The 141038-nt window shown below is 50.8% G+C and overlaps 4 protein-coding genes across 6 annotated transcripts; 1 reads left to right on the top strand and 3 right to left on the bottom strand.

Moving 5' to 3' along the window:
- Positions 1 to 12149: 12149 nt before the first annotated feature.
- LOC106499889 (sacsin-like) lies at positions 12150 to 26621 on the bottom strand. The gene is made up of 7 exons (XM_067307559.1): positions 26599 to 26621; positions 26144 to 26231; positions 25813 to 25918; positions 25257 to 25403; positions 23553 to 24885; positions 23196 to 23284; positions 12150 to 22598 (listed from the first exon to the last, which is right to left on the bottom strand). The coding sequence occupies exons 1-7, from the start codon at positions 26619 to 26621 to the stop codon at positions 13141 to 13143; spliced, it is 11244 nt and encodes a 3747-aa protein (XP_067163660.1). The 3' UTR covers positions 12150 to 13140.
- A 6918-nt stretch (positions 26622 to 33539) lies between these two features.
- Positions 33540 to 36734, top strand: LOC106499899 (T-cell-interacting, activating receptor on myeloid cells protein 1-like). Of its 2 annotated transcripts, XM_013961527.2 has the most exons (7): positions 33540 to 33847; positions 33938 to 33973; positions 34174 to 34449; positions 34648 to 34932; positions 35232 to 35522; positions 35754 to 36038; positions 36415 to 36734. In XM_013961527.2, the coding sequence occupies exons 1-7, from the start codon at positions 33574 to 33576 to the stop codon at positions 36537 to 36539; spliced, it is 1572 nt and encodes a 523-aa protein (XP_013816981.1). In that variant the 5' UTR covers positions 33540 to 33573; the 3' UTR covers positions 36540 to 36734. The 2 variants fall into 2 exon arrangements, with proteins under 2 accessions (XP_013816981.1, XP_067163755.1); XM_067307654.1 differs by lacking the exon at positions 35754 to 36038 and having other exon boundaries at positions 33574 to 33847.
- A 731-nt stretch (positions 36735 to 37465) lies between these two features.
- L3MBTL1 (L3MBTL histone methyl-lysine binding protein 1) lies at positions 37466 to 69806 on the bottom strand. 2 transcript variants are annotated; one of them, XM_067307419.1, is made up of 22 exons: positions 69749 to 69806; positions 60320 to 60482; positions 59281 to 59504; positions 58234 to 58378; positions 57937 to 58075; positions 57075 to 57198; positions 56321 to 56408; positions 53958 to 54049; positions 53179 to 53283; positions 51821 to 51956; positions 51168 to 51259; positions 49936 to 50087; positions 48782 to 48858; positions 48263 to 48348; positions 47582 to 47692; positions 47182 to 47296; positions 46843 to 46942; positions 45617 to 45814; positions 45234 to 45280; positions 44079 to 44236; positions 43128 to 43190; positions 37466 to 42259 (listed from the first exon to the last, which is right to left on the bottom strand). In XM_067307419.1, the coding sequence occupies exons 2-22, from the start codon at positions 60453 to 60455 to the stop codon at positions 42125 to 42127; spliced, it is 2523 nt and encodes an 840-aa protein (XP_067163520.1). In that variant the 5' UTR covers positions 60456 to 60482; positions 69749 to 69806; the 3' UTR covers positions 37466 to 42124. The 2 variants fall into 2 exon arrangements, with proteins under 2 accessions (XP_067163520.1, XP_067163519.1); XM_067307418.1 differs by having other exon boundaries at positions 51168 to 51268.
- Positions 69807 to 77339: 7533 nt separating this feature from the next.
- On the bottom strand, positions 77340 to 82128 carry SRSF6 (serine and arginine rich splicing factor 6). Its single transcript, XM_013961538.2, has 6 exons — positions 81891 to 82128; positions 81386 to 81534; positions 79835 to 79962; positions 79411 to 79619; positions 78966 to 79055; positions 77340 to 78850 (listed from the first exon to the last, which is right to left on the bottom strand). The coding sequence occupies exons 1-6, from the start codon at positions 81995 to 81997 to the stop codon at positions 78487 to 78489; spliced, it is 1047 nt and encodes a 348-aa protein (XP_013816992.2). The 5' UTR covers positions 81998 to 82128; the 3' UTR covers positions 77340 to 78486.
- Positions 82129 to 141038: the final 58910 nt, after the last annotated feature.

Consider the following 141038-nt stretch of genomic DNA (forward strand, 5'->3'; position numbering starts at 1 on the left):
CCTTGCTCATCCATGCAGGTCTCCTGCCCCCTTTGCTTGACTTCCTACTCATAGGGATGCACCGATCTTGAGCCTGGAGGAAGTGATGCTTGAATATTAACCAGCTCTCTTGAACGCCCCTTCCTTCTAGGGCCCTAACCCATGGGATTCCTCCAAGTAGGTCCCTGAAGAGGCCAAAGTTTGCTCTCCTGAAGTCCAGGGTTGCGATCCTACTTTGTGCCCTGCTTCCTCCTCGCAGGATCCTCAACTCCACCATCTCATGGTCACTGCAGCCAAGGCTGCCCCCGACCTTCACATCTTCAACCAGTCCTTCTTTGTTTGTTAGTACAAGGTCCAGCAGCACACCTCTCCTTGTTGGCTCCTCCACCACCTGTGTCAAGAAGTTATTATCAGTGCTCTGCAGGAACCTCCAGGACTGTTTGTGGCTAGCTGTGTTGTCTTTCCAGCAGATATTGGGGTGGTTGAAGTCCCCCATGAGAACCAGGGCCTGGGATTGTGAGGCTACTTCCAGCTGTCTGTAGAAGGCCTCACTGACTTCCTCTTCCTGATCAGGTGGCCTGTAGTAAACACCCACAACAGTGTCACCCATGCTAGCCTGCCCTTTAATCCTTACCCATAAGCTCTCAGCTTGCTCTTCATCCACCCCTAGGCACCGCTCGATACATTCCAGTTGCTCTCTCACATAAAGAGCAACTCCACCACCTCACTTTCCTGGTCTGTCTTTCCTAAAAAGCACGTAGCCATCCATGACAGCACTCCAGTCATGCGAGCTATCCCACCATGTCTCTGTAATTGCAATGAGATCATGGCCCTGCGACCACACACAGATCTCTAGTTCTTCCTGTTTATTCCCCATGCTGCGTGCATTGGTGTACAGGCATTTCAGCGAGGTGATTGAGCATGCAGTTTTCCCAGGAGGGATACAAGAGGATCCTCCATAGCCACATCCCATGCGCACTTCCCTGGCTGCATGCACCCGCTGGAGGCATCCTGACTTGAGCCGTGTTTTGCCAGCTACCCTGTCACTATAACTCTCCCCTTCCCCCATCTTTCCTAGTTTAAAGCCCTCCTTACCAGGCTGGCCAACCTGTTGGCAAAGACACGTGTGCCCCACTTAGTGAGGTGGATTCCATCTCTCCCCATCAGTTGTCGATCTTCAAACAGGGTCCCATGGTCATAGAAACCAAAACCCTGTTGCCAACACCAGTGGCGCAGCCAGCTGTTAACTTGGAAAGTCTGTCACCTCCTCCTCTCATCCATCCCCCTCACTGGCAGGATTGAGGAGAAGATGACCTGGGCTCCCAGACCCTTGGCCACCATCCCCAGAGCTCTGAAATCCTGCTTGATGGTCTCCAGTTTGCCCTTGGTGTCATTAGTGCCCAATCAACCTGTCAAGATGCCAAAGAGGGAATGACGGGTCAGGACAGCTTCCCGTCAGGTATTTATACACACTGATATCCACCCTGAGCCTTCTCTTCTCCAGGCCCAACTAGGCCAGCTCGTTCAGCCTCTGCTCATATGACAGATGCTCCAGTCCCTTAATCATCTTCATGGCCTTTTACTGAACTTGCTCCAGCAGGGCCATGCCTTTCTTCTACTGGGCAGCCCAGAAGTGGGCACAGTCCTCCAGAGGGGTGGCCTCACCAGTGCTGACTACAGGGGAAGAACCACCTCCCTGAAGCTGGTGGTGACACTCTTCCTAATGCAGCCGAGGATGGACTTGCTCTTTATTCCGTTATGGCCATACATAGAAGCATGGAATAGCCCATGGGGTTCTGAACAGCCTCTCCTTCCAGTGTGCTAGGAAATTCATGGCAAGCCACAGGCTGGTTACTCCAGCTGTGAACAGGCACCAACAATCTTTATTTTGCATTTCTAAGTTGATTTTAGCATTGAGGAAGGCACCCCTTCTCCCTTTGCTAACAGCTCCACTGCTGTAAAAGGGGCAATGCTGACAGTACACCAGTGTATAAGAAGTCTCCACTTGGACCTGGAGGTTTCGCTGATCTTTAGATCTTCATTTCTGAGTGTCTGTCTCTTTCTCCTTCTCTGCTGATGGACATTTGGCAGCCTTGTCCCACCTCTCCTTCAGTGCCTCTTCAGATTTTGCACTGCTTTCTTTTGCTGTAGTCTAGGGTCTTGGTAATCTTATTACTAATGAGACTGGACTTCTGCTAAGGAAGAGAGACACTCATGCAGCAAAGCAATGGGGCTGTTTCCCCAAATGCAGACAGTGCAGATGACTTCTGGTAGTGATGCTGCAGCCATGACTGGAGGACCAAGAGAATTGCCTCAGCTCAGCCTCGCAGGCAGGTCAGAGCCTCACTTGGGGCTCCCTGCAATTCGCCTTTGGTCCCTCTGTAGTATTTGCATTTCACTTGTGACACTATGCTCTAGACCACTGAGGCAAGATAGTGGCCATTTGCATAGTAGGAATTGTTAATGAAATCCTATCATGGAAATGGGCAGCTCAGACCAAATGATCTTAGTAACACCTTCTGACTTTAGACTTTAACCTCACTTTAATGTCACTGCCCCACTTGCTGCTTCTTCAAAAACCAGTGGCCTACCAGGGTACATTTAGTACATCTTCTTGAGCAGAAGACCCTGATACTGATGTTTCTTGGCCTGTCACATGCACATCTGGAAAATTACTACAGAGCTTTGACAAAGAATCTACTAAGATGGGAAATCAAGGTATTTTAGCTGAAATAAGTTCTTATGAAATGCTCTTCCCTCTCTTTAGTAGCCTTTCTGTTCATTTCAGCCACCCCCAGGCTCAAGGCGGAATCTTTCCATGGATTGACATTTTCTGCCTCCTAACTTAGTACAGGCCCAACTGAAAAGCCATTCTGTTATGACCAAGGAGCTACAAAGAAAGTGGCTATTTTCTATCACAGAAAAGCTTCACAGTGACATGTCTAGAATAAAGAAAGCCAAAATAAGTCTTCTGACATGTTATATGACCATCTAGACCTGAATGGGTTATTATAGGAATAGATGGTAACTTCTTTCAGAACTAATATCTAAAGAAGCAACTGAACAGTCAAATGAAAATGCACAAAGGGATCTTTCAGCTGCAGTATTCATGGATCTATGCTTTACTACAATTCAGTATGACACAGTAATGAAATACAGGAAATTCCATCTGAACAAAAGAAAACACTTCTTCACTGTGGAGAGATTGAACACGAGAACAGGTTTCCCAGACAGGTTGTGGAGCCTCCATCCTTGAAGATATTCAAAACCTGACTGTACATGGTCCTGGACAACCTGCTGTAGTTGCCCCACCTGAACAGGGGGGTTGGACTAGATAATTTCCAAAGGTCCTTTCCAACCTCAATTGTTGTGTGATTCTGTGGGGGAGCTGCCCCCTAGCAATGAGGCAGGGAGTTGCTGGCCAGGTCTCTCCAGAGCTGGCTGAGGCCACACAACTCTCCTCGCCAGGAACCCACCCAAACCACTGCCCTGCCCAGCCCCAAGAGTTGCCCTAGGACCCACATCCTTTGCCTCTTGCCAGTGTCCAGGCCAGCACAACTGTCACACTTGTGCCCATGGCATCTGCCAAGGAGGAGTAGCGTCAGTGGGTCCAATGTGAGGTATGCAAGGAGTAGGGCAGCAGCTGCCATGGCCTGCGGAAACAAACAGGCTAGTGAATGCAGCAGTCAGAGCAGGCAAGGATGCCTGAAAGGCAACTGGGGTGAAGTGTCCCAGACCAAGGACGTGCCAGCAGAGATCCCTGGGCCGGCTCCAGCAGGTCCCACAGATGAGCATCTGTGTTCCTGGGCAGAGCCACAGGAACAGACACCTGTGCTTGTAGGGCCAGTGTGACCAGCACTAGCAAGGGCATCACTGCTCCTCTGGAAGCTCAGCATCCACTGGGAATGGTCTGTCCCTTCCCTGTCCCAGATCCCCTCAAGAGGGCTGACTTCACCTCTCTGTGACACCTTTATGGATCTGGTGAGATGCTCTGGTGCCAGGAGCATCCTTGCATGTCTGGGAAGGAAAGGGTGGAGGACCTGGCCCAGCAGGGTGAGACTGGATGAGGAGGCCCTGGATGTTCCCACCAGCCCCACACCCCTGGCACAACTGCCATGGGTGAAGGAACACTCAGGCTTGGGGGTCTGGCCCCTCCTGCAGCCAAGACCACCATGAAGGCCTGCTGATGGGAGCCCTACAAGAGGCAAGTGGCTGAAGAGGCTCAGACCTTCCCACTTCTTCAAAAGTTGGACCCAGACCCATTTTTCCAACAGAGGAAATATGGAAGGATGCTTCCATGCTGGTTATCTTTGGCCAAAACGCAGGCATTTCTCAGAAGCAGCTTTGCTTGAGCTTACAGATACACTGCCATCATGTGTAAAGCCTCACTCAATGCTCGCTCATGAAATGGGTCTTCCTCATCCAGGCCACCCTGGAAGGCAAGAGAGGGGCCAACCCCATGCCTGTCCACAGCCAGGGGAGCCAGGCACTCCTGCAACCTGGGCACACCGCAGTGCTGGTAGAAGGCTTGTCCCTCCGAACTCAAAGAAGAAGAGGCAAGAGCTTTTGCAGCTGTGGTGGCTGTGACTCTCAAAATGATGTGACAATGCAAACCGTGGACAAGGCCAGATTTCCTTCTCCCCAGGGCAGTGTGCACATTTCCCTCTCTGCACCCCTTTCTCCCTGTGTGCTTCCCAACCCAGTTCTAGCTGAGGCTTATGTATCATCCTGTGGCAACAGGGCCAGAGGCACTCCCACAAAGATGGGGACTTCGTCTGCAAGGGTGATGACTGGAAAACATAGGCATTTTCCAGGCCCGAGCCAATATGTGCTCCTGAGCTCACAAGGGGCTGAGCCTAGGAGCTTCCCAGAGCATCAGAGCATCTCTAGGGTGAAACCATTCCCCACAGCACAGGTGAAGGGTCTCAGGGAACACCCGAAGGACTTGGGGAGTCCTCCAAGTTCTGGCTTGTCCCCAGGAGGCCACTTTGTGGTGGGTATGGCACATCATGCCATGGCATGGCAGGGATGGTTCCTGCTGGCTTCATGAGCACTCCCAGGAGGGAATTCAGCATGTGCAACAAGCAGCCATGAGCAATTTGGGGTAAGGGTATCAGGCTGACAGCTATGCAACAAAAGGCAGACAACAAACAGCAGAGGTAATAAATCTAATGAACAGACATGCAAATCCCACCGAGAGGATAACAGAGACAAAAGCAAAGCCCAGAGCTCTCTGGATCAATGGGCTGCTGAGAGAACCACTCAAAAATAATTTTAAAGAGGTTCAACTAGAACTTTGTGATGAATAACAAGAAAAAACAAGATTATCATGGGTCTCATGGGAGAAAAGCAAACTTATTCTGGGATAATCGAGAATGATTGTGGGAGTGTGCAGAGCTTCTTAAGGGTTGTTTTGGAGAAGGTCAAGGGCAGGGGAAGAGAGGGATCTGGGAGGAACAGGCATGGGAAAATGGAGAGAAATGGGGGGCTAAAAGGGCTGAGTGTGTGTAAGTAGCTTGCTGGTATGTACACTGGTCTGCCTGATCACTGCATTCTGTCCTGTCCTTTTATTGAACTCCATTCCCAGTGATTTGCTCTTTGACCTTGCTGTCTAAGCTGTGTGCATGTCTGTCTGTGCTTACTGGGAATTCAGGCTCTCCCTTGTCTGGGGTGAGAGGTCCTGGCAGTGAGCCCTGTGTCATGGATAGGGATGGGGGCAGTGGGCAGGGGTTTGCTGAGGGAAGATATGGGAGTGGGAAGGGGAGTTATGGGGGAGCAGGGAGCCATGGGAGGCAGCAAATGGGGCTTGCAGAGGGAAACATGGAGGTGTGGGAGGCAGTGGGTGTGGATATACAGGGGACAGTGGGTGCAGGCCCAGGGCCAGGATGGAGGCTCTCCAGTTTCTTGGGGCTGTATAGGAGTGAGAGAAAAGCTGCATGCAACTCCCAAATTCTCCTCACAGTCCCCTGCCGCAGGACTGGGATGTGACTAATCTCATACTGTTCTTAGTGGGTGCGTTTGGCCCCCACCTCATTGTGCGGCAGAGGCTCCTTGCTGTGAAGCTAATAAAATAGGGTTTGTTCCAAGCAGGAAAACCCGACTGAGCTGAGCTTCCCCTCTTCCCAAGGGAACAGGTGAGATGTGCAATCTTATCTCTGTCCTGGCCTATCTTTGGATCACTTACAGGGTCAGGGGTCTCTGGGGGCCATTCCCTCTAAGAGTGAGTGTCCCTCAAGCTCTCATTTGAGCACCTCCGTGGACCACGGGAAGGGAATGGAGCAGGGCGCTCCTCTCACAGCAGGGTGACGTGTCCCAGGATTCAGAGAGAAAGCGAGTGGGATGGCTCCACAAAGAGATGTCTTTATTTTTTTTTAACTTTTTAAAGCAGTTTTATTTAAATGCCCAAAACAATGACCCTCCACAGGCTGTGGGCTGGAGTCATCTCCCCTACTCCTCCTCCTCCAAGGGATGCAGGCCTGCCCAGCACTGTGGGGCGTGAGCTTTCCAAGTTCCTGGCACAAGCTGAACTTGCTGTTTCCTTAGCATGCCCTGCTATAAAGGGGGTCTTGTAGTTTGTCTTCCTGGACCCATTTCTCTTGTATCCTTGCAGGCATCTCTGCCCCTGAGGCTACAGTGAGCTGGCGAGTACCCTGAGTCTCCTTGCCACTGACATGGCTGCCTGGGGCCCTGGGGTGGCGGGCTGTGAGCTGGGCCTCCCTGTGCAGCAGGCCAGGCAGAGAAAAGATGGGAGCAGAAGGGGAAAGGCCACGCAGGGATGAGACAGTGAGTGCTCCCACAGTGGGGGCAAACTGAGGAGTGAGAGCGCATACAGTTGCTCCTGAAAGGTCCTGTTGCAGAAGTTCCTGTGCTTGCAAGAAGGGAGGAGCACAGCATTACTGTCTCCATCACTCAGCTGCACAGAGGGCTGGCTGGCTCGCTTGCCATGTGCACTGGTATGCAGACCTCTGCTGCCATCCTGCTGCAGGTGCCCCTGTCAGCCCACTCAATGACTGCCTCAGGGCAGCCTCAGGCCTTTGCACATCACTCCCTCTGGATGACATTTTTTCCAGTGATGGAAGCACATGCAACTGAAGAGCAAAAGGCAGCCAACCCTGAGGCTCCTGAGGCTGGAGACAGCCAGCCAGCCTAGAAAGGCTGTGAGAACAGTGAGGGCCAGCTTGCCAGCACCCCCTCACAGCTGCTTCAAAGAGGGCACAAAAGCAGCACTTCTTGGAGAGGAGATGGGCACAAGACCCAGCTTCTCCAAAGGGGGCTTATACTCACTGCTGGAGGGAATGACAGACTACGCACCTGGTGCAAGGAGGGTCCTGTCCCAGCTGGGCCAGTGCCATCTGTCCAGGAGAGATGCAAGGAGCCCAGAGCCACAGGTAGCCCAGAGCTGCAGGGACCCCAGAGCTGCAGGGACCCCAGAGCCACAGGGACCCCAGAGGTACAAGGATCCTGGAGCCATGGGGAGCCCAGAGCCATGGAGAGCCTGGAGCCACATGAAGGCACAAGCTGCAGGGAGCCACAGGAGCACAGAGCTACAGGCCAGCCCCAACTGCCCCAGGACTGCTGTGGCCACTGGCTTCTGTTCTGGAGCACAGGGAGAGCCCAGCAGCTTGGGCAGCACCCAGGCCAAGGACAGGGGCACACCATGAGGCCATTCCTTTGGGGACAGTAGTTAGGCACACTGCTACACTGGCAGCAGTGTAGTCTGGAATGAGCCATACTTCATCCATGAGTAGTATCAGAGAGAGCTGGCTTATTTAATAAAGTAAAGGTCTGAAGCAATGTACCAGCTCAAGAGCTCTAGGAGACATCAAGTTAGCAAGACAGTGAGGAAAGATGTCATTAGTAGCATCAAGAGCAGTCAAATACACTGGAATGAACTGCAAAGGCTGAGATATGGCTGCAGGATCCATCTGTGATGCTGGTCTCTATCAAAGTAGAAGAAGGCAAGATGGCAAAGTGGCTTGTGAAGATGGCTCTTTGCTCCACTGTTTTGGATTTTGCTTGGGTAATGTGTGTCTGGGCTCAAGAACAGAAAAGCTGGGGTCAGTAGAAGAGATCCTGCACATAGGACAGAGGTGCTGGAAGTCAGAAACGGGCCATGGCTCTCCCATAGGTCCCTGAGGTGGGGGCAACCATTACTGCTCTACACAAATGGCTGCGGGGCCAGTCTCAGGTACAGAAGTGGACAGGCCTTGCTGGTCAAATATCTCCTACATGATGAGTAGGCTTTAACTCCTCTTGTAGAGTCACAGTCTAATATCTGTGCTGAACCTGTCTGCACAAGAGACTTCCCAAAACTAATTCTGCAAGTAGGATAAGGAGGGCTGCAGATGAGAGGGGCTATTCTTGTGTGGAAGACTTGCTGGTAGATAGTCCTGCTCCAGTAACCCAAAGCTCGGTCAATGCTATAGGGGGATAATAATTGCTAATTCTGCTGCTAGACTAGCTGTTGGTAGCAGTGCTGAGGAATGAGCAGGCAGAGATTTGAGGACAGTTTGTCATAGGCAAGCTGAGTTAGTCTTGATGGTACAGCACAAAGATTATGAAGGGGTACCATGGTTGGGAAGTCATGGCTGGAGGCCATCCTGGGTGCTTTTACCAGGAAGTCTAGGAGCCAGGCAGTTCATCCCATGGTATCTGTGTGCATATGAGTGCAGGAATGTTGGGCACATGGAAGAACAGGAAAGAGCGCTGTCCCTGTGCAACGGGGCACACAGAGGAGGGAGGGTATTTAGGGGTGGAAGGGAGACTACTAGAGCACAATAGAGGAAGCTGAATCTAGCATGTGAATGTTCTGCTTAGCTTTCCCATCATGTGATAGTCACAGAGATGGGGATAGAGACCTTTGAATGTCATATAAAATAAGAGAAGTTCCCTAGCCAAAAATAAGATAGTCAGAAAAGGTGGAAAGCAAATTACAACTACTATAAATATCATCTTTAATGCTAGGGGCTTTGGTGAGAGGTGGGTTTGGCTGACTAATGATTTCAAGAGTAGTCACCAGGTGAGGGCTATTAAGGGAGCTGAAACATGATCAGCTCCCAAGTACTGGTTTTAAGTCATTTTCTGGGATAGCAAGAGCAGATTTGTCATCACAGGTTTACAGTGTTGATTAGGAAACTGAAGATGGTGGTGTAAGTTCATACCTGGTGAGGGGCAGGCAGGAGAGTCATTAGGAGAAGTATGGGAATTGGGATTTTTCTCACTGTAGGAGGTTTAAGTTGTGCCAGTGGTCAGAGTCATGTGTTCCTGCTGAGGCCAAGAGCAGGGCTAGACCTCTGTCAGCTTCGCAAGCTGAGAAGGCAAATGTGAGGAGATATGTCAGTATGGGATGGGGTGTCAGCTGGTCAGGGTGAGAGGTCAATAAATAAAAATAGGGTTATGTGGTCTAAGCAGGGCAGTGCTGAAGCCAGGTCTGTTTGATGGAACGTGTACAGAAAGGTTTAGTTGCAATATCGGTTTGGGATATGGTAACAGATACAGAAACTAGAAGTTTAAGGCTAACTAGTTTACTGGGAAATTACAGAATAATAATAAAGGCAAACAAGTATTACCATATATTACCAAATATTACCATGTAAGTACCTGAAGGGAGGGTGTAAAGAGGATGGGGCCAGACTCTTTTCAGTGGTGCCCAGAAATAGGACGAGAGGCAACGGGCACAAACTGAAACACAGGAGGTTCTGTCTAAACATGAGGAAAAACTTCTTCACTGTGAGGGTGAGGGTGACTGAGCACTGGAATAGGTTGCCCAGAGAGGTTGTGGAGTCTCCTTCCTTGGAGATATGCAGAAGCTGTCTGGACACAAACCTGGGCAACATGCTCTAGGTGACCCTGCTGACAATAAAAGCTGCATGCGATGGGAGCCTAAAGGAAGTCATAACGTGTAGTTCTCTGTAATCATGTAATCACCCATAAGGTAGCTGAGGACAGGAAGTAAGATTCCCCCTGCAGCCCTCACTTCTCCAGACTGAACAAACCCAGCTCTCAGCCTCTTGTCATACTGAGCAGGATAACTCACAGAAGTAAGAGGAAAACAATTTTATTTCCTTCTATATATGTTTTCATCCAGCCCTCCTCACCACAATATCTGGAGACTGGTTTGTATTAAACTATGTAGTTAAGATTTCCCATGAGTAGGGAGTTTTTGTCTGTTGGATGGTGGTACCTTAAAATTGCCAAAGATTTGACTGGGCAAATTGGTCAACAAAAGCCTATAAACACTCAAAATTATGATGTATTTGTCATAATAGACCATGGGTGAAACAGTTCCTCTATCTGGAAGAAGGAAGAAGGGAGAGAGGGTGTGAAAAAAAGATGCTGGGAACTAAGCTTTTGCTTGGGGTAGAGGGGAACACTTTCTTTCAAGAGTTGATTTCAAAAACGCCTGCAGAAATATTGACCTGCAGTAGCCATGTTTTCTCTTAGAAGAATGGACCAAGATTGGAGAAAGGCTCCTGCTCTTTTAGAAATGAACATTTTGCTAGTTTCCATGGGCAGAGCCAGTGAGCATCGGGATACCAAAACAGGTTGATATACACAAAGATTTATTTGCAGCGTCCATAGCTGATACCAGACTTGACTGCAACAGGGGAAAAGGCATGTTTGGGGGAAAAAAATTAAAACTATAAAGGGGAGAGGGAGAAAAGGGAAAGGCAACACCAAGCCCAGTGAGCAGCAACAGAGCGTTCAGACAAGTGCCCTGTCACAGGAATCCTTTCTGCTGTAGCAGCAGGTTCCTCCAAACACTCCTCCTATATAGTAACTACATATTTCTTCTCAGGCCTGTTTAAATGCTATATTAGGTGCTCCTCTTATGATGCTAAATGGAACACGCCTTGGTCAGGGCAAGTGCTACTTGCTAAGCAGCTAGACTAACTCCAGGCGACCAAGGCACTAGGACACCGTCCCTCTGCTCTAACCCCCAGACTTTCCTTCCACAAACTGCAGACGAAGGCAGGGGTCCAGGACATGGGGAACCTCCTCCACTCCCACAAGCCAGAGGAGGACCCAGGCATCCAGGACCCCTAACCCCCCCCCCCACCTGAGGGAGGACCAAGGCATGAAGCATGGCAGCATCTTCTCCCTTCCTATCCTAGCCACGCCCCCTCCCCCCCCCCCGGCAGAAGTGTGCCAGTTCCAGGAGCACCCACCCTGCCTGCCAGGGACCTGGCAAGAACCCAGGCATCCGGGCTCCTGACTCCCCACCAGGCTCCACAGGAAGCCACAGCTCGGAAACCTGGCTTCCTTCCAGGAGGCCCCGGTGACAACCGTTAACTCTGAGGGGGAGGGGAGACGAGGAGTGGGGACAGAAGATCCAGGCGTCCAAGCTACCCCATCCCCACTGCTGCCCGGGGACCCAGGCATCTGGGCTGGGCTACCCCCATGCACTCACTTCTCCCAGCTGGATTCTCGTGGGGGGAGGAGGGGGCATTCCCCGGATGGCTGGGTCCTGCGCTCCCAGGGCAACCGGCCCACGGAGCCCTGGTGCTGTCAGGCCAGAAGGAGGAACTCTGGGCAGCAACAGCAAGATTCCGCAGTGGTCAGAGCCACTCTACCTTCATCTTTATGGTCCACTGAGGCGCAACAGCCCCTTCCACTGTCTGAGGTCACTTCTGAGCTCAACCCCTTCGCACACCCTAGGGGCGAACCACAGACAGGAGAGAGGAGAGCAGCGTGCTCAGTCCTCCCACTTCCCATCCCTGGGGTCAGGGCCAGCAGTGACCCACCAGCACGGAGGTATGGCGTGACCCTGCACCCTTGACCCAGGGAGATGCCCGGCTTCCCCAGGAGCTGCCCTTTGGCCTCATGGCAGCATGCACCCAGCTCCTGGGGACATGCCAAGGTGCCATGGCAACCCCCTGGGCCCATGGCAATGGCCTCTTTGCCTCACATACAACACCATCACCCTTCAACCCTTGGCAAAGACCTGTGGGCCCATGGCAATGACCCCAACCTGACCTCCTCTTGCTGCATCACCCGCTCGTGCCCATTGACCACCCAGGCCCCCATGACACCCTCCATGGCCCCCTTTACCCCCTTGCACCCCCAGTTGTCTATGATCTCAGACCTCTCCACATCCCCTGACCCCACTGTTAATGTAGGGTGTCCCAGCACTGCAAGGTTTGTTATTGTAGTTTATTTCCCCACTCTCAAGATGTGCCAAGAGCCCATGTCATTCCACAGCTTTCAGTGGCCACCCATCTGCCCCCAAGCTCCCTCCCACAGCCCAGTCCCACTGCAGGAGCTGGAGAGTCATGGTGAGGTCCATGGTGAGGGCAGGTCCATGGTGAGTTCGTGACAGTCCCTGGCAGGTTTCTAGGGTGTTTGTGGTGGTCCCATGGCGCAGTTGGCAGTGCCTTCTCTGTGGAGACATTCTCACATCCTGTCCACATGGTCCTGCAGCCTCCCCAGCACTCCTTGCGCCCACTTCAGTATCTCTTCCTCATCTGTGCCATGGAAAGCCTCAGTGGGGGTGTTGAGGAACGGATGGTATCGCAGGTACTAAGTGGCTTTGCCATCCACCCCACAGCCATGCAGCCACTCCACTTCCTCCACCAGGCCCCTCAGCTCCAGCAAAAGTACTTCCACTGGCCAGCCCAGCCCCACCAGCCCTACCAGAGCCTCTAATGTCTTGCCATTGCCAAGTGTGATGGCCACCAGGGCCTTCTCCAGGTGGAGAGGCATCTTGAACAGGATCCAATTGGGGCAGCTTGACATCATTGTGGACTGCCTGTAGGGTGCTCTTGGCCTGCTGCAGCTACCGCTGGGCCTCCTGGATGGACTGTGTTGGGGCTGTGGCCTTCTCATTGCAGGGCCAGGATCCATGGTCTTCCTGTCCCCAGCAGTGGCACTGGGCTTGCAGGTCCTAGCACTGCCAGCACCTCCATGACGCCCAGCAGTCACTGGCCATGGCATGACTCCGTGCCTGGAGGTACTGGCACACCATCTTAGCAGTTCAGGCTGCTCTGGGTTCCTCTCAGAGCAGTACTGGAGGTAGAGGTACAGCAACACCTTCATCCACTTCTCAGCAGGCAGCTGCCGCAAGACTGCTATGTTCTGATCCACATCGCCCTTCACCTCCTCCATTGCTGGGCTGTGCCAGTCCTGCTGTGGCTTCCCCTCTGGCTCTGGCACCATGGCCTCCTATGGCTCTGGTGCATCATCTGCCAGTGCCACATCATTCTCCTCCAGGACACTGGCCACCTCCCCAGGCTCCTGGCACACCAGCATCTCCCGCAGCACAGACAAGGCAGATGCCCCCAGCTGCCCATCCAGAAGCTCATTAATCTCCTGCACCAGCGTCTCCAGGACCCTCAGCTGGTGCCGGACCAGCCTCATCTCTGCATGCCGCATGTAGATGAGCCGCTGGGCACCACCAGCCCGGCACACGTGGACGGTCCGCGGCTGGGAGCTGCCCTCCACCTTTGCACCACAGTGGACCAGCACAGTGCGGATGTCCTCACAGCACTGCACTTCCAACTGTTCTGCTGCAAAGCCACTGGCCCCCTCCATTTGCATCATCCCCCTGCAGCTCTGCCACTGGAGCAGGGCCTCCAGTCCCATCCTGAAGCACGGGGATACCAGGAGGGTCTGCAGACGCTTCTGCTCATGGCAGTGGGGACTGTAGCGGCATGGCTGCACGCTACCCTCCTCCAGCTGTCGCTCCAGCACCTCTGAGAGTGCCCGTGGCCGCAGGTGCTGGGGCAACATTTGCAGGAGGTGCCAGCCATTGAACACAGTCCTGGGCAGTTCAGCCATGAAAGCAAAGGTCTTCCCCAAAGCCCTGGAGTTTCTCAAGGATGCACAGTCATTGAAGAAGAGCTTGTGGGATGACTCTAGGCGGTTGGCAGTGCTCAGCAAGTACAACTCAGCCACAGAAGAAAAATCAGGGGGCTCTTGTGTCTCCTGCAGCAGCTGGAAGAGGTGCCGTGTGGCCAGCAGGACTGTCTTCTTCTGGGTGGCATGGAGGGTCCCCTTGGCATGGCTCTCCTGGTAGATTTGGGCCAGTACACGGCTGTAGTGAGCCAGCGTGGGGCGTGGGACCACCCCAAGGTGCTGCAGAAGGTCTCCATATAAGGCCATGGTGGGGTCAGGCATGAAGAGATAAGGGTGAAAGTCAGCCTCATCTGGGAGTGATATTACCACTTGCTGTGGTGTGGCCATGTCCCCCATCTTGGTCAGCACCACAGGAAGCTCAGCAAGCCGTCCTGCATCCACTTCCTCCAGCCGGCTCTGCAAGAAGTTGTACATCTTCAGGAGAGCCTTGGCCCGCGTGGCCACCTGCTTTGGTGTCTGGCAGGCTGCCCTGCACACCTGCTCCAGGTTGGCCACCACCAGGGCAGTTGGTATCTCCACAAGGACTCCTATAGCCTTCAGCAGGCCCAGATTCTTCTCAGGTATGTTGGACTGTGGCAGGATGGTGGCTGATGTCCACAGGAGCTCAGCCACATCTTGGTAGTCATGGTAAACACTGCCCTTCAGGGTCACGGGCTGTGTGCAGGCTGCAAAGGGAGGGTGGACCTCCCTCAAGCACAGGGGCACTTCCAGTGGAGACAGGAAGTGGATGGAGGCAATTTGCTCCAGAAAACCCTCTTGCAACGGGCTGTCCAGGAGGATGACAAGTTGTTTGACCATCTCCTCCTGTCGTTGGAACAGTTCTTCAGTGTGGCCCCTGGTCTGGGTGGCTTCACGCTCTATCTCCAGGGCCAGTACCACAAAATCCTCTGCAGAGAGGCTGGTGCGGACACCTGCCCGGAGCAGGAAGGTCTTAGCAGCTGTCTGGTTGGCACACAGTGCCTTGAAGAAGGACTCAGGCACAAAGCGGTGCTGGAGTTGCAGCGTGCAGAGGGAGGACGTGTTGTCATAGAAGTAGGATGCCTGATGCAGCATGCCATGGGAGTCAGGTATGAAGGCCACAGTTTGGAAGACTGTCATGGCATCCTGACTGAACTCATCCTCACAGGCGTGTTGCAAGGTTAAGAACAGCTGCACAGCTTTCACAACCTCTGGTGCTGTGAGCTGGGTCAGCCGGGGCAGCACCACAGTCATGAAGAGTTGTCGGTCATCCATGGCCTTCCATCCTAAATGCTTGGCCAGCTGCTCGTGAATCAGGTCTTTTTTGAGCAACAACATGTTCTTGTCCAGGCTGTACAGGGATTGGGCACCTGAAGGCAGTTCTGGGAACTGGCTGTTGAAAATCAGCACCTTCTGGTAGGGTGCCACAGCCACGTGATCCCCATCATGCTTCTGGAATAGAGGCAGGCACCGGAGATGCTCCAGTGCCTGCCAGTCCAGCTTGTCCTGAATAATGAAGCGCAGCAGGTCAGTCAACTCAAATGCTTCTAGGTCCCTCCAGCGGAGATCAGCAACAGTGTCTGCCAGCCGAGCCAGCACAGCCTTGGGCTTCGTGACTTGCAGTGCCCGTGGCTTGAGGCAGTAGCGGGCAAAGTCAAAGGACAACAGGAATTTCTGGAGCACAGGGATGCCCAGCTTGTGCAGCACCTTGGCCACATCCCTGTCACAATCATAGAGAACACTGGGGAGGGAGGACAGTGACACCAGGCATTTTGAGCCTGTTTCATGCCCTTCCACAGGCAGCAGCACTGCATCTTGGAGATGGTCTATGAATGTGTTCATGGCTGCCTCCAACTTCTCGGCCTTTGTGGCCTTGTAGATCACAGTGTCAAAGAAGTCCCACAGTCCCTCCAGCCACTTCTGCCCATCTGTGGCCCAGTCCAGCTGTCCCAGCACCTCCTGGATGAGTGGTGTGGCCTCTGGGAGGCCAAGGTCCTGAACAAAGCCAAGTGGGGCCAACGGAGCCACAAGGTTGTTGGCAAAGCTATGGCTGTGCTGGGGGAAGAGGTGGGCAAAGGAGCTGCATAAGACTGGCTGGTGGGAGTTGAGGGCACGTAGGCAGCCATCTTGCATGGCGAGCAAGGGGAGGCCCTCCAGCTCCGTCTGGACCTCCTCTGTGCGCTCAAGGCAGTGTTGCAGCAGGATGAAGCAGTTCTTTGGGGTCCTCAGGGGTGTCTTGGCCAGCAGGCAGGGCAAGGGGAGAGCCAGGGCCTTGAGGAAGCACCGGAGAGAAGCTGGCTGCAAGGCCACAGCCGCCACACCAGCTGCCATAAATTCCTGGTAGATCTGCCACAGGTGGGTGAATGCTGGCACCAAGTTCATGTCCAAGTGCTGCAGCGCTTCCCGGAGAGGTGGCTCAGGCTCCCTCTCAAGGAAGTACGGTTCTGTCAGCACATCCCTGCCACCTGGAGATGCCCAGGCCATTGTCACCATGCTGTCAGGTAGCTTCACACGGCACACGGGAACCAGTGGCAGGCGCTGGCAGCTGAGGTGCCTGTAGATGTTCCTCACCAGGTCATGCCAGGTGGGTGGCACACTCTTCGTCACAGCAGGAAAGAACTGGAGGTAGTAGGGGGTCAGGTGCTGCTGGCAGACATTTAAGGAGCTGAACTGGAACTGTTCAGGCCCCAGGGCTCTCCACTGCTTGGTGAGGAAGGTGCAGTAGACTGGGGCCACCAAGCACCGGAGCAAGAAGTCATTCCAGGCTGCTTTGGTGCTGCCTCGGTCCTGGCAGAGGCCACGTCGGGCTGCATCCACAGAGAAGTTGGCATTGATGTGCACAGGCAACCCTGTGGTCAGTGGCAATGGGAGGGTGCAGAAAGCCTTGCCCATGGGATTGTCCTGTGGCTCCAAGCAGGCGGCCACAGCTCCATACGGCAGCTGCCCAGGCACTGGAGACTCCTCAGACCCCTCCTGCACTCCAATTTGGGCAGTCACCCCCCAGACGGTACTGGCCCTGGCCTCGCTGGTTTTGACCCTCATGATGTAGGAGACAGAGATGGGGTCATCCCCATCCACAGCTTGGCTCAGCCTGGCTTGGAAACCCCGTCTCACCTCCGCATCTTCCTCTGCCAACTCTATGGCCACCTGTAGCCTCTTGACCAATGGCCCCCCATCCAGGGGGATCTCAGAGAAGACTACAGTGTGCAGGTGCCGGAGGAAAAGAACCAAGTCACCACCTTCCTCAGCCAGTGTCGTCTGCATGTCCACAAGGTCTTGGTCCCGCACAACCATGCCAGATACCCTGGAGCTGGCAGCCCCTTCTGCAGTGCGGAGGGGCAGCCGAAAAAGGACACCCTGGCTCAGGTCAAAAAAGGAGGGCAGGAAGGTGCCATAGACATCTGGGAAGGTCCTCTTAAATTCAGGGTTGACAGCGAACATCGCACCGGGGCTCTCAGTTGTGGCTCCAGGCACATAGGTGAGGTGGGGATCAAAGATGCACAGGGCACTGTCTCCAGTAAGAAAGGCCGGGCAGTCAGTAAGGTGGAAGACAGTGTTGAAGCCAAGGCCAAATTTGCCTGTAACATCCTGCCGGCCCTGCTTGCCACCCACCCCCAGATTCTGGATGCCTTCGATGTCTTGCTGCTGGAGGGGACTGTCATTGTAGATGCAGAGGGCAGGGCCTTGCAGATTGTTCCAGGCCTCACTGAAGGTGGCATCCACTGGGTGCTGCCGGTGGTCCCACACAAAGTGCACGATCCCTGCGCCAGCATCATCTGCATTTTGGAGCAGCTCCATCACCACATCACGAGTGGATGCTGAGTACTCGCCCAAGATGTTCTTCAGCCGTGTGGGAAGGTCTTCATGGGCACCGAATGGCTGTGCCAGGAGACTCAGATGTGCTGCCAGCAGCCGGTTCCTCTCCAGTGCCTGGTGGCGTGTGGTAGGCACCCCACAGCGCAGGGCTGTGGCCCGAGCCAGCTGTTCATGACACAGCATGGCCCCTTTGTCCACTGGCAGCCACGGCGTGTCATTGAAGTGGAGCTTGTCGCGTGGACGCAAAATGCCCTCACGGTCAGGCAGAAAGAGTTGCTGGGTCTGATAGGCATCTGGCTCTTTGCCATCTGTCATCAAGCCACAGGATATCAGCCGCAAGGCCAGGGCCAGCTCTGGAGCAGGCAGGGGCTCTCCAGCATGCTTCTCAGCCAGGATGCAAAGCACCCGGGCATAATCATTCCAGGTGAATGTGTGGCGCAGCCCCACACACTCCCAGAGTTGCCTGTAGAGCTGGTACTGCACTGGGAGCTGGTGAAGATATGGGGCAGCCTCAAATGACAGAGTCTCTGCCACAGCTGTAGCTGGCACGAAGTGGGAGTCCACCAAGATGAAGGGCTCCCCTTGGGCCACTGCGGTAGCCACCTCGCCCCAGCTGGAGGGGTCTCTCTTGAGCAGCATGTCCAGGTGCTCATAGCAGCAGCGGGTGGTGTCCTGGAGGCTTGCAGCAGAGAAGGCATTGGAGCTACGGCTCAGCGCCTGCAGCTGCTCAAGGACTGCAGCTGCTGGTGGCTGCTGGTCCAGCCCCAAGAAGGACTCAATCTCTTTGGGGAGGCTGAAGTCCTTTCCCAGCACTTTAGGAGCCAAGACAGGGTGGATGAGCCCCACTAGTGGGGCAGAGAGGTGATGGTAGAGCTGGACAGCCGGGAGCAGGACATGTTCGCCAGTGGGCAGTGTCCCAGGCAGGAATGGCACAGTCCGGAAAGCAGCCTGCATGGTGTTGTTCACCCTCTGCTCCACTGCATCCTGAAGCAGTTCAAGGATGCAGGCAGCCTTCCGGCATCCCTGGGCGTGGTCCTGAGTCCAGATATGCTTCACTGTCTTTGCCTGCTCCAGCAGCTCTGGCAGGGCCAACACATCCCTAACCATGCCCAGCTGCTCCAGCCGACACAGTCTCGCTGGAGACATGAATGCATCCCCAGAGGGGAAGTGCCCATCCTTGGGGTCATATAAAGAGGCTGCACGGCCTCTGGGATGCACCAGGTGGCTGATGAGCTGCAGGTGGCCATGAGGGGTGACAGGAATGCAGGGCACTGTCTGCAGCACCTTGTCCACATCATCATGGGACATATCTAGCGCATGAAGAAGCAGTGGGTCCCGGTCAGCCACAGAGAGGTCTTCCAAGTTGGGCAGCACAAGCTCACAGTAAAACCGGGGCCAGTCATAGGTGCCAGCAGCCACCGCTTTCCCAAGGCCCCTCTGCACCCGCTCTGGCAAGGCCACAGCCAACAGAGGATGGGACAAGGTGGTGGCAAAGACGCGTTCTGCCACGGCACCCAGCTTGGGGTGACTGGCCACAGCTCGATGCAGGAAGCGGGCATCCTGCAGTGGGCACCATGAGCAACCATCAGAGAAGAGCCTGGGGCCATTCCTGGCTGCCACAGCCTGGTAGAAACGAGCCACTGCCTCAGTAAAGGGGTACTGGGCAGTGCTGGTGTCTGGCCAAAAGACATGATATTCATAGCTCTTCAACTCACCTGCCTCATGCAAGGTGCGGAGGTGGGCCAGTGCCCGGAGCCAGGCAGCCGGCACAGCATCCCGGAGCAGCGCCCGGTTCCACTCACCCTGCTCTGCTGTGTCCCACAGCCCTTTGCGGTTTGAGAGGATGCTGAAGGCCCCATGCACATGGATGGGCAGCCCTGAGACCACTGGTATGGGCAAGTGGCAGAAAACCTGTCCTTCCTCAGCACCAATGCGCGGCACCCACTTGCCATCTGCAGTGAGGGCAAGGGGAAGGGCCACACCAGCCACTGGGGGCAGATTATGGAGCCCTGCCTGTGTCCTCTGGTGAAACAGCTCCAGGGATTCCCCATCCCCCTGGCACACCAGTACCAGGTAGTACCAGGTGGTCTTGGAGGCCTTCTCGTGGGCTGTGAGCTGCTCAATGGCTGCCCAACTTGGGGGATCCGCAGGGGCCCCCAAGTCTTGGATCTTCTTTCGCTGCAGCGTGGCCAGAGACACAGCGTCCTCAGGTGAGGTGGCCATATCTGGCAACATCTCCAGGGATAGCTCCTTCACTCTTCGCAGGAAAAGCAGCAGGAGCCGACTAGAGTCAATGAAGCCAGTGCCAAGGGACCGAATATGCTCTGTCCCAAAGGCCTCTGAGCATATCTGTGATGCCACAGCTTCCTCTTCAGTGCGGAAAGGCAGGCGGAAAAGCGTCCCTGGAAAGGCTCTTGGCTCAGGCAGGTGGCACCCAAAGACACCCTGGTAGGGCTGGAACTGCTCAGCAAAGGCACGGAGGATGCGGGGCCGAGTGGAGAAGTCTAGGCGGATGCCAGGGCAGCCACTCTTGGGGATGTGGTTGCCCAGATGGGTGCCATTGGGGTCGAAGATGAGCAGTGTGGCCCCACTCAACACAGCTGGCACGTCTGTGATGCGGTAGACACAGCTGAAGCCCAGCCCAAAGCGTCCGATCTGTCCTGCCTGGTGCTCCTTTGTAGCTGCCCCGACCTGAGTGATGTTACGGAGGTCATCCTCTGTGAACAGGGCATTGTTGTAGGCCCAGAGGGCTGGGCCATGGCAGGCAGCCATGCCTGGATCTAGCAGCCCGGTGATGGGCTTTCTGCAGTGTCGGAGGTCCAGGAGGAAGCGGCAGACAGTGGCTCCAGCATCCTCTGCATTCTGAACCATCTCTTTGAAGAGGTCACCCTCCTCACCATACTCCCGGAGGATGTTACGGAGCCGCAAGGTGATGGGCTCTGAAAGTCCACAGGCCGTGAACGGCTCTGGGCCCAGCACCCGGGTGCTGAGCAGCTCTGTGCCGAGGAATACAGCTGTGCTGCGTGGCACTGCCTCGTGCACCACCTCCTGCACATCCTCCTCTGTCTCCAGCTCCATGTCCAGGTACACAGCAGAGGCAGCTGGACGAAGGGCAAAGCCAGAGCTCTCCGGGACCCTCACTGGCACTGGCACCATGCCTTCAGCCCTGTGGCCCCGGCTCTTGAGCCACTCCAGGACAGCCACAGCCACTCGCAACTCTGCCTCTGTACCAGCACCAGAGCTGCGGGCGTCTATGTTCTGTCCCAAGCAGCGCAGGGCTGTGACCGCCCTCTCCTCACTCACCCATGCCTCCACCCCCCAAGCCCTGAAGAGGTAGCTGTAGGGCAGGAAGTCAGGGGGCACCCGGGGCACTAATGGTGCCAGGTCCAGCTCCTCAGGGTAGCCCAGCACAGCATCACCTGGCAGGACGAACCCAGCCCCAGTCCACACCACAGCACCCTCCGGGGCAGCTCCAAAGGTCCCTAGATCTTCCTGCATGTGCTGGTAGACAGCCCGGAGTGCAGGAACCACCTTATCTGTGTCCCTGCATCCTGCCAGGCATCTCAGCTGCTCCCACACCCTCTCTGGTGGTGGGGCCTGGCACAGCCCCAGCTTCTCCTCTGCCTCTGGTGTGAAGACACCTGTTAGAGGCATTGCAAGCCCCACCAGACACATGTACCGGGTGGATCGCAGCTGTTTTGGAGGCAGGAAGGGCTGCTCAGGCTTTCCGGTGCACTCTGAGCGGGGTACCCATGGCAGAGCACAGAGCTGCCTAAGCTCCATTGTGCTGAAGCCTGCCAGTACCTTGGGGTGATTGCAGACTTTGATCAGTGCCTTAGCCCTGTCCAGAGCTGCCCCATCACCCTGACTCACAGTTGTTGCGGCCTCTAGGATGTCCGAAGCCACCAGGCACCCCTTGCCATGCCGCAAGCCCAGGGCTCTCAAGGCACGGAGAATGGGTGGACTGCAGAAGGAGGCAGGGGGGAAGTGTTCAGGGCCCAGCAGCACCTGCAAGGTACTCTCACAAGGGTCGTAGAGGTCCCGTGGGTGCATAGGGCCACTGGGGGTCTCCAGGAAGGCCAGGTTGCTGCAGGCCTGCTGGAGCAGGGGGCTCTGCGCAAAGAGGGTGTCTCCATGCCGCAGCACCCAGAGCAGCAGCCCCTGGGCCTCAGCTGCCCGCCCTGCATAGGTGCCCTGGGCCACAGCTCTGATGCCCTCCAGTGCCACAGAGGCAGCACTGACAAAGGACTTCTGGAGCCGCCCTAGGAGCCGCCGGTCAGCTTCGTCCCGGCACCGCAACACAGCCTTCGGCAGGACCACGTCTCTGGGCAGCTCCAGCTCTGGCTCCAGTGCTGGGGTGGCACTGGCAGGCACCAGTCCCATGGGCTGCGGGGTGGCCAGGCAGGGCAGTGGGATAAAGAGAGGCAGAGCGGCCAGCATGTCTCTCTCTGGCTTTGCCAGGGATGGGACGTCCGCTAGGTAGAGCCGGAGGGCGTCCACAGCTGTGGTGGGCAGTGAGGCCAGGCGAGAGGCCACATCTGCAGCCTCCCGGGTGCCCAGGGCTCGCAGGGCATTGAGGGGGGACGGGGGCAGGATGTAGCTGGACAGAGAACGGTGCCATATGCCTGGGGGCACCACGGGGCAGCCCAGGGCCTCCAGGATGGGGGCGACAGTGGGTGGCAGGCACTGATCCTCCCATGCCTGGAAGATAAGGCCAGACTGGGGTATCAGTGGGGCCAGACGGGTGCTGGAGGCACCCGGTAGGGACAGGGGGACCAGGGGAAGCCCCTCCACAGGGCCCAGGTCTTCCATGTGGTTGGCTATGAAGAGCCACAGGGCTGGGAGCCAGGGGGCTGGGGGCTGGGGGGGACCCTGGACTGGGCACCAGGTCACCAGACTTGAGGACTGCGATGTCCAGGTTGGGGGCAGAGCTGAGCGCAGGGTCCGGGCAGTCATGGCTGGGTCCAGCAGAACCAGGTTGGGGAAGAGACCTGTGGCAGGGGGAGGGAGCAGAGGCTGGATTGGGGGACCTGGGACTGGGGAGACATGGGATCTAGGGGAAAGGATCTGAGATGTGGAGGGGATGGGGGAACCTCATAGAAGGGGTGAAGGGACCTGGGCTCTGGTGGGACATGGGGTATCCGGGATAGGAGGAACAGGGAGACCCCAGATTGGTGGGGACAAAAGGGATCTGAGAGGGCAAGAGGGGAGATGGGTGCCCAGAACTGGGAGGCAGGGAGGTCCTCAAATGGGAGAACACAGGGAGACCCTGAATCTGACAGGGGACAGAGATGACAGGGGGAATGTGGGAGGGACATCAAGGACAGGGGGGCCCACAGAAGGAGATACAGGGGGACCAGGGATGGGACAGGGGGACCCAGGATCTGGGGATGGACAGAGGGACCTGGGCTCTCGAATGCACCCCAGATTGTGGGGAGAGTGGGACTCCAGATCTACAGTGCTGTGGGATGGATGGGGAGGATCCCAGATGTATTGGGGGATTCAAGGGGTATTGGCTGACAGGTGATTTGGGGGCCCAGACCGGGATCGGGGACCCTAGGTGGGTCTAGGAACTCTTGTTCTCTCACCTTCCTTGGCGATGCCCCGCAGGAGGTTGTCCAGGGCTGGCTCCAAGTTGGAGGGCAGGAAGGACCCAGCCAGGCCAGGCAGGAGCACCCTAGGGGGGGGAAATGAAAGATGTTGAGGGGATATAGGAGTAAGGGGGGGCAGGGAACTTCCCAGACACCCAGGTTCAGCTCCCACTCAATGAGACTGGGGGGAAAGGAGCAGGAGGAATGAGGTGCCCAGATGCCTGGGTTCAACCCTGCCCCACCCCCTCCACCAGGCTGTGCCCTAGCCCATTCAGGCATCTGGGTTCTCTGCGTGCTCAAGAAGGACTGGGAGTAGGACAAGCACCTGGATGCCTGGGTTCCCTGCTAGCTCACCTGGGGCAGTCATGTGTGTCCACGTAGACAGTGGCCGCTGTATTGCCAAAAGCCACAAAGGTACCATCGGCACGAGGGAGGAGTGGGAGGTCCTGCAGCTTGGCATAGTGCCCATCCCCAGCCACATAGCGCAGCAGGCAGAGCCGGTCGGAGGCTGGGAGCCCCATGTCCCCATGGCACCTCAGCACCTCTCGCACATGGCCTGCTGTGGCCTCCTGCGGGCCCTTGGCCAGTCCCAGTGCCAGTGCCCTCTGGACGTGGGCTGGGACCACAGCGACTGGCTCCCCGGCTGCCACTAGGAAGGCTTGGACCACCTGCTTTGTGTCTGTGTCCTCCATGTCCTCCAGCAGCAGCACAGCCTCGGTGGCCTGCAGCCGCCCTGGCGCCCCCTCTGCGGCTGGCACCAGGGCACGGGCAGCTGCCAGCTCCCGACAGACATTGGCCACCACCCCATGGATACGGCTGTGGCGTGGAGTGCACTCAGGATCTGGCCAGAGGCTATAGGGGTCAGCACCAGGCAGGGCTGCAGCCACAGCTGCTGCGTGGCCGTAGACCCGTGGCAGGAGGTCGAGGAGCAGCAAGGCATTCCAGCTGGCATCTTCCTCACCTTCCCCGTCCTCAGAGGGCCAGCGGAGGTGGCGGCGATCGTCGGAGAGGGCAAAGGGGGCACTGGCGTGGGCAGGTAACCCTGTGGCCATCTCCTCTGTGGCTGGCAGTGGTAGGAAGCAGCAGAGCCGCCCTTGGCAGGGCCCATGGAGGGGGTGTGCCAGGCTCAGCTCGGGGCTGCACCCTATCCGCCCACCCAGCTCCATGGCCATCCCTGCCGTGGCTCTGCCTGTGGCTACCAGCCACTCATCTCCGTCCCTAACTCCATCCCTGAACAGGGCCACCAGGCGCCATGTCAGGCTCAGCCCCGTGGCTCCTGCAGGCCCCAGGATGGGGAGAGGCTGAGGGGATGCTGTCAGGGTACCCATGAGGGTCTGAGAGCCGTTGGGGGACACGTGGTACAGGGTCACATGTCGGACATGGCGAAGGAAGAGAAGGGCAAGGGGGGCTTCAGCAAGGAAGGTCTGCAGAAGGCCACGGAGGAACCCAGGACTGGAGACCCCCATGGCGATGCCTGAGGGTTGCCGGCGGAGGGGGAAGCGGAAGAGAGTGCCCTGGGCAGAGCCACGGCACTGCCCCACAGCCTCCAGCCCGGCCCAGAAGGGCTCGAAGAGACCAGGCAGGTCCTGGGCCACAGAGATGTCCCAGCGGGCACCAGCGCCTGGCAGCACTCGGCATTCAGGGTCCAGCACCCCCAGGGATGGGGGGCTCAGCACTCCCGGCAGGTCTGGGGACATGGGCACTATCAGGTCACAGGGACAACATGGTCCCCACAGTCCACCTAGGCCCTCCCAGCACACTAATGCCCTGAATGCCCACCCAAGTTCAGCCCCCTCATGCCTCCCATGCCCCCAGGTTTCATTCCAGTGCCCCAGTTCTCACTTTGTTCAGCCCCCCGGGCTGCCCAGTCCTCCCAGCCCCTGGTTCTCCAGGTTCCCCCATTTCAAACGCAGCCCTCCATTTTGCCCCCCCCCCAAGGAGTCCCCAGTGACTCCCAGTGGATCACTGGCTCCCTGTGCCCCCCCTGAGCATCCCTCGTACCTCCCATGCCCCCAGTACAATCTCAGCAATTCAGGTCAGGCCCCCAGCACTGCTCACCAGTGAGGTGGTAGACAGAGGTGAAGCCCAGGCCGAAGCGCCCCACAGTGCTGGGGTCCCCTCGCTTATGGGACACCCCTGGGCACAGGAGCCCAGTCCAGTCCCGGGGGGCCATCGGGGCGTTGTTGTAGGCCAGGAGGGCCGGGCCTAGGGAGCCAGGGCACCAGGGTTAGGGGGGGCTGGGGACATGTAGGGGGCTGGGGAGGGAGGGTTTGGACCCACACCCAGTGCCTTGCAAGCCCCTGCAATTTCTCTTAGTCCCCCTAGTCCCACTCAACCCACCTCAGTGCACCCAGTACCACCCAGTCCTTCCAGTGCCCCCAATACCCCCGGACCCTCACTGCCTCCAGTTCTCCCAATCTCCTCTGATACCCTCCAATTTCACCCCAGTATCCCCCAATTCCACCCAGTGCCCCCCAGTACCTCCCAGTGCCCCCCAAACCTCCCCAGTCCTTCCCAATGCCTCCCCTTCCCTCTGATCCCCCAAATTCTTCCCCATTACCACCCAGTACTCCCAATCCCCCAGTCTCTCCCAGTGTTCCCTGGTGCCCCTCACCTTGGGTCCCCTCAAGCCCCCCTCCAGTGACGACATCGAACTCCCGCTCATCGGACACAAACATGACCTCGGTAGCGCCTGCATCATCTGCATTCTGCACCAGCTCCTGGGATTGGGGATCAGCACCTGGACACCTGGGTCCCCCTAATGCCCAGAGAAAGCACCAACCCTGCCCAGACATCTGGGTCCTCTGTCCCAGGTGGGCAGCAGGGTCTAGGAGTTAGTACTGGGCAAGAGCCACCCTCCAGTCTCGGACGCCTGGGTTCCCTACCCAGCAGTGAGTTCTGCAGTTGGGCAGGAGTGCCCAGGTGCCTGGGATCTGGGGACTCACCTTGAGGATCTGCCCCCCATCGGGGTACTTCTGCAGGATGCTGTGCAGGTAGTCGAGGAAGATGGGTGCTTGCTGGCAGAAGGCTTCACTGCAAAGCAGAAAGAAGGGGTCAGTGGGGGCCGGCCCCAATGGGTCCCCAGGACCCTCATGAGCCCCCTGGAACCCTGTGTCCTCCTGGGACCACCCAACCCCTCCATCCCCCTCCAGAATGTCCCCCAGTCCCACCATGTCCTCATGGGACCCCCCAAAACCTCCAGCCCCCCCAGAATCAAATGTCCTCCTGGGCCCCTTCCAGGAATCCCATGTCCCCCCAGCAACCCTGGATCCTCCCCAGTAACCTCTGAGCCCTCAGTAATCCCCATGTCCCCTCACAACACCCAGTGCCCCCCAGTAATGCACAGTGCCCCTGCAAGCCCCAATAATCCCCTAAACTGCCCCCCCCCAGCCCCACTCACGCTTTTGGCTGTCTGAGGGCCATGACAAAAATTGCAGTAGGGTGCACAGCAGTACTCCCAGACGCCTGGGTCCCTGTCCTGTTAGCTGTTACCAGTCCGTGTCCCGGATGCCTAGGACTCTGCCCCGTTAGCTACTCCTGCTCTGTGTCTGTGGCCCAAATGCCTGGGACTCTGCACTGTGCTCCGCAGGGCCCCTCCCACTCTGAGAGTTTCGTTTCCTGAGAGCACCGGCCGCGTCGATTCTTCTAAACCCGAAACTGCAGCACTGCAGCCGAGTAGGAGACACGGGGCCGCCATGGGAGTACAGCCATGGGGGGGGGGGGGGGGTCATGGGGGTGTGGTCATGGTTGGGGTCACGGGGTATGGCCATGGGGCATGGGAACATGGAGACAGCAGTATGGAGTAGGGTGATATGGGAGACACAGCTGTGGGGTGTGATTGCTGTGCGGGTACAGGGGATATGGGGTCATAGCAATGGGGTGGAGTTGACATGGGGGTGTTGCTGTGGGGCTGGAGAGACACTGGGGCTATGGCTATGGGGTGGAGTTATGTGGCACATGGCTATGGGGTGGGATTGCTGTGGGCAGGGACACATGGCTGTGGGGTTTGGGGATGTGGAGACATGGCTGTGGGGTGGAATTGCTATGGGACAGTGAGACACTGGGATGTAGCTATTGCATGGGGGACATGCAAGACATGGCAGTGGACTGAGGGGAACATGGGGACATGGAAGTGGGGTAGGGAGGTTATGGGAACATGGATATAGGGTGATCACAGAATCACAGAATCGCTGAGGTTGGAAGGGACCTCTGGAGATCATCTAGTCCAACCCCCCTGCTCAAGCAGGGTCACCTAGAGCACATTGCACAGGATTGCATCCAGGCGCGTTTTGAATATCTCCAGAGAAGGAGACTCCACAACCTCTCTGGGCAACCTGTTCCAGTACTCTGTCACCCTCACAGTGAAAAAGTTTTTCCTCATGTTCAGATGGAAGTGTCTGTGTTTCAGTTTGTGCCTGTTGCCTCGCGTCCTGTCGCTCGGCACCACTGAAAAGAGTCTGGCTCCATCCTCTCGACACCCTCCCTTTAGATACTTGTACACATTAATAAGATCTCCTCTCAGCCTTCTCTTCTTCAGGCTAAACAGGCCAAGCTCTCGCAGCCTTTCCTCATAAGAGAGAGGCTCCAGTCCCCTAATCATCTTTGTAGCCCTTCGCTGGACTCGCTCCAGTAGTGCCACATCCCTCTTGTACTGGGGAGCCCAGAACTGACACAGTACTCCAGATGTGGCCTCACCAGGGCTGAGCAGAGGGGGAGAATCACCTCCCTTGACCTGCTGGCAACACTCTTCCTGATGCACCCCAGGATACCATTGGCCTTCTTGGCCACAAGGGCACATTGCTGCCTCATGGTCAACTTGGTGTCCACCAGCACTCCCAGGTCCTTCTCGGCAGAGCTGCTTTCCAGCAGGTCAACCCCCAACCTGTCCTGGTGCATGGGATTATTCCTCCCCAGGTGCAGGACCCTGCACTTGCCTTTGTTGAACTTCATGAGGTTCCTCTCTGCCCACCTCTCCAGCCTGTCCACATCTCTCTGAATGGCAGCACAGCCCTCTGGGGTATCAGCCACTCCTCCCAGTTTTGTATCGTCAGCAAACTTGCTGAGGAGGCACTCTGTTCCTTCATCCAGGTCATTGATGAAGAAGTTGAACAGGTCTGGACCCAGTACTGACCCCTGGGTGACACTGCTAGCTACAGGCCTCCAACTAGACTCTGCACCACTGATCACAACTCTCTGAGCTCTGCCATTCAGCCAGTTCTCAATCCACCTCACTGTCCACTCATCCAAACCACACTTCCTGAGCTTGTCTATGAGGATGCTATGGGAGACAGTGTCGAAAGCCTTGCTGAAGTCAAGGCAGACAACATCCACTGCTCTCCCCTCATCTACCCAGCCAGTCATTCCATCATAGAAGGCTATCAGGTTGGTTAAGCATGACTTCCCCTTGGTGAAGCCATGCTGACTACTCCTGATCACCTTCTTTTCCTCCACATGCTTGGAGATGGCCTCCAGGATGAGCTGCTCCATCACCTTTCCAGGGATGCAGGTGAGGCTGACTGGCCTGTAGTTTCCTGGCTCCTCCTTCTTGCCCTTTTTGAAGACTGGGGTGACATTGGCTTTCTTCCAGTCCTCAGGCACCTCTCCTGTCCTCCATGACCTTTCAAAGATGATGGAGAGTGGCTTAGCAATAATGTCCACCAGCTCCCTCAGCACTCGTGGGTGCATCCCATAGGGGCCCATGGATTTGTGGGTGTCAAGTTTGCTTAAATGATCTCTAACCCAATCCTCCTCCACCAAGGGAAAGTCTTCCTTCCTCCAGACTTTCTCTCTTGCCTCCAGGGTCTGGGGTTCCTGAGGGCTGGCCTGAGCAGTAAAGACTGAAGCAAAGAAGGCATTCAGTAACTCTGCCTTCTCTGCATCCTTCGTCACCAGGGCACCCACCCCATTCAGCAAAGGGCCCACATTTTCCCTAGTCTTCCTCTTGCTACTGATGTATTTGAAGAAGCCCTTCTTCCTGTCCTTGACATCTCTTGCCAGATTTAATTCCAAACGGGCCTTGGCCTTCCTCGTCACATCCCTGCATACTCTGACAACGTTCCTATATTCCTCCCAAGTGATGGGAATGTGTGGGACATAGCTGTGAGGTGAGGAGACTTTGGGACATGACTGTGGGATGGGATTGCTGTGGGATGGGGGTGGCATGGGGACATCATTGTGCATTGAAGGGATGTGGGAGACATGGCCACAGGGTGGGATTCGTGGTGGGAGGAGGCTTGGCAGGTCTCTCCCATCTCCCTGCTTGCCTGCTCAAAGGGAAGCCCTAGGTGACAGCAGGCATTGTGTACCCACCTGGCTCCTCCAAAAGGGAGGGATGTCCCCATTGGGGGAACCTGGTGGGTCCCATAGGGCACATCCCTAAAGGCAGAGGGCTGGAGGGTTCGAGGACAGTCGCCCAGGCACAGAGACTGGGTGGGGACAGAGGAGATGAGAGGGCACAGGGACATGAAGGGCACTGAGAAAAGCACCCCCCCAAGGAACATGGGCACTGGGGGACAAAGAATATGGGCTGTCCTTGCCCTGCAGGGTCCCTATGCTTGGAAGGCAGCTAGGGACAGAGGGTCCAGTGGGGCACAGGACCAAGGAGGCTGGGTGTTGTGGACTTAGCCAAGCAGAGAGCTGGACCTCCAAGGACCACATCTGGAGACATCTGAGGGCACAACTGGAATCATCGGAGAGCCACGTCCAGGGCTATTGGAAGGCCATCTCTGGGGCCATCTGAGGACCAGTCAGAGAAACCCACCCCAGGCTCAGCCCCACCAGGCTGTCCCAGGAGAGCATCACCCCATGGGACACCAAAGGCTGTGAGTCAAGGGGAGCAGCTCTCCGGAGCACCTTTCTGGCTGAGGATGGTTACTGCCTTGGAGTATGGGATACACTGTGGGATGTAGGGAATAGCATTTGGGGATAACACCAGCCTTATTATGGGATGTCTAGGGTAGGAACCAAAGGTGGGGAAAGAGAGGGATCCAGGTGATTTGGGGAGGAACAAACATGGGAAAATAGAGGGGATAAAAAGGGTTGGTTGCATGTAAACAGGGCTTATCCAGCCATGCTCTGTGCCTGATCAGTGCAGACAGTCTTGTCTTCCTCTTAAATTCCTTTCTAACTCTTTTCCTGGGTGAGGGGCTCTCTACTCTGTGTGCACATGTGTGAGGAGATCTGAGTGTCAGCAGCTGGAGGGGGACTGCAGGTCTCGGGCCCAGGTCTCAGGGTGCAAGAGAGAGAGGATGTGTAAGGGAGCGTGCGATCACTTGCGGGTATCAAGCAGGACTAGCTGCCAAGTAGGTGAACAGCCAAGTGTGCATGCGTGTCTGAGGGTGAGACATTGTACCTATGTATATATACATTACCCAATAATGGACCTTCATCCTGATCAGCCAGAGAGGGGAACAGGATGAGGCTGTTGGTGCTGTCAGCTTTCGCATGAGTGCTAAATGTTTCTGTCTGTGGCGTTCTGTGCGGCTGGCCGTGTATATGTGTATAGCATACCTGTGTTTGCATCTGTGCCTACTGGGAATACATGCCCAACCTCACTACTGTTTGGACCTGGGGGCATGGAGCTGTAGCAGCCTCACCTCTACTGGGCCACAAGATTCGGCAGTGGTGATGGAGGGCTGAGCCAGCTCCATGTTCTCACACCCGAACCCGGACACAGGGGTAGGTCTCCAGGCTAGGGGACATGAGAAAAGGCTCTGCAGAAGAAGACCCAGGAGTCCAACAATCCCATGGCTTGGCCCTGTTGCAATGCCACCAACTCTATCGTGGGCTGTATTAGCCAGAGCGTAACCAGCAGGGTGAGAAAGGGGGGGTTTTTCTCCGCTGGGTGCTGGTGAAGCCAGAGCAGAATACTAGGCCCAGTTTGGGGCCCCCCAGTACAAAGGGGACAGCAGAGGCCACCAAGATGGGTGAGCCTGGAGACAGGACATCCAATGAGATGCCAAGAGTTGGTCCAGCCTGGAGGGGGCAAAAGAGGGTTAGAGGGGAGACGGGACTAGATGAGGTGCCCTAGAAAAAGATAAGGCCATTGAGCACCCTGCTGCAAAATCTCCTCTACCTCATAATGTCTCCAAGGGAGATCAAAAGTGCTGAAGACAAGGAGAGGAAAGAGGAAGAGTGTGAAGGCCTAGGGAAGACTACATGGGGCTGCTGAGAGCCCTGGGGGAGTCCAGTGACTGCTTCTCCCATTCACCCTAGATTACAGCCACAGCAACACCATGTGACTAGCCCTGGGCACCAGGGTCTTGCTCCTGCTTGGGCCAATCATGATTGAGGCTGTGCACAGCTGGAGGAGGGCAGGACAAACCTGCCTGCAGTTTGCAGGCGTGCAGGCAACTGCAGATGCTGCAGTCTACAGCAACATGGGGCCATGGGAACAAGACCCCACTGATGCCTCTTGGAGGACTAGCAATGGAACTGGGTCATGAACCTAAACAGCCCTCACTCCTCAATGAACTGGGCAAAAACTGCTGGTTCTGGAGGAAATCTCCTCCATTATTGATCTCAGAAAGGATATGGGACCATCTCTGAGCACATCTGCTCCTACAGGCAGTCTGCCTCCCTGATGTCCATCATGTATAACCCCATCAAGGCTTCCTACTCACCCTATTAAGCTTTGGACTGGACTTGTGCAGGAAGGAGCTCCTCGAGTTTCTCCTGGCTTTGACTTTACACTGGGAACACAGGGCTTGGAATGAAACTCAGGGGACGTCCATGGAAATGTCTCACTATTGCAGTCTGGGATAGAAACTGGGGGTCAGAATAAAGCTGCTTGACATATATACTGATATACTGGTAACCTTGGAATTTACTAAGAGATAGAAAGTACAGCAGCTAGTTGGCATATGCTCATGTCCCTTCTGATGCTGGGAACTCTGTGTGTAGTCAGCATCAGATGGACCTCTGTGTCAGGCTACATGGTACACTGCACAGAATCCTGTCTGTGTCAAGGTTCAACATACATCGGGATGTCTGGGTCAGTTATACATGAGTTTCGTTACAATCATTAACCATGTCCTATCTGACAGGTGGTATGCACTTATCTACCTGATGTGCACCTAGGTGGTGTGGTGGTAGTATATGGGTTCGACAGTGTATGCATAGATCAGCTCAACACTATAAGCTAGCCAAGAGTCTAATATGCATACTAGTGCTATGAGGTTATACAGCAGCCACTTATGCTAACATACGGGTATCTGCATAGCTATGGCCTATGTACAGGGTCTACTCAAAATCACTATCTCCTCATAACCTTCCAGAGTGGTCCACTGCACTCACTCTGATGGTGAGGACCCAGCAGGGCAGGCTTTAGGCCCTCTTTGCCAGGCGGATTAAAACACACTCCAGTGCCAGCACTCTCCCCTCCATGTCCCATTCCTCTGTGCCATAACACAGAAGATGGACCCTGTGAGCAGAGACAGACTGGGATGTGGGCAGCACCTCTGCGCATGTCTCTGCTCCTCTCAACCCATTCAAATGCCAGTCACCCCTGTCCAGTCCCAGCCCAGGGCCAAGCTGACACTTATCCTACACAGCTCCAGTCCCCCAGCTCCTCTCCTCCCTGCTTGCCTCACTCCCATGTCACTCAAAGGGACATACAGCCCTTCTGCAGTTCAGTTAACCCTTTGTTATTACCAAAGGGAACTCTGTCAACACCACTGGCCAACCCAAGAGGGAATCACAGCTGGGGAGGCTGGAGGTGAGGCTCAGGGTGTGGAGGCAGGGGGCAATTATTTGGGGTACGGACCATACCATTGCCCCAGTATAGGCCTGAGGAGGCTTGCATGTCCACGGAATGGGTCAGACTCTGTAGAACATGGAGTGGCTTCAGACCTACAGGTGAGGGAGATGTTGCTGTCTCTTAGAGCTTTGACTGTCCCATTCCCCTCCCCCCCAACTAGCTCCCACCCCTGCCCCAATGAAAGACATCATGGATGATCCAGCTTTTAGGAGAACATTTAAGTGGGAAGAGAGCAGGCTTGTGCCAGGTGGCAGACAATAAACAGGGAACGGGAGTCTTTGGGGTTCGGGGTCACCAGGAGATGAGGCCAGGTGGGAGGAAATAGTCCCTGAAGTGGCAAAAAAGGGAAGCCAAGTCAGTTTCCTGCTGTTGCAGTCTGTGAGTTCACCAAACCTCCCCCACAACCATGAGGAAGGCGCAGCATGGACACTTCCCCATGGCTGATCTCAGTGTCATCTCCCCCCCCACCACCACCCCCCCGCACCACTGCCCCCATTTCACAAGGGCCAAGAGGAAGCCATTTCCCCATCAAGTGACCCAGAGTCAAGGAAGAGAAACCAAAAGCCCCAACAGATTTACCCCTCAGGTCCACAGAAGCCTAAGACCAGGTCATTGTGGATGCACAGTCCTGAGGGGGTGACTGGGACGTTCTGGGACCAGTTCAACCATCCAAGCCCTGCACTGGGGGGCTCCTCCACACGAGCTGTGGGACAGGAAGTGGCTTGTGACAATCAGGACTTGCCGGGACACAGCAAGAAGCCGTGCAGCTGCAAGAGAACAGACTCAGCGTTTCCCCCCCAACCCTTCCTCCTGAGCAAGCCCTGCTTAAGCCAGGGACAGAGGGAGCTAAGAGGGACTGCGATGCTGCCTGTGACCCACATCCTAGCCTTTGGTGAGTGCCAGTGGTTGTGTGGGCTCCCAGAGGGGACACGAGGTGCCTTGAGCCTCCGACAGAGATGTTACGGGGCCATTTCTCTTGCAGGTGCTTGGTTGGTGGTGCAGAGCATGACTGCCACAAGTGAGTAACATGAGGAGGGAGATGGGGAGCTTGGACACATATCAAAGCCCCTGTCTCCTTCCTGGGGCCCTGCCCCAGCCCCACTGCACCAAACTCACCATTGTGTGGAGATGGGGCCTGGAGCTGGCTCCATGCTCGCAGCAGGGCAGCTGGGCTCCAGAGCACTCCATGTCTGTCTGGCAGCATCTCTCTCACTGCAGGTGACCCCAATGTAACCATCTACCTGCAGCCGCCTGGGGTGATCCCACTGGGAGGCTCTACCACCATCCGCTGTGAGTGCCAGTACAATGGTGGGAGCTTTGTGCTGTACAGGAACGGGCACCAGTTCCGCAGTCTGAAGACGCGTGGCAGCAGGGCTGAGTTCTCCATTTCCAATGCCACCCGAAGTTTCTCGGGTCCCTACAGCTGCCATTACCTGCATGGAGATGATGGTGCTGTGCTGGCTCGCAGTGACACCTTGGAGGTCCTGGTGGAAGGTGAGGGATGTGTCGTGGCCACTCCAACACCCTCCAAGCCAGGGGAAGCACTGGGCATCTTGGCTTCCCTGTCTGCATGACAGGAAGAGTTTTTCCCCTCTTCCCTGACTTGGAGAGGCGATGACCGCCTCTGCCTTAGTGAGGTGGTGGCATCACGGAGACCCCACAAGGCTTCCAGCACCACATCTCTCCCCACAGAGCTCCAGGGCCCCAAACCTGTCCTTTCCATCCTGCCCGGGCATGAGGTGGCTGCAGGGTCTGATGTGCTACTACGTTGCATCTTCCCGTACGCCAATGCCATCTGTTTCCTGTACCTGGAGGGCCAGGCTGGGACACTCCACAACTTCCCTGAGAAGGAGGCCAAATTCTACCTCTCCCAGGTGGAGCAGGGCAATGGGGGCCGCTACAGCTGCCAGTGCTACACCAAAGGGACCCCGCCAAAATGGTCTAGCACCAGTGAGTACTTGGAGCTGGTCGTGAGAGGTGAGACCCCCCCCCCATCTCATCCTACCCTCTTTTTCCTCACTAGAATCTGCCACATCCTGGGGGAGCTAGAAAACAGGAGGTGGGGGAAAGAGAGCAGCTGAAATAGGGCCCCAAGCAGAGGTTTACAGCTTCCTCCAGATGTTTTTGAGGCTTGCCAACTCCTCAGAGACCCTATAGACATGGTGCTGCTGAGACACCAGTGGGGGGGGAGGTTAGGGGAAGGGCTTGGGGTCAATCCCAAAGAGCAATGGGGTCTGATCCAGCTCTGAGAGGCTGTCATGTTTGCTTATGCTCAGAGTCACAGCTTCCCAGCCCCTCCATCTCTGTGACGCCTCCAGATGGAGCCATCCTAGGGACACCGGCCACAATCCACTGCAAGTGTCCCTGCCAGGGGACAGCCATGCTGCTGTACAAGGCTGGGGACACCAGCGCTCGACAAACAGCCCAGCTGGCCAGGGATGTGGCAACATTCACCATCGCCCGTGTAGACAAGGAAGATGGAGGCACCTACACCTGCCGCTATGGGAATGAGTCCGACCCCAGCAGCCTGTCACAGTCCAGCCACTCCGTAGAGCTACTAGTAAGAGGTGAGAGGGGTGAAACACAGCCATGACCCCATTGTTGGGCTTGGGGATTGGTGGAGACATCAGGAGCTGTCCTGAGCCCCAGAGATGCTCAAAACACATGGGCTTTGGGCTGGGGGACTGCCTCCACCAGCACTGAGGGGATGTTCTGCATTGGGGCAGCTCAGGGTGGCCATGGGGTGATGAAAGGGCTGCTTGTACTTCTCCAACTGTCCCATGTGTTCCTCCTGGCAGATCCTGGCCTGGCCAGGCCCAGCCTGTTCCTAGAGCCACTGAGCCATGTCCAACCAGGGACCAATGTCACCCTGTTGTGCACTGGTGTGGGCCAGAATGCCCAGGTTTACTTCTGGAGGGACAGGGAGATGGTAAAGAACACAGAGCCAGAGGGGGATGTGGCCACCTTTGTGCTGCCCCATGTGATGGGACACCATGGGGGCACCTACGCCTGCACCTACCACCCCCGGCAGCAGCCGTACCTCTCATCAGAGCTCAGCAGCACCGTCTGGCTGGTGGTGGCAGGTGAGGGCAGGTTCCATGTTCTCGGCATCCTCTGTGGCCTCAGCGCCAGGACACACCAGGAAGGGTGACAGGTCAGAGAGTGGGTGGGGGGAGTCACAGTGGGGCAGGGAGCGGGGACAGGGGAGACAGAGGCAGTTAGGAGCCCTTGGGGTTCCCCTTGGCTCCCTATAAACTTCCCTGTATCCCCCTTTAGCCCAGGAGACCCCCAGGGTGTTCCATTGTTCACATGGGTCTGTTTGCCCTGGGAGCCCCATGTGTCCCTGCTTTGTCCTCTGGGGTCCCGTTGCCCCCATGGGGCCCCTTTGCTCTGGAAGCTCTCTGGGGTTTGTCCCTTTGCCCTGGGACCCCAATGACTGTCCCTTCCTATACCCTGCAGACTACACCTGGGGCAACACTGTGCGCCTGGCCCTGGGTGCCGGGATCCTGGTCCTGCTGGGGCTGATTGTGGCTGAGGCCATGCACAGCCACAGGTCCACACCTGCACACCTGAGTCCCCTCTAGAATGGAACAGAGCTAACCTCCAAATCATCAGGAGAGAAGGTGATGCTGCCATGGCCACGCAGGCTGGAGGCGGCCCGCATGCTCCCTGCATGGGGAGCTCCAAGTAACTACCATCATCTGAACTGTGACCAGTAAACGGATGCTGGTATTCCCCTTCCACCTCCTGACAGTGCAATAAACCAGCCCTTCCCAATCCCATTGCTTCCAGCAGCTGCCTTTGTGGGACAGGAAAGTTTTGGGGTGGATGTTTGGACCTGTATGGCCTGGGTACCCTCACTCCAAGACAGTGCAGGGACCCCTCCCACCCCATGGCAGCACAGGGCCCCCATCCAGTGGTGGCACAGGGACCCCCACCCCAGGGCAGGGTAGTGTGGGCACCAAAGAGGAGAGGAAGGGCCAACCCCAGGACAGCCCCAGATGCAGTGGCTGCTGCACAGGGCCATACGACATATTCAGCACCTGACATGGCAGCCCCCCAGGGCCCCATACAGGCCAGGCCACCATGGCCCAGGCCCCTTTGTTCCCTCACACCACAGGACTGCAGATCCCTACCCCCGCAGAGGCTTCGTCCTGCCACACCCTTCCATCCCCCACTTCCTGGTCTCTGTGTTGTGGTCCAACTCCACCTTGGGCACTCTAGGAGCAGAGGAGTTGCCTCTCTTTCCTCTAGAGGTGGTGCCGATTGGCCACTGGCAGCCTGGGGGCGGGGCTCAGGGGTAGGGCGGCCACAGCAGTGGGGCGGGGCATGGAGGCAGGGTCCCAGGGTGGGGCGGGGCTAGGGGCAGAGCCACAGGGCAGGCTCCCCACCCCCCCCAACCTCAATTTCCGTTGTGGCCGAAGGCGGATGCAGTCACTTCCCTTGCTCCACTTCACATCTTCCCTGTGCACGGCTCAGGGCTGAGTAACCAGTCTCCAGCTGTGCGTAATTCCATTATTCACATTTATTTATTGTTATTTTGAAACACTGACAAAACACACCACATACTGATCTATATATATAAATTTATTTTTGTACAAACATAAATTTATATATATAAGATCTTTAAACCTCTGTATACTCAGGACACAAGTTCTGGAATAGCTGCACTGGCTACAATAGTATTTCCATTATGAAAACACAAAGAGGAGGTGCAAATATCAAAAAAATCAAGAAATAGAAATTAGAAACAAGTGCAAAATGAATGAAAGTGCAAAAAAGCTTTGTCATCACAAACACGCTTCTTCCAAAATGCAATTCCCTTTTCCTCCCACCAGGTAACAGCAAGCCCCAAGCCCCAGAAGGGGGGGGAGGGGAGGAGAGGGGAGGGGCGACAGACCCGAGCTGCAGCTGGTTGGCTGTTTCCCTTCTCTTTGCATTCAGTATGCCCCCTCCTCCCAAGAAAGGAAGGAGTGAGGGAGAACAGCAGAGAAGCTGCTAAGTCACCTCTCCATGCGGCTGCCTCCTCTTCTGGCAGTCCCTTGATTGCACTCAAGTCCATAGATTTGCCTTGGCAGAGGCAGCTGCCGTAAGCCATCATCCCTCTCAGACAATTTGGATTTTTTTTCTTCTTTTTTTAAACAGTGCTTGTGATTGATGAAAAAATTGCTCAGGCCTCCTGGAGCAAGAGAGAGGCAGCCAGCCACACTCTGGCCAGATAAGGTCCAGTTCCTCACTGAGCCTCAGGCCCACCCTTTTCTTTGCAGGAAGAGACCTTGGGCTCTCACTGAAGCGCTAAACACCCTCCTGGGAGGCTCAGACTGCTCACATGCACCCAGAGCCATCCCCAGACCCGCTGCCCAGGCAGACACTCTGGCACCTGAGGCCTGGGCTGGAGGGGCAGTGATGCTGCAGCACTCACCACAGGGCAGGAAGTCTCCCATGGCTCCAGTTAAGCCAACGCCACCTCTGGCAGCACAGGTGGGGCTGTGGGAGCACAGGCTTCAGGGGCCTCCACTCAGAAATATATTTAAAAAATCCTTCATGAACTGAAAAACTTGGGCTGTTGTCACATCTCTTGGAAAGAGCCTCCAGAAGATCTGCTGGCCAGCTTCAGTCCTAGCGTCTGCTCCAGCTCCTTGCTGACACAGCAGTGGAGGTGTCCAGGAGGAGCTTGGCTGGCCAACAGGGGAAGGATGACAAACTTTGGTGCTTCTGCCTTGGCCACAGCTGCCTCGACACTCCCTGACCTGGGGCTCCCCACTGGGGCTCTATGGAGATGGAGGACCTGCTTCAGCCAGGGTGCAGCCACCCTTCCTTCTCCCAGCCTCCCTGCTGGGACCAGGGGCAACCTCTGCTCCCCAACAGGCTGCCTGCTCCCCCAGCTGCCATTACCCATGGCCCAGGGCCTATCACCTTCCCAGCCACATCTCTGCGGCAGGCAGAGACCACCACAATAAAACAGTGTCAGACCACCAGCAGAGGAAATGGCATTGTGATTTTTCTACACTGGCACCCACAAACATCCAGCCACACACACACACACACACACACACACACACAATGCTTTGGGTTTTTTTTTGTTTTTTTTTTTAAGGAAACAAAAAGGTTATAAGCTTTAACAGTAAATAGCCCTTGACCATCTACAAACTGTAACTCTCTCACCCAGACCAATTCAGAAGCTTTGTACCCAAAGGACCGAAAGAAGCCAGCCCAAGTGGCAGGTGAACTGGTGCTTGAGACAGCAGATGAGCGAGTGTGACAGAAATCCTCACATCTCACTTCACACTTCCCATGAGGCTGTTTTTCCCTATGCAGAGCTTGGACCCAGCATCATCCCCACCAGAGACCCTGGGTTCAGCCGTGCAGCCGGGGGCCATGCATGGCAGGCTCAGTCAGTTTGCATCCGCTCTTACAGGGGGGTTACAAGAGCTCAGGAAGGCAGTATCCAATGGGAGCAGCCTCCAGCTGCACCCTCTGATGCCCAAGGCCAGCACAGGCTGGAGCACCCACCTCTGTCCATCTTACCAGGGCCTAGGCAGAGTACGGCTTGGTCACAACAGCAGAGCAAGAATTGCCAGTGTGGGCAATGTGGTCCTGTGGGCCAGCCATGGTTTGGCTTTATAGCTCCTTTTCCCCTTCAGCAGGGATCCTGGGAGCTCCCCACCACCTCTGCTCCCTGGGGTGGCCCTGGGAGAGACAAGACTCTCCCTCCATCCTTTGTGCTGGTTTTAGATCTGATACCCTGGTAGCAATTTCTTCCTGCACACCCAAGGCAAGCACTTAGTCCCTCCCCCAAAAGGACGAATGACTTAGCATGAAGGAATGGAGCAGACAAGAACAGGATTCATAAGATATTTCCTTATAAGCTCACTGACCAGGTCCTGTGCAAGGGTACTGAGAGACAAGTAGGAGAAGTGCCATTCCAAATCACACCTGGAGATGTTTCAGAGCACAGTTTACATGGAGGATCTCACAGCTGAAGGTCTGAGAGCTCTTCTTCCTCTCCCCCAGCACACAGCAGCCCAGGAAGAGACTCTCTGACAGCTGAAGAGACCAAGTTTGACACCCTTTACTGTGGATTGAGGGTGACTCCAGGAGTGATGGTGGGACTCAAGGACATGTCTGTTCCTTCCCACTCACCCTCTCTCCACAGCTGGCCGCACCGCAGTGCTTGAAGAGATGGAAGAAAATGAAAAGGGAGAGGAGAGGGAGAGCTGCCTAAATCAAACCCAAGCATTGACAAAATAAATACATGGACTAGTTACAAGCCCCACATGAACAGCAAGCAGCAGACATTTCAAGAGCAGGTCAAATGTGACCTCAAATATTCAATAAGAAAAAGTCAAAATGCTACATTTCCATGGGAAGCCTAGCACAAATTGACCCAAGTGTGACAGCGGCTTCCAAGGCAGTGTTGCTCCGAGACATGTTGCTGGTGCACACGCTAAAATCTCTCACCCCTGTCTTTGAGCACTGGGAAAGGGGAAAAGACTTGTTTCGCTACTGATATGTCACTCATGGGAATGGGAAAGAAGGAACATCCAGGACTCAGATCATACCATTTCAAACTGTGGAAAGTTCTCAGGGGCCCAGGAGCTCACCTCCAGTCATGCACAGCCCAGCCTGCGCTGACCTCCTTCTGGTGCGACAGAGCAGAACCACAAGCACCGCACAGGCACACCACTGGTCTCTCAGCCTGGTGTCCTCGCTCCAGTGGTCACCCACAGAAGACGTGCAGGGAGGGATAAAAGACCCCAACAACCATTGCATAGGCACTGCATGTCCTCTCCCTCCCGGCAGGTGGTGACATGGGCACTATCTGAAGTCACCTGGGACTCTGTGGATCCCCTCAGTCATGTCAGCTTTCCAGGCTAAAAAATCCTAGACTACTTGGCCTTCCCTCCATTACAGGGGACAGTGTTACATGAGCATTTCCAAAGTGCATGCATCCTTTGTTAAAGGCGCTGTGTTGTTAAAAGGACAGAAAAACCTGTCCACTGCTGAATTTTTTAGCTCTGCAGGGAAGGAAACCAGAGAATGAAAGCAAATAATACTACCTTTCCAATACCAAAGCTTGGGAGCCTCAGGAGGGCAAAAGGGGGCGAGAAGGTGGCTTGGCAGGACGGAGTCAACTAACAGGAATTCCTTAGGAACCAAACTCCAGATCTGCCTTTGGAGAAATAGAGGCTTTTTGCCCTCAGCAGCTGCCTCAATGCTAGAAAAGGCCTTTCTCCTAATATTGGGACTAAAGTGGGTCTGTCTCTCCTTTGTAGAGAACTTTTAATCGCTGCAAGGGGCACAAGTTAACCAAAAAGCCTTTCTCCCAGAGATGTGCTGGCCTAGACAGCCCAAAGCATAAGAGGAAATGGAGCTTTGTTTTGCATCCATACAGCCCTGGCCACATGGGGCCCTGGGGCTGCTGCCTTACAGTAAAGAGCAATAAAACACTGATGCTGGTCATGGGCAGAGCCATGGCTGGGACACACTGCTCGCCCAAAGGGGCAAGAGGTTGGCCACTGATTCCCAGTGCAATGAAGGGGCAAAGCAAAGTTATCATCAGGCCTTAAAAGAGGGAGTCACAAGGAGTCAAGAGAGAAAAAGGCAAAGTGAGCAGAAGCTCCTCGAGAGAGCGTCCCTCAGATACGTTGTTAGCACAAGCCTCACCCCAGAGGAACACACTGAGGGAAAAAAAAATCTCTCTCAGCTGCTGAACAAAGAAAAACCAAGCCTTTAAATGGGTGTGAGTATCCATGTGGGTAGTCAGTCCCTTCCCCTTCCTTGGTTACTTGAGCAGTGGTGTCAGTCCTCAGTCTCCTGCACCCTCTGTTCAGCTCCACCATCCCTGAACACACCCCTGAGCTAGCGCAGTCACCGTGCTTGGAGCACATCAAGGGTGGCTTTCACACTAAGGCAGGCTAGTCCCACATCCACCCTCTGCCTCATCAGCCTCTACCAGCACTGGAGGAGAGGGACAGCATGAGAGGACAGAGAGAGAGAGAGGAAGAGGGTCAGGGAGATGGACTGGTGCGAGAGCAGACAAGAGGCATCCAAAGGGCATGGGGAAGACATGACAAGCTGCGAGTTGTTGGGGGGGTGGGTCTCTGTCGTGGCCAGACAGTTTGGCAGCACCGGTGCTGAGGGAGGGTCTCAGATGGGCCAAGAAAAGTCACTTTAAGGTGTCGTCAGCATTTTTGAACATGAGGATGGCATTGTAGATCTTGAGTGCCGGGCCCAGCTTGACGCTCATAATTTTGACAATGTCAGCCTGCGTCAGCAAGAGGAAAGCCTCGCCGTCGATCATCTGGAGAGGAGAGCAGGGACAATGGCGTTCATTGGAAAGCCAGGCTGCAATTTCCCAGAGACAACCAGCACAGGTACTCCCTGGAGACACGCACATTCACACTCACCTCCACATCTGCTGCAGGGAGCAGATAGCTCAAGCTGTTCCCTTCCAAGCCTTTTGGAGTGTTGCGCCACAGCCTCTTCCCTGCTCCAGGCCATCCCCGTTCGTACAGAGCAGGGCAAGAGCCACACACAGCATTCCCACCATGTCCCAACCCGCTATGTCATGTAAGCCAAAACTGGGCAATTTGCACACCCAGGAACAGGGGGGAAATGTCCCTTCCAAGGGTGGCCAAGAAGCTCATGCTGCAGCTAGCCAACTGGCTTGCAGGCCAGACCGCAAAGGGCACAGGACACAGCCAACAGGTGTTTTTCTCCAGGCAAACACCAATCTATTCCCTGCTCCAGCCCTCTGCCTGCATGAAGGCTGCCCCAGCTTGGCTCTGATTGCCTGAGCACCATTAAAGCACAGGCCATTTACTCAACAGGCTGGGACACTCACTGCACCCAGAGTGCCCAGGATTAGCCTGCCCCAGACATACTGCATATGGTGGAGAGCAGCTCCTCTGTGGTTCTGTCTGCAGAGGAGTCTAAAAACTATGAACATGGCTGATGGACAGGAATAATGCTGGACTGATGCTCTAGTGAGAGGACACAGGGATAGGGAGGATGAATGGGTAAGGAAAAAGCAGGGTGAGATTGCTGTCAGGCACCAAACATATTCTCGACATTCAACGGCTGTGCTTTGGGCCAAAGGCTGCTGGCCGATCCCTCCCTCCCCCTTTGCTGTTCTGGGCTGCCTGTGCCTGTCCTCCGGCTGATCTCACCTCATCCTTGAAGAGTTTGGCTTGGTCCTCACAACCCGTCAGAGTCTGAACAAAGCTGAAAACCTTGGAACAGACAGGGAGAGCAATGTCAAGACTTCCCTGAAGAAGTGACTTCCCTGACTGGAAACACCCTGAGCCCACACCCTCACTTCCACAGTGGTGTTTTGCCTACTGTAAGGTAACACATGCCTGTTGGACAGGACAAAGTGCTGCAGTTGCAGTGCTCTCCTATGCCTAGGGGAGACCAGCGTCAGATCAGGGGAAAGGTGCTGGCCTTCTCCAGCCCCACAGCAGCAAATGCCACAGCAGTTTCATCTCCAGCAAGCAGTATTCAGCATGGCAAGATGATTCCCACTGAGGGTCCAGGGCAGTAGAAGGACACACTGGAGGGTAATGGGGATATCAGGCAAGCCTGGCAGCCAGGGCTGGCTCTCTGGCTGCAGAGGTCCAGTTACCCTGGCCTCAAAAGGGACTACCACGGATGCCTGAGAAAGTGAATGAGAGATGATAAGGAAGGGTCTGAGACAAAGATTTCTTCAGAGGAGAACCAGGGAAGTGATTCCTTCTCTGCTGAGTCAATGGTCTAATTTTTTCACTTAAAAAAAGATTAAACTGGTTTGTTTGGAAAACTGTAATAGGCTAAATGAAGAGATTGCTGATTGCCTTCATCTCCCAGCCCTGAGCTAGTGTCACATTCAAGCCAAGCCACAAACTGGTAGTTCTGGCAGTCTATCCTGCATGTGCCCTTCCCAGCAGCTGCCATCAGGGCACATGACTGGCAGATATCCACACCTTCCCCCACTGAGCACAAGTGCATCAAGCTGGCCATCTCCTCACCAGTCCAGGGAACTGGCCCTCGAGGCTCCTCAGCACCTGGCACATGTGCCAACAGCACTGCACAGCCACACCTGTGGGTTAGGAGCCAGCAAGCTCTCTCCAAAACTTCCTTACCTCATCAATGGTCCACTTGGCCACTGTGGTTGCTGTGATGCCAGCCACCCCTGGCAGGAGCTTGCAGTGCTGCTCCCAACAGAGGGACAGGGAGCGGTCAGGGTGGGCAGACAGGGCAGACATAAAGAGCGACTGGTGCATATTCTCCGAGGAAATAGCTGGCAATAAAAAGGCAAGACATGATACAAGGTAGAGAGACATGAACATCCCATCCCATCCTACAGGCCTTGGAGAGACCCCCTGCCAGCGGAGGACCTGGGGTTGGAAGCAGATGGTCTCATGGACTCAGACTATCAAGAGCCAGGTTGTCCCTTGCGTTAGCAGGATATTAGTGTATCAAAGGGTCCAGGTAGGTGGGACTGGCGATGGTGGGGGAAGAATTTTTGAGCCAACAAACTTGGCTTTTCCTTGTTCTTACCACCTCCCATCACTCATTTTCTAAATTAAACTAAATTCTAATGTCAAATTTCACACCAGAATGACATCCTTAATAATTTAGTTCATTTCAGGTTTTTAACAGAGTTTTTCTCTTGTTCTCTGCCCCAAGGAGTCAGGGATGTCTCCCAAAAAGAGATCCTTTTCATTCATTCCTAGTGCTGGGGTGGGCACCAGCCCATGGTAAAACTGTTAACTGCTGGAAGAAATGTCTTTGCTTCTTGCAGCCAGTCAGTGTTTTATTTCAATCATAACAACTAAATGCAAAGTGAATTGTTCAGCCCTAATTTTTTGTACTGTGGCAATAACATGGCATTTCACAATCCCACTGATGTTTTGGGGTACACATGGCACCCACAGGATGAGGGCACAACATCCTTGTCTGCAGTGGACAGAGGGCTTTGGAAAATGCACTGCCATGGAGAGAGGATCCTAATTCCCTGCCCTAATGCACTCAAAGGAATCAGGAATATAAATCAAGAGACATAATAAGGGACCAAGCACAGCTCTGGTAAGAGGCAGGGACGTCCCCTGTCACAGAGCTTTGAAAGTCAGGCCATGAGCTGTGCACAGACTCTGCAGAGTCCTCCACAAGGTGCTGACCTGCACTAGGTCTAACCAAACAGTCCAAGAGGAGACTTTTCTCTCCCACCCACCATGCCAAGTCCTCAAACCATGCCTCTGCTCTGCAGTGACACCATGGCAGAAGACAGCGCTTACTCTGGAAGTCTTCCTGCTGGATCTTCCGGTACTTCGGAGGTCGCCCTCTAAAGAGACAAGAAGATGGATTTCAAACACAGCTGGGACCAGCCTGAGGGCTCTTCTCTGCATAGCACAGAGCTGTGCCTTGGCGGTGGGAGCAAGGATTCCCTCTCAGACCCTGACCCAAAGGGCTAACAGTCAAGCTCACACAAAATGGGAAGAAAAAGCAGGAGAGCTGCCCAAGGTGACCCAACAGAGCTGGAAGGATGAACACCAGCTGCCAGCAAGCACGCACCCCCACGGGTAAGGTGCCTCTTCTGGTTTGGCTGTCCCCTCCAAGGATGCCCAGAACAGTGCAGGTGCAGCACTGCCTGCACTGGCCTTACCAGGCTTGCCCCTACCTCCCGTGGTGCCGAGATTTCTTTCGCTGAGAGAAGCCCATCAGGTTCCTCTTTCGAGCTGAGGCCTCGGTGTCAGATAAGTCTGCTTTGAGCCTGCCCTGGTTCTTCTCTGCCAGTGGGCACCCTGAGAGGCAGTAATGGGCTGTGAATCTCCCAGTCACGTGTCCTGACCCGTCGCAACCCGGCGTGGGGCACTTCCTAGAGGACAGAGGGTAGGTGAGAGTTGGACCCAGCACGGGGCAGCACACAGACGCCAGTCAGGCCCAGCACATTTGGTGGCATGGCTACCCCTCCACTCCAGACCACAGGAAGCCACAGCTCTGGCCACACACAGCAATGTCAAAGACTTGCTGAACAAATGCCCTAGGTCCAGGGCGTTGAGCGCGTGAATTCACAGGCAGGACAAGTCCAGCCCCTCCAGGTACAAATCCCCATTCCACCTTCCCCACAGCTGTAACTGCGACCCTGTACAGGTCTCCACAGTCCTGATCAACCAGGTCAGTAGGATTCACAGTCTCCATCATCCCTTCCTTCCCCCCACAGACATCTAGACTATCCACAGGCCCCAAAATCAACAGAGTAAGGAGGAAGCAAGTTTCATGAGCCTGGCCAGAAGAGAAACCCCTGGGAGCCTGATCTGCCTCCCTTGTCCTCAAGGACTCTCCACCTGACATGCTCCTCTGCTCTGCTGCCAGCTTGCCGTGCTGGGGTCAGCATTACGCCATTTCTGACTTCCCTGGAAAAAGCTCACACAAGTGACCTGGGGGAGATTTATTGTCCTGTCTCAGCGCTTCTCAGATCAAAATCTCATAGGAAAAAGCATCCATGAGGGACTGGCAGAATACCATCCTGGAAGCTGGTATCAATGAGCAGTGTCATAAAGTACCTAAGGCTGTCCCCTACATAGCCCGTGTGCCCCACAGGCAGATGGGTGTCTAAGGTGCCTTTGGGGGGCTCTGAGTGGCACAGGGCAGGTACAGAGCAGGGAGCACCACCTAATAAAGAATTACAGCAGGAATGGAGCCCCCGTGCTTTATGCAGGTCTGACACAGGGAGAGCAAGGGCTGCCCCTGAGCTGGAGGGAGAGCCAGAATTGGGGTGGTGGGCGGGATGAGGGCAAAGAACGGTGCCAAGAAGCCATGTGGGTGGCAGAGGAGAGGAGGAAGGCCCTGGGGCTGGGCCCATGGGGAACCGCTGCCCCTCCAAATCATGCTGGGGGAGCTCACCTGTGGTGAAAGCTGTACTTGGAGCCCTTGGTGTGAGGGATGCTCTTGCAGCCCAGAGTTGGGCAGCCCCCATGGGTAGAGGAAGCTGGTTCCTTTGGCCCTGTACCAGAAGGAGAAACACGGTTATAGCCATGGCCCCCGGCAGGGCCAGAGGTCTGTGTTCTCTGCCTGCTCCAAACTGCACGGACATTTCCAGCTGCCAGCTCTGTGAGAAAGGCCTTTTCTCCCTGCCCACCCTCAGCCAGGACACATTTCTGCTCATGGTCAGGGGCCAGTGACAGTAGGGATCTGGCACTCTTGGGCCCTGGTGTGAGAGGCTGCCCCAGGCCAAGGACTTACTGAGAGGAGGCTGCAGCGGGTGCCCAGTTTTCAAGCACCAGCCTATGGGGTGGATGTCCGGATGATCTGCATCGATCCAGAAATCATAGACGTGGCTCCAGCCATCAAAATGGATCTGGGGAAACAAGTGGAAAGGTCATCCTTAAACCTCAGGGCACCTCCCTAAGCAGCACTGGAGCCCTCCAAGCTGATGGCAAGCAGTAGGGTAGAGCTGAACTACAACAGAAGGCTCTGCTCCACTCTCGGAGCTGGGCAATGAGACTTGCCATCCTATGTACTTAATGCTTCCACAGACCTCCGCCTACTTTGCCATTACAACTGGCACAGTGAAACGGGAAGCGCAGGAGCAAGCCAGGACAGTGCCTGGATGCAAGTTCAGCACCAAGACCCCAGAACCCACCTTTATTCTGTGATCTTCCACATCCTCCACACTGGCCACTCGGATAAAGGAGGGAGTCCTTCTGTCCACTGCCTCCAACTTCATGTTCACCAGGAAGCCATGGGGTGGGCGCTGAGAGTGAGGAGCACACCAGGTCATTGAGGAGCTGGGCTGTAATCTGGGCTCCTGCACTCCTTCCCCATTTTTCCACCAACATGTGCTCCAAAGCCTAGCTCCCACCTCTGGCCCATCTGGCCTGGAGCCCTCTCAAGCTTGCAACTACAACCAGGAGAGAGTAGGGATGGATTTCCTGGATCTGAACTGTGTTGATGCAAGATAAGAAATCTCTGCCAAGGGAAAAAGGCCTCTTGGAGACCCATTTGGGGGATTTACATTGTGGCTGCAGTTGGCTGGAAACAGCTGCTGTTACTGCAATTGGAGACAAAAACCACCAAGCAAGCTGAAATGATTTCCCATCACCTGGCTCCTATCTAGCCAAGGAAGTGGTCATATTTCTCATTTTTCCCAGTTTGCATCTACTTGCCCAGTATAGCCCTGATTTCTGCACCCTGAGTGTAGATTTGAACCCCAGGCTGTGGCAGGAGCACACTAAACATCACCTTTCATAAAAGCATAGACCTGACAATGGAGAAAACCTGAAGGCCTGCTCAGGCACAGTGGAGCAGATAATGGGGCACTCACCACTTTAAAGGCCCAAGCTGGGACAGCAGATGCTCCAGTTTCCTTTAGGTACTTTTCCCAGCTGAAGTTGTCAGGGTCAGGATAATCTAGAAGGGGGAATGATGGGCAGGGTGAAACACACCTGCCTGCAGGAGGACAGCAAGTATCCCAGAACGTCCTACTGCCCTGAAGGACCAACCAAACCTGCACCAGGTATGTGAGAACCTGAGAGACATCAAGATGTGCCACTATTTTCTAATGAACCATGACATACAGAGTACAGAGGAAGCAAAAATGTCTGGGCCTGCACTGGGGCTTCCTGACAACTCCACTTGGCCTGATAACAATGCTGCTGCACCTGAACAAAGGTACAAGATCCCTGGCCAGTACATGCTGCCTCCTTGGCACAGAAATCTCCCAGACCTGCAGGCGAGCAGAGGCTGTCAGGTTTAAGCCCCTGGGCACCCTTGTCTCCCCAGGCAAAGCCTGTCCCCAACGGGATGCGCTAATGCAGGCTGTGCTCCCTGGCCACCTACTCACCTTGAGGAGGTGTAAGGGGTTTGCCATGCTCCTGACACCATCCGACTGGGTGAATATATGGACTGCTTGGGTCACACCTGCAAAACACACCTGTACACTTATGTGGCAGAGACACCTGGCTCATCACTGCTGAACAGTGCAGGCTGTCAGAAACCGGGGCATGCTGCCTGGCAGCACAGCCCAGGCCTGTGTAACCTGCAAAAGGCCTTGCATGAGCTTGGGTCTTTTACAACACCCTCATTGCTGAATAGCCCAGGGGACTGTGGAGTCAAGGGCTAGAGGAGGGGGGCTCCAGCTCACAAGAGCAGGGCATGAACCCTGACAATACGTCCTGGGTGCAAGCTCCGCAGTGGAGCTGCCCAGGGAAAAGTTAACGCTTTGCTGTAGGAAGGGAGACATGCCATGCATTTCCAGAGCTCAGAGCAGGCAGAGCTGAGTGGCTGGGGAGCTCAAGTACTGGTCATGGCCCCCAAATAGATCGTAGCTACTCAGATGCTCCTGTTTCGTGGGTCTGCCCTGGGGCGCAGCACACAGGAGCCATTTCTTGTGACCAGCATTACCTAGCAAGGAGCAAGCAGCAAGGGTCAGGCATTTAAAATGATTGGTGCAGCAACAGCTAAAGAAACACAGCTCTTCAGGCAGGGAACTGAAGCAAGCAAGAAGAGAGAGAAGATCTGCAGGCTCTGGCTATGAAGCAGGATGGATGCAGACTTGGTCTCAGGGCCCTGACTGCACTAATCGGCCTTAACCAGCCTTGGCCAGCCTCATCTGCAACCTCCCCTCCCACATACGCACACACCCTCTGCCCATGGCCCTGCAAGCTCCTTTTAAGCTTAGGCCTTCAGCCTTTGCTTTGGTGACATTGTAGGTGGCCCTGCCTGACACTGAAGTGGGCTCCAGGTCCAGGTCAGGGCTTGTGTTCAGGCCTGTTTTAACCTCACGTTAATGGGAGAGATGTGCTTACATCCTAGAAAGTAACAGTGATATGGGACAGGAAAAGGTTTCTCCTTCAGCACAGGTAGGCAACCCTCTGCCCTATCAGGCCACTGCTGGCCTGGCATTTTGGGATCATCCCAGAGCACCCTGTCACTCTTGCTGAAGCAGCAGCAAGGCTCCTTGTCAGCACTGGTGTCCAGGAGCCTCTGTGTGCTTACCAGTAGTCATAAGTATCATCCCAGTTGTCAAAGTGCACCAAAAAGCGATTGTCCACCACATCCGTCACTGTGGCGACACAGATCAGGGAAGGGTTCATGCGGTCCACGGCTTCGAGCTTCATGCCCACCTCAAAGCCCGGCGGAGCCTCATGCTGCAGGAGAGAGGGGACAGGTTTTGCTCACGCCCGTGGTACCAGTCGCCCTCCTCACCACTTCCCTCACCTGTGGCAACACAGCGCCTCCCCAAACTCTCCCAAAATAAAACTCAGCCCTGGCCTCCACCTGGGGTCTGTGACCACTTAGGGGTCCCAGAGGGCAGCACCCTGCTGTGCACAAGAAAACAGACACAGGGTAAGTAACTTGGCTTGGCCACACAAAGAAAGAAGAAAAAAACATCTTCAGACCCTCAGGATCTTCTATAAGCAGTAAGCTCCAAGACAGCAGCAGTCTCCAGCTTATATTGGTTCAGATTTTGTCACAAAATACTTGTTTGCAGTCATGCTCCTCCACTGTTTGCAGCTACTAAATCCCCTAGGCAGGAGGACCTAGGATGGGGCCCTGCACCCTACCTTGCCTTTATTTCTTGGATGCAAAATCTGTGTAAAACACTGCATCACACACACTAGTGGGATCATTGCAGCAATCATACATCTCCACCTTGGCAGGGATACATCATTTCAAGGAGGAGGATTTAGACATAATAAATAACTTGGAGAGACTGATTTATCAATAGATTGAATTTCCTCTGCAACTAACAAAAAAAAACCATCAGCATTTAGCATTCCACCTGTATTCTCCCTTTCTTTACCCAAGCTGCCATATGAAAAACAAAGGTCAAGAGAAAACAGAGACAAAAGAATTATACTGATGAAACATTAACTGTTGGGGTTTCTTTTTGGCAAAACAGATTGGAAAAAAGGCTAATTCTTCCCCACCAGTACATCTGGGAGAGCTGTAACTGTACATGAGATGGATCTGGTGTATCAGACCCACCCCAGTTTTGAACAGACCAGACTAGCGTCCAAGTTGCAGATCCTCAGTAGCAAATCATATCATGTCTCATTAAGCAATGCCAGCAGTGCATTCTCCTGGCCCTTTGCACTGGGGGGGATCAGAGGCATGGGGTGGATGTTGAAAAGCCCAAAACTGGGGGAGGGATTGGGCTGGGATGGATGGGAAGAAGTTACACTTGAACCTGTAGGCTCTGGCAGGAAGGAGAAGCTGCTACTCACACTGTTTCGGATCACAAAGAGGTGCTTAGGAGCTGCCTGAGCCTTTGTTATCTTCAGGTAGTTTGTCCAGCTGAATTCTTCCTCCTTATAACCTACAACCCCTCAGGAAGGGAAAGGAGAGCAGCCAGTTCATAGAGATCAGCCAGGAGGCCACATGGCTGAGCCCAGCCACCCAAGTCTGGCCAGCCCTCGCCCCGCCAAGGCTGCCTCACTATGGGAGAAGGGGCCCTAGGGCACCCTGGGAAATCCGGCAGCCTGGCCACATCCGGCACAGGCCAGTGGCTTGTTTCAGAGGAATGCTGAGAAATGTTAGCATTGGAGTGGAAATCCAGCGCTTGGTTCCTCCTTGGAGAGCTCTGGTCCCAGATGTATTGTGGGGCGCATTGTGTTCTGCCCAGGGTGCTGCAGCCGCTGGGCTCCAGCAGCGCAGTGTCATCCAGGGAAACAAGGCTTTGCCCCAGATGGGAGCAAGCCAAGCTCTTTAGTGGCAACAGGTACCTGCAGGGCTGTCCTGCAACAGCCCCAACACAGCAGCATCCCTCCTCACCCTCCTGGAACCACCCTGGCCCCTAGATCCCACCTGCAGTTTGGGGGTCTGCTCCTCATCCCCCTGTTCGACAGGGCCTGCAGACCCAGACTCTCCAACTCCTTACCTTTCGGGGGCTGGAGTTTGTGTCCTGTCTCCTCAAACCAGCCAGCAGGGTGGATGTTGGGGGAGTCAGCATTCAGCCAGAAATCATGGCATTCAGAGTAGCCATCAAAGTGAAGGCGCATCCGGTAACCACACACCTACCAGCAGGGAGAGCAGAAGGGAAGGACCATGGAAACCTCTTGATGCCCTGGCTGAGCACCGCTTACACCTACCTTCCCACCTACAATCTCAGTGTATCACTTAGGGAAACCAAAAGTCATATTAATAGGCCAGCCCCCTGAATTGGGAGGCACAAGCCAATCCCAGGAGGTGTTCAGCATGAAGCAAGGAAAGTGTTGAGCCATCACGAAGCCGGCCCTATACACTGGCATAGGAGGAAATGGGAACAGGACAAGAGACAACGGGTACAAACTGAAACGCAGGAAGCTCCATCTGAATCTAAGGAAAATCTTTTTTACTGTGAGGGTGACTGAGCACTGGAACAGGTTGCCCAGAGATGTTGTGGAGTCTCCATTCTCAGAGATATACAAAAGCTGTCTGACATGGTCTCAGGCAACCTGCTCCAGGTGACCATGACTGTGACTCTGCTTGAGCAGGGGGTTTGAACCAGATGATCTCCAGAGCTGCCTTCCAGCCTCAGCTGTTGTGTGATTCTGTGAAATGGTCGGGCACATTGCCAGATCCAGCAAGTGCAAAGATTCCCTTTTCTGCACCTGTGGGAGATTCCAGCACAGGGTTTTGGCTGGATGCCATGCTGTTTCGGTGAAATCTCTCCAGCAGCCACTGCTGTATGGCCATTCTCCCTGGTTCCCTTTGGGCCCTGGGAGCACTGTGAGGCAAGGCTGGTTTTGGGGCATGACACATGGCTGAGCTGAGAGCCCCAGAGACAGTGGGCCTCCACTGACAGAAAAAAAGGGATACCTCCCAGAAGAAAAGGGATACCTCCACACCATCCACCTCCAGGGGTCAGACTTATCTGAGAGGCATCAGCTCAAAGGTAAGAAGCTGTTGCCATTGCTATGGCCTCTCTGCCCCATGGTGAAGCCATAGTGTCACCTTGACACCCTGTGTCAGTGTGATGGAGAGACTAACTACACTTGGAAATGGCAACTGCTCCCCAGTGTTATCTCCTGTTCTCCAGAAAACAGCAAGAAACCTCCAATTTCCTTGACTGAGGTGCCAAAGTGCCAATTCATTCTGTGCCCAGCAGTGCTGGCAGTGATGTGCAGGTGAGGACCCAAAGCCCTCTGCCAGCCTCCTTGCAGCACCTCCTCTCCTGATGAGCCTTCCACTGCCTGGGCATGAGGATAGCAAAAGAAGGAGCCAGAGGATGCACCCGCAAAGCTGGAGGCGCCTTACCTCAGCCACAGTAAGGATAAAGTACATAGATGGGTGCTGTGGATCGATCCCCTCCAGCTTCATCCCCACTTTAAAGCCATTCTTGTGCTGCGAAGCTACTTGGTACTGGAAACACAAATTAAACTAAAATGTAAAAAACAACACAGGTAAAGGGGTCTAGAACAATCCCATGGAGCAACCGTCAGGTAATGGGAGCTTCTGGGCCCAGGAGATGGTAGGCAACAGGTTATGTCGTCAGCCAAATTTTAATCCTTTCTCCGTAGAAAAACACATTCTTCCATCTACCTGCGGGTTTGCTTCTCTCGTTGTTGGCAGGGCAGGGTGTCCCTGGGCCACTAGCCCACTTGAGAGCTGCACAGCACTGGGGCCACGGGAGAGCGGGGGCACTGGGGTCTGGGCTCCTATCATGCCCTGGTGAGCACCCAGCCAGAAGCAGAGGTCCAACATGGCACACGGCTTCCCAGAGCACTCACGCATGGACTCAGGGAAGGCCTGGAAGGGCTCCGCCACCCTTCTAGAGCCACCAGGGTCTCCCAGGCACACATGAGGTGCAGGGCTGGGGGACAAGACCCCACCGGGGAGCAGCAGTGGGGATAAATCACAACTGGAAGGCAGTGGGACTAACTGGTCACCTCTGGATGAAGAAAGGAGCTCGCTTATTGCACAGAGCCCCGCAAAATAGGGAAGCAAGGAAGAGAGGAGAAAGAGGAGGGGTGGGAAAAAAAGGGAAAGAAAAGAGAAGATGAAAGAGGGAAAAAGACAGGAAAATCCCAACTCACATCCTGGAAGAGATCTAAAGGGGCAGCGACAGCTTTCTGCTCCTCCAGGTAGGACGCCCAAGACCAGCCTTCTTTCTTCTCCTCGCTGGCACCTGAGCGCAGCACAAACGCACACACAAGAGGCGCTGCTGAGGGTCAGCTCCAGCCCCAGTCCCTGCCTGCCTCGGGGCAGTGCGGAGGGCAGGTGAGGCCATGGGTCCCACCGGGGCCACATCCTGCTCTCGCACACAGTCCAGCATTCCTATGAAGCTCAGCACCACCCTACCAGAGCCCCTTCACCAGCAAACCTGTCTGGCTGTCCGACAAGGGACAGAGCCGAGAGGCCCCCTCTCACACAGGTCCCCATGACCCTAAATGTCCTCTGTCACTACACAAGTGCTCTGGCAAGGTGTCTGAGAGCCCTCGGGAGAAAAACCATCCTGCACAAAGCATGTCGGGAGACCTATACAACCACTCCTCCTCCAGCTGGTACATCCAAAATGGCCACAACATCCAACAGGAGGTCACCCCCAGCTGCAGAGGGGCTCCTGGCCAGTCAGGCTTGCAGCAGGCTAACCTCCCACGGCAGCCGGGGCAGAGCTGCTCTGGAGGCACCAGCTCTGCTATCCTCTACTCTGAGATACCTGCGTAAGCCCTCCTCAGCAGACCAGGGCCACCCTGATGCCCTAGGGATGCATTTACTCTTAGCATACTCATGAAAGAAGACAGCATCCTCCCTTTGTAGGCAGGAAGGTGTCTCTTCACACACTCAGTCCCTTGGGAATGCCACAGAGGCCTTGCCCAAGGCACATAAGACACACCCAAAATCTCTTGCTCTCTAGCCACCCTCTCCCTGCTCCTTAGCATCTGAAGGGATTCTGTGAGTGTGATCTCTAGTCCAGCACAAAATAATTCGCAGTTACATAGCAGCCATGGCAGGCAGCCTTCTGTAGGGCAGGCCAAGGATGCATGGGGAAAACAGACCAACTCCTTTCTCCTTTCTTCCCTTGGGTTTAGAGGAGGCAGAAAAGGAAAAAATGAAAACTTGTGGAAGAAATTGAAGCTGAGATTCAGTGAGCAAGGATACTAACTAACAAAGATACTTTATTTAATGCTCAAGAGTGGCAAACACCTGTATTATTATTTAGCACATAGAAGAAAAACTGAAAGGCACATTTGGGTAAGTACAAATTCTGCACTTCTGGACAAATGTACCTAGAGATAGAACTCTGATGCACTGAAGTATCCAAGTGTGTATTTTGTCCACTGATGTATCTCTAAAATAAAAGAAAATAAAATGCTGAAAATTACAAGGTTCAATGATGCTTACTTGTAAGCAGCAAGAAAGGTTACATGTTCAGGGCTCAGAAACAATGCAAGTAGAAACCTGCTCTTCCCACAAAGAAAACTAATGTTTGTAGAGCAAGGGACCTGGCAAGCGAATATGAGCTCCCTATTTAATGGGTTAACTCAGTGTAACATCAAAAGATTGACTTATTCCAATAACCTGGCCCCTGTTAGAGTCCCTACACTTGGCTGTTGGGGGGCTTCCAAAGTGCAGCAGGAACAATTTCATTTTAAAATGACTCTAAAAGTGACCTTTCACTATTCAAAGAGGAAATATTCCCCATAAATGTTTATGTCCAATATTTTCCCAAGTTTTACTTTCTTCCCTATCACAATGTAAGGGAAAAACAAATGAAGCAAACACTGCATCCCTCAGCCTGTCTCTTTTCCCTCAGTGCCCACAGCTCTGTCTTTGAGATCTGCTCTGACATGGTCTAGGAACAGCCCACCTTGTGAGATGACAAAATGGCAAGGCCTCAGGCTTCAGCAGCATCAGACCTACAGGAGCAGCCCCCAAACTCATGGTGTCTGGATCATGTGAGGGATGTTCCCCATGAGACTGTGAAAAGTGGGGCAAAGCCAGATGTAGCACACAGTCACACTACAGCTCACGATAGCATCTCTCAGAGCAAAATGGGATCATCATAAACAGCATATTCACAAGCAAGTAATAAAATCAGCTCCCAATGGGAGGGACCAGAAAGCACTGTACAGTACGGCCCAAATCCTGAAAAAGATACAGCTGTACACTTGTAAGGGTGCACCCATGGAGAGAAAGAGAGGAAGGAGAGAAAGGGAAAGAGACAGGGAGAGCAGGAGCAGCAAGCAGAGGAGCTTACAAGCCTTCAGGAACAGGTACCGGCTCACGGCACTGTGTGTTTGACTCACTGCTGGAGCACCATAATGCTAGCCCAGCTCCTCAGCACTGCAGAGGGATCCTGCAGCCTCCGCTGTGTGGCCCCACTCACTTCTGCGCAGGCAAGAAGGAGCCATGACGGCAGAGCGCTCACCCCACAGCCCACCCAGCCCCTCCATACCATGCTGGCTCCCATTCCATGCTTCAACGTCTGGATTGCTGATGGCAGGGTCTCCTGCAGAATTTTTCCTCTCTTCCTGCTTTTCCTCCTACGCATGAGAGCAGACAAAACAGAAGCCCATCATGTTGAAAGTCATGGATTCCTGTGCAAAGATTTACACTGCGTACTGTACCCTCAGGCCTGTGCCATAAGGGGCGTCCACAACATCCATGAATTAGATGATGCTTAGTCCAGAAATGGGTGTCCAAGAGGATCTGGTGATGGGAACCTGAGGGGGATTTTGGTGCTGAGTGGTAGCAACCACAATTGGTTTGAATCTGCTAGAGGCAAGGCTTGCATGCACAGCTGTTCTTTGGCTTGTCAAAGTCACTCTCCCTTCCCCGGGATATACATTATACACACATCAGACAGATGCTCTCTTACTTCAACACTGAGTTTGGTGGCCCAGACTCAAGAGACCAGTTGGGAGAGCTCAGCACCTATAACCCAATCAGTGTATGCCCAGCGCTGTATAATCCAGCATGTTCAGCATGCCAAACAGCAGGCCAAGTGTCTAGAAGCCACGACAATCCACACATTCAAGTCTTTTTGGTGTTAACAGCTTCTTGTTACCACTTGGACACATAGCTGGCATGGTACTAAGAAGCACCGATGAGAATTATACACACTTGCACCAGATACATGGGTGGTCCTTGGCCCACCCCAATATTGTCATGTACACATGCAAGCACATGCACACCCTCCATCTTCCTACCATTTGCTCTGATTCATATTCTTCCTCTGAAGGGCTCTGGTAATCCTTCCTCTTTCGTTTCTTCACTGGCTTGAGGATTTCGGTGACATTGGTGCTGCTGGCAGAGTTTTCCACAATGACAGACCTGCATGGAGGAAGGGAGAGTAAATCACTGCAGCAGAGCATGTGGCAATAGCTGGGGTGGCAGTCAACACAACTGCAAGAGAGTGACTGCTACAGAATCACTGTCATCCCATTTCTTACATACGCATACATTTTCATTCCTCCTGACTAATGTATGTACTCCTCTTAGAGAAAAGTTGCCAAGAGGTTAGAACCAAGGGACAGGTCTGAGCCACCCTCACATGCTCTAGTGTCAGAAACCTGGACCTGGGGATCAATCAAAAGAGATCTAGTTTTGTAGCAAGGCTCTAAGCTGCATCAGAATCGCTCAGAGATGATGGAAATCCAGTCCTGGGAGTCACACCTTGCACTCGGTGACACCTCAGAGAACATGTCGGTAAGGCGGCAGGTTGGAAATCCCCTCCTGACCCATGCCTCTGCGTGCAGTTTGGCCTGGGAGCACCTCTTGCAGCACCTCCCACAGCAATCCTGCGCCAGTAGCTGCACATTTATGAGGCCACAAACTAGGCAGGAGAAAATCTGGCTTTCTGCGACTCCTGCTGCCTCTTGGGACAGGACTTCATACCCCCAAGCTGCAGCCAGGGCACCCTACCTAAAGGAAAGAGGGAAACAAATGGGGTCCCCAGCACCCGCCAGAGAGAGATGCACCTGCATCCCTTGCTGGAGCACACACAGCGGGGAGGGTAAGCAGACAGACAAATGGTTATAGCTCTTGTGGCACAGACTCCCTCTCCTTTACCTTTCTTTGAACTGCTGGTGACAGTGTTCACTGCAGAAGCCCCTGCCTTCCCGGGTGCCATCCGAAACATGTCTCCGGCCACAGGTATCACAGTGGCACATGCTCTCTGCTGTTGGCAGCTTGGGCTGCTCTGTTACATCTGAGTCAGGAGAGACAGAAAAGGAGCAGTGAGGCCCAAGGATCAGTGAAGGAAGGAGAGCAGGAAGCAGTAGGTATTTGCCTCACTCAGGGTCTAAGCCAGACAGTACCTGCTGCATGATGATACCAACCCCAGAAGTGCCATAGTGGTCCCCTTACCCTGAGCAACAGTAGGATTGTCCCTGCTGGTGGGTGGCACCTCTGAGTCCCCGTCTTTCTCTGGGTGACTCTCCTTAATAGGTTCCCCTGGAGGCATCTTATCAGCGCTCACCACCTTCAGTGTCCCATACTCATTTATCCGAAACTATGTCATAGACCCAAAAAAGAGAAAGAAAAAAGTTAACAAGGAGGATAGAAATGTAACACAACAGCTAGTGGGTGCATGTGAGCTCTGAGAATGAGAGGGACATGATGTTCAACAAAGGGACAGCTCTCCCAGAAGCACAAGGCTGAGGGTAGCAATGATGGAGCCAAGCACAGCATTGAAGTCACCTGTCCTGCTGTCCTTCCGTGCAATCTTTGCTGGCTCTTGAGCCTGCCAGGCTGGTGTACTAGCAGGGAGACACATGGCTCAAGGAGATGGATGAAGCACAAGAGAGAAGGCAGCCCCCAAATCTCCCCTGCTTTCTGCCTTCTTTCTGCCTGCTGGTGAGACCAGCACCAGCTGGCAGCATCAAGGGGGCAGGGCAATGGCTGGAAGATGTGGTGCCCTGGGCCTGAGAGCAGCTGAGAAATTGGAGGAGAGAAGATGCACTTTGTGCAAGCTGTTTCATGCTACCAGGCCGCCACACTCCCTAGCCACAGTAGACCTAAGGCACCCATTGTCTGATGAGTGCAAGGCCACTGTTTCCAGTGTGAGTGCAGGAGTTTGGGCAACTCCACAGCACAGCTTGGAAAGGCAAGACATCCTGCACAGCAAGCAGCATCCCTCTGCCACCTGTGCAGGACAGAGCTGCCACAGTCCCCAGGTGCCATGCGTGTGCTCTCTCTGTTAAACTCACAACACAGTGTTGCTGGGATTAGGGCACAAGAAAAGCCTTGCAGAGTAGGAACAGCTGAGGGATGCAGGTACTGCTGGGGCTGCAGGTACTGCCAGGGTGGCCACATCACAGCTAAGTGGTCCCTGGCCAGCACAGGCCTGGGGCCTGCCACTGACAAAGGCAAGCGACTGAGGGGGCAAACATGGTGGCCCAAGGTTACACTTACCCGCAGGTTACTCCCGGGCAGAGTAGCCACCCCATCTTTCCACTCCAGCACACGGACTGTGTTGCAGGTCTGCACCCCACTGATCTGGGGGATGACAGTGGCTGTGATGGGCTCATTCCCGGCTCCCCTGTCTGGCCTCTCGATCCCTGTGCTTCTCTGCGGCTCCCGGGGGAATCGCTGGATTTCTAAGGCGCTCGCAGGAAGGTTGATGGTAGTGGCATTTGCTTGAGATGAGAAGAAAAGAAACAAACAACCAGAGACACACAGAAAACTCTTCATAGATGCAAACAAGGCACAACAGCAACACAGCAGCTCCAAGCAGCACAAAGTGATGGAGAGGGGACAGTCTCCCAGCCAGGGCCTCAGTGTTCTAGGCTAAAGTATCCATGAGCAGGTAGTGTGACTCAACGGGATCTGCAGCCAGAGGCAGCTTCTGCTAGGGGGTGGCACCCACACTATCCACATTCAGGAAGATTGTACTTCAGCCTCACCTCAGCCTGTTCCCACAGCCAGGATGCCCAGTTGCGGCAGGACTGTAGTGGTGAGTACCTGGATCGCATCTTGCAGATCAGTTTCATTTTAAAGGAATGCAGTATACAGGCCAGGGCCACTCTACAGTGGGAACTAAGACTCAGCGAGCAGGAAAAACTGGGAGATTTGCTTCAAAAACACATCCCTGATCGCACCTAAATGCTACTGTAGGCACATCCAGGTTGGTATGGGCTTTGCCTGCACACATCCTGAAAGACACTGATCAGCTGGGCCAGACCAGCCCTAACACAGCAGCTCAGGCACCCACATGCACTGCCAAGCAGGCGTCCAAGCTCAGCACACTGTGCTGCAATGGAACAGCAGCCCTCAAAGATTAGGGCTTCAGTTTAAGACTTAGGAGATTTTGATCTGCCACAGAGATGGTGACAACTGCACAGCTTTGCTTCCCAGGGCTTGCAAGGAGCACAGACACACACAGAGTGTGAGAGGAGTGATCCACGATGAGAAGGCTGTGGAGGCAGCAGATACAGAGGACAATCCCACGTACCTGGTATGATGAAGGCAGTCGTTGGCAGGTGGGTGCTCTGCACAGTGCTCTCACTGGTGACCACGTGGACGCTAACCTCCCCAGCAGGATTCCCCTTCGTGCTTCTCACAACTTCCATCTCTGCTCTGCTGTCCATCACCTTGCCTGGGCACGGAGTGTAAAACTGGAAGGAAGAAATCAAGTTGGGTAGTACAAATTTGACAAAGGAGCGAGAAAGAGACTGCGGAGGATGGTCCCTTTTCACTATTTCCTAGCAGGACACCCTGTAAGACACATTAAAGCACCACTTAGTGGAGGAGTGAACCCAACAGAGAACAGCGTAACAGTCACTGCTGGTACCAACATGATCTAGGAAAGCCTTTGCTGTGAGATCCCAGCTCAGAGCCTGCAAACACCAAAGGGTTTTTCTTACATGGCACCACCAAAGAAGGAATGAGTGTGGCGGGTCCCACCACAAGCAACAGCTGTTCCTGGCTCTCTCTGGGGCTTGTACCACTGTGATGGGGCTTGTAACTGCTGGTTTGGGAACCCTTACCCAGGAGAAGACAGAGGTCCCTAACCTCCCCTTTTTAGTTCTCCATCTGGGCAGTTACTCTCAATTTTCTTCTAATTATCTATAAGACTGCATTTCACAAGTGACATGAGTTAAGCAGGAGGAGGACATGAAGTTCATCACATACAACCAGGTTTTTCACACAGTCAGCAATGTTCAACTTGTTCAGCCATGAATTTGAAGAAGCAGGTCAGAGCAGGTCAGAGAAAGCATGTCATGGCCTGGAGAGCACTTAAGAGGCCTTACTGGCCCTGACCAGCCTCACCTGGGGTCTGCACCCATACCTGTCTGTAGGCCCAGGAGCTCCTGCTGCCTTCAGTCCCTGCTTGAGCTATGTTAGAGGAGTACGGTTTTCCAGCTCAGTTGTGCCTAGTCATGGACTCTGATCCAGATCCCAACCTGCAGCTGACTTCCCAGCTTGACCTTGGACCTGCCTGGCAATTACTGGACCTGACCCTGAGATATGAACTGACTTCTTGGCTTGACCTTGGACCTGCCTCATCACCATGAGCTTGCCTGGTGATCTGGACTCTTGGTTGAACCTGGGTGCCATCCCTGGCCTGCCTCACTTGGGTACTGTGGGACTGAGCCATGGCTGGCAAGGCTCCTGTCCTGCCAGCTGCGTTATCCACCTTGGCTCCCCATCCTCACCTCCATCCCTGGAAAGGTGATGGAGCAGCTCATCCTGGAGGCCATCTCCAAGCATGTGGAGGAAAAGAAGGTGATCAGGAGTAGTCAGCATGGCTTCACCAAGGGGAAGTCATGCTTAACCAATCTGATAGCCTTCTATGATGGAATGACTGGCTGGGTAGATGAGGGGAGAGCAGTGGATGTTGTCTGCCTTGACTTCAGCAAGGCTTTTGACACTGTCTCCCATAGCATCCTCATAGGCAAGCTCAGGAAGTGTGGTTTGGATGAGTGGACAGTGAGGTGGATTGAGAACTGGCTGAATGGCAGAGCTCAGAGAGTTGTGATCAGTGGTGCAGAGTCTAGTTGGAGGCCTGTAGCTAGCGGTGTCCCCCAGGGGGTCAGTACTGGGTCCAGTCTTCTTCAACTTCTTCATCAGTGACCTGGATGAAGGGACAGAGTGCCTCCTCAGCAAGTTTGCTGATGATACCAAACTGGGAGGAGTGGCTGATACACCAGAGGGCTCTGCTGCCATTCAGAGAGACGTGGACAGGCTGGAGAGGTGGGCGGAGAGGAACCTCATGAAGTTCAACAAGGGGAAGTGCAGGGTCCTGCACCTGGGGAGGAATAATCCCATGCACCAGGACAGGTTGGGGGCTGACCTGCTGGAAAGCAGCTCTGCCGAGAAGGACCTGGGAGTGCTGGTGGACACCAAGTTGACCATGAGGCAGCAATGTGCCCTTGTGGCCAAGAAGGCCAATGGTATCCTGGGGTGCATCAGGAAGAGTGTTGCCAGCAGGTCAAGGGAGGTGATCCTCCCCCTCTACTCAGCCCTGGTGAGGCCACATCTGGAGTACTGTGTCAGTTCTGGGCTCCCCAGTACAAGAGGGATGTGGCACTACTGGAGCAAGTCCAGCGTAGGGCTACAAAGATGATTAGGGGACTGGAGCCTCTCTCCTATGAGGAAAGGCTGCGAGAGCTTGGCCTGTTTAGCCTGAAGAAGAGAAGGCTGAGAGGAGATCTTATTAATGTGTACAAGTATCTAAAGGGAGGGTGTCGAGAGGATGGGACCAGACTCTTTTCAGTGGTGCCCAGAGACAGGACGTGAGGCAATGGGCACAAACTGAAACACAGACAGTTCCATCTGAACATGAAGAAAAACTTCTCCACTGTGAGGGTGAGAGAGCACTGGAACAGGTTGCCCAGAGAGGTTGTGGAGTCTCCTTCTCTGGAGATTTTCAAAACCCGCCTGGACGCGATCCTGTGCAATGTGCTCTAGGTGACCCTGCTTGAGCAAGGGGTTTGTATTTAGATGATCTCCAGAGGTCCCTTCCAACCTCAACCATTCTGTGATTCTGTGATCCCTTAGGGAGCAGCCCACCCTTGCTGTGCCCTGACAGAGGCAACAGTATCAACAGAAGGGGAGCTCCAGACTAAGGTTCATTTGCAAAGTGGAGGCACGAACAACATTATTTCCTGGTGTTCAGAGAGCATAAGCAAGGGAAGATTTTTAATATTGCTCCTATCCTAATGAAAAATGCAATGTAAACACAGAGCTGCAATACTAAAGACAGCAATATCATTAGATTCATTCAAAGAAGATAGGTCTCTCTGTGTCTACAGAATTTGACAGTCTAGGTATCATTTCAATGTTGTTGGTCCCAGAAACTGCTAGAAACTGAGGATGCTGGGCTGGGGAAGGGTTTCAGACCTGCCCTGTTTCCTGTGCTCTCTTGAAGTGCCTGCTACCAGCTGGCCACCCTTGGAGATGGGATGGAGGTGAGGCTGCCCTTTGGACTAGCTGGCAGGACCATGCTCACATCTTGGTTGTTTCTGCAACCTGAATTTGAAAGAGAAGGAAGCTACATGGAAAAGGGGAGCACTGCACTGAAGCTCTGTTAAATAAAAATATGCTAGGCTACAAAGTCCCAAGTTTGGCGTTATGAACCCTGAGACAACAATAAAAGAAAATTTTGTTACAACCAGACTGAAGAGTGCAATGGTGGACTCATGTAAGGGGAAGATTTACTTTGGGGGCCAAATATTCTTTTTCCTCTCTCTCAGAATGCTGTCAGATTTGTGATTGGAAATATTTCACCTTCAGCTGATAAAGACCTCTAACATGCTCTAGAGGCAACATCAGAAAGGCACTGTTAAGTAGCAGGAGGACTGAAAGAAGTGAATAACTCAGCTAGACACCTGACTTCAACTGAAAGTCAAAATGAAATGGGCAGCCAATCTGTTGGGATGCTTCCTAATACACACCATGCACCCATCTGCTTTTCTAGCCACTTAAATCTGATAGGTAGCCTTGATTCATCATTTGGGTCAAATGTTTCTAGGACAGCTCCTAGTTTTGTGTGGGCAGCTGGCTTTTCTTCATTTAAACAGGACTCAGTACTCTAAATGCCTATCGAACAGAAAGCAAGAGAGAAACAACTAGTTCCAGTGCCCAAGCTAGGTGATGCTCAAACTTGCCTCACCTCTGTACAGCAGTCTATTCTGTGAACATAATATCAAATAATAGCACAGGAAATAAAGAGCAGTAATTATCATGTGTCAAACACTTTCCAAATCCTTGCAGGGCTGCATGCTGATTATGTTCAGACTAGTGCTCTTTTGCCTTAAAACCTAAGTAAACAGAATGAATTTGGATTATAAGACTGCACCATCATTATTCCTTAAGCTATAATAACTTAATAAGTGAGATTTAGGACTCAGGTACAGACAGTCCCTCCTCCAACAACCTCCCAGGAGAGGCCTTGCTGCAACAAAGGCTACATTCCCCCACTCCATCCCACCACAGTCAGGCAGCCCAGCTTGGAGATCAGGAATCAGCCGAACAGAGCTCAAGGAAGACTGAGGAGCCTGTCCAGCCCACAGCCCTGCCCTGTCACTCAGTTGTCTCTCTGCTTCTCAGTGGCAAAGGGTCTGTGCTTCCCCAAGCACCTCTGGCCACTGCAACACTGCCCTTATTGGGAGAAACCTTCTCCTAATGCCTTGCCCAAGTTCCTGCCCTTTAAGCACAGGTGGAGCACAAATCCAGTAAACAACCTTCCCAACACGTGTCCTGCTCCATTCCCCAAGGGAGCTAAGACTTTGAGGTTTTGGATACCACAAAACCTTGAGGTTACAGACATTTCGAGCCACATTTTTCTTCTTTTAAGATCAATGGGGCAAGATGGGCCCAAAGCTATTACAAGGCCAAATACAAGTAATGAGAACACTGTTGGGATGAACGTGTAAGCACATTGTTGCCACAGCTGAAACCCATTGACTCCCAGGGGCTCCCAGCTCTCCTCATGGCCTGCCATGGTGTTAGACAACAATTCACCATCAATGTTTCTGGTGTTGAGCATAGCATACATTGCTAAACCTGTAAGTCAGGATTTCTTAGATTTCCCTGGCACAATCAATCTCAAATCCCAGAGTATCGTTCTGGACCATGGTGCAGCAAGCGTCAGGAGCTGCACTTGCCAAACAGAGATTGGCAAAGAACCAGAGCTCCTTCCCTATATCAAAGGAGTGAGAATCAGGGTTGGAGCTGGTGTTTGTAGCTCACAGTTTTCAAAGCAATGACAGTTTTAACCTCAACCCCTGCCCCCCAGGGCAGCCCAACATATTATGAACTATTTTGGGTGGAAAGTAGCATCTGAGGAAGAGAAAAGGAGAGAGAGAACAAGCATCTCTGTAAAGGAACACAGCTGCAGCATGGCCCGCCTTAGCGTTACTGTCGCGGCAGAAGTGAAGGCACTGGCACACAGCCCTTTGGGCAACCCTGCTCCCTGAAAGCAGGACCTCTGACAAACAGCTGGGAGGTGAGGCTCACAGCTGAGACAAAGCACAATTTACCATCCCTGTTGCTTCAGTGTGTGGGGCCAGAGCCTTGGCAGGTACTACCACCCCAGCAGTCTTTTCAAAGGGATCTCCTGCAAGCCCTCATATGACCAATGATTCACAGGATCATTCAGGTTGGAAGGGACCTCAGGAGGTCTGCAGTCCAACTCCCTGCTTGCAGCATGGCCAGCTATGGGATCAGACCAGGTTGCTCAGGGCTTTATCCAGCCTGGTCTTGAAAACCTCCAAGGATGGAAACCGCACAATCCATAAATTAACACATTCCCTTTCTGGGGGGCTGTGCTGCTGAACAAAAAGTGTGTTTATTTTCTAATTTTTTTATTTAGTTGGGATCTTCAAAAGCTGTTGGCCTGCATGTGCCCCAGTGAAGTCTGAGAAAACTCTGCTGGCCCCTGACAGGATCAGAGTTAGGCCAACGCTTAGCAGCTTTCGAAAATCCCACCACCCAGATTTCAAAGTATCAACCAATTTTAGAGGTGCAAACTATTTTTGACATATTAGCGAGGTCCTGAGTTCTCCATTTTTCATGGTATTGAGCCTAACTCTGTATGTCTTACAGAGAGTGCAACCAGACTCGACTCCCCAACAAGCCTGCAATTTAGTCTTTCCTTGGGTTATTTTGCAGATAGCTAAAACTCGGTACACCCATTCCCTCTCCCTCACCTTCTGCTGAAGGACAGCAAAGAACCTTGGGCTCCCACTCTGGAGTCCAACAGAGAAGCCAGAAAGGAGAAAAACCATCCCAGGAAAGCCTGGCCACACAGACAGGACTGATCTGTGGTCTTTCCAGAGACCACCACAACATGCTGTCTGGAAGAAGGAATTTCTCACAAACTCCCAAGAAAACTTTCATCTGGAAATGCTCTCTTTTTTGGCCAACTTTCCTCCAGGAAAGCAGGTTTTGCAAGCACTTTCTCAGTGCATATGTATGTGTATACAGCCATCTGTCTGCAGCCAGTTCAGTACCCATCAGCCTATTTCAACCAGTTTTGACAGTGAGATAGAGGTCTCTGTCATAGAGGTTTCTGTAATAGTAAAACCTTCAGGTCTGAGAAACAAACCATCTGAATAGAGAACAGAGTCTCTAATATTGCCCCTCTCCTCCCAGGGAAAGGCTTCAGCACGGAACATGAGCTGAACTTACTAAACACCAGCGAACAGCAGTATACAAATATTCACACATACTGGGGAATCAGGCTGCAAACCACAACTTCACTAGTTATGCTGCTCACAAAGTTTTTACCTCATTGAACAAAAAGCATTAGCTTTTAGTACACCAGTACCCTGAGCTGGTGGCACAGGGATTTGGAAAGCAAGTATTTCTATCATTGCTATACCCAAGAGGCTCCAGTTCAGCCATGACCTCAGAGCTGCCCTCTTCCAAAGTCGCAGCAAAGCTGTAGGATGATCTGCTGTTTGCAAATAGTAAGGATATGTTCAGGGCAACAGGCCATAAGGGAGCATGGAGAGAATCAGCTCCCAGCTCGGAGACACTATACAGCCCTGAGAGCCAACACTTTCTAAAAATCACAGTCCATTCAAAATATGCATACTTTTTCATCATAAAATTGGCTTAGAATAACCAGATTTAAAACAATATTAACGTGTATATTGGCTTTGTGGTTTCTGAGGTTTTAAAATGGTCTTGAATTATTTTTTTGAGAATTTCTTCCTCAACCAATGCAGACAACTTCTCCACCTTTAACAGCAGCTGAGATGTGGACTATTAATTGCCTCCAGTGGCAAAACCTAGCCTTTAAGAAAAAGCACCACCTGGGATCATGCTAAAACTACAAGTGGTAAAACAAGAGCACTGTGGAGACACGGTCAGCTGGGAGCTGCTTCCTTGGATCTTCCTCTGTCTTTTGGCATTGCGCAGGACAGATGTTTAAGCAAGAGACTATCAGCAATGCAGAAAGTATTTGCTCTGTATGCACACTGGGGCACACTCAGTAACACCCCTTGCACAGGCAGGTGGCCCAGTGGAGTAAGACAAACACACACGACTGCCCTTCCAAATCTGACTGCTGCTTAGAGCCCAGGAGGAAAAATGTTCTCTGGAGGTTAAATCAGTGGACACAAAATCCTTCTTCTTGCAGTTTTGCTCAGCAAGGGCTGAGGTTTAGAGTGGACTGAAGCTGATTTTTTTGGCCCTTCTTTCCGCTGTGATATTTATCAACATTGCAAAACAGGGTGAAATGCCCTTTAGAACACTGAGAGGCTGTTTGTATTGTACATTTTAAAACACTGAATAGATGCTGTGAGCACAGAGATAGGAGAGAGGAGGGCAAGAAAGCAAAAAGCTGCCTTAGCTTTAGGTTCAGACACAGCTAACAAAGCAGAGACACTCGGAACTTTTCTCCCAGCAAACTTCAAGTGTCCCCAAAGCACCACCCTCCCCAAATGGCTCTAGGTGACACCATCCAGGTCCGCTGCTGAGGCCAGAAAGCATCCTGAAGCCTTGGTAGCTCCAATTAGATGTGGACCCCAGGCCACCGTGGTGAGATGGACAACAGGGCTGCCTGTGTCCCACCTTACACGTCTGCTGCCACAGGCCACTGCCTACTTAGTCTGTGCCAGACTGGATGTGGGATCCAGCCCTGTATGGATTTAGGGTATAACGCAGGGTACTTTTTTGCACACGAGTACAAGTTACACTTAGTAATAGGCAGAAGCATTCAAAGAGAATTGAAACATGGTCCCAAAATATTTCAAAATGTCCAGCCTTTTATCTTTTTGTATAACTAATAAGGAAATAAATACAGAGCCTGTCCTAGAATGTGCAAAGCCTTCTTTCCATAGCCTGGGCTGTTCAGCATCCCCCTAGGGAATGCAAAGACCGGACTAATGTCCTCCATCCTGCAGGTCACTTTCAGTGACTTCAGTGGTGTCATCTTCAGGCTCCAGGACAGCATGTTTTCATGCACTGTTTGAGAAACACTAAAAGGAACATTGCCAAGCATCCACCCTGGAAGGGACTTCCAACCTCTGCGTATCCCAGAAAGAACCCCAAGAAGAAGCAGTCCAATCCCCAGCCCCCGCCCCAGCTGGAGTCACTGGACACAGCAGGTAAAGCTCCACGTGCCACTCCTGGGTAACTGCTGGGGACAAGGTGAGAGCACCGCGAACAACACACAGATACTGTTCCCACTACCACCACAAGTCAGCAAAGAGCTTCGGGGGAGGGAAGAGACTTGTTCCCTTCTCCTGAGCAAAGCCCCCGGGGCAGGGAGTATGGGACAGCCCAATGCAATCCTCAGCAATGCCAGTTCACAAGAACTTCCTCCGAAAGAGATGCAAACCCACATGTAATTTTGGGGGGAATGCAGTAATCCCCCCCCCCACCACGTTTAGTGTAATGGTTTGTGCAGAAATAAAATACCTTTGTTGCACATAAATGTAACAGTCATAACATGGTGCAAGGCAAGCTCTCTCACACCTTCTGCTCTGCGGGCTTGCGGGCAGAGGGAGAAGAGCCTCGGGTGCATGCAGGCAGTGGTAGGGCCCGGGCCTGCTCAACTCTCACCGGGCTCTGCAGGGGACACGGGGTTGCCACCGCCCGGCGCGGCCCGCGCACCCCGGGTCAGGGCCGACGGCCGGGGCTGGCACAAAGGGACGTGGCCCAGGGCCTGCCCGCACCTCCTCGCGGAGCCAGCCTAAACCGCAGCGTGACCAAGGGCAGCAGCCTCCCTCCTTCCTCCATGTTAACCGCGTCCAGAGCTGCAGGGCGGCGGGGCGGGGCGGGGCTGGGCCCCGCTGCCAGGCCGGGAGCCGCGGCAGTGCACCCCGGCGCGGCCGGCGCGGCCCGGCACCCAGCCCCGCAGGACCGGCTGCCCCCGGCTCGGCAGCGGCGGCCAGCAGTAGAGGTGACTTTTTATAAACGTCAAAATGGCGGAATTTTTTTTCCGCTCTCTTAAAAAACCACTCTCTTGTACACACGAAACTGCCGTTTCCTCCAGGTGGGGGGGGAGGGGTTGCGCGGAGGAGAAAGTTTGCCGGAATAACCCTGCCCGCCTCCCCCCCGGGGTGCCAGCCCCCCACTCCGCACCCGCCGGCGCCGGGACGCCGCCGCCGGCCCGGGCAGAGGCCGCGGGGCCGCGCTCGCGGCACCGATCAGAACAGCCCCCGGGGCGCGTCGTGCCCGCCGGCCCCGCTCGCTCCCGCCTCCCGCTTTGCCCTTTGCAAGACCAAAGTGCACAACTGCTTTATTACCAATCTTTGCTTTTTTTTCAAAGGAAAAAACAAAAGCCGAGGGAAGCAGCCGCAGCGGCGAACCCGCGCTGCCGCGGTGGGGGCGCGCCGCCGGCTGCCCGTCGCCCGCCACGCGAGCCGGGGCGCGGCGCAGGGACGGGGCCGCGACTCCGGCAACGCCTGTCCGCCGCGGGGCTTACCTAGAGCGGCGCGGCGGGTCCCGGGCGGCAGCGGCGGCCGGCGGCCCGCGGCCCGGGCGGGGCACGGCGGGGCGGTGCTGGCGCGCTGCAGCCCGCCCGAGCGGCGCCGAGGCGGCCCGGGCTCGCGCTGCGCAGGTCCGGGCGCGCGGGCCCGGCGGGCGCTGGGGCGCTGGCGGGCCCGGCTTGGCGGCGGGCCCCGCGGCGGGCGAGAGGGGGGCGGCGGAGCCCCGCGCCGGGGCGGCCCGCCGCGCTGGCCCGCACCGGCACGGCCGGCCGGGGGGTGCGGGTGTGTGTATGCGCGCGGGTGTGTGTGTGTGTGTGTGTTTTGTGTGCGGGGGGCGGTAATTGGGCAGGTTTCAAATGTATGTCCTTAACGAGCGCCGTCGCCATGGTAACCCGTGTATTCCTCCACGCTGCAGTGTCAATTTTTAATCCCACCGCATGATTTTGGAGGGGAGCTGCCTCGCAGTGGAAGTTGGGTCGCCATGGTGACAGCACAGCTCGGCCCGGCCTGGCTGCACGGCCCTGAGTGGGCCAGGCTGGGGCATTGACACCCAGGGGATGAGGCCACCATGGGGACCTGGCCAAGAAGCTCCCAGAGAGGAGCAGCCCCCAGACACTCACAGAGAGGTTTAAACAGCTCAGCGCCAAACACCTGGGCCAGATGGTGCCCTTTGGGTGGGATTCTCCATTACTGCTCGCTTCCTGCCCTCAGTGCCCTTGTCACTCGCTCCAGACACTGCCAGGATGGCCTGGCCTCTGGGAACAGCACACAGCAGGGCTCCGTGGGGCCAGCGTAGCTGTGTGGGGCTGCAACAGGGACACCGAGAGTGATGTGCTGTGGAAGAGGTGGCCTGGCCATGCTGGCAGCTGCTACCGCACGGGGCAACTTGATAGCTGCTGTGTGGAACTGCAGACATGCAGCCCGGCGTGGACTGCCAGCACTGGCAGGATGCATGGATATAGTGCTCAGCAGCTTGGGCACAGCTTGTGGTGCCAGCTCTGGGCAAGCAGGAGGAGTGTTGCAAGCCTCTCAGCAGCAAAGGAGCCATTCCTTCAGTTATGTCCAAGCCCTGGAGAGCCACGATGGCCAAGACAGGGCAGCTTTGGCAGTTGTTGGAGGCAACAGCCTCATTCAGCAATGCTGACTGACCCCTTCATCTTTGTAAAACTGTTTAACTTTGGCCAGGAACAGTAAATCCAGCTCTGCCACCTCATCTTTCATCCACCCCTTCCTATGGCAGGAGTGGCCAGGCCCAAGCAAAGGCATAAAGCTGTTTTTCCCACGTTATTGAGAAGTCTGGGGGTGGCACTGGTGAAATTAAAGCAAATGTTGAGCTCTGGTGTCCCAGCATCTCACATCCTTGTTTTGCGCTGGGACTTTGGAGTGGCTCAAACAGTTTTCACTGTTTCTCTGTCTTAAAACTTAGGCTTCAAACTGGGTTACGTGGGGCAGGGGGGTTTGAAAGGTGGAAGCTGCTTTCTCTCCAAGACACTAATATTAACCTAACCCCCTTGGAGAGCAGTCAAAATCCATCACTGGCAGTAACGTGCCTACCTCTTACCTAGCAGCTAAGAGGCTCCAGAGATGGAACCACTGCTCCAGGCCTCAGCTGAAGGAGACAGGCAAGAGGGCATGTGCTTTCGCAGTGGAGAGGGGCAAGGATTGTCTACTTAGCACTCATAGCGCAGACACAAAAATAGCTGGAAAAAATTAAGACAATCCAAAAAGGTCACTAAAAAGCAAAAAGGATTGCTTTAACTAGCTCTTTGGAGGAAATGTAGGACTTACTCTTGCACAGTGCCGACATCTGGGTAGTGCTTACTAAGTGGTGCTCTGGTCAAAAACCAGTAAAGCGAATTCTTCCACCCTCCAGCACTCAATGGCTACTTAGAGCACCACACAAAAAATGCCTTTTACACACTTACACAATGTTTGTCCTACTTAGGAACAGAAGTTGGGTTTGGAAGGAACCAAGACTGGAAACATAAGGACCAAAGAGTGCAAAAGGCTATAGACCTGGTGAGAACAACACTTAAAGTATCTTGGCAGGGTTGGGAGAGGAAACTGTCTGCTCACACTGCAGGCCAAGTCCTGCCATGCTGAACTGAATGGCCATTAATATTCCTGCTCACTGCAAGGTTCAAGCTCTTTGTTTCTAGCATGAGTACCTGCCAGTCTTTCATTACCTTGAGTTTTGTACCCCAACATTTTTGATACATTCAAAAAGAAAAAGATCAAATTGATCACTCATGAAGTAATTGGATCCTGATAATGAAGGAATAACATAATAAAGGTCACATATAAATGCTTTTATATACTGCTGTGGGAAGTTCAAATTGATTCAAATCAGGAGCAGAGTGCAACTCAGTCACTTGAAAAGCAACCCAGCATTCACCTTCTCTACTTTGGAAGCATATCCCATAGAGTCCCTAATCCTGCCTATGCTTGTCATAAAAATTCATGACTTGAGAATATTTAACTCCTGCAAAAAAGCTACTTTAGAGGGAAAAAAGAGAGGGTATTCCTGGTTTCACTATGGGCTCTCTGGATGATGTAGTACAAGACCATTTCACCCTTGTGTGCCTTAATTTCCATTTCTGTACCCTGTGTTGTAAAGCATCTTAACTTTTATTGATTAAAACTTAGCTCGTAGTAATGCTTTTATATATTTTACATGGTAATCAGACTCCACTGTGCCACTTATGCCACTAGACCTAATTAGTGCAGACTGCAACAGAGCTGTGCTTAACAAGAAATACCCTTGCATGCAGTAGGCCACTATTAATCTCGATACATTCTTCTGCTATTCACACAACAGCAATACCCTACAAGTGGTTGTGCCCACCAGTATTATGCTCACCTACATTCATATCCTACACTCATTTGACCCAGTAGCCTGAGACCTTACAAAGCATGAAGCAATAGAAATACAAACTGGAATGCTTGACTTTTATTCCTGCTACTTACTCACTGCATAAGGCACTTCAATTCTTTTCCTTGGTTTCACTGTCTGTAAATGGCTTTTATGTACAGATAACTACAAAAATGATTCTGCTTATGATTGTCAGACACAATAGGCGATACCCAAATTACGGCACATGGTAGATTACACTTTCAACTCACAGCACGATTTTTAATGAGCAGCAAACAGACCAAGATGAGATGACTTAAGATGCTCTTTCAGAAAGCTTTCTCCTGTCTTCTGAGTTCCTGTCAGTGCTTACTCCACCACAGGAGTGGCATGAGCCACAGCAAAGAAGTCCAGCAGAACAGAAGCTGTCATCACAGGGCAGCTGCTGCATATTGCCCTCCATCCACTGCCATTGCCCCTCATGTTAGCTGTACAATTTCACTGCCATACCACTATGATCACATGAGACTCTTTGCTACACTATTTCCCTCTTTTTGGTGTTGAGCAACGATGCTGACAACTAACACCAAGAGGAACAAATGTTGCGCACAGTAAAGCTTTTTGCACTTTAAAACAGTCATTTCCAGGAGCAACATTACTCTTTGAACAGCAGAACAATCTAGCAGAACAATCAGGTGCAATTGTGCATTGTGGGTTACATGAAGTAGATGAGACATGATCTTTTTCACACCTGCTTACCTAATGGCACTAACATATATTATTCATACATACAGGATGATCTTGTTTCAGGAGCTGCACACAACATTAATAAATCTACCACAGGAAAATCCCCACTCCCAGCTCCACCCACATGACAGTAGTCTTCATCTTCCAAGCACATCTGATCCTGGCTTCACTTGCAAAACTTTCTCTCCATTATTTATGTATATTTTGAACTGAAATCACTGTACTCAGTTCCTGCCCACAGACAAAACATTTAAGCAAAGTTTAGGTTTTTGCATTATTATTTTTGAGTAAGTATTTGAGATGTTTTACATTTAAGTACACCTCCCTGCAATAGCCACTTTCGATGAACAAGAGGAAGAGGATTTATCTCAAGTCAGAATCACACAGAACTGTATGCCCAAATCTTGCATGTTAATGAGAACTGTTGTGAAGTACATCCCAAAGTACGGATTAGATGTAGACATCTTATTGCCACTGCTTTTTCAACTGTGCAGATCATACCAATTACTGCATTGTGTGTTGTTTTTTTTTTTTTTTAGGCCAGTGCACCTACGATTATCTAACCAATATATAACCAATAACATGTTACTGAAAGATGTAGCTAAAAGGCTAGAAGCTTAAGAGCAGCTTGTTATTTCAAAGTTTTATTGGATTAAGCTCAAATCCCACTAAATCATGCAAAATGAAACAACTGAAACTTCCCCTTCAACATCTACATACATATTTAGCAAAAAAAAGTGTGAAAAGGCCTCGAAATTGAGAGCCAACATTCTATTCGATTCTAACCACACCTAACCCCAAAATAAAACATGGGGAAAAAGGGTTGAACGTAATGTTAATGGATGCCATTACAATCCCCAAAAGTTAGAATTCTTGAATTGTTAATACCTTCCACTACATAAAGCAGTATTTATATTATTTGTGCTTCTTACCTGTGTAAGATAATGGATTCCTATTCATATTAAATAGACATTATACACGCATAAGAAATTCAGCAAAATCTGCTGTGTTGTGGGAAGTTTACCTCCTGATGAACAAGATTTTAGTTAGGCACCTCTCAAATTACTAAGCTTTTTGCACCATCTTTGAAAAACATACTGAATATCAGCTCAGCTAAATTTTTGGTATTTCTAGGCTCCTGAGCCAAATTCCCACTTTTCCAGCTTTTGCTCTTTGACTTAAACATATTATTCTATTGATACCTTCACTACAAACCCAACCCAATGAGATTTTGGAGTAGGAACTGCAAACAGTTCAAGCTATTCCATCTGTGAAATAATAAATTCTCCCCATTCCTCATGCTAACACAGCTAGAGTATTGCTTTGGACATGATTATCTCCCCTTTGTAAATCAATTCTAAAAATGCAAAATTTAGAGGTAGAAATGAAATACTAGGAAAAAAGTGTCTCAGTGAGTGTGTTACTCTCAATTCCACTCAAAGCACAGTCATATTTCTAGGTAAAGTATATGTTTTGGTGTACACCAAATAAAAAGTTATGCTTTACCTTACAGCAACCAAACATGCATCTGTTGTACCTCCTTTGGTAAGGCAGCATAAATTGCCATTTCAAAGAGTAAGTGTCTTGCAACAGCAAACTTCAAATTCACTTTTTCTTAGTCCATCTCCTGTTCTCTTTTAAGCAATGACTTCCAAACACTTGGCTAGCCCTTCTACCATGCCGTGGTTCCTTATCTAGAGTCAAATAACTTACACTTTAAGACAACCTACCATGACACAGGCCTGCATGTCTACCTGTTGAAGCATGTTGAGAGCAAGGCACCCTGAGGTGGGAAAAAGAGCGTACTTCTGGGACACATTGACACAGGCAAGTCAACCCAGATCAAGTTTGCCAACACTCTGAAGAATGAGTTTTGCTTAATACCATATCTCCCTATTTGTGCATTGTATGTAGTGTTACTGCCATGTTACTGCCATGCAAGGTGGAAGCATCGTCACAGCTCCTACTTGAGAGCTAAACTGCTTGCTGCTGTGCATAACTCAAAAAAAAGATTAGTCCTGACCTGATGTAGAATAAAACAATTTCTGATAAACTCACCATGCAGAAGCTGCTACATAGGAAGGTTTCAATTCAATTCCAAAGCTCTAAGTGGCTTTATTAAGAGTATTCTGATTTCCTACCTATAGGAAGTAGAAACATTTTCCTATTATCAACTGAGGTTTAAGTGAGATGAAATAAATGGGTGAGGTATTTTCACCATCCAACTTTGAAGTAGCTATTTTACATCACAAATTGCTAATAACTTGAGTACTGAACTTGCATTAGTGTTAAACACAAATACAGTTAGACTTTAAATAAAGGAAGACTAGGTACAGGCTCCAAATGTGGCCACAGAGATTGTAAATTTCTTTTTTAATAGTACAATGTTGATTTCCCCTTCAAAACTTACTAGGCACTGTCTAAATCAATCCTACACTCCACATTCTATGAGATTGCATGTTTATCTTTTGCTTTGTAAAGAACAAATTTGTATTGATTTATACTACAAGCAGAAAACAAAAAAGTCAGCATGTCTATTACATGAGCACATCCTTTAAGAGATGGCTACATAGTTGGGTCATTTCTCTTTTGCATATTTAAGGAAGGTATTGCATATGGTTCCAGTAACAGAAATCTTCAATATTTAATGCAGTTACAGGCAAGCTGGTTAAATCCATTTTCTACCATTCAGATTGAATTGTTATACAGTGCACAAAATTGCTCCCAGTTAAACACTGCTAAAGCTATAGACCCTGCCTACAACTATTCATGAACAAAGATGACTTCAAACAACCATTTTTGTAACAATCTAATTTCAGAAAGCTAAGAATATGGTTATTAAAAGCCTTAACACATGCATAGCTTATTGATGTTAGAGTGATAACTTCTACGACAATGCCAAGACATTCTCAGGCTGGCATTGGAAACCAGTTGTAGAAACAAGTTATTAATATCTACAGGCATGTAAACGAATAATTGTTAATATCTTGTTTTATTACCACCAAGGCAGGACATACAGAGAGATTAAAAAATGTAGGTGTATATACCTCTTAAACTACTGAGTTCCAAGCTTACAACTCTTGTTTTCAAGAGTACAACATATTTTACTGAAGAACCATGGCGGATAAACAAAGAGCAGCAATTCCCCATGAACTATGACCTACTCCATATGTTCAGGATAAAAATGAAGATTAATGTCTTAGTGTCAGAAGTTTTAAGGGAAGTAAAAATATTTCCATGTGTAGGGTCATAACATTTCCCCAGATAACTGAAGTGTGCATTAAACTACTTTGCTTGCACAACCTGACTTCTGTAAAAAGCCCCCAAGTACTCCGTCATTTTGATGTCCTTTGCCCCAAAGATATTACCTACAGTGATCAGAAACTCAGCATTTAACAGTTTTATGTTAAACTATACCTTAAGTAGAAAGACAAAACTGCAGCCATTTTTAAACTTAGTTTATCCCAAATTAACTGAACAGATGAGAATCACCTGTCACTATGTGCAGAGCATAAAACTTCAATACTAAATGCACTTGCAGAAGTGTGGAATTAATTATGCTAGGATACATGGCAGACTATCATTCTATGAATAGTCATGTGGAAGCTAGACTCAGCAGCTCAAGTATAGTGGAAATTTCTCAACACTTGGGATAAATACAACATGGAGAGTGTACAACATAAAAGAAACAAGTAACCTGATCTTTTTGCCAACATATCAAGCCATGAAATCATTCATTTTCAGGTTTCATAACGAATGCTTGCAAGTCAGGCAGAATAAAAACTTTACTTAGCTTTAAGATCTCTTCTTGCACAAGCATGGCTACTAGTATGAAACAGCCAAAAGCTCAAGCTTTCTGAATGTGATCAACAGATGGTAAAAACCCAAGATTCTCTTTTCTAGGTAAGGGTTTAGATCATGAACCAATTGTGAATCCCCAGCATGAGAGGCAAAAAAGGAATTCCATTACACCGCAATAAACACAAGAGTTGAGTCACTGATTTAATTTTATACAAGTCAAACTACACATTGTATAAAGAGTACAAGGCAGTTCTAATGTTTGCTATTGCATGTTACAAAAATCAATTTAGCTATAAAGGGGAATTTTGGGGATGAATTCTATTCCAGACTTTAAGTGAATTGGCAACTGTAGTTTAGCAAAGCCTTTGTTAAGACTAGAACTCTAGCTCCAATAGATTACATTTCCAATAAAGTTCAGATTCACACGTAATAGGATTGTAGTTCTCCTATTCTGAAGCAAAATGATGTTAACATAAATGATTCAAAGGGGAGAGAAGACAGTTTTACTTAGTCTTCATATCCAATAGATATTTAGAGGCTGACAAACCATACAAGATACTAGTGACTTGGACCACATCCAAGAGACACATTAGTGTCTGACAGTGTCACTTGATATTCAAGCAAAAATGTCGCAAAGCTTTCTTCTTTCAACTTTGAAACCTATGATTTTCAGCAATACTGCATGACACAGGCTACAGAGTACCTTTATTACCTTTAATACAGTCACAGTATGGGGGAATGTTCTTTTGGCAAGTTGAGTTAAGATACAGCACAAGTGCTCCAAATGGAGTTTATTGCTGGTCTAAAATTTGCCTAGTTTTGTTATACATTTATATAGTTTGCAGCCTGCTATCACAAATTAAGATAAACCAGAGAATTATCTGACCTGTCCAGCAAGGCAATTCTGCCTTTGGTAGCAAGCTGTAACCTACTAAGCTAATGATACCCATAGTTCTAAAACCATGAAAAAAAAGGAAAAATGATACTTCCAAAAAAGCCCAGATTTAAGCCTCTTATATTCAGTTTATTTTTAATATAAAAACCACTTTGCACTGAAGAGTAGATAAGTTACTCCTGCTGAAATGCTATAAAATCAAACTTGGCTGAATTTCTACAAAAGGGTTTTTTTCCTGCTTTGTACCACCATTTCCATACAACCTCATCTGTTCAAATTTGGGATACAAATCAAACCTTTATGCCTCATTACTTAGTTCTTAGGCCATTTACTCCTGCAAGAGAAGAAACCAACTTCTGAAGTACTAACATAACACTAATGGCCTGACAAGTAGGAAAATGTTCCATAATAGTGTGCAACATAAGAGGAGAGTTCTAGTCTTAATCTCTTGAACTAGATCTTGATCGTGAGCGAGATTTTGAACGAGATCTGGAGCGGGACCTCGATGCAGCTCTTTTGGGTGGTGACTCTGAACGAGCCTTGGCAGATGGCTGCTGCTGTGGAGAATTGGAACGAGACCTACTCCTTGACCTGGATTTAGATTTAGCATCTCCTTTACCATTTTCTTTGGGAGATCGAGACCTGGACCTGGACCTGGACCGAGACTTCTCAGACTTCTCCTTGGATCTGCTGTGGGAGCGTGAACCCCTGTCAGACTTGGGTTTCGATTTGCTCTTTGATCTAGACTTCCTGCTTTTAGATCTGGAACGTGAACGGTCTTTGCTTCTTGACCTGGATTTAGATCTTTCAAGAAAACATAGCATTTATTCTACATGAACTGAAGTATACTTACAGTAGTTGTAAATAGTTATTAATAAGCAATAATTCCTGCACTGTCAGGAAACAGCACATCACTTACCGCGAACGGCTTTTGGAGACACTACGGGACCTGCTGCGGCTGCTCCTACTTCTACGACTTCTGCTTCTGGACCGTCTTCTAGATCGTGACCTAGAAACATTTCAAATGGAATTTGTCCCTTTTTCTTAGTCTTGTATAGCCTGCTATGCCATTTAACACAGAAAAGGTGTTCATAAACTTCTCAAGAACAAGTATAACTACATCAAGACACCATTGATCCAGTTGAACTCAGTGTAGTGTCAGTGATTTGAATCTGATGCTTCAGAAAGTTAAATATCTCCAAACCTAGTTTTACAGTATTAAATAAAGTAATTCCTTCTACATTCCCAGGGACCACTATTCCTAAAATAGCAACTAATGGTAACTTTAAAAAAAAAAGATAAAAGTAGTAAGTACTCTTCTTAATGTAAGCTGTCTTGATGTGGAGACTAACATCCCAAGTTACCTGGACCTGCTGCCAGAGTAAGATCGTCTATGGCTGGATCGTGGCTTGTCTTCAACCAGTCTGATCTTCCTTCCATTTATCTCTGTGCCATCCAGTTTGTCCAGGGCACGCTTCATGTCCGAGTAAGATCGGAACTCAATTACTCCTTCATTTGTACGTTCTTTGTGAGCATCTGCATAGGTTACCTCACCAGCTTGTCTCATGAAATCCTTTAGAGAGAGTACATGAAGAGTTGCATAACTATCACACATTTATGCCTGCAACTAGATTAAGACAAGCCTGAACAAATTGCTTGCAAAACAAATTGCATAAACAGTCACATGCAAATGCATTTCAAGTACTTTTACCTAAATCACAGTAAGTATTTATATAAAAAGTTACTGCTTCCTGCTAGTCACAACAGGCTCTACAACAGAATACATACTTTTAAATCCTGCCAACTACAGCGACTGGAAAGGTTTTCAACAATCAGTCTGTACTCTGTACGAACAGGCGGTCCATATTTATCTCTTCCAGATTGTCTCCGACTGCTATATCCGCCACCACCCCCACCTTTATTGTACAAAGAAATAAAGTTAGATTGTCTCCTAGCATGAAGAAAAGAAAATGTTCTGAAAAAGTTAGTTAAACAGTTATATTTACTGGAGTAGGACTTTATTTCTCTAAGCCTCCAATAAACTTGCAATTTTGCCATAATCTATATTAATGGCAAATTATACAGACTAAAATCCTACAAGTCTGTGCTCCTAAGATCTGTTAGAGAGTGACTGCTCCTTATTAGATTCACCTTGCTAAGTTTTATTTTACAGAACATTGTAAAATATAAAACTTAACTGATTACATGCATTTCTACATTTTACAAAAACGTTTACTAGTTACACTAAGTACTTACATCACAGTATGAGGTTTTTGGTGGTGGTTTGGCCACAAAACACGCAAGGTAACAGTCACCTAGTTCAGTTTAAACAGTTTTGTCTAACCCTTGGAATCCTCACCATCACCCTGCGTCTAATGGCAAAAGGCTGCTGTCGTCATGGCTTCCGGTAAGGTCAGCCAAAGGGTCATAGGGCAAGGGTCACACAATGTATGGAAAAGCCATGGCCAATCAGGAAAGGCAGTCATCTTAGCCTCAGTGGACACAGCCTCAGCCCCACTGGTCACTTTTAAATTGAAACATCAAGGACTTGTTAAAAAGTTGGAATTGAACATGCAACAATTTTAAACAACATACATTTGAATTTTTAAAAAAGACAGATTCCCACCCCACCCAATACCAAGATTCTAGAGATTACTAAAAGATGAACCTTAGTACTTAAACTACAGTACTAGGTCAGTTAAGTTCTACATAGCTCAGCTCCTCAAGAAACTGTACAGGTCAGCTGAATATAGCAATGCTTACAACATCCCCCACTTAGTACAGATTCCTGCTTGAAGACCTCCCCCACCCATTACTTTATTCTGTATATTCAACTGAAATAATTTTTCACATGTAAGTTCACAGCTGAATGCTTCTACCCCAATTATGCATATGTATCTATTAATTAGCATTAGTGATGTAACATCACTGTTTCAGCTAAATGCTCATAAGAACTCTGGAGTTTTTAAATTAGCAGAGCATAGTTTCCAATTAACAAGAAACCCTTTTTAGAACAAGGTCACAATTTTGCAGCTAGAATTGCTTCACAGTTTTGCACTCACATTTCTTAGAGCATATCTGAGTGCAACGTTGGTGCTGGGAAAAATGTCTATAACGCAAAGTCAGCAGATAGCCTGCTCCCAACAATGCACTAGGTATCCTCTAACACCTCACTTGCTGAGATAGCGACACCCCACCCCACAGTTCCACAGGACTCGGCCCCATCCAGTCACCCAAGGCTCTGCCCTGCCAACACAGCTGAGCCACCTCCCCTTGCCTCCTTGTGCCCCTTGCCCGAAGCAGCCCTATAACCAAGCAGAAAGACGGAGCCGTACTCACTGCGACTACTGTAGCTGTATCCGTCCCTGTCGCGGCGGGGGCCGCGGGCGTGCTCCACGATCACCCGCTCCCCACACAGATCCTTGCCGTTCAGTTCGTAAACGGCATCATCGGCGTCTCGGGAGTCCTCGAACTCCACGAAGCCGTAACTAAGAGAAGACGAAACTGCCCGTCAGCCGCAAGCCCAACCCTGCCCGCGCCGATACAAGCAGGGTGGGGACGACGCAAGCAGCGGCCCCGCCTGGCTTCTCCCGCCCCCGCCCGCCACCCGCTCCCCGGGGGCAAGGGCAGGCAGCGCCACCCGCGCCGGGACAATGGGGCCGGCCTCGCCGCAGCGCCCCCGCTTCCCCCGCGCCGCCGCCATTTTGAGTCGGGCGCCACGCGGCAGGAGCCTCCGACAACATGGGGGGTGCCGGGGGGGGGGGGGGGGAAGGGACGCACAGGGGAGCGGGCTGTAGCCCTCGCCAGACGGCTCCCGCCCCGCAGGCCTCGGTAGGGCGCTCACCCGTTTTTGAGGTCGACCTCGAGCAGGCGGCCATAGCCGCTGAAGAAGCGTTGGATGTCCTTCTCCCGGACGTGGTAGCTCAGGCGGCCGATGTACACGCGCGGCATGTCCAGAGGGGGAGGGGAAGGGAAAGGGGAGGGAAAGGAAAAGAAAAAGAGAGGAAGTAAGAGAAGGAGCGGCGCAAGGAGCGCGGAGGCCGGTGCTGCAAGACCCACACACCACCAAAGCCGCGGCCTGCTCCGCAGCACAATGGCGCCCGCCGCCCGCGCGGCTTTTTATAGCAAGGGGCGGGCTTCCGTGGAGACGTCACAGCGAAGGGGCGGAGGGGAAGGGAGACGCGGGCCCGTGCGTCATCACGCTCCCGCGAGAAGGCAGTAGCCAGGCGGGGGAGGGGAGGAAGGGGGTAGATGGTGTGGCCTGCGCGCAGGCGCGGAGCTCGAGGTGTGCGCTCGCGAGGTGACGGTCGGAGCTGCGCGTGCGCAGAGCGTTGGCGCGCTTTGGCTCTCGGGGCGCACCGTACGCCGCTGCGCACGCGCGGTCTGTCTCCACCCGTACTGTGGCGCGGCCTGGCGGCACCGCCCTACGCTGTACTGATAGGGAACATGGTTGGTGCATTGCTTGTTTTTTTTCTCAGTCTGTCTGAGACGAACGTCCCATAAACTGGAGTGTGTCAGGCACTCAGAGAGCAAATCCTTGGGACCAGAGAACTAGTTTTCTAGGATCCATAATGGACCTTGCTGGCTGGAATGCCCTGGGGTATCTATCTGTTTAGGGGCCTTCCAGATGCAGTTACATGGGAGTTATCCATAGTACTGACCCAAGGTTACTGAGTGTTGTTTCCTGGCTTCCCTTTAATATCTGTTCTAAACAACAAAAATATTTCTCCATATATGTTAATAAAACTGCTATTTTAGTCTACTAGGCTTTTTGCAGCAGCACTGTTTCATAATATATGTTACTATTTCTGTATTTTATATATTTTAAGCAACATAAATATGCTGATGTAGTTATATATATAATGCTATATATAAAATATATTTTTGTATTGTATACTGTACTATTTAATAATATATATTTCTTAATGTAAATATATTAGGAAAAATAATCCTATTCCTGGATTTTCTTGTCTTAGCTGTGTGAAAGTCAGCTCATGTTCCCCTAACACTTCACTGCGAGTCTCCTGTGAGCATCACTGTTGGTAATATAAATCACCAAAGACACCAAAATTGCTTTCAGATTTTCACGATTCTGCTGCAGTTACTGAGTGCATCTGTAACAAACCATTTGCTGCATGTGTGTTAAAGAAGTGGAAATTCCTGACCCTTACCTTTTCTCATTTTGTAAAAGCTTGATTCATATAATAGAACAGAAAACAGGTGATTGCTTTCTCCTCCATCATAGTGGACAGTGCTCAGAAGATTTCATGAATGCACTGAATGTTTTCTGTCTGCTTCAGAAAGACTTATGGAGATTATTCACTAATTTGCAGACCTGCTGTATTTTTTTCATACACTGTCACCAGGAAATATTTTGACTTGAGGGTTAGTTTAGCTATTAGCCCAGGCTATCATGGTCATCAGAACACTGTGCAGAAATTCTAAAGGCTTTGTCTAGTCCTGAATAACCCAACATAGAGAGGAACAGCACAAGATGCACTGTACCATGCCCTGAACCTACTGAGTTGAAAGATGTTCTCGGGATCGCTAACTCAGCCTCAGTCCTAGCAGGTATATTCAGGGGCATGATTACTATAGTATTCTGTTGCCCCTCCTCAAAGCCTTTATAAGTATTTTTCCTAAGCCTGCAAGTTCATCCTGAACTACAGAGATTTTCTGTAGTTCTATCAAGAAAATATAACCCTTTCTGGAGAGTCCTCCATCAATCCTGCCCTGTGACTGTCTCCTGAAAACTAGGGCCGGTTTCTCTGCAGCACAGGTTTGGAGTTGTGCTAACAGGAAGGAGAGAGACCTCTTGAACTCTGCTAATTAGTCTAGACCTGCCATTTTAGACTTTTGAAAGGAAAGGATTTACAAGTAGACTGAAGGAAAGGGCAAACACCAAGGGGAGGACTGATGACCAAGGAAATTCCAAACTGTTGGCATCAATTTTCCTCTAATGAGTCTATTGGGACCATTTTCCAGAAGGTCATGAAGTAAAGCGGCCATCAGAGTTTGCCTGACATGTTTCTGAAATTGAGATGCCACAAAGTTCCTGGGTATACAGTTCAAGCTGGCTCCCCTCCAGCCCAGCCTGACAGCAGGCTACTACCCCTGCTCTTTTTATAGAGATAAGGAAGATAGCTGGTCAAGTTGTACTGATGGCTGAGGTAGGAACACCTAGCTCATTAGCACATGAGTTATGAGGTACATAGTCATGCAGGGAAGTCTTTCTAACCCCTATCGTGCAGCACAGGTGTAGATGTGGCTCATTGGAAATACTGAAGTCTTTAACAGGGGAAACAGAGTTAACCAACAATGCAAACAAACCCAGAGTTGGGATATTGGCTACATGGGATCACTGGCCACAAACAGCATTTAGTCTGAGGTATAGCTAAACGTAAAGGCAAACTCCTGTTTAGAGTTTGCAGTCTGGAAGTATCTATGGAGTTGGAGATCTTTCTGATGCCATCACAGAAAAAGCAACTATAATGAAAGCAAGGGCTTCAGCCCAACCTAGTCCTTTACTTCAAGTTCATTACTGCAATCACAAGTTTATCACCAGTAGGCAATTCACACACTCTTAGAGGACTTGAGGTCCCACAATCATGGTCTTCAACTTTTGGCTGTTCTGTCTGGAGAACAAGCTCTGAAGCACGAGCACTTGCTCAGAAAAAGGTAACTGAGAAAAGTATTATAGCTCTTTATTGCTAAAATGTGATAGCATCCATAAGTCTCTTCCATGGACAGCAATACCGTTGTGCTGAGTGTTGCATACATAGAGCTAAAGAATGGCTCCTCCTACCAAAAACTTAAAGTCTAAAAAAAATCCGTTCTTATATGTCGTCTTTGTCTTCTTTGAGATAACTGCAGGTTATAATGTCTGATCATAAAGATCCTCTCCCCTGCACAGCTATATTCTGTTATTTTCCACTAGCTGTTCTTGAAAGAGGGTAATGATTCACTGACCCAAATTTAAAAAAACCCCTTGGTTTCCCCTTGGAGCATTCCTCTGAAATTGTCTGTGCTGGCTCCCACAGAACAGGAGAGCTACATGCTAAGATTGAGTGGAAACAACCCAATTAGATAGCTCTTGCTAAAACTTCCTGTGCTTGGTTCAAGGTAATGTGTAAGCCTGTACTTAAGTTCAAGGGTGAGAAGGAAGGCTAAGCCTGTTCTTAAGGGCTTCCCTAAAAGCAGATGCTCTGCAGGATCAGAGCCTTAAAGAACTGCCTCTCCTGAAAGGACTGCAGTTCCTTGCCTTCCTCACAGCCCGTGGAGCTTCTCTATGGTAGGTGATGACACTGGTTTCAACATCTCTGCCCTCTTATCAGCCCTTAGTATGGGGAATTTCCTTCCCCCTTCTGACAGGAAAACAAATTCTTCATGACGTGTGTCCTGTGCGCTCTGTGACCTCAGTTGGTATTTATTTCACTGCTTTATAGATTTTTTGGGGGGAGAATATCCCCAGAGAATGCTCTAGAAATGGAGAAAAATCAGTCCATTCACCTAAGGGCCATACAAAGCATGACTGAACAGAGGCAGTCCCACCACTTTCTAGCCTGTTTGTTTTTGTGTGTGCAAAGAATTGCACTTGTGACCTACCTATCCTGAGCGTGGTGATGTCAAGCGGTAGCAAACAAAAGCAAATAAGTGAAAGTCAGTCTTCCTGCAACAAGACTGCCTGGTCAGACAACCCCACCTCCAAAAAACAACAGTAAGTTGGACAAATCCAAAAATGAGTAAGCAGCAAAGTGGAGAAGGGAGAGGAGTCTGGAAAGGGCAGAACAGCACTATGAATGCATTTACTAAGTCAAGGGACTGTGTAGGAAGGGAAAAGAGAGACAGTTGCCTAATCGCATCCCCGGTTGGTCTGGGTCATTACTAGTAATGCATCTTGCTGATGAGAACAGAGCTGTCCGAAGCCAGGGCACAGGGACTTCTGCAGTTCTGGAACAGTAAAGTATACATGCAGAACAGCTCTCCATCATACATGCAGTGACTGCATCCAGTGATGGAGTTGTGCAGTTATCTCCACATGCACAGGAGCCATTTCTCCAGAGAAGTATCATTGCTTGTGTTTTTTATAAGGATATGCTTTTTATAAGGATACAGAGCATGCGAACATATAACATACAAAGTCCCCTATTCTATGGGATATTGATACACCAGAGCTGGCTGGCTGGTGTTTTAGGCCTGCAGGCTCTGCAGAATTATAAATTGCAAGTTGGGAGTTCAAACCTTTGGTGCTTTTTGCTGGGCATTTAAGACAAAGTGAGGAACAGAGAAATGGAGAAAGATAAATATCACAGTCTTTTCATACCACTTCCACAGTGGAAGGTGGGAGGAGAGTCATAAGAAGAAATTACCCTTCATCTTTTTTTCTCCTAAGGGTGAAAGGCTCTAATCTCTTAATACAAAGACTTGAAGTCTGTAATTAATCATAATCTGTGAGACACAAAGCAGAGCTCTGGTAACCTTTTAAGGGTCCTTTATTGTTAGTTCAGTAAAAAATATCATATGTAATTTGTCTGTCTTGCTGAGTACTAATATTTGGCTAGTGATTATTTCTTATAATCTGTTGTCAAAGGAGCCCTCAGTGTGAAATTGATGATCTTTCTCCAATGTTGCCAGCAGCAGGTACAGCCATATGCGAGTGTCTCATGAAAACAGTATAAAATATGCATATCATGCATTTATTATGCACCAGCTGTTTGTTGCAAGACTGGCATCTCAGGATGCTGCTGTCAAGTGTCTGACAGTGTTTCCATTACACTTCCCTCTCCCATCAACTCGTCCCTGTCATGCTTCTCTCTGACAGAGAACCCAATTCTGAATCCAGGGTGCAGTTCAAGTGATGAATGTGGTGTGCAGGCTGTCCGGACTGGCTCTTTTGTCATGTTTTCACACCCATTCTTTGGGTGAATTTCACAGTAACTGATACTGGAGGTCAAGTTTGAATTTATAGGCAAAATATGGGTAAATTCAGTTCAGGCCATTGGTGAGTGTATCCAGGTACTGTGGCACCTGAGGCCAAACACCCCATCATCGATAAAGTATTTCCCTGCAGATGTACTAGCATTTTTGTTTTGTACATGGGAAACTGAGTCTTTGGGAGACATAGAAGACATGAGGTCTTTCAGCGGGTGTTTGGCAGGCCTAGAGATGAAGCCTCGAGCTGCCAAGGGCCCTACCAGTGAGACCATCTTTCCTCTCTCACACAGCTCCAGAGGCAAGGAGCATAGCAAGGGATAAGGTTTGCTTCCTTAGGATGGGGAGGGAAGAAAGCAAACTGACTTAGAAACTACTGTCTTGGAAACAGGTTGTTACAAAGCAGCATGCTTTAAATGGATGATTTCCTACTGATTTTTAGTTCAGCAGCTGCATCAACTTGTTAAAACACAAGAGCTCCAAAAGCTATCATCATTGAGTCATGGCACAAACTAAAAACTGAACCGAAGCATAAGAGATGTTAACAGCTCCCAGGGGCTGATGCTGAAGCAACTCATTCATCTGCTGTGCCTTGGCAGCTTCTTTAGAGCCATTATGATAGGTTAGACCAGCTACTGACTGATGAGTGTCTCAGCCTGGGCTTTGGATCAAAACTCGACCTCCTGACATATATGTGCAAAACTACTGATGTGGCTGTGACTGATTTTGTGCATTACTTGCTAGAACATGGCCTTTTCTGCTACTTTTTTGCAATATGTATGTGAGTATCCTTAAATGTCATGTGGGTACCCCTGGGGAATAGTCTTTGAAGTGCCCAGCTCAGGACAGCGGCCAAGTGTGGATGCACACTCATCTTAGTGACTTTCAGTCTCTTGCTCCTTCTTCTGTATAAGTGTTTCATCCCCCCATGGACCCCCCATCTTAGCAGGGGCACCCAGTATGGGTCTGAACGGGTGTTTATACAGCTAGGAATTACACACACAGGCAGAGATGGATATCCTGGGACTGTGAATGTGTTCTTTCTTCTCCCCAGCAGCACTGGTCAATGTGATGTGTGCTATTGCATCATCTCATATGTGGTCATGGACTCAAGCAAAAATCCCCCCTCCAATTTAGATGAAGGTTCTGCTTGTTTCTAATGAAGGCCACAGGAGGAATGTCATCCATTCTGTGCCCAAATAAAGTACTAATCAGACTGAGACCAAATTTCTTGTACTATTCAATTTGTGGAGCATATTTAAGGGCCTGTCATTTCAGTTCATCCAGGATGAACAGAAATGACAGGCTCTTAAATATGCTTTATATATAATCTATATAATCTATATGTATGTGTATATATGGAAGTAGAAGATACAGCTATCTTTCTCTATATATGAAGTCTCCATATAGCTGGCACACTGCCAGTTTAGTAACATGTCACAACGTACATGCGACGCATACAGCTGATAACTTTTGGCTGAACTTTGACCAAAACCACCCTAATTTGGGTTGTCTCCAAGCCTAGGTCCCAGATCTGTGCTACCTGATATTTTTAAAAGGTGAATGCTCAGTGAATTAAGAGTGAATTTTTTATATATGCTTCCTATTCAGTATTGATATCACTAAAAGAACAGGTCAAGGATTCTTTGCTTATGTTTCTTTCAATGATCTCTTGATGAAAATCTTATGTTTATATCCTATCCCCTCCATGAACAGGATAAGTTTGGGGGTGGGGGGTTTAACATTGATTCAACCTGGCTAGCCATTTAGATGATGGAGATATTCCACATTTTGAAATTTTGATGACGTTTTTTTTCTTTCACTGGCATTCTCATGAAAAAAGTGCTTTTTTTTTTTTTCTGCCAGTCCTTCATCATTACTGCTATGATTCTCCATGTTTTTTAACAATTTTACTGACTGTCCAGCAGAGGGGTGCAGAAACCAATGTACAGACAACAAACAGAGTCCTATTTTCCCCATTTTTGCCCATCCTGCTCTCTCTCTCTGGCAGACAGCTTCCCAAGTCATTTTGCAGGATGCATCATCGTTCCCTGTACCCCTGCGCACAGGCGATGGCTCTGCCAGAGGCTTCAAGAGCTCTGCCAGCCTTGGGCCTGAGGACCACATGGTTGCAGGATCTCTACGAAAGTGTCAACTTGGCTGGAACTGGCCCTGCTGCCCCAGAAAGAGCCAGGCGTCAAGAGCTGGGGAAGAGGACAGTCACTGGCCAGTGTCGAGCTGACAGGGAAAGAGAGAAGACAGGGGTGGGAGGGTGGAGAGAAAGGCCTTTCATGTCGCTGCAAGCTGGTTTTGTTCCCATGCCACAAGCAGTGCACTGACCAGAAACTGGGCTGGCTTCTGCGGGTGTTGCTGCCAGTGCAGGGGATGTGGCCGAGACTGTGAGGTAGTGGGTTTGAGAGGAAGAGGTGAGAGAAACCTCTGGAAGTGCTCCACTGATATGTGGTGTCAAGGCAGGCTATTTTAGGGACTGATCAAAGTCCCAGCCTTTTCCAAGTGATGGATGGAAGAGCAAGCTGTCCTTGCCTGTCCTGGCCTTGGGTACACCCGCATCCCCGGCCCAGAGCTGCAGAACAGTGTGAGGCCCAACTATTTGCTTGGGGTGGTATGGCTGGATGCCTTTGAGGGCTGATGAAAGGTGGCATCTCTGTCCACACCAGTGCAGCCAGCAAACTTGAGGCACTGGGGGCATGTGTCTCTCCCAGGAGGTCTGGCTCTCTTTGCAACCCACAGATGATTTGAATTGGTGATGATCTGCCTGTGAGTGGTAGCTGTACTTTGCCCTCCTCTTGCATCCTTTCCTTTGTGGCTTTGTGCTTGTGCTTGGATGTAGGCTGGTCTGCCTTTCAGATAGCTGCCCATCATGTGTGTTTTCCTAACAAGACACTTAGGGGCCTTCACATTACGTCCAAATTTCCTTCTCTCCATCTGCTTTCCAGCCTCTGCCCATCTGCTCTCTGTTCCTGTCAGCCCTGGCTGAAATGTATTACCAATGGATGGCTCTTTGGAGACAGCAGTGAAGGGAGCCAGTTGGGGTGCCCTGATAAGTGCTCGCTGGGGCTGTGCCTCCCCAGTGCCCCCAACAGCATCAGTGCCACCTGCCGGCTCTGTGCTGAACTGGACTGGCTGCCCCAACCCTCTCTGTCCCTGCAGGCATCTTCTGTGCTGGCCCTCTGTGTCCCTGCACCTGACATCGTGATGTGGGCGGCATGGCAAGCTGCCATGGCCAGCTGTGCCCCACTGCCTCAGCTCCCGATATGCACAACGGAGATAAGACCACTGGCCTCTGGCACTGAGGGCTTTTGGGGTGGAGGGTGGGAAGAGGCTGGTGGCAGTGGCGGGCTGCTTGGAGCATAAGCCTAGTTTAAAACCAATGAGCTGCATCCCTTTATGTCCCCTCCTGGGGGACTTTTATTCCATTTTCCAGTGGTTCTCCTTGCCCCAAGGGGTTCAGCGCCTTTTATTCTGAATAAAAAGCAGAAATTATCTGGACTCCAGGAGCTGGAGCAAGCAGAGGGCTTTGCAGCACTGTGAAAGAAGTGTTGACTCATTAAGCTGACGTCACAGAAAATGCTCTTTGCATTAAGGAGATTAATCACAGCTCTTTTTCTTTTAAGCCTCCTTAACTTCTGTGAATCCTTCCTCTGAATCCTTCTTCTCTATGCTGCCCATGACACTGGGCCTCCTTGGCTCAGGCTAAAACTTATTTAGCATTAAAAAATCCACTCCAAACAGTATTAATAAAATCTAAACTCTTTTGGACTGGAAATTCAAAGAGACCATCTCCCTAAGAGAAGCAACCTGTCAGAGGTCCTGTTAAAGCACAGGGAGGGAGCTGGGTTTGCAGCCAGGTAGGGATGAATTAAAGTGTTTCTGGAAGGAAGTGGAGGGTTAAGGCCTCACGCCTTTTTGCCTGGCCTGAGCTGCTGGTGCAGCTCGCATGGAACTTGTGGCACATGGAGGCTACCCCATGTGTGTCCTTTGCTCTGCCATCATTTTGGGCTGGGCTGAGCTGCAGCTGGGTTGGTAGGAGTCTTTTCTTGGGATGCTGACAGGTTTTTCGGCTGGAGCATCATGATAAGGCCATGTAGGAAAGCGAGGCCCTGTTGTTAGAGGCCCTGGAAAAGCATGAAAAAATCCCAGCCCCCAAGATCTGGTGAGCAGAGCAAAGAAGTTGGGGAACAGCAGGTGGGAAAAGAGGTGGATGGCAGGTGGATCAGGTCGTGCTACCCCACTGGGACAGGGCTGGCAGGTGAACAGAGGTGTCCTGACACAGGAGAGCTGGACTCAGCCAGGCTCAGGAACAGCTTTTGGATGAGGGCCCTGTTCTGTCTAGGTAGTGGGAGAGTAATTTGTTTGCTCAGACAAGATCTCATAACATGTCTATCAAGTCTAGAGACTAGCAGCCAGTGCTCATCCATAATATCTGCTTATCCTAAAATCTAAACATCTAATGAAGGATATAAGACTTTCACACATGTTGTGAGGATAAACATTATCAAATAATTTATTCTTGGATCTTTAAACACAAGCAGAAATAGAGATTTATTCTCAGCAGTGCAGACTGCCTTCCACGAAGGTTTTTATGGTTATATCTTTGGGCTTTGAATTAAGATATCTTGAGTTTGTTTTTCTCTGCCACAGCTTTATGTGATCTGACTTAAAAATTAACCTAGTAAATCCAGCAAAACATCCCTGAACTATGCATTGTTAGAGAGAGAAATATTTAATGCCAAACACAACTAAATATGAGAATGACTCCCTTGCAGGTAACTGCTCGAAGGACTGGGCTTTCTTTTGTGTTGTGCTTACAGAGCTGGAGCTAGGAGGTGCTACTGAAAAGAGAACATTTTTGTGCCTTTTAACTGACATAAAACAGGACAACAGCATGTTTGTGAATGATAACATTTGTAATTTTTTAAGAAAGGTTAACTTTTGTAGTCATAGTTCATTAATATGCCTTTCCACTGATTTTACTGAGTGAGTAGTTTCTTTGTTTTCTTCCATTTTGACAGCATTCCAGATTCTCATAGAAAAAAGGAAAGAATTTTCATTTACTGCTTTATTTTACCCCTTTCCCACTTCTTTCTGACATGCTTGTTTATAAGAATGGTTTAGCTTTCACTGAATCCAAATCTAAGTAAAAGATTATTTGAGAGTCAATTAATAAACTAAATCTTTTACCCTTTTTTCATTTCAATAAAACCTGAAATGCATCCATTGCTCCAGAATAAGAGAAAACTGTGTTATCCACCATGCCTGTAGCATTTGTCACTTGGTAGAAAGCGTTAGAGCTGGCCAGATTCCTGGCACCTTGGTGGTGTCTGAGATACATGGGACCTGCATATAGCAGATCAGAGTGCTCACTCAGGATCCTTGGGGTCACGGGCAGCAGATCTGTGGGTTTCAGCTGAAACCAAGTGTGGATCTTCTTCTTTCATGAGATGGTACAGAGAACCTTGCAGGGCTCTTGCTATGCCCATGGTGACTTTACCATGAGTTTATCCATGGTGATGGAGGTGGTGTGCAGGGATTTGCCCGCTGTCTCCATGATTCAATCCTGCTCCAAAAGGGAGTCATCATAAGCTGGGTTGAGCCCTACAGCAAGAAATCCTGCAGTCCTATCAATCAATGCATTGCACTGCTTGATCATCATGAAGACAGGCCAAGGAAAGGCCTGATTATTGGAGGGCAGATACTTAACCTTTTCTGAAAAATAGGTATAACACATAGGTTTCATATAGGGTGGATACAGACAGGCAGAGACAGGGATGTACAGAAAAAATAAGAATGCACAGGGCATGGTGAAAAGTGGTGGTTTCAAGGTATTAGAGCTGAAGACACATCATGTAGGGACTGTGTGAAAGAAAAGTTAGTTTTGTCTCGGTAATACAGGAACGAGGCTGGAGTGGCTGCATTTCATCCTTGCACTCCCACATGTTTAGGCAAGGAGAGCTATGTGAAGGCAAGCCAGAAACTGGCCTGGACCCAGCACATCCTTTGCTCTCTCTGAGATAAGATATTCCTGGGGTGGACGTAAGGGTTAATTTCAGCTCAAAAGGTGGCACTTTCCCAACCAAAAAAGAGTGGCAAGATGAAAAAAGCAATCAGCATCTCTCCCAGCTAATTATCAGTGACCTTCTCTCATGGTTCCTCTACTCTAGTTTATCACTTTGGAAGCATCAGCACCTTCTAATAATGCTGGAGTTGCTGGGGGGGACAGGGAAGGAAAATAGATCAGCTTGGGCTGATACTATCCCATTTGCAAGCATTTAGTCTCCTCCTCTGAAACCTTCTGCTAGCACAAGGGGACTGGGCCAGCAGTGACTGAAATCTGTGCAGCTCCTAGCAAGCCAGACAGACAATGCTGGGCTTCCTCCCCACTGCAACCCACATTGCAGGAGTGGACCAGTTCGAGATATATACTGGGGCAAAAGAAGTCACACTTGCAGATCTTGCCTGCTCTTCTTGCTGCTGCCCTGGATGCTGGCAGCGCACTGGAGGACCAGGCATGGACTGGGACTTTGTAGTGCATGGTGCTATACAAACACAGAACAAGATGTTCACTGTGAAGTCTAAGTATGGAAGACCTGACAGTCAGCTGCAAACATGAGTTCTGTCCTCCAAGAGATAATATAAAGGCTTTCTCCAAATCCCTTAGACAGATTTCCCTTAGACAGGGAAAAGATTTTCCTGACTGGGATTGAGCCCTTTGTATTAGAGAGTTTGGGTGCGGTTCTTCCATCCAAACAATTGCTGGATGCTGAATCGGTCCTTATTTAACCAGTTGACATGGGTTTCTCTCTTCCTGTCCCCACTGCTCTCTCTCATGATGGGCTTGGAGTAGCAGCCACAGCCTTATCTCTAAAACAATGTGCATTTTTTGGATTACCCTAGAGTGTCTCCTCCAAGGTGCAGTGTGCTGACAGTGAACAGCATTGATTTCCCCAGGTGATGGAACAAGCAGCGAGACTGGAGTTGCTCCAGTGCTCACTTCTCCAGTATCAAGCAGATAGGAACTGTCAGAGAAGCCTGTGGTCCCTCCAGCTGCCCACTGATACCAGAGCATCCCAAATGCTTTGAAGAGGTAGCAGAACATATTAAAGAAGCATGTTCCTCATCAGTAAAAAGAAAACAAGAGAGGGTAATAGGGCGGGTAGGTGATGATCTAGAAATTAGCCTGTTTAGGATTGTTGAATTGCCAGGCTTCTGACCTCCTGATTATCTTTCCTACATCTTTGCCTCCTGTGGCTGGTGCTGAGGTGAGGAGCACAAGTCAGAGGGCCTGCTCCCAGGTGTGGTGGACACAGAAGGTCACTGCCATGCAGAGCTTCCCTTGGGATTGGGGAGATGGTGTCACCCCGAAACCCTGCTGGGCCGGAACCGCCCTCCCCCAGCAAGGAGTGGGGCTGAGCACAAGACGTCAATGTGAAGGCCGTGAAGGAGGGATTTCATTCCTGTTACTGCAAAAGGTGTGCTCAGGTGGGTCTCGGTGTTGCCCCCAACCTGGTGGGAGGATGGCAGAGGTGGGTGAGGTTTTCTGGGTTCAGAAAGCAGCTGCTTTGCCTTTGGCTGCAGCAGGTGGGGAGTTTGAGGAAGGTTTCCTGAGAGAAAGGGACTTTCTTTTGGACATCAGTCTTACCCCAAATCAAGGCTATTGACTACAGGAGTCAAAGAGGGATATGCCTGGGAGGGCTGAGTTTGGAGCAGAGTCCCACTCTCTAAAACTGACTAAGGCACTCACCAGAGGCACCCAGAAAAGAGGCCGGAAGTGTGTGTGGGGATCTACCACTCTCTGGATCTCTTGGGCTCTCCAGAGCAGAAATCGGCTGGTCTTTGCTCTTGTGAACAGGGTATGTGGATCCCCAGGGCCCCAGCACCCCCAGGTTATGGGGAGTTCTGGATATGCAGAGGCTGGAGGGATATTGGAGGAGCTAGGACAAGCCTAAGAGATGCCCATTTGAACAGCAGATGCTAAACAGTCTGTTGCTGAGGCATGAACCACAGGTATTCCCAGGGACCAAGAGGGCCAATGGGCACAAGTTCCTGGGCCCATTGCAAAGACATGAACAGCTGTAGTGGCTAGCCCTGGCACGGAGAGCGAAGCCAAAGCAGCGCTGCAGACCTTGCCCTGGCTTTGCACACAAACTCCCAGTGTATGGGCCAGGGATGCATCAGCGGCCACAGCAGGCGCGTCCCCCTTTGCCAGCAACAGACCATCCCTGAATGCTGGTGCTTTGCACCCTCCTGTTGCTGCCTATCTGGTCTGAGAGATCAGCACATCGTGGCTAAGGAGAACTGTCCTCTCCCTGCTGGGGCTGGCCGTAGAACTTTGGGGGCAGTGGTGACCACACAGCATAAAGTGGCTGATGACAGCTGACAGGCAACTAGAGGTCATCTGAACCTAGGTGTGAATTCAAAAATGAGACGAGTCTGCTGTTTTCATGAAATACAGAGGGTTATTAGGCTTTTTTGAGGGTGACAATGCTATAACAGGAGTGCCTTTGAATTAGGACCACAGGCATAATTTGAGCTCCTGTGAAGGCACAGACAGAGTGAAGTCAGGTCTGCTGAGCTGGCCCAGAACAAAACACAGAGTCCAAAATTACCTCCTAACCTCACAGATGTTTGGTTTTGTAGTTAATTTTTGAGACATTGTTTTTCCATTAACAAATTTTAAAACTTTATGTTATGTGGCTTTTTATTCATGTTTTGACTTTTCTGTAGCTTTACTGCAAACTCAGATCACATTTTCTTACTCTCTTAGCAACTAGAAGATAACAAGAGATTGGAAACTTTTTAGTGAAAGCTCATATTTCTTTCTATCCTCTTGTCTACAGGAACTGCAGTGCTGAGAAACACCATGTAGCACCACAGGGCTCCCAATAAAGTTACAACAGTTGACTTATCCCAAGTCATACAGAGTTTCAGCTAGTGCGTTTAATTTTCACACAGCCTGCATATCTTGCTGATGTTTCCAGCCCAGGCAATGCCCTCAGTCATTTGGTAGCATGAATCAGAGACTGAGGTCTCTGCTGAACGTTGGTCTTTGATACCATTTGAAAAGGAAAATTTCCTCCCTTGGGAGGAGAGGAAGTAAGAGGAGGAAAACTAGGACTGGCCAGTTGGGAGGGAGCTGGGCTACTGTAGGGAATCCCAGCATACTTCAAAGGGCTCAGGTACATGTCAGCCTGTAGCAGAAGCAGTGGAGAGCTGCTCCAGCCACTACCAAGGTGCCAAAATCAATCTGTGCCAATTGGAAAATAACCCTAGGGAAACCTAGTCGTGGCCAGGCAGCAGGACTGCTTTTATATAACCTTAAATTAAGGACTCTATTCCTTCAGCCCAGGACTTCTGCTCTTGTGCAGGGGTGTCCCGTGCTGCCTTGACTCTGCTCATCGTTGGACTAAGTATCTGCCCACCTCCCCAGGGCAAGCTGAGAGCAACACAGGCAGGGAATTGTCCAAGGGCTGATGTGTGGGGTGCCTGCTGGGCTTCCTTCCTCCCCAGGCACCTGCCCTGGCCCCTCTCCCAACTATTAACCCTCCTGCCTTTGAATGGGGTCCTAAGAGCTCTCAAATCCCATGTGTTGCAATGGCTTGCATTAGAGCAAAGAGCTGGAATAGCCTGGACAGGGTCCACAGGGCGACATCACAACCCTAGTCAAAGTCCATACACAGCCTGGCAAATGCCCTCTACGGGCTGACCTGAGCATGGAGGACAAGGGAGCAAATGTCTCTTCACACCTCTTAGGGCTGAGTTGATGATGGGGCTAGCAGGACTGGGGTTAATGTCTGGAAGGCCAGCTCTGCCCAATGACGGATTGGGTTGCTGAGCCTGACTGGATGGGCAGCAGGCCCCTTCCCTGTGTTCTCAGGCATTTCCATGCTCAAGCCACACTGGGCCAGGGCAAAAATGAAATGTGATGTCATGATGCCCGACTGCTTCCTGGCAGCTCCCACAGTGGATTCCCTTTTCAGGATGTGCCTTTTCCACAAACCACACAGGAGAAGGGCAACCAGGGAAATAAATACTTTCCCACCATCTGGGAAAGAGGGTGAACCTTGGTGCATTTCTGCCTGCCATGTGCTTTAGGATCTTTCAGTAGCATATCCCTGTGAGTGAGGTTTGCTCTTGTTCTGAAGTCTTGCAGGTGGAAAAGAGCATCCTGTCTTGTTGGGACAGGGGCAACGATGATAGATGGGAAGAAAGAGGGGCTGTCCTTGGTGCAAGGGAGCGCAGGTGACAAATGGGCTTTGTTAGGCATCTGAAGAGATGGGATCAGCCAAGTATGCACCCCCAGTCTCACCCAGGCGCTCATCTAAGTCACTCGACTCAGGTCCTGGTGGGTCTGTGCCAACACATTCTGCCCTTGCAGTGCTGAGATCGAGCCAGAAGGAGAGAGAAACTCTAGTATCCCAGGATGCCCCACGTTTTCATTTGTATGTCAGCAAAGCCCAGTGCTGATGGAGCCCTCTGCCTTTCTGCAGCAGGAGTGGACGCAAACCACTCTGTGCTGGTGGTGGGCAACAGAGCACATGCCCGGAGACTCCCAGCACAGTAGCCTGAACCTTGTGCCTGCATATGCATGTTAGTGCTCTTGCTGCTCCACAGAGCTGGTCTGAGACCCCTTATTGTCCTGGGTGTGCCTCAGCCTCCCTCTGGGGGAATCCTTGGGATGAGGCTTAAAGCTTGGCCAGACAGCAGGCATAGGGTGTGCTGAGTGGGTTAGGACTCTGATGCCCTGCCCAGAGATGTTTGTCAGCCATTGCTGGGGCACTGCAGTCATCAGTCTTCTCCTTCACTTTATCCAAAACTGCTGTGCTGTTCCCAACAGAGCTCAGGGGCTGGTTTAGGAACAGCTCCACCGCAGAGGGAAAGGAAACCCTCCTGCTCTCCCAAGTGGCTCCATTCCCAGCTCATTAACCAAAGCCCTTGGCATGCTCCCAGCACACTTCCCCTTGACAGCTGGCTGCCAGAGCTCCTCACATGTGGGGGAAGAGAGGCAGGTTCCCAGGCCTTGCTGGAATGTAGATGAACTCAATACACTGCACATGTTCTCAGGGGCCACAGGCTGTTCCCCATTGCCTAGGCAGATTGTACCCTGATCCTGCCTGAGCTTGCCATTGCTCCCTGAACCTGCTGCAAGACCTCCCTGGAGGGCTCTTGGCTGAGTGCAACCCCCATCCGATTGCAAGGACTCAATAATACGCTTTGCTTTGCTCAGGGATGTAACACCACCCATGTAACACAATAGCATAATCACAGAGTAGCTGGGGTTGGAAGGGACCTCTGGAGATCATCCAAAGATCCCTTCCAACCCCTCTCCAATCCCCCTGCTCAAGCAAGGTCAGCCAGAAGAAGATTGTCCAGGACCATATCGAGTCAGATTTTGATTATCTCCAAAGATGGAGACTCCACAACCTCTCTGGGCAGCCAGTTCCAGCATTCAACTACCCTCACAGTAAAAAAAGTGAGTTCGGACGGAATTTCCCGTGTTTCAGTTTGTGCTTGTTGTCTCTTGTACTGTCAGTGGGCACCACTGAGAAGAGCCTGGCTCTGTCTTCTGTACGCTCCACCATCAGGTATTTATATACATTGATGAGATCCCCCTGAGCCTTCTTTTCCCCAGGCTAAACTATCCCAGCTCTCTCAGCCTCTCCTTGTATGAGAGATGCTCCAGTCCCTTAATCATCTCTGTGGCCTTTTGCTGGACTCACTCCAAGAGGTCCATGTCTTTCTTCTGCTGGGGAGTGCAGAACTGGACACAGTACTCCAGACGTGGCCTCACCAGTGCTGAGCAGAGGTGAAGGATCACCTCCCTCGACCTGCTGGCAATGCTCTTCCTGATGCATCCGAGGATGTGCTTGGCCGCCTTTGCCATGGGGACACGTTGCTGGCTCTTACACAACTTGTTGTTCATCAGACCCCCCCATGTCCTTTTCTGCCAAGCTGCTTTCCAGCCAGTTGGCCCCCAGTGTGTACTGGTGCATGGAGTTATTCCTCCCCAGGTGCAGGACTTGGGATTTCCCTTTGTTGAACTTCATGAGGTTCCTCTCTGCCCATTTCTCTAGCCTGTCAAGGTCCAATATATTGGAGGCCTCTCTGCTGCCTGCATATGGGGCCATGGGTGGTGGGCCAGGGATGCGGAGCTGTTCTCATCCCCTCTCCTAGAGGTGGCTGAGTGCAGTGCTGAGCAGCGAGCAGTTCCCCATTGTCACACAAGTGCTTTGCTGGATGAGACTCCAGGGGTAGGAAAAGCAACCTGGCATTAGCCCAGGGCCCTGTGGGAACCAGAGGCAGAGGGATGACTTTGTAGTCAGGTGGATGGGCTGAAGAGAGCTGCGTGCTGGGGTAGGAGGCACACCAAGGGGAGGTGAGGGGGTGCATAGATTTCTCCTAACCTTCAGAGGCATCGGTATTGATTGTCCTCCCCCAGTGACCACCTAACAGAGAAAGCATGCAGAAGTAATTGAGGTGGAAATTTTGTTATTTGAGCTGCAATAAATTTTCCCCATGTAGAGAAAAAGAAGAGAAATGAAAACAACAGCTCAGTCTGTCCCATCCCATTGACACGTTGAGTACTGGCTGTCACAGCCTGCAGATCCACTCTTTCACCAACTATCACAATCCAGGGATTTCCCTGGATTTATTGTTCCCTGACATATCACTGGAGAAGTCAGCTTCTTTGGGACTGATTTGGGCTCAGGTCATTTTTTTGTCTGCTTTTTGCCCCTACCCCTTTCCACACCAAAGAGCTTATCTGGTTGATTACACTAGCCTGGTTCTGTATGATTAGTTCTTACCAGGAACCTAGCAGTGCCTGTCTGACATCTCACATTTAGCAGCACTTGAGAAGACAGCGAGTCTATCAGCTGGGAGCATCCTCAGATGAGCCACTTCATGTCAGGCAGAGATATGAGGACATACTTTTTTAGACTCCTCTTTGCCTCTCATGCCTGGCTCCATCTAAACCTGCTTCCACAAATCTGGCTAGGACTTGATTCAAAGTCCCATTCCCACTGAGCTTGCTGTAGCCAAAGGCAGCTCAACTGTTTTGCACACCAGGCCTGCAGTCTCAGGTGAGGTATGGACAAAGCTGGGAACAGCTAAGAGGCAGCCAGCATGGTTCAGGGGGCTCAGCTAGTGTCTCAGAGCTGCAGGGCCATCTGCAGACATGCTGTCAGACAGCTTGTGAGAGCCTGATTTGGAAATTTCATCGTATCTCATTAATATAAGGCCTCAGATAAACTCCTGTATATTACAAACGATGGTTTATTTTTTGAAAACCTGCTGCATGGGGTTTGCCAAGACATGAGACATGTGCAGTGTGGGATACAGCAGAGTCTGGCCTAGCATAGCCGGAGCTATCATTGTTGCAGGCAGTAACTGTGCCAGATGTGGTGCCCAGCAGATAGATAATTATGGATCCCCCCGTTGCCTCTAGTTCTCTCATCAAATGAACACCTATTACTTTGGCACATAGTAAGAAGCAATGTGTTCGCTTCCTGCTTAGCATGAAGGGGGAGGGTTTCCAGTCTCATTAGATGAGGGTTGCTCAGCCTGAAATGGGATGTGGATTAGCTCTGGTGGGTCCTAAGTGAGGTGCCCCACAGGGAGCCCCCGTTACTTGCTGTGCTGGGATGCTGAGCCTTCCCAGCCATGGAGCAATGAGACACACTGGCCCTCATGGAGGGGGGCAGAAACAAAGGGGGAAGCTCTGACCCCAGTACTATTGTGGTGAGCTCCATAACCTTTCTAGGCCTTTCTGCTCAGGTTTTGTTTTTGCTTGCTCAGCAATTCAGGCTCTGATGCTGCGAGTCACTGGGTGCTTCCTACATCCAGCCGAATGTCCTCTGGTCCTCCCTACACTAAGGGACTGGGTGCTCCAGCATCTACCTGTTGTGTTTTTCTGGTTCATGCCAAGTTAGCACAAAATGATCAAAGCAGCGAGTCAAAACTCTTTATTCCCTGCAGATTATTGGTGGCAGAGTTTTTGATCACTTTCAAGGGAAGATCTAATTAGCAGCTGACTGAATTAAGTAGAAGGTGCAGTATATGAACTGACTTTTTGCTGCTTTTGTGGTTGTCATAAAGATTACTCGTACCAATGAAATAATTGTTCCCATAGTAACTAATGTACTCTGTAGGGGAAGAATTGGGGACACAAATAACAAAGACAAAGGCCAAATCTATAATGTTAAGAGACATATATAAGCAGAATAAACCAAGGTGCAACACATTGCAATGGCTTCAGTGTGTGCTGCCTCCAACACTGTACAGGATGGAGTAAAGGGGATTTGTTCTTGCCACAAGCAGAGGAGCACAGGGAGAAATTGGGCAGGACCAGGGGATGGCAGGATAGCAGGCTGTATGGCTAGGTGCAAGGGCCATAATCTCTTCCAGTGAGTTCAGGTGCTTGTTGCTCAGCAACTGCCATAGCTTCCCTTAAATCATGGTTATTTTAAAACTAACTCAGTGCATGCAGAAACAGCAGAGCATTTGGAAGATAGGCAGGAAGAGAATCTTCACTGTGACACCATACCTGACTTTATCTGGATAAATGATCCACCAGCTGTTTGCCTTACTCTGGCTGCAAGTCCTGTTTTTGGAGCCCTGATCCCATATACAAGAGCAAATTGCCTCAGCCTGCCAGCACCACCCTACCTGTTGTTACTAAATTATAGGGACTGCAGAGGCATGTGCCCATGTGCATCCCAGCCCCAGGCATACAGCACCCAGCTTATAACCCTTGGGCATTACTGCAAGCTTGAAATAGCTTTTTTATCTCAGCTACTGGAGGGCTTTGTGGAGCCCATTATCTGCAAGGGTCTGAAGAACAGATTGAACAAGCAGCTGTGAAAGCTGGCCTAGATATATTTATCCTTTTTTCAGTGTGAAGGGAGGGATTCTGTGACCTCGAAGGTTTCCACACTCCTATAACAAGCTATTATGCAGCCACTGCTCAAGGAAAAGTCCTTCTTGTTTTCTGCACTACATTTCTGTCTTTATCTTTGTATTGGCCAGGGAAGAAGACTTACCCATGCAGCAGTCCAGCACAAGGTCTTGTTTAATTGTCAGCTCTTACCTGAAATGCAGTGGCACAAGGTCCCAGCTTGACAAGAGTCCAGAGTGCAGTGTTGGACTTGGTCCCAGCACCAAAGCTTCACCATGGAAGGAGACAAAGCAAAGAAAAGCTGGGTGAGCATGTTTGCAATCCCTTGCTACAAATGCAGAATTGTGCACAGAAGGATGGCAGGCTGGGTTTCCAAAACTCCCAGCATCTCTCAGCTGCAGCTAGTCCTGGGGCAGCCTGATGACATAGAGTCCATACATCCCTCCCAGTCCAGCTGGACTAGTTCAGGCAAGAGGTCTGCATGCATGAAACAGAGACTGATCCCAAATGATCCAAGTGCTGGACCAATCCCATAACCATCAAAATACTCCTGCTCCACCAGCCCCAGACCTGAAGCTCTGAGATATTCATAGAACTAATTCCAGGCTTTCTGTCAGGGTCAACTGAAACATACCAAAGATCTTGTACTGGTTATTTTCTAAAGCGGACTGGGCAGAAACTTGTTTTCTCTTCCTGGAGTTCCACAGCCATAGTTGCATATATGTTCCTGGTTAGCACAAATGCACCATGGTTTTTCTTTCCGGGAGTATGCCTCCAACCCTGCAGCCAAGGGGATGTCAAAAGCATGCTGAAAGTTTGATGACAGGGATCCCTGAGTATATTTGGGAAAGGATGAGGAGGGAGACACTGTGCCAAATCAGTGACCTGAGAAGCAGATACCACCAGCACAAGTAAACCAGGACAGTCAAGACTGATGATTCACTTCTGGCTCTGGGTACAGAGCAATGGGAGCCATGGACTAAAGATCTCATTAGGTGTCAAAGAGACTCTGAGGTTTCAGGGATTATGACAGCCCTCTGTGCTCTTTTTTGCACACTCTCCCCTTTCAGAGGCTGTCTGTTTAAGTACAAGCTGGCAAGGAGGATGCCATCCCCCATTCTTCGGTCTGTCTCCTGAGAAAGGGGCCTAAAAATGCCATCGTGGCTCTGGCTGACTGCAGTGCTATTTCTTTCTTTCTTTGCAACAGCTCCCTTCCTGCATCTCTGGTCTGCCTGCATGGGCTGACGCCAACACACAAAACACACCTTCTGCATGCTCAAATGCCTATCTCAAATATTCCTGAGGACTCTTATGTAAGGCAGTGTTGGTTTGCTGAGGTGGAAGAATATTTGCAAGAAATGCAAGAAATTCCATAGATCCTTCCCTCAATAAACCCCAAACCCAGCTTTTTAGGCAAAAGGATGAAGAAGGGGCAGATTAAGACCCTCTTTACCCACTCTTTTGCTGAAGTGCAGACCAGAGCTCTGCCCTTTTAAACCCCTCCAGAAAGTGCTACAGCAACTTTAGTGTAAAACTCTGATAAATGGGAATTTACAGTCTCCAAGTGATGTCAAAGAGCATCTCCTCACTACACCAGCATTCACTGCATGGAGGGTGCACAGTAAATAGCTCTTCAGAGACTGTGACTCACCTCTAAACACAAGCCATTCCTCAAGAGGTGCTTCTCTGCTCTGGGCAGAGAGGAAGATTCAGCTGAGTTCACCTGTGTACTTCAGCCACCATGCAGACACGCTCCATTCTGACTTCTGGCAGTGATTATCCCATTTCTGGAGTGCCTGGTACATGTCAGTGAGGGTCTCCTGGATGGGGCAGGAGACTGCCCATCTCCCAGCCCGGAAACCGCCTCTGCACCCTCTGTCACATCTCACCAGTTGTAGACTCCCGCGCTCCCGCTGCAAAGGAAGGACATTTCTGCAGGGAGGCAGGGATGTGGCAGTCCTCTGCTCTCACAGGCTAGTTGGCAGCTCCTGCATCCATCACTCTCCCCATCACCCCACTGTATTTTTTTCAGAGGGGGGAAGCAAATGGGCCACAGTCAAAACAGGCAGTAACATGAGTGTTGACATGGGAGCCCCAAACAGTGCCCATGGTCACTGAGGGGCCACGCTGTCTGTGGATGTTTCAAGGAGAAATGCCGCAGGCTGGGTGACTTGGTGGCCACCTGTCCTCTTTGCTAGTTGAGGTGTGTTGCGGTCTGAGAGAAGATGAAACTTTTTGTCTGCAGGCTGCTCTGTGATGGATGGGCATGCAGTTTCCTCCGCTGTGAGACAAGTGTTGGATCGTGAAACCTCATGTTGCCATGGGCTCTTGTTGGCGACATCTATGTTAACAGGCTCAGTGGAGAGTCGGGAGCTCCTTCTGCAAGACTGATGCAACTGGTGGTGGGCTAGTGATCTCCCAAGAGCTCATGTTAGCCCAGGGATGTGCCAGCTGCCCTTTCACCTGTTCGCACAGCTCCTTTGTTTGTAAATGTTTCTCTCCTGCATCTTGAGATAATGTCTCTAGGGTAAGACATCCTGTAGACATGTGTCTGCAGTAACAATTAAGCAACTAAAAAGCAGATGCTATTGCCTTCTGCCTTTTTGCCAGAAACGGAAGAGGAGGGAGGGAGCTTGCACTGTTGCTGTTACTGCTGTTCCTCTGCTTGGGAAAAGGCATTGCAAGATCAAGCACTGAGTTCTCCCATGTCACCATCTGGTTCTCTTATTTTCAGCCCTTTGCCTACTCCTGCTCCTGATTTTTCTCTTGCTGGCCTCAGCAATGTTTGATCTTCTGGGTCCTGACTGCTTCTGCCCAGGAGAGAGGTCCACAGTAGCCTGTGGATGAGGACGATGCTCCTCAGCCTCTCCCTTCCACATCATGCTGTAGTGGTGTTTGTGTGGGAGAAGCTGATAGCCAGGTAGCTGAGGTATTGCTTGGCTCAGGGAGTGGTTTTCAATCCCAGGGAAGAGGGAAACATGCTCTCCATCTCGCAGGAGAGACAAGCTGTGCCCAACAGAGCTCTCTGGCTGGGAGCTCTTGCCATCTGGTTGGTTGCTGTCATCCTCATTTCTCTGTTTTACTGGGTTGTTTTCACGAATTACTGCTTTTCTCTATAAAAAAGTCTCTTCATGGGAAAATATTTGTTATTTCTCCTACCCTGCCTTATCATTCACCTGAGAACAACCCCTTCTGTGTGACTCTCTTCAATCCAGACCCTGCATGAAGCCCAATGGGAGCAAAGAGGAGATGTGAGCTCAAGCTCAGTTGCTTCATGTGCTTGTCTTCGTCTCCCCTCCCAATGCCAATGTGCAGAGCACCCGCCTTCTCCTGAGGGCTAAGGATAAAGACAGCACAGCACATGATTAGGGGGGGAGGCAAATGTTCAGATATGATTCTCCTCAATTCTTACTTATCTTTGACCACCTCAGAGGTATCTAGGCACTGAGCAGGTAGACCAGGATTTTCAAAAGTAGTGACTGCTACAGGAACCCGAATATTTAAATCGTCTCATGGCATCTACAAGACTCAGAATCAGCAGGACCTAAACTGAGCTGCCACTTTTGGAAAACCTGAGCTGAGTGGATGCTCCCAGTTTCAGACGTACAGTCCCTTAGCTGGAGATTCCAGAATCCTGCATGCTCCCCTGTCCCCTTTGCTGCCCTGAAATTGATGGCACAGGCAGCATCACTGCACGTTTGCTTCTCCTGAACACAGTCTAGTGCTCTGGATAAAGCTACCTGCACCAGTGGCTAAAGCCAACTCAGTGAAATGGGATGGCAATGGCACAGACACAGGTTTGGAAGCCACTTCTGGGGGTGGTGGGGACAGGCAGCTGCGGTTAGTAGCATCCTTGTCAGGACACACCAGAGCACAGTTCTCTGAGTCCTGTGCCTGTTGCAGGGGCTGTAGGGGTAGCATCAGTCCCTGATCCCCAGCCCTCAGCTCTGACCATCAGGTGACAGAAAGAAGGCACAGTAATTTTATTGTAAGGTAAATGAAACAAGGTCAGCCCTGGGCAGAATTTAAGTACTGACTTCCCAAGTGTGCCTCACAAGAAAGATCCTTCTCCTTGGTGTCTTTGTACCTCTGGATAATATCTTCACTTGCCAGCCAGAGAGGAAACCTCACTTTTAGTCTGAAGTCAAGGCCTAAGAGAGAAGCTGCTCCTTCTACAGTGTGTCAGAGTAATTTTTGTTTTCAAATAATACAGGCAAACAGCACAGCACTGTGGGCTGGTGGTGATGGATGTAACAGGCACACAGAGTTTACAGCCTATTGGGGTGGCTAACTGGGCAGTTAAAGCGAGCAGGATTTATTGAACTCAAAATCTCTTTGGACTTTCCTACAGAGGCCCAACACTCATGCTGCCAGAAAAAGCTTGGTAGCTGGGCCCTTGGGCCCTAGTGAAGTCATGGGGGTGACAGGGCAGTAGGTGGTGTGGCAGCAGATGCCAAGGGCCTTCCCAGCCACCTGATGGATGTAGTGGACTTGGAAGAACATATGCCGGTGTTGGACTGGCTGCGTTGGTGATCCAGCCCGCACCTCCTGTTGCAAATCAGAGATTTCAAGGTTGAGTGATTCCATCATTTCAGCTCTTGTGATGCTGCTTCTACCACTGAAAATCTTTAATCACATGCTAGCAATTTTCCTCTCAGTCTTTCTGGGTACTTGGGCATTTGCAGGCAATTACTTTCTTTTACAAACCTGTGGGGATTTGTCTATGAAAGGCAAAACTCAGTATCGCAGAGAAGAGGACAGCCCTGGAGCAAAGCAGCACTTTGGCACTACTGAGGCCACACACCCAGGCTCTCTCTGGGACTTTAGAGCAGGAGTTATGGTATGGACATGGTATGGTATGGTATGGTATGGTATGGTATGGTATGATGTCCTGCACAGGTACATCTCTTCATGCCAGCCACTGAGTGAAGCCCCATGATTCCAAGAGGAAAGTATTGGACCTGTGTCAAGGCAGTTCAGGCCCTAGCCCTGTAACAAGCTGTTCCCTGAGCTTGGTTCTCCCAGTGTGGCCAGCTCTGCAGGGGCCTGCTAGATTTGGCTTGAAGCAGGATCTGGCCCGGTATAACCACAGACCATGCCCAGAAGCAACAAATATGGCATGTGGCACAAACCCTTGCTGTTTCTCTGGTGTGGGGTGCAGAGGGCCAGGGCTGTGCAGTGGCTCTTGGGGAGCCAGCGATGCTGAGGTCCTAACCCTTGGACAGTGTGGAACTAGACCACAGCTCCTACTCTCTTAGTCGACTGGAGCACAAAGCCATGCTTATGAAACCTGGTGACAAAAGGCTTTTGACATTCGTATTTTCCAGCACCTCTGAATTTGATAGCGATTTGACAGTCCCTCAGCACTCTCTGTGAAGCAGGTCTAATCCATCACTTGAACAAACTCCAACTGATGTCTTGGAGCTCACTCAGACTTCAGCTTGTTTCTATGTCATTTCCATTTGCTTTAATTTCTTCATGTTGATGGTCTCTCCTTCCCCAATCCCCTTTGATTAAAAAAAAAAAAAAAAAGCTATTGATTCATATGCAGCACTCAGCATTCAGAAGGGCAGCTCACTCCCATGCTTTACTGTAAGTGGGAATAATCAGGCTTAACATTGTGACTGACAGGGTGCATCTGGGACTTGTTTGGAGCTGAGTGTGATCATTTAGACTGAAGGGTGGGTTCCCAGTAGTGCTGCTTGAGGCTGTGCAGCAGTGTGAGCCCCTTTCTGCATCCAGCTCCTCTGATAGGCTCTGGGGACATGGGAGCTGCAGCTATGGGGACAACAGAGAAGAAGGGACTGAGCCAGAGAGGCTTGTGCAAAGGCTCCCTCCTGCCTGTGCAACAGACTTGAGTCACAGACCTGTGCTTTAGCCACTAGGAAATGCTACATCTTTCCCAAATGTCTCCAGTTTGTCACTATTTTTTTGATACTTGGCTGTCTGGAAGTGATTCCAGGGCCCTTGGGATGATATTGAATCTTTTCTTTCTCTTCATTGGTTTCAGGTCAGATCTTGGATTATACCTTGGTGAGGATGCACACTTTACTCTGTCATATATTGCACTCCTTTCTCTGTGGCCTGACACCTTATGTTTGATGCAAGGACTTAATGGCACAGGGAGCTCTGCAGGTTAACTGCACTCTGGTTGGGGAAATGTTAACTTGCCTGTTTTTGTCTTTCCTGACCTACATCTCCATGCAGCCCTCAGGAGCACAGAGACATGGTGGGATAGCTCGCATGACTGGAGTGCTGTCATGGATGGCTACGTGCTTTTTAGGAAGGGCAGGTCAGGAAAGTGAGGTGGTGGAGTTGCTCTTTATGTGAGAGAGCAACTGGAATGTATTGAGCTGTGCCTAGGGGTGGATGAAGAGTGAGTCAAGAGCTTATGGGTAAGGATTAAAGGGCAGGCTAGCATGGGCAACACTGTTGTGGGTGTTTATTACAGGCCACCTGATCAGGAAGAGGAAGTCAGTGAGGCCTTCTACAGACAGCTGGAAGTAGCCTCACGATCCCAGGCCCTGGTTCTCATGGGGGACTTCAACCACCCTGATATCTGCTGGAGAGACAACACAGCTAGGCACAAACAGTCCAGGAGGTTCCTGCAGAGCACTGATAATAACTTCTTGACACAGGTGGTGGAGGAGCCAACAAGGAGAGGTGTGCTGCTGGACCTTGTACTAACAAACAAAGAAGGACTGGTTGAAGATGTGAAGGTCGGGGGCAGCCTTGGCTGCAGTGACCATGAGATGGTGGAGTTGAGGATCCTGCGAGGAGGAAGCAGGGCACAAAGTAGGATTGCAACCCTGGACTTCAGGAGAGCAAACTTTGGCCTCTTCAGGGACCTACTTGGAGGAATCCCATGGGTTAGGGCCCTAGAAGGAAGGGGGGTCCAAGAGAGCTGGTTAATATTCAAACATCACTTCCTCCAAGCTCAAGAGCGGTGCATCCCTATGAGTAGGAAGTCAAGCAAAGGGGGCAGGAGACCTGCATGGATGAGCAAGGAGCTCCTGGCAAAACTCAAACAGAAAAAGGAAGTATACAGAAAGTGGAAAGGGGGACAGGCCGCTTGGAGGGAATATAGGAACGTTGTCAGAGTATGCAGGGATGCGACGAGGAAGGCTAAGGCCCATTTGGAATTAAATCTGGCGAGGGATGTCAAGGACAGCAAGAAGGGCTTCTTCAAATACATCAGTAGCAAGAGGAAGACTAGGGAAAATGTGGGCCCTTTGCTGAATGGGGTGGGTGCCCTGGTGACGAAGGATGCAGAGAAGGCAGAGTTACTGAATGCCTTCTTTGTTTCAGTCTTTACTGCTCAGGCCAGCCCTCAGGAACCCCAGACCCTGGAGGCAAGAGAGAAAGTCTGGAGAAAGGAAGGCTTTCCCTTGGTTGAGGAGGATCGGGTTAGAGCTCATTTAAGCAAACTTGACACCCACAAATCCATGGGCCCCTATGGGATGCACCCACGAGTGCTGAGGGAGCTGGCGGACATTATTGCTAAGCCACTCTCCATCATCTTTGAAAGGTCATGGAGAACAGGAGAGGTGCCTGAGGACTGGAAGAAAGCCAATGTCACCCCAGTCTTCAAAAAGGGCAAGAAGGAGGAGCCAGGAAACTACAGGCCAGTCAGCCTCACCTCCATCCCTGGAAAGGTGATGGAGCAGCTCATCCTGGAGGCCATCTCCAAGCATGTGGAGGAAAAGAAGGTGATCAGGAGTAGTCAGCATGGCTTCACCAAGGGGAAGTCATGCTTACACCAATCTGATAGCCTTCTATGATGGAATGACTGGCTGGGTAGATGAGGGGAGAGCAGTGGATGTCGTCTACCTAGACTTCAGCAAGGCTTTCGACACTGTCTCCCATAGCATCCTCATAGACAAGCTCAGGAAGTGTGGTTTGGATGAGTGGACAGTGAGGTGGATTGAGAACTGGCTGAATGGCAGAGCTCAGAGAGTTGTGATCAGTGGTGCAGAGTCTAGTTGGAGGCCTGTAGCTAGCAGTGTCCCCCAGGGGTCAGTACTGGGTCCAGTCTTCTTCAATTTCTTCATCAGTGACCTGGATGAAGGGACAGAGTGCCTCCTCAGCAAGTTTGCTGATGATACCAAACTGGGAGGAGTGGCTGATACCCCAGAGGGCTGTGCTGCCATTCAGAGAGATGTGGACAGGCTGGAGAGGTGGGCAGAGAGGAACCTCAGGAAGTTCAACAAAGGCAAGTGCAGGGTCCTGCACCTGGGGAGGAATAACCCCATGCACCAGGACAGGTTGGGGGTTGACCTGCTGGAAAGCAGCTCTGCCGAGAAGGACCTGGGAGTGCTGGTGGACACCAAGTTGACCATGAGGCAGCAATGTGCCCTTGTGGCCAAGAAGGCCAATGGTATCCTGGGGTGCATCAGGAAGAGTGTTGCCAGCAGGTCAAGGGAGGTGATCCTCCTCCTCTGCTCAGCCCTGGTGAGGCCCCATCTGGAGTACTGTGTCCAGTTCTGGGCTCTCCAGTACAAGAGGGATGTGGCACTACTGGAGCAAGTCCAGCGTAGGGCTACAAAGATGATTAGGGGACTGGAGCCTCTCTCCTTTGAGGAAAGACTGAGAGAGCTTGGCCTGTTTAGTCTGCAGAAGAGAAGGCTGAGAGGGGATCTTATTAATGTGTACAAGTATCTAAAGGGAGGGTGTGAAGAGGATGGGACCAGACTCTTTTCAGTGGTGCCGAGAGACAGGACGCGAGGCAATGGGCACAAACTGAAACACAGACACTTCCATCTGAACATGAGGAAAAACTTCTCCACTGTGAGGGTGAGAGAGCACTGGAACAGGTTGCCCAGAGAGGTGGTGGAGTCTCCTTCTCTGGAGATATTCAAAAGCCGCCTGGATGCAATCCTGTGCAATGTGCTCTAGGTGACCCTGCTTGAGCAGGGAGTTGGACTAGATGATCTCCAGAGGTCCCTTCCAACCTCAACCATTCTGTGTGCGTGTGTGTGTGACTTGTTCTTCCAATGTGAATGCTGAGGGTTCAAATGTCATCCTATTTTCCTTCTCCTGCTTCCCCACATCCTTTTTTCCCCCACTGATTATTTGAGGAAGAAAATGATTTCTTTCCTTTTCCCCGGTTGTGCTCCAGATCAGCTGCCTATTTCAGAGACAGCCCAGTCAGCTCACTCACATAGGCCACCGAAGAGCCATGGGGTTGGGAGGAGGCAAGCTGCAGGGTTTGGGTGTGGGCTCTCAGTCACTGGCGACCCTTTGTCCACACAGGAGTCTGATCTTTGTCCACTTTTCAGAGATCCTGTAGTACCCATCTTTGCAGATGCAGTATTCTCAGGAGATCTCTTATGGTCTTTAGCCCTGCAAAGCTGTGTGGTTGCCTGCAAAGCAAAGGGTTGTGGTTCAGTGGTAAGAAGAGGAGGAAAAAATCCCTGTTTCCCTGCACTCCAGGATTCCCAGGCTCTGTGGGTGAGTGACTCAGTCTGCTTCTTGATGATGCATTTCCCCCAATCTGCCAAAGAAATCAGATGATTTTGACTCCGAGGACCTCTCTGGAATATTGTAAAGCATTAATTTATCAGAATGCACGAAGTGCCTGAGAAGGAAGGTACTTGAGGAGCAGCCCATTAGCTCCATATAATGAGTCTTAAATACTTCCCTTGTTTTCTCCCTCTTATAGCTGTTGCCTGAGTCTTTGTGCTCAGACATGCATTCAGGTTTCTGTAGGCACTCACACCCATTTCTTTGCTTGTGTTTGCTTATTATTTATAATTCCTGTTTAAATTCTTCTCATTTTCACAGTGTAATTAGGCAGAGGAGCAGCCTTTGTTCTGCAGTCAAAAAGCAATTAGCTGAGCTTTTTGCTTCATGGTTGTTTTTTAATTAGGACTTTGTTAATGGCTTTTGTCCTCAGCAGAAAGTAAGGGCTCAGCCATGTTTCAGTGGTAGCTGTGCTGCCTAGAGGTGACAGCAGAGACCTGCCGTGCCTGGCTACCTTGTGAGGTGGCATGTCCCATACAGATGTCCCACAGAGACGCTCCCTGCTTTGTCGGGTGCAGGATGTGTCCCTCAGGGCATTCCCACCTTCAGTCTCCCTTCCACTGCCTTTTGATTCGCAACTTCATCAGAGTCCACTGACTCATCATAACCCCAGTTCCTCTGCCCACTATAACCAGGGGCCTTTCATGCACCAACAATTTTACCCATGTGGGGCTGTGCCCAGTTTTGCTTCTTTAGGATGCCATTATTTGATTGTAAGTATTCTCTGGCACTTTCCTAAGTGGCTAGGGCATGTGCACCATCATTAGCAAACCCTGTCCTCTCTTCACTGCTGTTGTAGCTGTGTGCTGGTCGTTGAGCTCCTATTTCAAGCTGTCTGTGCACAGGTGATATTGCATGCACAGTGCCAGCACGGCCAAGGACGAAGAACTGCCGTGTGCAGGAATGTACACTGGCATTAGGCAAGTCCTCAGGACTGAAAAGATATGCTGTAAAATCCGATTGCTTCCAAAGCTGCTTGTTATTGTGGCAACATCCACATAGAGCTGTGAAGGAAATGAATATGGGTTCACTTCAAAAAAACACCAGACCAAGACACATGGAGCTGACCTGCACTTTGTAATGCAGGCTGGAAAGCTGAACCTTCTGCATCCCGTAAAGAAACAGCTTCAAGTGAAGGCTTCATTTCAAAGGAGGAATAGAAAGAGGGTACCCTGCTCATGGTTAGGATAATGCAGCTGGTCTGATAAACTGCGGAAGAAAGTACCAATCCAAGCAGCACGCTGAGGCATGAGGGCCACCACAGCAAAGCTGTGCTTAGTGCAAGCTATTCCTCTTTTCTCCACAAAAGGCCACATAGGAGTGGGGCATGTCTCTGACCGGCTACTCTGAGAAGAACCTCTCTGGGAGGCACAGCCCAGGTGTGCAAAGTGTGTGAGCTTTAAAACCCTGAATTTGCCTGAATGACCCTTTTCATTCAGCATACTTGGACCCTCCTGGCAAGGGAGTGGAGTAGCTAAGCTCCCGAGGCAAGTGGCTGGGCAGGAGCTGGCAGGGCAAAGGTGCAGCGAGAGCACTGGACACAGCCTGTGCACCTGCAGATCATGAGCTCAAGTCACTCCTGGCACACATAGCAGATACCAACCAATTAATGAGCATGTGTTAACTCTGCTCCTTAAGCCCTTTCTTTATTGCATCCTTCTCCTTTGCTGACCAAATGTGCCAAATCCAAATGGGCCACAGCAACCAGAACCATTAGCTTTAGCTCCACCAAGAGAAACCCTAAGTTGAGGCAGGAACATGGCAATAGCCTGATCCTAGTAGTACATGCCTGTGATAATTCAGTCATCCCTCCTGCATTTCTTCAGTATGGCCCATTTGTAAGCAGGTGTGACACCTCTCAGTGCGGAGGAGAGCCCTGAAGCTTGTGTGTTTTTGGGAGCAGCGCTGGTGCCGCTGCAAACTCTCTGCCCCATGTCCATCCCCAGGGATGCTGGGAGCGGGGAGACCCTGTCTGGGCCATGGGTTGCCATGCTCTCACGTCATGGGGAGCAAAAGCATCTTGTTAGGTTTGGAGGCAAGAAAAAAGTCCTTCCTTATGTCTAGCGAAGACTGGGAAGAGAGCTGTGCCCTGTGTGCTGTGGGGAAGCAGCTCCCCTGGGTCCTGTGGCAGAGTGAGAGGGGAGAGCTGAGAAAAGCTGATGGGAAAAGGAAGTTCTTTGTGAGTTGCTGTGGAGTACGGGTGTCTCATGTGGAGGGATCTGTGGGGCTGGTGTGTGGCTGCAGCCACAGGCATGTGCTGTGGCAAAGCTGGTGGTTACCCATAGGTGACTGCAGCTGTGGGGCTGTGGCAGGGAACAGTTATGCCAGAGCAAGGTGCCCCACTGGCAGCATCCTGGAACGGGGAGCCCAGGCTGCCTCCAAAGCCCAGGGACCTCTCTGCTGGGAGACTATCACTCCCCTGAGCCCAGAGAGCAAACTGGCAGTGGGCTATATCCAGGAGGAAGGTGATAGCAGGCTGAGGGTTGGTGCTCAGATCACCAGCGCCCTGTCTGGCACTGCTGCACTTCCATGCACCCGGGCAGAGCTGAGGCTGCTTCAGGGTGGCCAGCAGTGGTAGGGTGTATTTGCCACATTATTCCCAGGGCCGTTGATTCCCTTTTCCCCTCTTGGAGAGCTCTGCTGGTTACCCTTCTGGGACTCATTGCCCAAAGCAGAGGCAGTGTCCGTTTTTCAGCACCAATGGGATGTAATTTATCTCAAAGTATTTGGCAAAAAAAAAAAAAAAAGAAAGGCATAGGCAATGGTTGCAGGTGTCGTTATGTCCCCAGGATTGCAGGAGGCCACCTGGCGCTCCTGTCCACATCCAAACTTGGAGCACACTTGACATCCGGCCCTCACATGCATGCCTGACTCTGCCTGCAACCTCTCCCACTGTCTTGCTTCATCTCCATCGTTGCAAACTGCAAGGACCAGTTGTGCTTTTTCACAAGGTAGCTGGATGATGGGAGCTGTTGCACCTGCCAGTATCAATATGACTCTCCTGCTAATTTAAACCTCCCTGTCTGAATGTTGGGTTTAGTTGAATACTTCCCCTTAAGCAGCACTGCCAGAGCTGTTAGGCTAAAAAATATGACATATCATGCATATATTGATTTGTTTACTGCAGGCTGAATGATAAGTCAGGCAATTTTGGGGCTGATTATGTTGGGAGATGCAAGATAATGAAATGTTAAAATCTTTTCAAGTGAGTTTTAACGCAAGGCAGCTGTCAAGGTGGGTAGAGAGGGAGGCCAGACAACCACAGCAACCTCTTCTTCCCTGACTGCTGTCCAATGGGTGGCTGGCAAGCTCTGGTACAGCACAAAGACAGGATGCTGACAGTCACTCTTGCTGGACGGTCTCTGAGTATCTCAGCCGATACAACTTCCAAGCACACCCTTGGCACGCTGACAGCGCAGCATGGCCCTGCAGAGCCAGGAACAGGGTCACAGACAAGGCCAGGCAAGGATGCTTCAGTGACAAACCATCCTTCTGCCCTCTGGATTTTTTCTTTTTAAGGTTTGTCAGATAATGGGTGCAATTGCTAGCTGAATATTAGATTCGATGTTATGAACAACAGGTACTTTCAGATGAAAATTATTTGAGCATGTAATAACACAAAGATTCATCGGCAGAGCAGCTCTCCTGGAGAATGACATCTTTCCCTGTGCAAGGAGCCAGGACAAAGCCCACACCACATTTGTAGTCCCCTGGAAGCCACTAAGGAGCACTCAGAAAGGGTGTAAGCGGGACTAGGGCTGTGTGCCAGATCTCTCCTTGCTGAGGAGGATGTTATCCCAGATGCATTATTCAACAAAGAGGTCAGTCCAGTTTTTTATACTACCTACAAGCAAAATCCTAGCCGTTTGAATCAGGTTCTTTGGAAACTAAATTTATTGTCACGTCATATTTCTTCTCCAGTAATGCCAGCATTAAACTTTCCAAAATCCTGAGTCAGACCTTAAGAAGTAGAATAAAAATACAATTGGCTGAAATATCATGAAATTAAAATAAGAATCACAATTTCAGGCTATTTTTCTCCTTTCTTCTGTTTTCAAGCCTTTAAGACACACTTGTGCCACAGTTTTGCGTGTGTGTGTTTGCAAGGAGCTACAGAAATTTCCTGTTTCTTTGTGTTTTAGAAAGCCAGTCCTCTTACCTGAGTGCCTGACTGTAGGCTACATTTCACCACCAAAGCACTCTCTAAAACATCTGCCAGGCCAGGGCCTCATTCCCCATTTCTTAATATACTTCCTCTAATGACCAAGTGCAACAGCTGTAAGAGCTGGGAGTGCTTAGTATTATAACCAGATATTAAATGTAAATGAAGAGAATAAACCTGCCTATTTCACTGATACTTCCACTGGCAGAAGAAGCATTCACAGTTTGGGCAGTGCAGGATTTTCCTGAACTCTCTTTCCCAGCCTGCAGGCTTGCTTGGGGAGCTGCATGTTCGGACTCCTCTCCGGGTACAGCCAACAGACCCACTGCAACTGCACTTGCACCATGTGGTTGAGTATCCCCCAGCGAGGAGACGTGCCTGCAGAGCAGGTCTGACTGACACCAGGGTAGGACACATTTGCCCTGCCCACGCTAGCCAAGCTGCTCCCACCTGCATTGTCCCCCTGGATTCTCCAGAGAGTCAGCTCAGTGGTCACCAGCAGATATCTGTAACCTCATCCCTGCATCCTGCTCTGCAAAAGGTAGCCACGAAGCTGAGCAACACAAGATTAAGTGGCTCCTGGTGCTTGGTCCCCCTTGGTGAGAAGCCCCATCTTTTCTGGAGACTTTCGCTGGATTTTTGTCCATGTTGGTAGACAGCCTGCTGTCCTAATGTTCCTCTGGGTGCTGGAGCAGCAGGTGCCATTTGCAGTGGTGAGCTGGTCAGCATGGGAGCTGCCTCCAAACCTCTCCCCTCGTTCCTGTGGCAAACAAGTCCCTACCAGCACTCGAGGACAAGAAGTGTACATGTACTCCAGGAGTTCATCTTAGCAAGGCACTTGCAGACATACACAGGAAGGTTTCTCTTTGCTTGACACCCGTTGTCGCACCTTTCTTAGGCCAATTGTCTTCCAGAATGCTTGAGGACCCAATCCAACCTCTGCTGAAATCAACAGGAATGCTGTCCATCAGAACTTGTGTGCTTTGGACCAGTGCCCTTCTCTGTGTTTTTGTGGTTTCTGGCATAGCAAGCTGGGATGAGAGGATGAGTGGTCCCACACTGCTGCCTCGTCTGGCATTGCAACACTTTAACAAGATGCTGAGCACCTTTCCTCCCGGGCATAGCAGTTACATGGGCTGTGCTGAAGTAGGCAGCTCTCAGGCCAAGTGTTGTTGTTTGTTCAACACGCAGTATAAAATAGATTTCAGAATTTGATCCAGGAAAAAAAGGGCTGGGAAGGATTTCAAGATGTTGTTGAGTCCTTGCCTTTCTGCAAAAGTGATGAGAGCACAAGCACCCATTTTGTCACATTTATTTGTGAGTGGGAGGTAGAGTATTCCACCATGGGTCTCCTTTGCACTGCAGAGATTGCATCCACAGTCCTGCATTTCAGTATGATTGTGCCAGGAAAACAAAGCAAAGTCTATCACACATCCAAGAGCAGATCTACTAAATACGCTTGAATGCTCTTGCTTGTAACCATCACGGTGCAGGCACCCTCAAAGTGGGGTGCAGAAATCCCTTCCCCTGCATGTCTGCAGACCCTTCAGCAGCCTGGGCTGCTCAGAGCGTGGCCATCCCTGTCATGGCTGTGTCCTGATGTCATAAGAAAAAATTGAGTTTCCATTTCAACCAGCCTCTGTTTGGATCTTATGAAAGATCCAACCTGTTTCATTATTTGCATGAAGACACAGTACAAATTATAATCACAGAATCACAGAATCACTGAGGTTGGAAGGGACCTCTGGAGATCATCTAGTCCAACCCCCCTGCTCAAGCAGGGTCACCTAGAGCACGTTGCACAGGATTGCATCCAGGCGGGTTTTGAATATCTACAGAGAAGGAGACTCCACCACCTCTCTGGGCAACCTGTTCCAGTGCTCTGTCACCCTCACAGTGAAAAAGTTTTTCCTCATGTTCAGATGGAAGTGTCTGTGTTTGTTTCAGTTTGTGCCCGTTGCCTCGCGTCCTGTCACTCGGCACCACTGAAAAGAGTCTGGTCCCATCCTCTCGACACCCTCCCTTCAGATACTTGTACACATTGATAAGATCTTCTCTCAGCCTTCTCTTCTCCAAGCTAAACAGGCCAAGCTCTCGCAGCCTTTCCTCATAGGAGAGAGGCTCCAGTCCCCTAATCATCTTTGTAGCCCTACGCTGGACTTGCTCCAGTAGTGCCACATCCCTCTTGTACTGGAGAGCCCAGAACTGGACACAGTACTCCAGATGGGGCCTCACCAGGGCTGAGTAGAGGGGGAGAATCACCTCCCTCGACCTGCTGGCAACACTCTTCCTGATGCACCCCAGGATACCATTGGCCTTCTTGGCCACAAGGGCACATTGCTGCCTCATGGTCAACTTGGTGTCCACCAGCACTCCCAGGTCCTTCTCGGCAGAGCTGCTTTCCAGCAGGTCAACCCCCAACCTGTCCTGGTGCATGGGGTTATTCCTCCCCAGGTGCAGGACCCTGCACTTGCCTTTGTTGAACTTCCTGAGGTTCCTCTCTGCCCACCTCTCCAGCCTGTCCACATCTCTCTGAATGGCAGCACAGCCCTCTGGGGTATCAGCCACTCCTCCCAGTTTGGTATCATCAGCAAACTTGCTGAGGAGGCACTCTGTCCCTTCATCCAGGTCACTGATGAAGAAATTGAAGAAGACTGGACCCAGTACTGACCCCTGGGGGACACTGCTAGCTACAGGCCTCCAACTAGACTCTGCACCACTGATCACAACTCTCTGAGCTCTGCCATTCAGCCAGTTCTCAATCCACCTCACTGTCCACTCATCCAAACCACACTTCCTGAGCTTGTCTATGAGGATGCTATGGGAGACAGTGTCGAAAGCCTTGCTGAAGTCTAGGTAGACGACATCCACTGCTCTCCCCTCATCTACCCAGCCAGTCATTCCATCATAGAAGGCTATCAGATTGGTGTAGGCATGATTTCCCCTTGGTGAAGCCATGCTGACTACTCCTGATCACCTTCTTTTCCTCCACATGCTTGGAGATGGCCTCCAGGATGAGCTGCTCCATCACCTTTCCAGGGATGGAGATGAGGCTGACTGGCCTGTAGTTTCCTGGCTCCTCCTTCTTGCCCTTTTTAAAGACTGGGGTGACATTGGCTTTCTTCCAGTCCTCAGGCACCTCTCCTGTTCTCCATGACCTTTCAAAGATGATGGAGAGTGGCTTAGCAATAATGTCCGCCAGCTCCCTCAGCACTCGTGGGTGCATCCCATAGGGGCCCATGGATTTGTGGGTGTCAAGTTTGCTTAAATGAGCTCTAACCCGATCCTCCTCAACCAAGGGAAAGTCTTCCTTTCTCCAGACTTTCTCTCTTGCCTCCAGGGTCTGGGGTTCCTGAGGGCTGGCCTGAGCAGTAAAGACTGAAACAAAGAAGGCATTCAGTAACTCTGCCTTCTCTGCATCCTTCGTCACCAGGGCACCCACCCCATTCAGCAAAGGGCCCACATTTTCCCTAGTCTTCCTCTTGCTACTGATGTATTTGAAGAAGCCCTTCTTGCTGTCCTTGACATCCCTCGCCAGATTTAATTCCAAATGGGCCTTAGCCTTCCTCGTCGCATCCCTGCATACTCTGACAACGTTCCTATATTCCCTCCAAGCGGCCTGTCCCCCTTTCCACTTTCTGTATACTTCCTTTTTCTGTTTGAGTTTTGCCAGGAGCTCCTTGCTCATCCATGCAGGTCTCCTGCCCCCTTTGCTTGACTTCCTACTCATAGGGATGCACCGCTCTTGAGCTTGGAGGAAGTGATGTTTGAATATTAACCAGCTCTCTTGGACCCCCCTTCCTTCTAGGGCCCTAACCCATGGGATTCCTCCAAGTAGGTCCCTGAAGAGGCCAAAGTTTGCTCTCCTGAAGTCCAGGGTTGCAATCCTACTTTGTGCCCTGCTTCCTCCTCGCAGGATCCTCAACTCCACCATCTCATGGTCACTGCAGCCAAGGCTGCCCCCGACCTTCACATCTTCAACCAGTCCTTCTTTGTTTGTTAGTACAAGGTCCAGCAGCACACCTCTCCTTGTTGGCTCCTCCACCACCTGTGTCAAGAAGTTGTCACCAATGCTCTGCAGGAACCTCCAGGACTGTTTGTGCCTAGCTGTGTTGTCTTTCCAGCAGATATCAGGGTGGTTGAAGTCCCCCATGAGAACCAGGGCCTGGGATCGTGAGGCTACTTCCAGCTGTTTGTAGAAGGCCTCATCGACTTCCTCATCCTGATCAGGTGGCCTGTAGTAAACACCCACAACAGTGTCACCCATGCTAGCCTGCCCTTTGATCCTTACTCATAAGCTCTCGACTCGCTCTTCAGCCACCCCTAGGCACAGCTCAATACATTCCAGTTGCTCTCTCACATAAAGAGCAACTCCACCACCTCGCTTTCCTGGCCCGTCTTTCCTAAAAAGCACGTAGCCATCCATGACAGCACTCCAGTCATGCGAGCTATCCCACCATGTCTCTGTAATGGCAATATCCTTTTCAGTAGCCAGTTTGCTGAACTTATCATTAACTTTGGAAGCTAATGTGAGGCAATCACTCAGCTTGTTTATAGCTAGTTGTAATAGCAATACAGGTATGCTATTTATAAGACATAATACCGTTTGATCAGCTCCAGAAGCTGTGGATGGAAGCACATCTGGCTCCACTTGCAAATGATAACTCATGTTGAAATGTCTTTTGTTGTTGGTGGGTTTTTTTTAGTTAAAAATGAAAGGAAAGATGATGCGATTGGAAATGTCAGGCTTTGCGTGGTGTGGGCGGGATGCCTGTAATTTCTCAGCCAGAGTAAGACTCTGTTATTGAGAAGCTCTCTAAAGGCAGACAAGCTGAAAACATGTTTTTTTTAAACAACACACAAGAGGTTTACAATCTGTCATATGCCTCTAATTGGCTTCTATTATATGCATGCTGATAGCCTCCAAATATGTGCCCAGTCATTCATCCTCTCTGTCGCTGTGCCTAGCACCTTGCCTCCCGCAGCTGTGTTGTCACACTGTTTGCTATTGAGTTTGCTGGGCCTCTGCCCCCATTCACCTCCCTGTCTTTTCTGCTTTCATGTCTGTTTAAATGGAGACCTTTCTCATGGATGTTTGTCATTTATTGTATTGCAATAAGACTGAAAGGCTCCTCATGTGCCAGGTGCTGTGCAGAGAGAGAAACAGTTGTTTCTGTGAAGATCTTCAGTAGTAGAGAAGATCAACAAATGGTCAGGAGAGAAGCGAGATGAAGTAGTCAGCTGCTGATTGCTGGATATGCCTGTACAGCCAAGGGAAGGATCATTTTGCAGGTGCCTTTTTACTTTTGGTTGTCCTGCACATATCCTGGTGAGCACTGGTGGAGATGGACTCCAAGTCAGCCGCACCTCAGGCTGACCTCATCTGCAGTTGTAACATTCTTTGCTTGCCCACATTCACATGCCACAGCTGTAAAAAACAAGGTGCAGATTCCATCTCACCTAACCCCTCATTCAGGGGCCAGGAGATTCCCTGAAGAGCTATCCAGTGGTTTGAGATAACTCAGCTCATCCAAGAGCCAGATGAAAGTTTTCCTCTAGGACATGTGTCTAAAAGCTGTTTGCTGAAATCAAGCTTTCTGTATGAATTGTTGATGTCAGTGACTGCTGGTTTTGAACAAAATTCTCAAAAATGTTTATTTTAAAGCTTCTTTTCATTCCAAAAGTATATTTTATATTGTAAGTTGTTTTATTATGCAACATTTTAAAGTATCAGAATGAAATGTTCCAACTTTGTTGAAATATAGCATTTCCAAAATGATTTTTGGCAGGAAAATATAGATGTGACAGTTTGTTACATGTCGGCATTAAAAGGAATTTCAAAATGTCAGAATTTCCTGGAAAATGGTGATCCTGTTTCCCTCTCACCTCCGGCTTTCAGTGCGAAATTTCTGAGCTTCTTTGCACCAAGTAGCATGTGGGTTCTCCATGTGTTTAAAGCAGCTGCCATGTTTCAAAGGCTGATTAAGTGATCCCAGTGCACAGACTGTATGTCACTTTGTTTATGCTTTGGGGGTGACGTAAGATCATTGCCATTGTTGATAATGCATTGTGCTTCCTTTGGGTATTTCAACAACAAGAGTCAAGACGATTCTCTGCAATTGCTCTCCCCAGCTCGCAGCCCTGTCAGGTAGATACACATAAAGTTCCCTCTGCAAAGTCTGTCATTTTCAAAGGTGGAAAATGAAGGGCTAAAGGCTGAGAGAGCTGAAGTAACTTGCCCTAGACCTCATGGCAGGTCAGCTGGTTCTCGGGGAAAACCAACCAGTCTCCGGATCAGCAATCCTGTGCTCTGCCCATCAGTCACTGCTGCCTGTCTTATATTAAAGAGGAAATCAGGAGGTGTGATGCTTGTTTTCTAGTCCTTCCTGTGCCTGTGTGTTTTTCCTCAGCCCCTTTGACTCTGTGTTTGTGTCTCTCATAAGTGGTGAGATTATCATATCAAAGAGGAGCCCAAGCTCCCTTGATGCTCACAGTGCTGCCTGGGGACTCTGCATAACCCTGTAGAGAGATGTGGGTCATTCCTGCTTGCCCTCACTCACCAGACACAGCAATTAATTCTTTCATTAGCTACTTTCCATCCTCCAGGACAAAAGAGTATTTCCCCTTCGATATGAGACCTATGAAATTATTTGAAGAACTATATTTCAGTATCACAGTCCCTGCTCACCTGGACAAGAGCCCAGCACAAAGAAAGGGAAGGGAATCTGTGCTGCAAAGGCTGAGCTCCTCTTTGGAGACAGCTCATTGTCCATCCGCTGACCCTAAGGGGCATCTGAAATGCTTGGAGCACCTCAGCTATAGCATCCGGTGCAGAAAAAGGGTCACTCTGACTGACAAGCAGATGTCACAGCTCCGCTTCCCACAGTGCTTTGTGTTATACCTTTGCCCTGCAGACAAGCAGTATAAAAGATTGATTCAAGTTCCTAAATCTGAATAATTCACCCTGCTTTACAGGAGAAATTCAGCATTACCCTGCCTGAGCAGGGAGACAAAGCCTCCAACCTAGAAGCAGTTGCCGCTGGGCATTCAGTCCCCTTGGCAGGTCCACAGGGTTATAATCAGCTGTGAATAACTATCCCATCCAATATAGCCTCTTTTCTGTATGCATGAAGAATTGACGTGCTTTCTTGTTTTCAGACAAGTTGATGAAAAGCCGAATAAGCATGCACACCCATTTGCACGTCTGTGCAAGCTGGCACTGCCACAGACGTTGCAGGAGTGTAATAGCCCACAGTGAAACAAAACTCATATTAGACAGGCAATCTGCAACTGCTTTTCCAGGCTGCTTCTCCCACTGAGACTTGCTTTTAAAATTACAATCTATTGATTTCTTTCCTGCCTGTCCTCTCTTCTCAGCCCTCAGCAGGTAGCGTGGCCCTTTGAAGGCCTGGTTACTCATGGTGATGGTCTCTGAACGTCTGTGTTTCCCAGCAGTGATTACTGCTTTGCTCTGCTTTTTCTAGCTACGCTTGTACCTCAGCACACTGGCTCATGTGCATCAGGTTTTTCTGACAAGAAGTAACAGGCAGGAAGGCAGACTGCTGCCATACTACTGCTGCTTCCATTGCATCCACGCTGCTTCCGGGTACACTAGGCCCATCACTGCAAATGGAGTCTAGGTGAGAGCAGGTTGCATCACAGGGCAGTGCGGGATCTTATTTTTAATGTGTGGGGTTCACTGTGGTATTCCTCATTGGAACAGGACATGAAGTGAGAGAGAGCAGAAGCAGAAATGGTGTTACCCTCCCAGAGCCTCACGGAAGCAGGCATTAATGCTCCCATTTTCTTCATGGGGAAACTGAGCCACAGAAAAAGGAAGAAAGTGATTTAAGGTCAAGCAAAAATGAGGCTGTTTCAGAACTGATTAAACAGCAGAGAAAAATAATTGGCTGGGTTTTTCCCTAGGAACATCTCCATTTCCCTGGTATTTTTTTAATGCTTTTAAAGGTCCAAGTGGGGACTCTGTGTACAGCCTTGGATTGCTCTGTAACATGTGATGTTTAGATTTTTTTTTTTTCTTTCAATTCCCCTGCTTGCATTGCTGCTATCTGGGTTTCTGGGCAACTATCAGGTCCCACAACCAGTGCTTTGCCGAAATGGGATATCCCTTGCTTTGGAAATGCTCAGACCAGCAGTTTCCTTCCTGCAGGGCAGCACTCACACTGTCCTGCTCCACATCCTGCAGTGGTAGAGAAGTACCAGCCTCACTTGGCTTTGGGTAGGCAAGTTAGCTAAAACTGTTTGCATAAAATATCACACATGGAGCTGCACAAAGCTTGGCAGCAATGCCTACTGCTGTCTGTCCCTTGCAGCCATGTCTGTCTCTCCATCTGTTTGCCCTTTGCCTCTCCCTCACTCGTGCCCAGGAGGGCAAGGGGAAGTGCTCTGTCTCAGCGCTGTAGCTTCATTCAAAAGGGGGCTGATGGGAACTGGCAGGCTGAAATTAAAACAGAAAAGAAAGAGGAAAATGTCATTTGTGGCCTGGAGTTAATCAAGCAGCAGTAGCTGGGCTCTGAGGTGCAGCCAGGCTGGGGTTCTCACTGAACACTGTTTTGCCCAGGTCCTGGCTCTGTTTTTTTTTTTTCCTTTCTGCCTTCACACCTTCCCTCTCTCTGTCCCTTAGCATTTCCCCTCACCCTATGGGCACCTAGGACCCAGAGCACCTTAAAGGCACCTTTGTCCTACAGCTAAGGGTCTCCAAATCTTTACAGATCTGGCTTTGTGGAGAGGGTTTGGAGGCAGGGAATAGCCTTTTTTTCCTTCAAAGTATTTCTTAACAAAGCATTTCTTGGCTTTTTGACCAAAACAAAAGAAAATATCATTAAGGGTTAAATTTCTCTGGTTTTGGCTGGAACACAGAAGTGTTTCCCCTTAACCAATAAAGTAAATGTAAGACAGCCCCTCCCCGGTGCGAGCCTTGCTTGTGACTTGCAGCTGTGAGGCAGCACTCAAGTGCAGCCACTGCTGGGGTGGAGCACAGTACTCGGCTGGTAAGCAACATTGCACCTGGAAGTACAGAGAAGGGTTTTGGCCAAGCTACTTGGGCAAATTTCTGATTTCACAAAATGAGCCTGGAGATTGTTAATGGTTCTTGCTGCTCCGGTTTAATTTTTTTTCATTGTGTGTGTTCATTAGTGCTATTTTACTGAGACGATTGAAGTATCTGAACCCAATAGAATAAATGACAACTCACCATTAATGTGTAGATCTGAAGAATTAATGCTGCCATCGACTAGGCAGAGGAGTCCACCAACGTATCAGGCAGATTCTCACTAGTAAAGACCCCCCCAGGATGGAAGTTTTAAGATGGAGAGTCAGGTCAGCCTCTCACAGAGGTGAACTGGATGTCAAAAGTGTCTCCAGGCTTCCACTGAGACCTGGGGATGCATATCAGAAACATTCCAGAGCAAAATAAAATCTCCAGGCAACCTCCTTGTGCAGCACAGTGAACTTAGCCAACACTGGGCTCTGTATGGAGCATGTCCAGCGTGCGGGCACCGCAATTCATCTGTCTTGGGGAGAGATGAAAGCAGCTAAGCTGAAATTCACTGTGGGGTTGATGTGATGTCTCTTGGCAGTACACGTGCTAAAGGCAGATGCACCTAAACTGTTTCCTGTCTTGCAGTGATACATCTCTGTCCAGCTGCCACATGGCAAGCACGACCAGTGGCGATGAACCTGCAGTCTCCTTTGCAAAGGGCCCGATCCCTGTTATCCCTGTGGGAAGGAGGAGATGCCATCTGCCTCCATAAGCACAGCAGTCACTCCATGAGCAGCGCCCTGGGTTTTCCTGGAGGAGGGATGTCCTGCAGTTACGGCTTGGCACTGCACAGCCACTGTTGCCTTGGGAGCAGCGCTGCCCCTGGGCCACTGCTGCCTCCCTGTGAGTGTGAGGTTTTTGCCCATATTTTCAAAAGTGACCCCCCCCCAAATGAGGCAGTCTGGGGCTGCAGGACCTGTAGCTTGCAGAGGCTGCACTGGGATTCAGCATGCTGAACAACTTAAAGCCAGGCTCAGAGGAAACACATTTTCAAAGGCATTTAGGTACCTAAAGGAGCTGGCAGAGCCCTGGTGGCATTTTGAAGTCTTCCTAGGTATCTGCCTCCATCTGAGCCAATGGCATTTCCATGGTCTAGGCACCTCTCAGGTGCCTTTCTGCACCTTCAGGCAGCCAGAGGAAAAACTCACTGTGGGAGTTTCAGCTCAGGCACCCAGATGTAGAGGTATCTACATTCTCGGGCCTTACGTAAACCTGGAACTCTTGGTGTTCCATGCTCCTCTGTAAAACAGGGAGAATAACTCCTGCCTTCATTTGGAGCCAAGATTCATGTCAGTGAGAGCACAGAAGTACTTGGAAACCTTTGCAGGAAGGCCATAGAGAAGCATGGGAAAGTCTGCTTTTCATGTGATGCTTAGGTTAGTCTGAGTGGGTCAACTGTGATTAAAATGAATATTGTCTTAACTGGAACTCTTGCACAGCTGCTTAGTGCTAAAGGGTCTTGTGAAGGATGCATGATGTTATACCCACAAAGCAAAAGGAAAGCCTGAACCTATGCTATCACACACAGCCATGTACTTGAAGTTAACTCTATTCCTGGTGGCCTTCAGCTCTGAGAGAAGGAAGAGAGAGAGCCCAAAAGAGACTTCGTTGGTGCTGGATACTCAGACTAACTCTTAATTTCATAGGGAGGCATTTGGACAGCTCCATGACTGGGAGTAAGAATCCTTGGCCTTGCTCTGGTGTCATCAAGACACCTGACCTGGACATTATTCCCATTCTGCAGCTGGAGAAACTGAAGGATAGAGGGCTACAGGCACAGACAGAGCCCACATCCATCTGTGCAGCCCCTCTCCAAGACCCCCCACACTGTCCTGGCCCCTTGTGTCCTTCAGCCCCCTCCCTTCCCCATCTGCATTAGCAGCCTGATCTGCCTCTTCCCCTTCCCGTGCTGCAGTGGGAACTTGGTGATCACGGTCTCACTGCAGGGCTAGCAGAGCTCAGCACACCAGCAACAGTGACGCTGCTGCTCTTCACAGCAGCTGTTGTAAGAGGAAGAAACAGAAAAGGAGACTTTAGCCCACTATTCTGACAAGTATAAATTAAATAAAAAAGCCCCAGCAACCTTCTGTTTTCCTGTGCATGACAACATTACAGTCGCTCTAATTTGGCCTCCCAGTTTGCAGCCATTGTGCTGAGACAGCACAATGTTTGGCTTTAAAAGCCAAGGGTAAAAATGTAGACCTCGAAAGCACTTGCAGAGCTCAGTTGAGGAGGGATGAGCTCTCCACAGCTCCCCCATGCGCTCTTTGGGGGCTTTGCATGCCCGACTGGTGCTCCTGTGAGTGAGGTCACTCTGCCTTCCTGCTGGAGTCGGGGGGAGCGGGCAGACCTCAACTGCTCTCCTGTCATGGTGACCCTGGGAATGCCTCGAGAGCACCCATGCAGCAGCCATGGGCACCCGTGCATCCCTCTGTACCCCTACCTGAAAAGGGAGGAACCCTCCAAACCACATCTTGTTTGCCTTGTCACCCAGGGAGATGATAGGTGGCCGCGGTACAGATGGATGATTGCGCTGCCAGTTTACATTGACTATCGCAGCCTTGCCGTGCTCATGGCTCCTGCTGATGCTCTGCATCCTGGAGGTCAGCACAAAGCTCAGCTTGCACCCAAAACCAAAATGTTACTCCCCCTCACCACAGTAGAGGCAGGCTAGAAAGTCTGATATGAGCACAGAAATCCAAGGATGGCATCCCTGGAAAAGGAGCTTCCTTTATCAATTAGGAGAACAAATTTGAGTATTTTTAAAGCTGAAACAATGTGTTCACAGTATTCAGGGTAATGTTTCACTCCATCACCACATCTGCACCCTCCAGGGGAGCCCAGCCACCCTGAGCGTTTGAATCCCAAGCGGCAAGGACTGGCAGTGCCCTGCTAAGTGCCGCAGCTCCCAGCACACTATCTTGCCTCTCGCCTGGACTGTGTCACGTTGCAAGTCGGCAGTGCCTGGGGCAGGGCCCATGCTGGGCCTTTCTCTTTGCTCTGTGAAAGCCTGGCACACTTTGAAGAGCTGTATAAATATCAAGCCTCTGGCAGTGTTCCCAGGTAAAATGGGGACGCGGATGTCAGGGCCTGGAGACACTGGTGATGGAAGGCCATTCTTTGTGCAAGAAAAGCTTCCAGAGCAACTTCCTTTCAGACCCTCCTTTGGCTCTTTTTTCGGAGGGTGCTGCAGAGAGCTGTCCAGGCTTTTGGAAATCAACTTGGCTGGAAGCTAAATTGAGGCCAAGCTGAGCAAGGCTGCTGGAAGTGCCTTGGCAGTTCTCTTATCTGGCTGGTGCTAATCCTTCCAGATTGAGAGAGAAGAAATATGAAGCAAACCTCACATCTAAATGACCAGGATTTGCTTATCATGTGTTCTCCTTTCCAAGATTCCCACTGATTTCTTTTCCCCTCACCTGTCAGGAAAGATAACGCTGACGCAGTGCCAGAGCGGGCTGAGCAATGCTCACCTGGGCTGCCTGCTTTGCTGCAGAGGGAACGTGGCTAACGGTGAGAGTCAGACATTGTGTTTCAGGAGAGCTCTGTCAGAAAGAAAGAAAAAACAGCACCGCAGTTGTGTGTCGCAGTGATTTCACACCAGGTGCTTTGCACCTGCCAGTCAAAATGTATTCCTCTTTTTGTTCTGCAGTTCTCCCTGGTGCCTCTGTCCACATGCGCTGGGCCTGCGAGCAGTGGAGTGGGAGCAGAAACTGCCCCTTTGCTCCTGCAGAGTGGCTCTGCCCCGGTGCAGCCAATGGGCAGGCCATACCACTCCAGGCTAGCACTGTCTGGAGATGGAGTGCAGTTTGTCTTCCTGGGGCTGCTGTGCTGTAAGAGGCAAGAGCAAGGAGCTGCTGCTGAGTTCACCAGAGTTGATGCTGAATGGGATGGGGAACCTAGTCTGCACCCTCCTCTCCCTCCATTGAAATACAAACAAATATGCAACAGGTTTGACATTCCTGTTATGCTCAAGATTAGTAAGAGAGCCTGAAGAGCTCTTAATTTGAAGGTTGTTATCCTGTTCCTCAGACACATCTGGGGAGCAGAGGTAGCATGCAGCTCTGGTTGCAGCAGGGCTCTGCCAACCTCCTCGACTCCGTGTGCTTCCTGGCCATCCCGTTCCCACACCCACAGTCACACAGGTCTCATCACTCAGAGCTTGTGGGCACCCCTCCCCCATCCCCCATCCCAGGCTCCTTCTGGGCAGAAGGGTGGGAGTGACACATAACAACTGCTGCAGTCTGGCCTGCACGCAGCCCCCACCTTTCTTGCCATCATGTCGGTTCCTCCAGAACAATGCTCACTGGCTTGCACGGAAGGACCTGGTGTTGCAGGAGCTGCATGTCCCTGCAGCAAGAAGTGCTCACAGGAGCCTTGCAGCACCCAGCCAGCATCTGGTTGGGGAGCAGAGCAGTTGCAGAAGGCCCTCTTGGGCACTGGACCATGTGTTTTGCATCCTTCCCCTCAACAGCAGGAGAAATGATGAAGGATGAGTCTGGAGCATGGAGCAAACAGTGATGTCCTGGCCTGCACCCCTGCACTAATTCCACACTTCTCTGCAAGGAATGAAGGTTGAGGCATGCCATCCCCCCTCATTTTTCCTGAGGCAGTTGTTCCTCAGGAAGTGCCAGTGAGTCTGCGTCACGCTAGCAGCTATCTGCTCATTAATGCATCTGCGGTGAAAATTACCTGCCAGACGCCTAGGCAGGGGGTACACAAATATACTGGAGACCAGCCTGGGGAAATGAAAATGGAGAGTTGTTTTAACCCTGCTGCCTTTTGCAGAAGGCCTCCTTCAAATGGGAAAGCTGCTCCTCCTTGCCAACATCCCTCACTTTGACGTGCAGACAAAACTCCCCTTCTCTTGAGGCACTTGAGGTGATGCTGGCATCAAGAGGAGCAAAGCAAAGAGCAAAGCACTGCATAGTCTGCAGTGCTGCACACTGGCCCCAAGGCTGTCTGCCCTGCAGGGAGTTCACAGGACTGCTGTGTGGGTTTTGCTGAAAGGAGGAACACTAATAAAGTTCCCCAATAATCCAAGCACAAATTTGGTTTCTTAAAAAACTGAGTCTGGAGAGCCCAGTAACTTGCTGCAAGCACTGGCCATCCTCAGATGCTCCAGAGAAAGTTGTAGCACCCCAGATTAGCTGATGGGAAAAATCTGCTTCCAGCCTCCGGTCTCCTCTTGAGCTGTAAGCAATGTAAGACTCAATTACTAGTGGACAAGCTTTACCTCACAAAAACACAACTGCGAATGGTGAACCCATTGCAAACGAAACAGAAGGAGTGAGAATAGCACTTAGCTTTAAGAGCAATTAGTACTTTCAAACTCTTTAATGAACACTACCTCATTAATCCAGTCCTCTTGAAGAGCAGTACTTTCACTATGGTTATATGCGCTGCCCTCAACATTGCAAAATTTACCCCATTTCACTGCACAAAGAACATCCTAATTTTCCAGTGTTTTTCCATTTTGTTTAAACCATAAACAAAGGCAAAATGACTTTGATCCTTCCTTCTTCTTGGTCATCCAGCTTGGAAGCAGAGGGCAGACAGCATTAGCAGCATACAGCACTGAGCACATTTGTCGAAACACTTTCCAGAGCGGAGACTTATCCCTTTTGCAGAACACTGTCACTCTGTGCCATGCTTTCCCCAAACTATGAGCAGCCATAAGCTACTTCTATAGGGTAATTGCTCTCTATTTGGGACCACTGTCCTCACAGTACAGTACGAATGGCCCCTGGGGGCCATTTTCTGAGCTGATATAAAGAGGTAAGTGTCCCTGCACAAGGATTACCATTCTCAGGGCACCCAAATTGTCCAGACCTCTCCTGGAGTGTTTCCTTTGACATAGGATGAGATACCCATTTCCTCCTGTGTGCAAGAGCCCCACGAATGCAAATACCATCAATTTTAGGCTGTCCTGTGTTGATTTTGATATTGGAGCTGTTTCTGCACGCAACACATGCTCCTCTTCCCTCTCAAAACCTGCATTTTGACTGGCTGAGTGATTCACAATCATCCTTAATGAAGGTAATTAGCAAGGACATTGTGATCTGTTATTTAGATTGATGGAATTCTGTCAAAAGGAGTTAGTCTTCAGATTTGACCTGCTTTACTACTTTGACAAGCTGTCCTATCTTGGAATGCTTCTGTGAAGGGCTCTTGAAGGCACAGGGCCAAATCTTGACGGCCTTGCTCAGGAGAGGTGGTTTACTGCAGCTTCACCTGTCAAAAACAGGGCTGGGTGAAGTGGCTTTGGTTGTGTAAACAGATGAAATTCTAGGCAAACGAGAAGTGGGAATAACATTTTCTGTTGATTATATTTGTTTTTTTTCTCCAGGGTTATGTTGTTGGAATAGAGATTGCATGACAACTTCATCTTGAGGTTTTTTTTCTTAGTAAAAACTATTCCAGCACTTGTAGTCTTGAACTTTTGAAGTAATTGAAATTTGCAAGCTCAGAAATGAGAAGAGGAATAAAAAGTCCCCAAACTGATCAGTTCAAAATAACACATGGTTTTTGAGGCCTGGACCCTCACTTGGGGATCCTTGACAGCTGGAAGTACCACAAGCAGGCTTCTCTGGACATAAAAGTGGATGGTTTTCATGGAAATCAGGCTGAAGGTTCAGTCCAAACTCAGACTAATAGGTTCTCACCCTTCTCAGGGTCCTGGGAAGAGTTCCGTTTTCTTCAGCTTTTGGCCAGCCCTGTTGTGTGATACCCACTGAGTGCCAGAGGCTGGCCACAGCCCTCTCAACTGCCTGGAGGCCTTTGCTTGGGATGTTCCTGGGATGTGACATGGCTTGACTGTGCTTCAGAAACATTGCATGGGGCCACAGCACCAAAATCCACAGGTTCCTGTAAAAGGTACAGCAGTAACACAGCAGTCTGGGCTTGGTGGGCTGTGTCTAGTGTGGGATTGGGGAGACTGTTGGTCTCAGTGGTGTTGTGAACCTCTCCATGCCATTGGGAGCCCAGAAAGCCAACCATGTTAGTCATATTGTCCAAGCGTGGACATGTGGATGCAAAGAAGCCATACCCCTCCTGGCAGTACTGTGAAACTTGAGCTAAAACCCTGACATGTGCATGTTGTGGGCCATGCAGGCCCATAGCTGTGGAGTACTTGTTTGGAGAGAGGAGGCTGTTGGAGCAAAAACCTAGTAAACTCTGTAAGGATGTCAACCATGTATGTATGTTCTGGTTCCTTGTTCTCTGGTAGCAGAGCTCGATATTAGTCTTACTTCTGTCTCAAAACCTTTGTGTCTGGTAGCACTGGAGCCTCTCTGCCCTGCCTGTTCTGCAGTTGGGTTGTCCTCATGGCACTTGCATGAGACTAGGAGCAGCTGTGCTGCACACTAGTCACAGCCTCTCCTCATCCTAGTCACCCAAAGGGGCAGTGGGAGCATGGGAGCTCCCTGCTTCCTCAGCTGGGAGAAACTACAGCGTGACAGTCCTGGTCCTCATGTGTCTTCAGAGATGCATGGGCCTGCTGCACAGGAGGGACCCAAGCAGGGTGCAGGGCTCTGCAGAGAAGCATCACCCTAAATCCTGCCAAAGAGATGGGAGGGAAGAGGCACCCTGTGTGTAAAACAGACCACCATGTTGTTGTCATGCTGTTGACATATGCTGCCATTGTGCTCAGAGATGCTGGGTAAGCAGATCCCATTTATACCTAACAATTATAACTTCTATATTAGCAGAAGTGAGGTCAAAACAGGCCAAAGTTCCCTGGTTTTCTCATTAGTGTTCCCATCAATGACTGCAGTTAACCACCTTTACCCTCACTTAAGATGGATCTGGCTTTTTGGATGTTCTTTTATAGCTCTTAATTACATATATATTTCCTGTTCTCCCAGCCTGGAGTTCTGGCACATCTGAGCAAGCTTGATTCTCTGCCATTTTTCTTCACTTCTATCCACGCTGTCTTTGCTATGTCAGCCAAAGAATCAGTCAGCCTACCTCCCTGTGGAGGACTAGCATTGCTCCCTGGTACTCTCACTGATGTGCAAAGCAGGTCTCCAGGACTGACCTGTGCTTTAGTCTAGTCCCTGAACTTCAGTAGAGATGGAGGCATCTGAGCTGCTTTCCCTTTCTGCTAACACTTGCCCCCCTTTCTCAGCTGACTTGTCTTTCTGAGGGCAAAGCCCATCCCTTCTGCATGCCCAGCTGCACTCCTGACTCAGTTAATCACTTCTGCTGATTTAAATTAACTTGAGTTGCTTGTATAACATTGCTGAGCTAGGCTCCTTCCATACTCCTCGAACCTTAAGAGAGGGGTGGAGCCTAGGGGTGTTTTCCACCCAACTTAAGGGGCCCTGGAGGGGGAGGATGGCCCTGTGTGAGAAAGCACATCTCCTGTGCTTTGCACTGTGGGCTCAGGCTGGCTCCGCTCCTTCCTGTGGCCCTGCAACTCCTGAAGGGACACATGAGTTTTCCTGCAAGAAAACATTCACAGAATTTGGAACAGGTTGCCCAGAGAGGTTGTGGAGTCTCCTTCTCTGGAGATATTCAAAACCCGCCTGGATGCAATCCTGTGCAATATGCTCTAGGTGACCCTGCTTGAGCAGGGGGGTTGGACTAGATGATCTCCTGAGGTCCCTTCCAACCTCAGTGATTCTGTGATTCTGTAATAGCTCAGCTGACTGCAGCCTAAAACCAAGACCTGAGCCATCAGAAGCCACCAGCACATGCATGGAGAAGGCAATCCAAGCAGCACATCGCAGAGAGGCTCATCTGTGGCAAGAGGAGTAGTCCTGCCAGGAAGACACAATCTTCTGCATGTGTTCACAATATAGCTAAGCTGTGGGGCTGTGCCAGTGGCAGGACATCATGCATGCACCTCTCTAGAGAAGGCTGAGGTTGGGATCTTGCATACTGCAGCTATGTATCAGCAGAGCTGGAGGAGCAGTATTTGTAGCTGAAAACAATACAAAGAGAAGTATAGTCTTTTCTAATGTTGCAGAGGATCTGATAGCTCTTTCTTTAAACATCTGATGCTATGAAATCAATGACTTTATTCAACACAGAACCACATAGTCCCAGAAGAATTGAGGGTGGAAGGGACCTCTAGAGGCCTCTCTTTCAATCCCCTGCTCAAAGCAGGTCAACTAGAGCAGGTTGCTCAGGACTGTGTCCTCTTGGGTTTTGAGTAGCTCCAAGGATGGAGACTCCACAACCTCTCTGGGCAGCCAGTTCCAGCATTCAACTACCCTCACAGTAAAAAAAGTGAGTTCGGACGGAATTTCCCGTGTTTCAGTTTGTGCTTGTTGTCTCTTGTACTGTCAGTGGGCACCACTGAGAAGAGCCTGGCTCTGTCTTCTGTACGCTCCACCATCAGGTATTTATATACATTGGTGAGATCCCCCTGAGCCTTCTTTTCCCCAGGCTAAACTATCCCAGCTCTCTCAGCCTCTCCTTGTATGAGAGATGCTCCAGTCCCTTAATCATCTCTGTGGCCTTTTGCTGGACTCACTCCAAGAGGTCCATGTCTTTCTTCTGCTGGGGAGTGCAGAACTGGACACAGTACTCCAGACGTGGCCTCACCAGTGCTGAGCAGAGGTGAAGGATCACCTCCCTCGACCTGCTGGCAATGCTCTTCCTGATGCTTCCGAGGATGTGCTTGGCCGCCTTTGCCACGGGGACACGTTGCTGGCTCTTACACAACTTGTTGTTCATCAGACCCCCCCATGTCCTTTTCTGCCAAGCTGCTTTCCAGCCAGTTGGCCCCCAGTGTGTACTGGTGCATGGAGTTATTCCTCCCCAGGTGCAGGACTTGGGATTTCCCTTTGTTGAACTTCATGAGGTTCCTCTCTGCCCATTTCTCTAGCCTGTCATGTCCCTCTGAATGGCACCACAACTACTTGGTGCATCGGCCACTCCTCCCAGTTTTCTTTTGTCTGCAAACTTGCTGTAGATGCACTCTGTCCCATTTTCCAGGTCATTAATGAAGATGTTAAGCAGTATTGGCCCCTATATCAACCCCTGGGGGACACCACTAGTGACTGGCCTCCGGCTGGACTGTGATCAGTGGCACACTGATCACAACCCTTTGAGTCCAGCAGTTCAGACAGTTTTCAGTCCACCTCACTGTCCATTTATATAGTCCATATTTCATCAGTTTGTCTATGAGGATGCTATAGGAGACAGTGTTGAAAGCCTTGTTAAAGTCAAGATAAATAATATCCATTGCTGTCCCCTCACTGACCAAGCTAGTCACTTTGTCGTAGAAGGCTATCAGATTGGTCAGGCATGATTTCCCCTTCATAAATCAATGCTGACTACTCCCAGTCACCTTCTTGTCCTTCACATGGCTGGAAATGGCTTCCAGGAGGATTTGCTCCATCATATTCCCAGGGATGGAGGTGAGGCTGACTGGCCTGTACTTCCCTGGATCTTCCTTCTTGTCCTTCTTGAAAATAGGGGTGACATTTGCTCTTTTCCAGTCCCCAGGAACCTCTCTCAATTGTCATGACCTTGCAAAGATTATTGAGAGTGGTCCCACAATGACATCAGCCAACTCCCTCAAAACTTGTGGGTGCATTTCGTCAGGGCCTATGGACTTGTTTATGTCCAGTTTGTTTAAATGTTCCCTTACCTGATCCTCCTATGCCAACAGTAAGTTTTCATTGTGCCAGACTTTCCCACTGATCTTAGGGCCTTGGGACTCCTGAGGGGAAATCTTACCAGTAGAGACTGAGGCAAAGGAGGCATTGAATACCTTGGCCTTCTCCATGTCCTTTGTCACCAGGTCCCCTGCCCCATTCAGCAGTGGGTCCACGTTTTCCCTAGTTTTCCTTTTGCTGCTGATGTACTAGTAGAAGCCTTTCTTGTTGCCCTTCACCTCCCTTGACAGATTCAACTCCAGATGGACTTTGACTTTCCTAACCCCATCCCTGTGCATCCAGACAGTGTCTCTATTCCTCCTCAGTCACCTGTTCCTGCTTCCCCCTCTTGTATGCTTCCTTTCTATGTTTGAGTTTAGTCAGGAGCTCCTTGTTGATCCATGCAGGTCTTCTGCCACCTTTGCTTGATTTCCTGCTCAACGGGACGGACCATTCTTGAGTTTGGAGGAGGCAATCCTTGAAAATCAACCAGCTTTCCTGGATTCTTCTTCTCTCCAGGATGGTCTCTCATGGGATTCTTCCATACAGATGCCTGAACAGGCCAAAGTCTGAGCTCTTGAAGTCCAGGGTTGTGATCCTGCTTTTTGTGTTGCTCCCTCCCTCCTCTCAGGATCCTGATTTTCACCATCTCATGGTCACTGCAGCCAAGGCTGCCCCTGACTAGTTCTTCCTTGTTTGTAAGTATGAGGTCCAGCAGAGGACCTCTCCTCATCAGCTCCTCAATCACCTGTGTTAGGATGTTGTCATCAATGCACTCCAGAAGCATCCTGGATTGCTTGTGCCCTGCTGTGTTGTCTGTCCAGCAAGACAGGTTGTTAAAGTGCCCCATGAGGACCAGGGCCTGTGAATATGAAGCTTCTTCCAATTCTCTGAAGAAGGCCTCTTCTTCTTTCTTCTTTCTTCTTTCTTCTTTCTTCTTTCTTCTTCTACTTTCTTCTTTCTTCTTCTTCTTTCTTCTTCTTCTTCTTCTTCTTCTTCTTCCTGATCAGGTCTATAGCAGACATCCACAACAACATCACCCATGTTGGTCTGCCCACTAATCCTGACCCATTAGCTCTCAACTGGCTCATTGTCCATCCCCAAGCAGAGCGCCATGCATTTCAGCTGCTCCCTGACATAAAGGGCAACTCCCCCTCTTCACCTTCTTCTAGGTGATAGGACTCCAGGGGAGTCCTGTCCCATCCATGGGACAGGGATTTATGGAAAAGAAAGCTCATGAGTGTCATTAAAGATGTGGCAAAATACCACAGGGGACAAATGGACACAGCTAACCTTTGGCCTGACACTTCTCAACTTCAGCACTAGGCCTTGCAACCTTACAGTGTCCATTTGGGCATGCAATTGACTTACACACTGCAAAGGAATCAACTCTGACAGCTGGCATCTGGCTCTCATTTTCTCTTCCATCTCCCTCTGTTTTCTCTCTTTCTCCGACTTTCATGCATCTCTTATGTTTATCTCTTTCTGTGTTTTCTGATAGTTTTGATAGATGCCCAGATATGGCAATATTCCAAATGTCATGTCTGCTTGTGTAATGCCTGTATTTTCCTCCAGACTTTACCTTCTCTAAGTAGGGTGTAGCTTTATGCAGAGGGTGCTGTGCTGCTCTGCTTCCAGTGTCACAACAGGGGGATGTGACCATTGCCCAGGCTGGCCTTCCCCAGGCAGATACAGTACCTGCCTCTAAGTAACTGTCCTGGGAAGAGAAAAGGCCATATGTTTTACCCCCTCAGGATGTGGTCTGTGAACATGCAATGTTTATGCAGCTCAGACAAGGTATTTTCCATTGGTATTTTAAAAGGAGGGCAGAGTCATGTCTCCTGTTTTGTTTTACTGATGAAGAAACCAAGGCAAAGACTGGGGAAATGATTTGACTTAGTCATCCTGCAGGCCAGTGGCTTTTAGCTCCCATGCAGGTCTGGTCACATTCTCATTTATGCAGTCTGTAGATGCTACAGCATTAATATTCTTGGCTCCAATACGGTAATCTTTGAACAGTCTGACTTCTCAATGAATCACAGAATCACAGAATGGTTGAGGTTGGAAGGGACCTCTGGAGATCATCTAGTCCAACCCCCTGCTCAAGCAGGGTCACCTAGAGCACGTTGCACAGGATCGCGTCCAGGCGGGTTTTGAAAATCTCCAGAGAAGGAGACTCCACAACCTCTCTGGGCAACCTGTTCCAGCGCTCTCTCACCCTCACAGTGGAGAAGTTTTTCCTCATGTTCAGATGGAACTGTCTGTGTTTCAGTTTGTGCCTGTTGCCTCTCGTCCTGTCTCTGAGCACCACTGAAAAGAGTCTGGCTCCATCCTCTTCACACCCTCCCTTAAGATACTTGTACGCAATGAAATGGCTGGGGATCTAAGAACACGTGTAGCATGGAGTCAGTTGCTTTGAGTGGAGAACATTCCTCTCTCATGAATCCAGAGAAAACTGGTGCAGGGACCTGCATGTCCTGCTCTGCTCAGCTCTCCCAAGGGTTCTGCTTAGTATCAGTTTTCCATTGCCAGATTGCCTGCTTTGCTATTTTTCTCATGCCATCTGCACTGCTTTCCCTTCCCTCCCTGTAACTGTGACACACATTTCGTGAATTGATGTCTGGGCAGGCTCAGGGGCAGGCTCTGGATTTTCAGAAAAGCAGGGAGGGACAGTCAGACATGTGGGCACCCTTGGCTTGGCACATACACGTCCCTGCAGTGTGGGCAGAAAGGCAGTCCTATGGGTACAGTGGGTTTGCATGCATCTTGGCAGCAATGGAAGGGGAGAGAAAATCATGCTGAGGTACCCTGGGTTGCACAGTGTAGTTTAGAAAGGAGCCCAAACTGGTATCCATATTTCATTTGAGACCCAGGCATTGTTGAATCCTAGCCGTGTATTGTAAGAAGGTAAGTTCTGGGAAATGCACAGTTAATTATTTGCCAAGGACTCTGCAGCCCCATGGGCATTTATACATTTACCAGCCACAAGGGAGCAAGGGGAAAGATGCCCAGCCCCATTGCACTGACCAGCTGCATGTAATGGTACTTCTCGTCTGGGACTTTAGAAAGGGTTAGAAGGTAACAGCCAAGCTGCTAAAATTATAGACCCAGCTATTTAAATGTCACAGACTAACTCACACCGTTGAAATGCTCTGCAAAGCAGCATGCATACGGGTTACATGAGGCACAGTCACTTGGTTTAGATGCTAGGATGAGTGCTCAGGAGCCAGGATCTGTCTCCAGCTGTGCTGCCAATGTGTGACGTGACCCTGGGCTTTCTATCTTGGATCTCTCTGCTGGATCAGTCATGAGCTCCCAGGAATGGAGACCATGCACTGCTCAGCCTTGTAGGTTCTACTGTGCCACACATGAGAAATAACAACTACAGACTGCTATTTTCTGCCAGTTGTTTGAAGCTCTCCTTCTGCTCCTGGTGTAAGGGCCAAATGGAGGGAGTTGAGTGGTTATAGCCCCCTTCTACCCCTGCCATTGGCTAGGGACAGTGGGAGCTCCATGGCATGGGAAGGCTCTTGCATTGTGCTGAGAGCTTAGGATGAGGAAATCAGCTCTGGACATAAAACCAGGATCTCCTTCTGCCATGCCAACACCCAGCTCTGGGGTCTGAAGGGGAAAACTGGAACCAGACTCAAGGCAGGGAGAGACAGCACCATGTCAAGGCTGGCCTGGGCTCCTAGGAGCTGTCCCTAATGGCAGATGTCACCAGTCCTCAAACTGAGGAGCTGCAGTAACCTAGTCCACTATCCCTGTTAATGAGTAGCCTCCAGGGACAAGGGCATGTTCATCCACCCAATGGTCTGCTGCTACAGCACACCAGGGACTTCAGCTTAGGGTCTTTTAATGGTGTGCCATCCAAACATTCAGACTCAGCAGCCTGCAAGCCGGGGCTCCTGGATTCTCCTGACTTGCTGCATGACCATTGGCACACCTGTTCCAGTTTGCCTGCTAGCAATATCTCCCCAGCTTACAGGAGATGGCTACAGCTTAATGAGTGTGAATTAAGTGTTGCACAGTACCTAGGTGGCAGCCACTGCGTGCATGTGAAGCTGATGACCTAGACCGGACACGTGCCGAACCACTGTTGAACCTGCCCTGAGTAGGGCAGATGCAGGCTGTGAGGCAAGCACTCACAGTGTAGAGGTCCCATCATGCTGTTCAGGGGTTGTGGCACACCAGCCAGGTCTTTGGCTGGGTCTTCTTCAGTTCTCCTTCCCCCTGCCTATCCTCCCAGTGCTGATGGACCCGGCAACAAAGCAGCATGGTGACACAGCTCTGGGGTTTCTATAGGGGCCATGTTTGTCCTCAGCACCACTAAGATGTCCCACTGGCTTATTTGCTGTCTTTCTCCTATCTCAGCCTAACACTGAGGGTGGAGGGTCTATCCCAGACAAAGCAGAGCCAGATTCATCCCATAAAGAAAAAGAACTGTATTTCCCCTGTGTCATGAAAGTCAGAAAGGGAATGTTGGACAAGCTGTGTTGGCTGTTCCTCATCTGTCACCATCCTGATATTTTTCTTGCTCATTTTTTCTGCTCAGTGTCTCAAACAAATTCTCAAGCATGTCAGAGCAATCACACCTTGCAGAACTTGCCTTGCTCCTCAGATCCAGCAGGTATTTAGACCTGCGTGTGCTGGACTTCACAAAGTGCCCCTGCACATTTCTACCCTTGTATATCATGAACTATAGGCACCAGGAAAGGTTTTAATTTCCTAAAAGCAGGCTCCACTGGTGCTGGCTGCAGGGAGCAGTGTAAGAAGGGAAGGTGACAAGGAGAAGGAGGAGGTGGATGAGAACAGGAAGAACAATGGACACAAGTTCCTGGGTCTGGGCCTGGAAAGGGACCTCAGGGAGGGGATGGGACATGTGAAATGAGAAGCAGGTACCCTCAGGACTCAAGTATTTCTGAATATCTGCAGTTCCCTAACAGTGTGATAGAGGAGGGGTTCACAGCTGACTCCTGTAGATCCCAGGTCTCAGTGGTGCCTGTTGGTGTTCAGCTCCATCCTTCAGGCTGTGATTCCTGGGGCTGGGGAGTGTGTTGGTTACTGCAGTGGGAGAAGGAGCCAGCTGTGGGCAGGAGAACGTTGGTGGCTGTGGCTCTGGAAGGACACCAGGAGCCAGTGCTTCCTGGGGGTACGGCAGCAAGGGGAAAAGATCCAGATTTCTAAGGAAACTGCCTTTGCTCTCTGAGTTTAGGAAAAACAGGCTTTGGTCCAAGAGCAAGACTGATACTTAACTTTTTTTTCTCTGGCCTCCGATATCAGCTTGGGTCAAAACTGGTGAGAGGAAAACCAGGAAACCAGGGAAGGAGCAGGATACTGGGGCAGGGACAAGAGAATAGGGAATGAGGAGAGAGACACTGGAGCATAGTAAAGAAGGAAAGTAAAATAGGAACTGAGCATGAAGGCCACCAAGCACTCCTCTCAGCCTGACTTTCATGGCTTGTAATGTCTGAGTTTCTCTAAACCTAGAAAGTTCCCATATAAGGTATTTTTAACTTGTCATTAAGATTGCTAAATACAACTCAAACCCAGAGACATCGTCACATGACTGCAAATGCTAAAACATTAAACCCACAGAAATCACAAGCAAATGCTGCATTTGTTACTTTTATACCAATCTCAAGAGCTTTGGCACTGATTGGCGGTTGCAGGGGGAGAGGAATCAGCAAAAAGCAGGAAGAACCTGGTAGACATGGGAGGAAGCCAAGAAGCAGAGCATCGCATGGGTACAGGACTCTCAAGAAAAGCAGATCTAGATTCCTAAAAGCAGAATC

The sequence above is a fragment of the Apteryx mantelli genome, chromosome 18 (assembly GCF_036417845.1).
Source record: "Apteryx mantelli isolate bAptMan1 chromosome 18, bAptMan1.hap1, whole genome shotgun sequence".
Classification (NCBI taxonomy): Eukaryota; Metazoa; Chordata; class Aves; order Apterygiformes; family Apterygidae; genus Apteryx; species Apteryx mantelli.

Coding starts and splice junctions, on each gene's coding strand:
- LOC106499889 (XM_067307559.1), bottom strand. CDS start 26,621: ATGGCCCTCAGACAGCCAAAAGC. Junction 23,285..23,552: donor GACACACATGACTGCCCCAG/GTGAGCTAGCAG, acceptor TCCCCCCCCTAG/GGTGCTCCTGCCTGGCCTGG. Junction 22,599..23,195: donor GCGGGGCATCGCCAAGGAAG/GTGAGAGAACAA, acceptor CCCCTGCCACAG/GTCTCTTCCCCAACCTGGTT.
- LOC106499899 (XM_013961527.2), top strand. CDS start 33,574: ATGCACAGTCCTGAGGGGGTGACTGGGACGTTCTGGGACCAGTTCAAC. Junction 33,848..33,937: donor GACCCACATCCTAGCCTTTG/GTGAGTGCCAGT, acceptor TTTCTCTTGCAG/GTGCTTGGTTGGTGGTGCAG. Junction 34,933..35,231: donor CTTGGAGCTGGTCGTGAGAG/GTGAGACCCCCC, acceptor GCTTATGCTCAG/AGTCACAGCTTCCCAGCCCC.
- L3MBTL1 (XM_067307418.1), bottom strand. CDS start 60,455: ATGGACAGCAGAGCAGAGATGGAAGTTGTGAGAAGCACGAAGGGGAAT. Junction 54,050..56,320: donor ATGGAATGGGAGCCAGCATG/GTATGGAGGGGC, acceptor TGCTGCGCTCAG/GTGCCAGCGAGGAGAAGAAA. Junction 53,284..53,957: donor CTTTAGATCTCTTCCAGGAT/GTGAGTTGGGAT, acceptor TTGTGTTTCCAG/TACCAAGTAGCTTCGCAGCA.
- SRSF6 (XM_013961538.2), bottom strand. CDS start 81,997: ATGCCGCGCGTGTACATCGGCCGCCTGAGCTACCACGTCCGGGAGAAG. Junction 81,535..81,890: donor GAGGTCGACCTCAAAAACGG/GTGAGCGCCCTA, acceptor GTCTTCTCTTAG/TTACGGCTTCGTGGAGTTCG. Junction 79,056..79,410: donor TACTCTGGCAGCAGGTCCAG/GTAACTTGGGAT, acceptor AAATGTTTCTAG/GTCACGATCTAGAAGACGGT.